The 127,074-nt window shown below is 44.2% G+C and overlaps 1 protein-coding gene across 3 annotated transcripts; it reads right to left on the bottom strand.

The window, feature by feature from the left end:
* Positions 1–5,581: 5,581 nt before the first annotated feature.
* On the bottom strand, positions 5,582–107,930 carry PRDM1 (PR/SET domain 1). Of its 3 annotated transcripts, XM_075046699.1 has the most exons (9): positions 107,908–107,930; positions 107,711–107,804; positions 106,917–106,955; positions 29,029–29,277; positions 22,074–22,193; positions 18,658–18,910; positions 9,746–10,854; positions 9,309–9,437; positions 5,582–8,894 (listed from the first exon to the last, which is right to left on the bottom strand). In XM_075046699.1, the coding sequence occupies exons 4-9, from the start codon at positions 29,209–29,211 to the stop codon at positions 8,319–8,321; spliced, it is 2,370 nt and encodes a 789-aa protein (XP_074902800.1). In that variant the 5' UTR covers positions 29,212–29,277; positions 106,917–106,955; positions 107,711–107,804; positions 107,908–107,930; the 3' UTR covers positions 5,582–8,318. The 3 variants fall into 3 exon arrangements, with proteins under 3 accessions (XP_074902800.1, XP_074902799.1, XP_074902798.1); XM_075046698.1 differs by lacking the exons at positions 106,917–106,955; positions 107,711–107,804; positions 107,908–107,930 and adding an exon at positions 30,766–30,900; XM_075046697.1 differs by lacking the exons at positions 106,917–106,955; positions 107,711–107,804; positions 107,908–107,930 and having other exon boundaries at positions 29,029–29,310.
* Between the last annotated feature and the right edge of the window lie 19,144 nt (positions 107,931–127,074).

The following is a 127,074-nucleotide window of genomic DNA, read 5'->3' as shown; positions in this document are numbered from 1 at the left end:
CTGCCCCAGAGGAGCCTGCACCCCTGGTGCGTGGCAGGGCAGAGGGAGCTCTACCTCCAGCCACTGTTCTACCTCGTGTCCTGGGCTCCTTTTTGAGCTCGAGCAAGACAAGTGACTGTGCAGCAAAACAACACAGTCATTCCTGAATGTTCTATCTGGGGGGGGATTAAAAACCTCAAGCAGATCTGAGGGAGGGAGGAAATATGCACGTCGCTCTTAGCTGCTATGTAGGTCATAACTTTGTTTGAGAAATACTCAGTTGTTTTACGAACAAGGATCCCAGTGAATTGCAGCATGTGGCACCCAAGGAAGGCGAGAGGAACCCGGGTGGCCCCGGGGAACTGAGCTGAACTCCTCACGAATGGCTCCAGATTCGGGGGGGTCATTTTTCTGCAGATTTCAGCAGCAACTGCTGAGGCTGCTGTAGGGTCTCTCTATGCAGGGAACAGGCTTTTCTCGAGGGTGATGGAACACCAGGGCTGCTGCTGTGGGACCAGTGGCCACACGGGACCCCCAGGCAGGAGGCACAGGGATGGAGGACCTGGGACACCTCTCAATCACGGCCCATCTGGGGACAGCAGGACAGGCAGCACGGGTATTGGTGTGTAGTCTAAAAGGTGGGCGTTTTTAGCAAACAGATGTAAGGATAGTAGCACTCATTTGGAAATCAGCTGCATGGCTGGGCACAGGGCTTACTGTTGAGGCCATAAGTCTTTGGAGCCAAACTAGAGCCACTTCCCAAGGGCCGTGGAAGTACCTGCCCTGCCCTTCCCTTGCTGCCATCTCTAATTATGGGCACAATTTTGGTCAGTGGCTCGCGGCCAGTCTTGCTCAGGGCCAGCCCAGGGAGGAATGGGGACAGGCAAGCACCTCCTGCACCTGCCCAGTTTGCAGCGGCCAGGCTGGGCCCCCAGTGCTGGGGCATTGGTGCAAGGGGCTGGAGGAGGTGTTGCAGGGTTTTAGGGCAGTGGGGATGTAGGAAAAGAGCCCCAGCCCTGAGGTTCTGGCTCTGCTCCCCGGAGTCCCGGCCGGGGCCTCTCAGGGCGGTGCCGAAATTGCGGCTCTCAAGGCGGCTTATTGCCCTGCTGATCAGGGCATGAGGGTTTTGTCAGGTTGGGATGCTCTGATGAGAAAAAGCCCTCTGGTCGTCACCTCACTCGCTTTTCTGTGCTTAAAGTGTATTTTCTCAGTTTGCAGTGTCAGGGGGCCAGGCACGCTGTGAAGCTATTTGGATTCTACATTGATAAGGCTAGTGCAAACTGTCCCTGCAGCTCTCGAGAGCAGAATCAAACTGAAACTTACCACTCAAAGTAGAAAGCACATAACACCCACAGCTACAGACATGCACAAATTGCTGCAATATAGGTTAGAAAAGGAGCCCCATTCTGCACCCTCTGGTCTCATTAAAAACACACACACATGCACACACGCACATACAGAATCTTCTCTGAATGACTATAAGCACCAGCGCGTGTTCCCTCCTAAACACCCAACTAACTTGTAACGGCTTATTAAAAAGGCAAATTTTCACTTTTCATGTATCCTTGCTCCCTTTCGCACCTGGTTGCAGTTTCTACAACATTTTTAACTTTTGGTTTTTCACGACCGGTTGTGAGTAAAGTGAGACCTCTCGAGGACGCCACCCAGCCTGGTTAACTAGGTCCCCGCCTGGGGACACGGCCCCAGCGAGGCCAGAAGGAAACAAACCTTCCCTGCTTACTAAAGAATTTCTGCATGGGGCTTTGAGGCAGACAAGAAGAGCAGATCTTGTCTGTAAAGACTCACAGGACCTGTCCTTTAAAAAAAAAAAGGCCATCTGAATACACAAGTAGACTAAGGACAGGATAAAGCAAATGTTTCCTGTCGTTCGCAGAGGGACAGTCCTCATTCAGAAAGTTTTGCTGTAGGAAAGCTGTAGGGAAGCTGGGAACTGAGACTATAATATCCAAGAAATCCCATACGGGCTGCTGCCTGCCACACTCTTCTTCCTGCCCAAAAGCTAATTCTCCACTTCGCTCATTTAAGTTAGGATTTACCATATAAAACTCAACTGGTAGAGGCAGAAACATTGGGGTCTCCCTAACCCTCAGCCTGGTATCACACTGTGACAGCTGAGTCCTCAGCGCGGGCGAACTGGGAAAAAGGTTTTCAGCCTTTGATTTTGCTGTGCGTGGTTTCAATATTGCAGGAATCGCTTCTCTTCCCAGCGCCGTGCAGCCACTTTGGGGCAGGAATGCTGTAAGGAATCTCACTCAGTCCTTGGATAAGGAAATGATCAAGGACTTGCCTATTCACAATTAATGGAAAAAAAGAGCTGAAGGCCTTTATTAATCATTGCACAATAAGGAAGTCATACTGGTTTGGCTCCCTTCAATAGGACTATTTGGTCACACCTACCTAAGTGGTTTGGCATCCCAACCATCTCCCCGCACGCAGCCGGAGAGGAGGAGGAGGGAAGGCCCACTGCACCCGCGTGCCACCAAGGTGCCTGGCCACCAGCTCATGGGGCAGGGAGAGCCGAGCGCCCATCTCCCTTTCCTAGAGGGTCGGGCATCTCTTTTTGGAGATCTCTGCCCAATGCACACACCAGTGCCACCCATCCCCATGCTCTGGGCACAGGTTTCTGCCCAAGCCTTGGCACCAAAAAGGAACAGAAGTCCACATGTGCCCTGTGCCGGAGTTCCCCCCTGCCAGCTGCGGGGGTCCCCGCCGGGGAGGGTCTCCTCACCTGCCCAGTGACTGCAGCTTTTTGCCCCACTGCTGGGCTTCTGCTTTGGGGCGCTGGCTTACCTCTCGTGGAAGCCAGTCTGTTTAACCCCCAGCTCCAGAAAGCAGTTTGTGGCCAGAAGCGATGGCTGGTGGGTGCCTCTGAAGCACCAGGAGACGGATGTTCGGGCTTTGGCTGGCACACGGGGCTGCGTCGCCCTGCCCTAGGAGAGGGTGCTGGGCAGAATTTTATAGTGAGTGGTAGGACAACATCAGCACGGGATGAGAGACAACACTTCAGGAGCCCAGGCTATGTCTCAGGTGCCTTTCCTGGGTGAGCTTGTGCTGGCTGAAGTTTGCTGAGCTGAACGGCGCGAGCCAGTCCTGGAGGTAGAAAGCATCATCTAATCTTCCTTGCGCCAGGTTCTCCTGCACAGAGCGCCGTTCGACCTATGACAGCTTGCAGCTTGGCACGGTGGAGGTAAGGAGGCTTGGCTTTGAAGCAGAAGGTGATGTCTGCTTGCATGCATCTCTAAGCAATTGACATCTGACCCCTCTAGCGTAGGACAAGAATACAACTTTGCGTCTGAAGTAGGCACCGAGGCAGCAGGGGCTCGGCAAGGATTAGTGGCTCCTCGCCCCTTCAGCCTCCACTGTGAATTGCTGGGAAATCTTCCCTGACCTCTTTTAAAAATGAGCGAAAGCAGTGTGTTGGAATCTCTCAAGCCTTCTCCCGTTGACTGCTGTTATTGCCAACATAGCCTTGATGGATGTGCGAATGTGCTATTTGCCAGCAGTTCCACATACTGCTTGTGAGAATGGGACTGGCAGCAGCCATGCTGGTGGCAGGATGGCCCTTTTCAACCCCTGCTGAAAAATTAAACACCCATGTTTTTGGGAAGTGTTGCATCTTTGACAAAAAGTTATGTTTTCCCACTGTTCAGGCAGGACTGGTTAGTGCTGAAGATGCCAAAATTTCCATCTGTGCCCCTCCACGTCCCGGCGCAGGCAGCTGCCTTTTCCTTGCCAGTCTACCCTCACCCCGCGCGGAGGATTGAGACCTCCGTCTCGTGCCAGGGCGGCTACCTCGATGCCATCGGTGAGTTTTTCTTAGGCCACCATGATGGCTTGTGTTTTGCAGATACCTGCCCCGTGACGGGCACATTCCTCGGCCGCACCGCATCCACTCAGCCCTGGCTCACGCAGTAATTAGCCAAGTGTTTCCTGGCTGCCTTTAATTACAGCCGCAACTATTTCCCTCACTCTAACGTAACACCTCTGAATGACAGCAAAGGTTTTGGGCCGCATCCCGCGCGGAGCGCGGTCCCAGCACGTGTTGGGACGCAGCTGTGCACCGGCAGCCGCCGATTTGAACCCGAAGGGCTCATACCCACTCGGTGAGTCACGTTTTTAGTTTTTGACCTCAAGCTCATAATTGCCCACGCTGGGAATTAGCGGTGTCTCCCCCAGCCCGCAGCTGAGAGACACCGGGCTTTCTAAACCAGCCAGAAGGGCAGGATCCTCCTTAAATCTGTGTTTGAGTCTATCTCTCGGCTGTAATTTACCCCATGGCAACACAGCTCAGCTGACAAAGCCGTGGAAGGAGAGTGCACGTCACCTCCCTGGGCACATCACACTTGGTCCCCAACATTTTCACGCTGACGGCAGCAAGGTGGGCATCGAGCCCACCTGCCCACAGACAGCCCATGGCTCTGTCCCGGGGGCACACGGCCTTGGAGGGCTGCGTTCGATGGCAGCACCCAAAAGGGCGAGCTTTTCCCCCACCCGCACCTTGCTAACGCTGTTGCGGTTAGCCGACCTGGTGGTGGTGGTGTTGCCATGGCTGAAACCCGCTGTATTTCTGGTCGCAATACACGCCTTCAGCGGCTTCCAACCAGCTCCGGGGCTGCCAGAAACCAACGCAGCAGCTGCCGGGCTCGGCCTCGCGAGGCTGTGATCTATAACGTGCATTGTCTTTTTATGTAATGTGTTTTATTAAACATCTTCTAAAGCTTACAAGTGTCCCCAGGACATAACTCTCCAGTGCAACGTAACGCTTTGCCAAGTAATGAAGTATGATTTATGGTGGTAACGGTTATCCTATGTTTTTTTTTTTTTTAAATTATTACAGCAATAGCTCTGTCGAATATAGGAATATAACATGCTGCATTTGGCACGTTTATGACAACAGTGCTCTGGTTTTCTTAACTCCACAGTTCGGTGTTGGCAGTATTTCAAATTCTTGAGACAGATGTTTAAATGAATTTTTTAAGAGGACAGTGAAATACTTTTAAAACATCATACGGCGCTGAGTGTCTCAATATGAGCAGGAACATTATTTCTTTAACGTTCAGGTAGGGCAGGGCAGCACATGGCCTCTCTGGTTTAGATCTCACGGTAAATGATGGAAGTAGCAAATGTTGAATTAGCTTTCTGGGGCATCCTGGCCTGTTGTTAACTTTTTGGCCGAGGCGGGGGGAGGAGGGAACGGACACTTGACCTTCTCCTGGATTTAGTTCGTATTCGCATCTCCTTTGTGAGCAGTGAAAACGGATCCACATTTGTTTTGAATGCAGTTCCCACCACACTGATACAGGACTAAGTGGTCTCACGCTGACATTTTGAGTGTGTCATTGTGGTCCCAGTGGTTAGGGTTTCAGGCCAGAAATGACAACCATTTGGAAAAATGTAAATGAGAACCCTGGTCACATATCTGCGAGGCAGATAGATAGCATTCAAGTATTTCCAGCGAAACACTGAAAATTCTTGGGTTTAAAACAAACAAACAAAAAATTCCTTTTTTTAAAGCTATTGGCTAAAACTGACGAGAGCCCTGTAATTAAAAGCCAGGGTATTCGGCGCTGGCATTGCTGTTTGTGACTTTCAGTCATGGAAAATCGGAGCCCACAAAGGCAGAAGTCGGCATTGTTGGAGACATCATCGCCCTCGGCGTAGCGTGTGTTTGCGGCTGGGAAGGGAAGACGCCCCGCAACGAGGCTGCGCACGCAGTCAGTGCAGAGAGATTGAAGACAAGGGAAGCATCAGTAAAGCAATGAACACTTATATTTAATTTACATTTGACAATTTGCACATAAATAATGATGTAAACCAATACGTAAACATATGATAGTTTGTTGTTCTAGCAAAGTAAAAAGCCTGTTAACTTTGGTCAGAGTCTTTCTTAAGAGAGACAAAAAAAAAACCCCCAAACACTGTTGATTGTTGCTACATTCACATGTAAAACTTCTAAGGGGAGGGGGAAACAGTAAAGAGAAGTAACAATTCTTAAAGCTGATGCATATAAATTCTTGTAAAATTTGTATCAAATACAAGAAAGCACTACAGGCAAATAATAGGAGAAGTGTGTGTCCAGTGACAGAGTAGTGATACTTTGGTTCATCCTACAAGTAAGTACTATATTTATGAACTATTGCTACATTTAAAAGATGTCAGCCTCACAATTTGCAGGAGTGGAAATGTAATGAACTGTAGTCCTTCAAAAGCTCTGTTGAGAGACTTGTATTTCAGGATTGTTTGTTTTTAACAGAAGGCATTAAAATGAAATTTGCTGAAAAAAAAATCACTGAATTCTGGATTGCTGGAGTAAGTAAGTGGGCTATTTTAAAATTTCTAAGAATATAAGCAGACAAAAAGATATACATGGAGGAAAGGTGTGTAATAATGCTACTTATGTGAGTTGACCGTGCAACGAGACGAGGGGCTTATCCCAACTAACTTCCATCCTGCCCTTCACTGTGTTTTGTGAACACACCACGCACGGGTCATATTTGGCTTCTTTTCAAGTTCTTTCAGTTGCATTTTCTGGCTGTTTGTTCACTGACCACCCACCTTCTTCCCCCCAGGACACACTGCTGGGAGAACAGGGGTCCCATGACCCCCGCCCTGCAAACAGGGTCATTCCCACCAAATTTGCTGAGACGCCACGTGTGGGTGACGTCATTCACATCAGGTGTTTGCAAGTTCAGGCTTCGCCTGGACAGCTGTGCACGCGTACTTGCAAGTGATAAATGCCTTAGTACAACCTTCTGGTTTTGAGGTCATTGGTAATATGCAAAACTGGATAACATCTGATTTTCACACTTAGATGAAAAATAGGTTTTATTACATGGTTTGGCTCACAACTTAAGTGGTATAAATATATATACATATACATATATAGTATAGTGGTATAAATATATCTATAAATATACATGTATTCTTTGCTACACCTCAAACGTCACCATATCATCTTTGGGCTTAGCAAAACAAAAAGATAAAAGGACGTGCATTCTATCTTTCCCTGTGCACATTTTGGTTTCTTCTCTAAAGTAGCAAAGCATTTAGATAAAACAGCATTGTCTGCACCACTGGACACAAGCACTGAGGTAATTGTTGTTCAACAACTTTGCAATGCCCTTTTCTTCTTTAATTAAATTAACCACAAAATGTACAAACACAAATACTGAGAAAAATCTGAGTCGTACAGGAAGGAAGAAAAAAAATGTATGTGCCAGGAAAGGACTTTGTTCCCCACTTCTACCCACGCAAAGTGGGAGAGGAAAAATACAAGTAAAACCGAACCCCCTTCTTCCTCAGGGAATCTGACTATCTTGTTTTTTTATCCCTGGAAGGCTCTGGCCAAATTAAAAAAAGAAAAAAAAAAAGAAAAAAAAAGAGAAGAAAGTCATCTGCCAAAAATCTCCTTTTAGGCAGAATACTAAGAATATCTGTGTGTTTGCTTTTAAATTGCTTTTGGAAACAAAAGAATTAAGTGAGATTTATTTTGGAAGAGCCACTTCAAGCTGATGCATTCCTTTGGTCATAAAGTTACATGACAATAATGTGTGGGGCTATAGCTGTTTTCTAGAAACCTGTGGTATTGTCCATGGCAGGTAGGGGTTTGCTGTGCCACATCTGTTTCGGGTAGAGCTGCAGGTAAAAGAATCTCTCTCCTCTCCTCAGAGAGGCAGAGGTAGCAGTTTCTTTCCTGCTTGCTGCTACTCTGGGTTTTTTGGGTTATTTTTCCTTTTCAATTCCCAGTGGGGTGATTTGCACATAAAAGTACACAGCATTTTTTTCAAACCAACGGATCTAGGATTCTGTATGTCAAATGTCCAACTTTGGCAATACGAAAAACCACATTTGTTTAAAAGACATCGGTACATAAAACACATTTACTGAAACCCCAATCTTAGGTTCTTAAAACAGATGTGCAGAAAAAAATATCTACAACGAATGGCCATAAAACAAAAAATAAAAACATTTAAAGTAAAAATTACAATGAATTTTCCAGTCATTGTAAACATTTTCCTAATTATTGCTTTTAGAATGATTAATTGCATAATAAATTATGAAGTACTATCATTGAAAAAATAATTATGGATAGATGATTGTCTTTTAGTAACTGGCGAGGCAATGCACAGTCCTTTGCCCCTTTTTATGCCCTGAGAAAACAGTAACTTTGGAGTTCCTTCTTTCAGCTGGAGAGCGTAGGGAAACTACTGTAAGCCAAGATTGCTTTGCAGCATTGAAACTATGTACAAGCAACTGCTACAGGCACCCTGACTTGCCAAGTCATAAATAAAAAAAAAAAATCACTTTGCCAAAAAGTCTTAAGGGTCCATTGGTTCAACTGTTTCTTGCTTGACCTTTACAGGTAACAGAGGTAGTGGGTGACCGTGAGGCAACTTCATAATTGACATATCTGACGACTCGTAAAGGTTGCATCCTGAGGAGATAAGTCCATTTCCCAGGTTCCTCTGTAGAGATACTTTCAGATTAGCTCCTTCCATTTCCCTCCTGAGCATGGTCAGTATATCCTTCTCCACGATCGATGTTAAGTCGATATTGTCCTCCACTTCTTCCAACTTGTCGGCATTGTCACTGATGTCAAACTTCTCAATCTCCTCATTGATTCGATTCAGGTCCTCCATGGAGAGGCCGGAGGCAGGGGCGACGGGGCAGTTGCCCTTCAGGTGGACCTGGAGGCTGCAGAGGTGAATGTAGCTCTTGTGGCAGTGGATGCATTTATGGGGACGTTCCCGGGTGTGGAGACGCTTGTGCAGCTTCAGGTGCACAAACTGGGTGAATTTGGCCGGGCAGAGCTTGCACTGGTAAGGCTTCTCTCCAGAGTGGAGCCGCAGGTGGGTTTTGAGATTGCTGGTGCTGCTGAACCGCTTGTGACAAACCTAATGTGGGGGGTGGCAGAGAAACAGTGAATGAGTGGGAGGGGATTTTATGGTTTAAATCGCAGACGCCTAGGAGGAGATGGCAGGATGAAGCGGCAGCTTTTTGTGTCTTCACACTTTCTCACAGAGGGAAAAAAATCCCCACCTTTTTTATTTAAATATTGCTGAACAGCAATTTGTGTACGGTCGATGGCAAAACTGTATCGGGCAGACGTTGCTCTAGCAGGCTAAAGGCAACCCTGCTGTCTCACAGACGCTGCTGCACCAGGGCTGGAAACAGCTGTGATACGGACTCCAGCCCTGAGCAGCCACGGGTTTGTCACAGAGCCCTCCCCGCGCGCCGTACGGGGAGTGCATGAGCCCTGCCGTCCCTTCAGCCTCCAAGGGAAGTTGTCTCTGTGGTGTGTTACATACCTGACACTCGTGGGGTTTTTCTCCCGTGTGTACCAGATAGTGCTTCTGGAGGTGAGCCAGCTGCGTGAAGCCTTTATTGCAAGTCTGGCATTTAAATGGTCTCTCTCCACTGTGTACTCGGAGGTGCACCTAGGGAGAAACAAAGCAATTAACAATTTGCAGTTTCCAGTACTGTAACAGAAGTTCTTTCAGATGTTTCCTAAAGTTAGTGGAAGACTCCCATTGCCAAAAGACAATGTTATCTAGTTAATTAGGTGGCGTCAGTATTAAAACACTCTCTTTACAACCATGCTTTCTTGCTGGGGGGGTGCCATATTAAGCCCAGACTGATAAATAGCCTAAAAGCAAGGGAGGCCTGTCCCTACTTTTCCTAGATAACCTACAGGGAGAAACCAGAGCCTTCCAAGAAGGCTCGTGTCTCATTCTCCACTGCCTACCTTCAGATTGGAGAGCTGGCCAAAGGTCTTGGAGCAAACGTTGCATTCGTACTTGATCTTCCCGTTCTGCTTCTTCAGTGGGTATGGGAGCGTTTTGTAACCGGTCACATTCCTCTTACTTTTAATGAGATTCATGGCTTCTTCACTGCCGGTGGCAGCCAACACCACTGAGGTAGGTTTAGGTTGCATTATGTGTTCTGAACTGGCTGCTGTACCAGCTGTGGGTGACCCGCTGGTAGGGCTGCATGGCTTGTCCTTCATGCTGGCAGCAGCGCCCGTGATAGAGAAGGCACTGTTAGGTGCTGGTATGAGGAAGTCTCTCGGATGATCAGGCTGCAGCAATCGACGGCTTCCTTCACTGGGCAACGAACTGGGGAGTGTGGTGGGGTTCAACATGTGGTGGGAAAGGCTACCTCCGCTGAGCAGGTTGCCATAAAGAGGATACATCCTTGGGAAGAGATTGAAATTGTTGATGCCATTGATATTGTTCAAAGCGCTCAGGTTATTACAGCTCATATTGAATGGAGGTAACAGGAATTTGGGGTAGTGGGGGTTATAGGATGGTAGAAAGGCAGGTGGGAGGTGGCCAGGGGGTGCATATCCAGGATAAGACCCCAATCCTTCTGAGCCATACGATCCGTTCAAGTAAGAGTAGGGCTCTCTGTGCTCTTGGGAAGTAGGTGCCAGAGGTGAAACCGTGACCCCTGGACTGCTGTGAGGGCTTGAACTTTTTAAACTTTGGTCTGGGCTGCTCCTCCCAGAAGGACTTGGCGTAGTAGATGTCTGGATGGGCGAGTGAGTAATGTAGCTTGGTCTGTCCATCCCGTATGCTAAGGAAGCTTTCAGATAGTCTTCCGGAATGTGAGGTCGGATTGGGTAGACAACTCGAGGGAAGAAACACCTCTCCGGGCTATAGTTCTTACGTAAATCATCCAAGTCTTTTTCTGGAGTAACTGGTGAAATGTTGGTCTGGAAGAAGTCTTTTCCTTTTGGGGGATTGGATTCCATTTTCAGGATTTCTTTCACACTGTGCTCCTTCTTTGGGATGCTTTTCTGATAGAGCTCATCTTTATCAGCACTGTGCTGCTTTGGATTAGCATGGGTTTGTGCTGAAATACAAAGACAAGGTAATGATTATTTAGATATGCCACGAGCATTATCTCTTTTCAAAACACAATCTAACTCCTCCAAGTTTAGTGGGAAGGAAGGGCCACTCTCAGATACGAGCAATTATTTAACTCGCCAAAAACCTAATTTCTGTGTGAAGAAATGCCTGCTGGTATTAAGTGTTAATAAAACGCACTGTTAATTTAAGGGATACCAGCCAGTAAACACAGATCTGGATGATGATTCATTTGCAGAGTGCTAGTCTCCACTTTGCAAACTCATTTCACCTTCCTTTCCCCTTAAATTTGACTAGCTTTGCTGTTGAATGTCTATTTAAGCAGTATTTCTATTAAATGCAGTAACAAGCGTTTGTTCACAGTACAGGTTTAACAGAAGGACTTTGCAGAACGCAAGCTCCCAGAAATGTTCCCCAGTAAAATAACAAGGCATGACAAATCGGCTTTTGCCAAACCACAGCAGTCACTTCACCAGCCAGTTCAATTACTTACAGTACCAAAAAACCCATGGCTGGCTAGGATGAAAGCCTTCTTCAAAGAGAAGGTATTCTCCATCAGTAAACAGATCATTACTCATTAAATATACTGCTTAGGAACATCTACAACAAAGCAGACTATTTACTGCAGATTTCTGTGGCATTCAGTCTATGCAAAACTCCTCTGCTTACAGCTGTACTTTATAAAAAAAAAAAAAATGCTGAAGCAAAGCAAAAGAAAGCAAGACTAGTTGGCTCCAGCTTAAGTTGAAATGTACTTTAAAAAAAAAGGAAAGGAAAAAGAAATATGTATTTAGAAGGAAATACAAGCTAGCATCCATTCAGCTCAGTTCAGTGCATACACTGTTTGTTTGTATTCAAAGACACTATCTTGTTATCTGGACATAATACAATATAAACTGTACACTGAATGATGTCCCCAATAGAAAAAGAAATCTGCTTTTATCTAATCTCCCAAAGTTAATAGTTATATAATCTTGAAATGTTGACTTGCAAGATATTTTATTATAGGGGAAAATCTACAAGAAGGTTTCATATTTGTGGTTAGTTATGTGCAAGGTTTTCCATCAAAAGGTACAAGTCAACGCCGATAGGTAAGTGACTCTAAAGTATTGCAGCCCTTTAGCCAAGTTTCTACTTTTGTGACTGACTGTTCTTATGTCACTAACTGAGGTGAGAAACAGTTACTTCTGATTTTTGGAGGACCAGCTGAACCCAGTGAGGAAGATGGGAACAGGCAATGACCACGCCATTTTCAACACAGATTCTTTGCTTTGCTATTCACTACCCTGATGGAATCTATTATTTGGCAACATTACCCTATAAGGCAAAGAAACAGCCATTTATTAAACGTATCCAAGAAAACGGCTGCTTTCAAAGCATGCTCCTACTCACAGCAACCCCCTTTTACAGTACATCCTTTTTCAAATGGCATTAGACTAGTAGCAAGCAAATTTAGTTTGAGATATGTAAGCAGTTTGTGTATTTTCAAGTTGCAATAAAATGCAATTGAACGCAGTTATGTTCAATTAAAATATTTATGATAAAACATAGGGTGTGATGCACAGCAAGCACGTACACATGTAAGTGTGCAGATAGCTTCGCAATTACTTCTCTCAATGTTAAAAGTTTAATGTAGAGCTGTTTCAAAAATAAATTAGTAGCGTGTCTTGTTGTCTGGCATTAAAAAGCATCTACTTTCTTTGGTCATTTTGTCTGTACTCGTGGATTGGTAACTCATTTTCTAAATATCCACCCAGATTTTTGGGTATAACATAGCCTACTAGGTTCAAGAAGCTCCACAACGGCACTGTGGATAATATTATCTACATCTTCTTATCAGCTGCCTGTCACCACACCAGCATCTCAGAGCAAACATTCCTGGTGACACTATCAGCATCAGGAAGTATCAAGACCGGGAAGTACTGAAAGCTGGGGGGAGGAAGCTGGACTTGTGAAGCCTCGCAGCAGAAAAAATAAATAAATACCACCTTATCAGCCCCATATCAGTTTCTCAGCGGGGTCTGTCGAGCAGGAAGTTCAAATTGACACTTTTCTCTTTTAAAGAAAAAAAATCCGGGGGGAGGGGAAGAGGAAGGAGAAGTGCTGGCGCTGCTGGAAAAGCAATAGAAAAACTAGGGCCGCTTCAGCTGGAGGAACAGCTCCTACTGTCACAAGGTTAAACATCAGGGTGGGGGCGTACGTGCCTTATGTGCCGGAGCAAGCCTGTGAGTGACAGAAAGGAAGCTCACACCAAGGACGTAACTTTCTTTGTGCAACAGGCCCATATCCCCACTTGACAGACTAAAGATAATTGCTCTTTCCTCCCCTTCGAAGTTTTCCCGGTAAAGCCTTCCCTCCTACTAATTTCCATGTGTAGACAGAAGTTGCAATATTTAAAGATTATTTTTCAAGTCCAACTGTGACAGCTCTCTTTAGTTTGCAAGCTATCTTTGGTCCATAAATCCCTTCTTGGCTTTTTCCCTTATTACCTGAGCACAAGGGACACTTGGGAACACCAGAGAGATCAAAACATAAACAAGTGTGTCAGCACTGTGTAAAGTAAGAGAAGGTAATGTTGGGGGCCAAGAAGAGGTTCTTATGTTTTATACTGAACATGGATTTAAACCAGGGCTGAAACTGATTGCAAGGTTTACAATGTTTCTTGTTGCTCTTAAAGGAGCCATACTTCAAAGTTAGAGAGATATATTTCTTATAAATGGGTTTTTTTTAAACTTGTAATTTTAGATTTAAGTTCTTACCTATCACAATGTCTCCCTCTTGCTCTTGAAATGCGTTTCTCCCTCCCACCCCCATATACATATATATACACTAAATATAGGCACATACTCTTCCAAGATCTGTCTAGTTTCTGTGGTCAGAGACACACACAGAAAAGAGGTTCATGACAAAACAAGAACAGTGCAGCTGCATTTGTAAGTTACTGAACTGAGGGGAGGGGGGGGGAATAAGAGAGAAAAAAACCCAGACGTGCCTCTTTAGGAGCCTGATCCACTTTTAACTGAGGTCAACAGATTATTTGCTCAGATCTCAGATTAGTGAGTGCGTGCAAGAGGAAAAGTGACAAAACTCTCTGTTACTTTTAAGTATTAATAAAACTTGAGTGGAGGGGCTGCCTGAAGTCACTCCAATGTGGGTGTTCCAGCTACAGACTGCTGCATAGCTGTAGGCTTTGCTCTCATTTCTTGTGCTCCAAGCTGTAGCCTGAGAAAGACTTCATAAAAACAATGATTTGGTTTTTCTAAAAACTTGAAAAACGGTTGTAGGCAGACAGTAATTTCAATAGTAATTTCAGGAGTGACATGGTACTGAACACTTCGAGTGGTGGAGCTTAATTATGCCGATTCACATTTTCGATCTAAATTAAGCACCCCTTTTGCTAGTAGAAAGAGAACCTCGAAGTTGTGAAGCAGGCAAAACAAAGAATGTTTCCACTCAAAATGAGAACGGAGACCAACATTTAGAAGTATATAATTTGATCATCTGTTTTCTAAATGTGTCCAAGGCAGGGTGACATGCCTTTGAAAACATTTTGCTCAGAGAAGGTCTTTAAGGGAGCCTTCAAATAATCCTCAATATTAAGTCAACTTTAGCCCCCAAATTCTGGTTTTGTGAAGACAACCTTTCATATAATTTCAAAATTATTTTCCTGAGCCCTTTTGAAGATTCCAGGAGGCATTTTTTTAAGCAAGTGCAGATGTTTCCTCTCAACCCAAACAGAAAAGCTTCAAAACCTGAAAGTGAAACTGCCCATAAACAAAAGGGAAAGCGAGCAGCAGGGCTTAGCTAATGGCCAGTGTTGTCAGGGCCAGCAGGAAGAAGAAAAGAATCAATCACATTTAAGAAACAAGCATTAAGAAGTTAATCTTCACAGAATCCGTAAGATTTTAAATAATACCGCGTTAAACCTGTTAATGAAACAAAAGGATTGCCAAATGTTTTTATAAATATGCAAATTGTCTTCCCCCAACTCAAACTTTTTTTCTGAAGCTTGACCAAAAGAAGCTGTCACCTGCCCATACTTGACTGAGGAGACAAACACGACATAAGCAGCAGGAAGTTGCATCATATGATTGCAATACATGAACATTATTATCAAATAGTCATGTCCTGAGTCAATGCAATTGTTTTGGGGTTCTTGTTTTTTGGGTTTTTTGGTTTTGGTTTTTTTTTTTAAACTGTTACCCTCGCCACCCTCCATCCCAAAATAATCCTCCTACGATGAGGTAGGAATGAAATGTTAAATGATGTGGGACCCCCAAAGCAAATTCCCTCAGTCTGTTCACTAGTCCAAAAAAAAAAGCCACCACAGACTAAAAGACAATCTGAGAGCCCAGTTGAATGAGCATAAGCACATTTAACAAATTACTGAAAATTGATTTTTTTGGCCAGCAGAATATAGAAATCTTGTGCCATCGCACTTAAAGCCATTTCCTGGACAACAGCACGATCTGAAGTTGATGTATCCCGAATCTCAATAGAAAACAACATCAATGGCCTCAAAACAGGCAGAAAGAAGAACGGGATCGTTTGAAAAAAGAGTGAGTTTCCACCACTGGGATAACGCGGAGTCTTGCTTCTACCACTGTTGTGCAATTCCTTGCAGGCACTTCAACATCCACTCAAAATTACGTAGCTCCACTCAGAGCTAATCATGGCCGTGAACGCAGGTGTGTGCTTCAGCGTCTGAAGGACTGGGTCAAAGGCCCCAATTCAAGAAAACACAGAGGACAGGGTTAAACCCATAACTAAGTACACACCTAATTGCTGTCTTGAATCTGGATGCTTTCCTTCTATGGCACAAATGAACTAACGCTGGAGAAGTTACCTTTAATTTGAAAGTTTGCTGTTACAGAGGCAAGTAGATGTTATATGTGGATGTGTAAATATATTTATGCTCTAAAGTGGTAGTTCTCTCATTTTTGAGGCCACTAATTATGGGAAATAAAGCCAGAGAAATTCTCTGATACATTTTTCCTGGAGGCCCATCCAGCTCGGGTGCTTAAAGAGGAACTGATGTGCTGAACTCCCAAGACCGTGATCCCCAAACCCCTAAGGCACCTAAAGCAGTTGCCTATATTTTAAGTTGGCAAGACTGGAAGCTTTCCGTAGGTGTGTGTCCCAGGTGGCCTCTCCTGTGCTGGGCTGGGCAACCAGCCAAGACACAGCTCTTCCAAAGCCTCCTGCGGGCACCAGCGTGCTCTGCACACCCAAGACGCAGTGGAGGGAGGGAACTGGGCACAACACACCATGGCCATGGGCTGGCACTGCTGCTGCACCACACTTGCACCAACGTGTGTCCCAGCAGGAGGGAGCCCTGACTTCAGCCTGTGGTGGGACCTGGACCCCAACTTTCCCTCCCTCTTCCTCAAAGGGTGCCAAAACCAGCAGCCAGGAACTGGGAGAGGTGGCAATGCTTGCCTGCTCCTCTGAGGGAAGCCATGCCACTTTAAACAACAAATTATTAGCGATCCTTTTGGCCGGAGATGGCTTTCCTGACTTTCTAGGAGGTGTAGGAGGTGACCAGTGGGGGTTCTCCCCAAGCAAGATTGTGTTAAGATGTTTTGATGGGGCAAAGCCCCACATCTGCAGCAGGTGCAGGATAGTAGCAATTTGGGGACATGCCTTCTGCACTTTATTCGTAGACGAATGCAGTGCAAGGGCACCTTGGCCAGGCTTGCAACAGAGAGAGGTTGGCAAGGCAGCAGGATGCTCGCTAATTTTAGATTTTACTAGAAGTGGCCTGGGAGGAAGGGGAAGAAGAAAACTGAACGGTGCTGACATTCACTTTAAACTCATCTGGTTCCAGTACTAACACTGGAAAAACCATCCCTGCTTGCACTGTTGCTACAGGACCTTCAGCAAATAAGCATCTTTGGGAGACCTCTGGATTTTTTTCCGTACTTTTCAAAAAAGGGCACTGAAACATTAGAAAACCTCAATCCTTATGGTACCTGTAGGATTTCTGGCCCAACTGCAAGCTTTAGGCCTGAATGTGTGTGTTTGTCACAAAGATAAGGGGAAAAAATGAAAAAAGTGAGAACATTTTCTCATTTTTCTGAACTGCTGTTTTCTTTAGGTGGAGGGGGCTAACATAAAATTTCTAAATGGTTTAAACAGAATTAGCTTCACAAAGAAGAAAGGATATTTCAATCTCAGCATCCGGAAAGACTGCTCTTTCAAATGTTAAGGCTGAACTCCACAATTGTTGCTCAAGATCCCATCTCTCTAAATGCATACATTCATCCTACTTTTACTAAAATGGATTATTCTGCACATGTCCAGACACCCCTAGTTTTAACCTGAGTAACCAGGTAATTAGTTGACACTTGACAAGTACAACCTGAGATGCCAGCAGATGCAGAAAACTGAGGCTGCGTTTGTGTATCCTCCTAGCTAGTGGTCAAATGTGTTCTGGCTGGATCTTTGCAAACTCCTCATCCACAGGAACCCTTAATGCTATTGTCTCGTCCTACCTGCAGGTTCCACTGCAAAGCCAACAGTTCATCATAGCAGGAAATAAAACTGCACAGTGAGTGCTGAAATGACATATGTGCAAAGATGACAGAATCAGTGAGATATTTTTTGAAGAGGGAATATAGCAGCATAGGACATCCCCTCCCTCTCTTCCCTCTGCCATTAACAGAAAGCAAATTTTCTTCTATAATTTGTAGGGAAAGACCAAAAACTGGTGAAAGGACGACATTCATGGAGGACAGATGTACTTTTGATTAATCTGAATGTGTGACATCATTTTCATGATGTGGGGTTACATTTTAGCTCTAATGATCCCCAAAGTAACACTGATATTTTATAATCCATTATTTGTTGCCAAATAACAGCAAATAGTCCTTTTCATAAAAAAACCTGCTTGCATTTTTTCCTTCACATTTCAGTGTAGGTGCTAGCAGAAGGACAAAAGAATGCTCTGCTCTATCCCAGAGCAGCTAGCAGGAGGGAAGGCAGCCTAGGAGTCGAATCAGAAGTCAGCAAGAATCTCTCCCTCTCTTCAAGGGGCCCTGAGTGAGGTGCTAGGCAGTGATTAAACTATGAGTAAAGCGCTGAGGCTGGAAATGGTCAGAAACCACAGAGGAGCGTAGAGATAAACTCCTGGAAATACCTCTTTCCCCTGCTACCAGTGCTATTATTTTTGAACAGAAAACGAAAGTTGCGATATACAGCCAAGAAACGGGGACAAAATACACTGAGCTTAAAAAACAAGTAACCAGATTAGAAGACCACAGGAGGTTTGCTCCCATAAGATAAGTAAGCGTAGATGCAAGGCTCAAAGAGCATTATGCAGTCAACATGTATTTTGTCAGACACCTAGACAGTCATGGCACATGGCTACTTCCTTGTACAGTGAGGACAGCCCTTTGGGAGCATGACTGGACAGCCTTTAGTATATGCTATCAAAGCAGACTTTTGCTCAACACGCTACAAGATCTGGACTTGGAAAGCCTGAGAGTGAACCGACATCTATGGTTCTGAAAGCATAGGACAGATTCAGGTTGTCTGTCCAGAATTTCATCACATAAGACTCAGACTGTAAACCACTAACTGTTCAGATTTTTTATAATCTGTTTACATTTGAACGGGCACAGGGAACTCATTCTGTTGTGTTGGGTTTTTTAATTCCCCTTTTCCACTCCGAGCTACCTACTGTGACACAACAAGATGATGCAGCTGTGTAATTATACAACTTATTATTAGATCATATAGGCAGAAGAAACATTGCTAGCATTCCTTGTTTATACTGTAATCCACTTACTGAGGTTCATCATTGTCAGCTCTCTGGAGGACGGATAGTGCAGCCTCTCTGCAAAGTCTCGGCAATACCACACAAGCAGCTCTTGGTTGGCAGGGATGGGCTTGATGGTGTAGAAGTAGATGTTCATTCCATTCTGACAAGCAGCCAAGTTCTGCTCCTGAACAGAGTAGCCAGGGTTTACATAACGCATCCAGTTGCTCTTGTCCTCATTAAATCCATCAATGAAGTGGTGAAGCTCACCACTTGAATAGATCTGGAATAGAGAGGAAGTGCTTATGAATATATATACGCACAATACGCGCACAGAGTCCAGAGGAGAAAAATGATAAGCTTTTTTTTTTTTTTTAACAAGCAGATATTACTGTAGTAAGAATCTAAGCTGGGTTCCCCCCTTTCCGACTATGATATCCTCTGTGTTAAGAAAAGACATGCTTATTCAAAGGTAAGTCCACAGTCACCTTTTCCATTTCTGCTTACCCTGTGTCTCTGCTAGTATGGACAAACCAGACCCAAAATCTGAAATGCAGAGTACTCTCCTGGCATGAACAGTCTACCTTAGAGTCCTTTTCCTGGTGCTATGATCAAGAAGTGGGTGATGCTAATGACTGCAGGTCTGAGTGCATGCTTGCCTTAATGCTTTGAGTCACCTGTGTATAAGACTGACTGGCTGTGCTACGTCAGAGTCTTTCTCGACTTTTTCTATGGCCTCTGTACTTGCAGTTTCCTACCACCTCCACCCAAAGGTTTAAACTATGCAAACATCCTCCACCTCCCCAGAGTCCTAAAGCAACACTTGCTCATAGTTGGACTGTAACCCTTTTGTAGAAAGGCTGGGTGAGGCAAAGATGAACTTCACCTGCCATAACTTAACGAAGACCTGGAAAGGGGCCAGCGGATGAGAAGTCACTTTTCCTACTGAGGGACACGTTCTGGCTTGCCCACAGAGGGGAAAGAAAGCATGAATCTGAAAACTGCTCAGCGGCTTGGGGGGAAAGAAGTCCCAATCACTGACAGAAGCTACTGTTTCTTAAAGTGGTGAATAAGAGAATTATTTTAAAAAAAAAAATCAAGAAAAATCCAGGAGACACATTTGTTAAAGACACATCCCTTACTCTCAGGGGGAACTAGCTCCATGCTGGATAAAATGGGGTTCCTGGGTTTCGCAGAACAGATGACCAGGTGAAAGCCAGACCTTGAAGCAGGAGCAGCTTGGACCAGTGACGGATCTCGCTGAGCAGGAAATGCCTTTTCGAAGGGGAGACTGAGCTTATCTCAGGGGGAAAACACTCCACGGCGTGTTCCTGCCTTTGTGTTCATGCCACTGTCTTTCCCACCTACCTGGCCAGGCAGCGCATCCTGTGAGCGCCTGCAGGCCAGCCGGGACCTCTCCTCTTCTCCCCAAAAGAGCCGCCAGCGGAGGGGCGAGGCAGCCTGGCCCTTTAACGCGGGCCGTAAACACCAGAATCACTTTCTTTAAGAGTAACTTCCTGTAAACTGAGAAGGGGGAAATACATGTGGCCTCATCAAAGCAGCTTGCGAGAGATTTTGCGGTGTGTTTGTTATGAGAAAATGGAAGGGAGCCGGGCGAGTTGTGCTGCATCAATAGGAGCCTTCGGGTTTCTCTGCTCACCTCGGCTCGCAAACTTCCAGGAATGCAGGGCTCCGGCCCTCGACCCCTGCCACTGCTTCCCAAACCGGCCCTCCACCACTCCCATGGCAGGGCCACGGATGCTGCAGGTCACCATGCTCTGGCTCCGGGGCGAAGGCGCCCCACAGGGCTCCCACCTTTTCTGGGGAAGGCGAGACCAGATGTGCTGAGTCACGGCACGGTTCCCAGAAATGACGTTGGCCCCAGGCGGCCCCGCTCCCCTCGTGTGGGCAAGGAGCAGGCAGCATCCCCCTGCGCGCATAGCAGATGTTCCCGCTCCTGCCAGCAAGCCCAGGATGCCTTTAATAACATGTGGGAAGTTATCTCCCACAATTTCCTTCGCATATGCAAGCCTGTGTCAGACCCCTAGGAAGGAATTCATTTTTGGTGCAGCAGCCTGTCTTGAACGAATCAAGAGATTATAACAGGGAATTTAACGATGCTTAGATGGCTCCTAGGATATTATTTCTGAGGATCCCTCCACATTAAGGCTTAAAATCACATCATGAGAATGATGTCATCTTTCTCACTGCAATATACGAACAATGTCCTGCAAGATGGTTAGCAGCCCCTCTTCCCAATGTTTGCTGTCTTACTAACAACTGGCAGGGCTAGGGGCGGTGTACCAGTCTCTTCCTCTGCTGGACACAAGCTCCCGAAAAACTCGTCTAAAAGAAACATTTTGTAGCTTTGTGAATGTGAAAACAGTTGCCTGCTTTGTAAAAATGCCCATGCAAAATAACTGCCTGTGCAATGCTGTATTACATCGCATGAAGACAATCTGAGAAAACCAAAATGATGCAATTAGGTAGAAGAAAGGGGTGTGGGGAATGCTAGTGCTTGCCCTGGGTTTCACCTGGATATGAGGTCGGGATATTGCTAAGGCAGGCAGGCACCTGGGCACAGAGGCTTGGATATACTCCCAAATCCACTGATTTAGACACAACCTAAATGGCTAGAAGGCAGCAAAACAAATCCATGGAAGGAGATGGGGCTGAAGGAATGTTCTCTAACAATTAATAATGGGTCTGCAAAGAAAACTGAGGATTATTTCAATTGATAAACCGGAAGCATACTCCCCAGCACAGACTTCCTAAGCCAAAACAAATTGGCTGGTGCTCCCTTCCAGCTTATAGTACAGAGTACAAATTAGGCATCGCCTCTTGTGTTTGTCTGCCATTAATGGATTTTTCCCTTCACTAAGATCCGTGGGCTGCTCTTTTAGCATTTTCTGAAGTGGACTAGAAAAGCTTATGAACTGCATGACATATGCTGAAGACCACTACCACTGTGTTATAGCAGTCCTATTCAAAACCCAGGAAAAATGTCACAAAATGTATCATAATTCCAGAGTAAAAGATTATGCAGTACTTTCACAGCTTCTTCATAGCTGGAAAAATCAAGGATATGTGACATCTGCGTAAATAAGAATGACTTTCCACTGTGAAGAAATGCAAAACAACCTGCCCCTACAGCAAGCAGCAGAACTATTTCTTTACACAGTCAAGCACTGATCCATTTCGGAAGACAAGAGCCAGGAAGGGCTGTGCATCTCCCCTGCTCTCTCCACCCACAGTCCCTACATCCAAGACAGCCAGGCTTCTGCTCAGCTTAGTTCACCCCACTGGCTCTGTTCATGCCTGGCAGCATACAGAAATTGCCCCCTGCATTCACACAGGTCTGAAGCAGGAAGTGACCCAGCTTCTCAGCCGTACTCATTTAGCAATCTGCTTACTGCAACAACATGGTGCTGTTTTTTCCTGCTTACCCGCCAAAAGTATTTTCTGTTCGCATTCTTGGGAACCGTATCGCTGGTATAGATCTCTCCTACCAGGGGTCCAAAGCGCGTTCCTTTTGGGATGTACTCTTTGCTTATAACTCCAGTGACCTACAAGAAGAGCAGCACAGGATCAGTCCATTGCCAACAGAAATCAAGAAGTCTTCCTTCCTCTCCCCTGTCCCCCAAACTTAACAAGGTAAAGCAACCGATGCAAGAAATTTGTAGTGACAGCTCAGCAAAACAGAAATAAATTAACAACCGTGCTGGATATGATACAACCAGCTTTGCTAGATACTAGCATCTTACTGAGACATATGGAAGCCAAAGAAGAACACCACCTGAAAAATGGGGTTTGTGGAAACACAATTACATGAAGGAACAGTAAGCAAAATGTACAGAGACTGTCAAATATCTTCAGAAGTTATCTCTCCTATCAAAGGCAACCCCCAAAAGTCTAGTTCCAGCAAACAAAAATATTCAATAGCTATCAATCACTTCACTGCTACAGAGCTTGCTTTTCTAATAAGTTAGGAACTGGAATGACTGCTCCTCCAGATCAAAATGAAACCTTCCCCCCCACACCCACCCACCCCCACCTTCTTCGCTCTATACCCATCCTGATAGCTAAAATGAGAACGAAAAAAAAGACAATCTACAATTCTCTCACCAGCACACAGTGGCATACAAAACAGAATATGAAATGGCTTTGGGACATGTACTCACAGATCACCCTCTTTTATAAAAAGGAGGCAACAGTTCCGGTAACATATGTCAAGTGGGTTTGGTCAAAAAGGCGTAAGGGTTTTGATGAAAATGCTCCACTATGCTAGGTCTAAAAAATGTACTCTAGTTGTTCAGCTTCCTTCTTGACAGTAATTATACCAAAAAAAGTCACTGACCACAAATCAGGAAGCAATTCATCATTATTCAGAAGAACGTGCCTTGGAGTAACCCTTTGCAAAACACTGCTGAGTTATTGGTTTTGTCTCTCTCTGTTCCTCACCAATCTTCTTAAATTTAATGTATCCAAACAATGTTAGAAAACCAACAATTTTGTAAACCAAAACCCCCAAGCTTTTGCAAGATTGATCCTGCTGCTCAGATAGTGGGGAAAAAAAAGAAGGTAAAAAAAACCCATTAATTTTATATTATAACCAAATTTTCATGGCAAAATGTATTAATTGCATCCCCTTCACACATCCTGCCACTTGTCTTTTTGCTCAACAGGACTTCAGAACAATACAGGAACAGCAGAAGTGGTTGACAACACTGAGGGTTGGGATTACTGCTGTCTGTATCCCGCAAGGAATCAATGTTCATACCAAAGCATATTAGCACTCATCAGACCCTGCAGATAGCTTACTTCAGTGAGCATTTCTTCGTAACAGTCCTTCACAGCAAAGAATGGTAAAAACCTGGACTGTGGACAGCACTTAAACTACCTAACCCTTGTGACTTTCTTATGCTACATTTTCTTCTGTTCTATCACCCATGGTGTGAGAGAGGGAGACAGACAAGACAAATACTTGCTTGTGTATTGGTCAAGATTAAAAATCCCAGCAAACAACCAACGCCTAGCATAATTTCGTGTTAAATGTCAAAATAAAGGGGACAAATAACAGCCATGGAATCAAGCAGGTAATCCACCCGGAAACAGATTGCTGGGTGTATGTGGTGGCTGTTTGCGCTCGTCTGTGTTTCAACATGTGTTTCAGCACACTACAAAAAAAATTAAACATCAACAGTAGAGGTAGTTAAATGCTCCATTGATCTGTGCATCTGGACTGAAGAGAGAGAAAAGGGACTTCCAGAAATTTTCCTACACCTACCACAAGCTGAAACAAGCTCAGTGGCTCAGTTTTATTTTTGTCTTGCTTGTACATTTCTCATAGAGAGCTGAAAAAGGCAGATGTTCTTCTCATCTTCCCCATATATCTTCATTTACATCCATCTGCCCTCTCATGAAAAGTTCACAACCAAGCTACAGCACACCCTACCAGTTTTACTGCATGGTAGCTTGAGTTTTTTCATGGTTTTAAAATATTTTGGCCTTAATTAAAATGACTTTAATGAAATTCTCAGAATCTCTAGAAATCACTCCTCGAACTAGTCAACTTGAAACACTCACTCAACTGGTGTCTGACACAGCAGATACTTTTTGATATCTACCTTACATGCAGTGTTTGCTTTTCCCCCGGCACAGCTGAACATGAAGACAATTTCTCATCCTGCACCCATCAGAAGGTTATTTTGGCAAAGGATGTTCTGCACATCCGTGTGTGCCCACTGAAGTTTTGCTACACCAGACTAAAGCTGTCCAGACGACTTTTAACCGAGGGTGGCCTTCTGGTCAGCAATTCCTGGCCTCCGTTGTGCCCCCACGAGCTCAGCTGCTGTGGTCAAGGAGGGGTACCCCCCAGGAGAGGGGTTCCAGCAGTGCCAGGACAGGCTGGCTCCAGGCTGCCCGTGGCCCCCCCCTGCCGCAGCCAAAAGGGGCTCCTGCCCTGCCGTAGCTTAGGCGGGGGGCAGCTTAACAAGAGGCCACGAAGCACAGAGCTGCCGAGGGCTTGTAGGCGAAAGAGCGAAGGAACTCCACGTCCAGAGCTGAGGGGAAGCTGTCTCCAGGCTGCCGAAAAGCTGTGGCAGAGAGGCATTTCAGACTTGTGTCCACCAGGTGTCCTTCAGCACGCTGCTGCATCTCGCCGATGAGACCTTCCGAAACAGCCTCGTGGCAGAGAACCACAGGGGAGCATGACCTGAGCTCGCCCCCCACAAATAAAAGCCTAACTGCCCTTGCGCAGCCTTCGGGGTCTGAAGCACGCCGTAAGGGAGCAACGTGCTATTTTCAGAACAATTTCCTCTCTACAGACACTTACCCCCTCTCCCTTCAAAGCTCCAACTTTCAACGCTCTTGCAAGCCGGCCGCTACCACATTCTTCCTTTCAGTAAAAGAGCATTTCCAGCACGAAGTCCAACGTTAGCCTGACGCCGCGAGGAGGGTTCTCGGCCCTGCGGGCAAGCTGTGCGGCTCCTGCCGAGGCCGGGCTGAGCTAACCCGCTCTCCCCTCGGTCCGAGCGGGACGGGACGGGACGGGACGGGACGGGACGCGCCGAGAGGAGCCGGCCGGCGAGCGGGGGCCAGCCGCAACCTGGCGGCGCTGCAGCGGCGGCGCCCAGCCGGGCTGGCGGGGAGAGCCCGGCCGCCCGCGGGCTGGCCCGGCGCGGGGAGCCCGGGGCCGGGCCCGGGGCCGGGAGCAGCCCGGGACGGCGGCGGCGGCGGCGGCCCTGGAACTGACCAGGGTCCTAATGCGGCGCCGGGGGCCGGCGGCGGCCGGGAGCTGGGCGGCGGGCACGGGCACGCCCGGAGCCCGCCAGGCCTGGCCGGCGGTCCGGGTGGCAGAGCGCATCCCGCCCTGCCCGCGGCCCCCGGACAAGAGACGGACGGGCTCCGCTTCCAAACCTGGTATTCCAAGGGGCTTTCAAAGAAAGACCGACGCGCCTTGCACCTTTGTGTGGGGAGGGAGGGGGCACTGGAGGTAAACAACGACCCCGGCTAATTCTGCAAGGGGAGGGTATTCTGCAATGGGACCGCCAAACTGCTTTAAAAATAATTAAAAAAAAAAAATAATCCACCAAACTCTTACTGGCTTCAGTGACATAACAGGATTCTCCAAACGCAAACCGGGAAGGCCATCATGTGTCCTGGAATAACACTGATGATTATTTTTTTTTTTTAACTACTAGTTCTACAGTTACACAAGCCCACATAAATTTTACCCCTTCATTCAGTGACCAGTTTTCTAAAAGAGATGCCATGAAATAAAATGCTTTCTGACTGCTTCCTCGGTGAACACATATAAAAGAAATAAAATAAAAGCAGTAGGGAAGAGCAAGTGTCTGAGGTCGGTGAGACACACTTTGTAACAGCTCAAAATCACTGCTTGATTCAGGGCCTGTCTCCAAGAAACTGCCGTATCAGAGAAATGCAACAAGTAATGGGTTTGCTGAGGTACATTTCTCTCTGTCAAGCTCACAAACCAGGGTGAGGCACTAGTCATGTTCAAGACAGCAGAATAACTGGCACTTTGTATCAAGAAGGTCTGCTTGGGCTTTAAGGACTAAGACCAAGGGAAAAATTATTGAAAAAAATGTTTTTAAACATCTGCATGAAAAAGATTATTCACATATGGCCTTCTAGAGCGTGATTTTGGCACTACATTTCACCATTTTTTGTCAATTGCTAAACCTGGAGGAAAGGATAAATAATTCACGCATAGAAATAAATAAATGACTTCATGTAAATCGAGCAGCCTAAAATGTTACGAGCAGTAGTAATTCATTTTTTTAAAATGCTGACACATACTGTGAACTCATAATGAAAAATGTGTCCTTCAGAAAAATCCCCGATCAAGATCCAAGAATAAACAAGAGTATGACGTGTCATGGACTCCCTTGCAAATTCAATAAACCTTTAAAGAGGAGCTACTCACTTCACAAAGCATGCAAGGAAAAGAAACACAGAAAACAACCCTCCCCAAACAACAGCGGTTGTACTTCCTCCCTCCTAAGCAGGCACGCAGTACTTTTCCTACTCCAAGTGGAGATATAAGACTAATCATGACAGCACTAGGATTTAATGATCTAATCATGACAGTATTAGCATTTCACAAGCGATGTATTATGTATGTTTTTGTCAATAAACTGACTCAGCATTTAAAACTCTCAACCAGATGAAGCCACAGCTCTCCCCAAAGTTAACAATGAAGACAGCTCACATCTGAAACCCACTGGCAAACACGCATGCATGCATCCCCCGAAGTCTTACCTCATCCTTTCGCAAGTGAAAAAAACCCACCCTATCAAGCTGTCAGGACTCCAGTGGTTTTCCATGAGGTTCAAACCAGAATCAGACTCCCTCGCTGACCCCACAAACACTGATGTGCAAGAGCAACACACACCCAGTCCTGACCCCACTGAACAAAATCAAACTTGGAAAGCAGACAGAAAAAAATGTTTCATGTCAGAAGCTGCTAGAATGCAAACGGATTATGCCATTTACAACTATTTCACCCTACAGACAAGTAGCAAAGGAGTGACCTGTCCGTACATTCACAGGACTGTAGCTTTCACAGAACATGGGGAAAAAAAGGAACAGATCGGCCCTTTCTTTCAGAGCTACCTTAGAAATACTCAGGGTTCGAAAGTTCCTATCGTTCCTCACGGTAGGTGCTATTCAGTGCAAATAAAAGACCGGGGGAACTTTGGAGAACAAAAGGAGGATGTCCTATATTCAGACTCCCACTAGCAGGGAGCTGCACGGGTCACATTTTACAAGGAAGAACCAGGAATCTTTCAACGACTTCACTCTCCCCCCACTTCTTACACAGAGATGGCAGCAATCCTCCTATCCTGATTCACTGACCTGAGCTATAGCGTAAGGAAATTACACCTCGCTGTTTCCAAACACAGCGCTGGGAATTCTGAAAGCTCCTTGGACGTCTCCTACCACAGCAGCAGGACTAAATGGTGGCAGAGAGAGCAAGCAGCCCGAGCAGCCAATCAGTCACCAGCCGGCTCCTGAGGATCTGCCCGAGCTGTCGCGCTCTAAGTTCATCCTTCAACCAAGAAATCCTCCTGTATGACACAGTGGAGTCGCAGCTTTACCTCCCCTCTCCTGCCAAAGTAAGACCTATCTAACAATGCAATAACACAAAGCAAGGTTTCACACTTTTTTTCTGGAGTGTGTCCTTTCTCTGCCAAAGTTCTGCAGGGCAGGGCAGGGCATATGGGAAGAGAAGAGTGATTTTAAGGAGAATTTTGCTTTAACCTCTTACCAAACCTACTAGGCAGTGTATTAGGCACTGCCAAGCTAAATTCCACGGTGCCAATACCCTCCAGCTGGGGGTCCGGCCCCATTTCTGTATGCAGGATTAAACAAGTACCTACTTTGGAAGGAAATATTTGATAGGCACGGATGAGTGTACCTCTTCTTTTCAGCTCTGTGGTCAGTATGTTTAGCCAAAGTAGAAGCACAGGTAATAGCTGCTATACCACAAGTCTCAGCACAAGGAGAAATGAAGGGTTGTCCCTTGGTTATTACCCTGCCGAACATCACACCTAGCTATAATAGCTACTCTATATGAAGGAGTAAACACAAAACCAAATTGCTCATCCGGGCTCATTTCTTTCCAGCCCTTCTGAAACAACAACAAAGAATGTACCCACTCCAGGGACAAGGATAGGACAGACTCGCACGGCTAGCTACCAGTGAAGATACTGTCCCAGATAAACAAAAGTTAATTTAAGCTACGGCCACCCTTCTGTCAAGCTTGCTACAGTTCTACCATCACTTCCTTAACCGACATGCCGGAGTTTTTAAGAATTTAGGAAGTCAGGAATACAGCAAGCTCGCGAAAAGAATAAAGCAATTTCATAACCAAAGGGAAAACAAAAAGAAATAATTAAACACATTTCCAGGAATTTGTTGGGTTTTTTTTTTCCCCTCTACTTTTTTTAAAGCTATTTATTGGACAACCGAGGCACTTTAATCTCTGAGCCAGAGGCAATGAATGGTCCTGGCAAACAGCAGTCTAGAAATTGGCACAGAGAACTACCCCACAGTTTAAATATGCTTATTCAGATGCTGTTCAAATTGTGTGAAAATTTAACTGTTTGCGAATTGGTTCAGAACCAGTTTCAGGGATAGGCTGGCTACGATTTCCAGTGAAAATATTACATGACAGATGACCAGCTCACAGTTTTTTAAAAGAGCTATTAGGGTCCCATCTTAAAAGCCAGGAGGCAGCATTTGTTGTTGTTGGGGGTGTGTGTATGTGTGTGTGTGTGTGTGTCAAAGAATGGAAGCCAGGGTGAGCACACACTTTCCAAAGCGCTGTGATTTGGCTTGCCTGACTCCAACCTTCCCCAGAGCGTTGCCGCTTACCTCTTTGCAGTTAGATGCGTATTTGAAAGTCAAGTTCCTTGGCAAGGAAGCCTCTGCCTGAGTTAAGGTGCCTCCGTCGGCACTGGGATCCAACGGGTGATCGTTTACAATGTATGTGCACTTCTCTTCAAAATCGGCTTCCGTCCACAGAGTCATGTCAGCATCCTCCATGTCCATTTTCATTGTCCACTCTCTCCCTTTCACCAGATTCTTGAAACTCACAGCGTCCGAGCTACACTGTGTAGCAGCCTGGAAAATAAGAAAACAGCCTTTAATCCTCATTGTCCTTCAGTGTTGTGGTTTCCGTTGAGACAGCGTGACTAATACAGTAGTCTGTGACACTTTAAAAGCGTATGCAGGATAGTTGGTACAGTTGAGTAATAGCCAAAAAGCAGTGTAAACGAAGCTGCTCTGACTGAAGCAGCGCCTTAAAACGCCTGCCTCGGTAATAATGAGGAGGGAACAAAAACAAAGAGGAAAAAATCCCTAGGCTGACAACCGCTTTACCTTTTTCAGACCCTTTCCTTAATGCCTCGGAGACAAAAAAAATATTCTATGCTGAAGAAAATGTGGGGTCATGGCCGCGAGACCACTTAGTTGCCTGTGGAAAAGCTGCCTCAGAAAAGTGTCACAAACAAGGAGAGGAAGAGGAAAGGAGCTGCTGTCTGCGTCTGAATGAAGCTAAAAATGGAAAGCGCATGTTGGAAGAGCGGAACCCAGCCTTGCCTCTTCCAAATGGGGAAGCCTGAACTTTCCCACCGGCTTTCAACACACAAACAACTTTCAAAACAACCTGGCCCCCCCGCCTCCTCCTGACGTCCCCTTATCCTTTGGCATGGAAGGCTGAGAAAGCCGACATCCTGCCAGCATCACTGCAGCAGCAGCAGCCCTTCACAAAGCACTGCAACACGTTCTCGGGGGCCAAAAAGAAAAGGCGCAGGGGAAATAAATAAATAAATAATAATAAAAAAGTTTTCCTATCCCTTCTAATGTTGATGGTACCTCCGAGAGTTACTGTCTCAAAGCACTGGATAGGAGCCTCGCAGGACAATTCCACCAAGTCCTTCAGCCCCTCTATCTATTCAGGGCAGAAGCACTGTTATCAAACCTATCCCCACACAGGTACTACTAGGTCGGGCTCTTCCCATAAGGATCATTAGGGACCAAAATCTGTGCCTACGCCGGTAGATGGGAATGACGTTCAAGCCCGGCGTAAAATCCCTTCATTTTTCCATTTCGGATACGCAGCTACCGTGAAATTCACACCCCTCCTCCGGGAAACGCCAAGACTGAAAGCGCACGATCCTCCGAGGAAGAGGTTAAGGGCTGACTGACTCCGGGTTAAGAGGAGACCCCCGGCGCCCGCGCCGGGGGGGGCACGGCCGGGCCGCCCGCAGCCGCCGGCAACTGCCCGGAGAGGCTGAGGCGGGGGGTCGCGGCAGGCAGCTCCCCCTCGGCCGCCTCGGGGCCAGCCCCCGCGCCCCGTCCCGGCGGCAGTCGAGGCCGGCGGTGCGGCAGCTCCCGACTCTCGGTATTCGAAGGGGGAGAGGAGACTTCGCAGCGAAGCTCGGGGCGGTGGCAGTTGCGCGGCGGCGCGAAAGGGTTAACGCCGATCGGAGGAGCGCTCCCGACCGGGGAGAGGCGACGAGGAGAACTTCTGCTGCGTCCTCCGGGCGCCGGCGAGAAAGACGGAGCCGGGGAGGGGTGAGGGGAGGGGGGGGTCATCGCGCCGCTTACCGGGGCAGAGTCCGCGCGCGTTTCCACAGCGAAGCCCACCGCCGTCGGCAGACCTGGCTCATCTCTACCGAGTAAACATTTCTCCTTCCTTCCAGCGGCTGGGTCCCCGGGAGACTGACTCACACCTCCAGCCGCCGCTCCCCTCCCGCTCCTCCCCCGCTGTCAGACAGGTGCTGCCGCGCGCCCTTGCTCTTGCCGCTGCGAAACGCTGGGGGGCCGCCTGCCACAGCCGCGCGCTCGCTCGCTCGCTCGGGCCGCCCGCGCCCCCCCCCCCCCCCCCGCCCCGCTCGCGCGCAGCCCGCCCGCCGCTCGCGCTCGCCCACCGGCCCGGCCCCTCCCTCCCTCCCTCTCCTCACAGAGCGGGAGGTGGGGCTCTACCTGCCGGGGTCTGCCCTGCGCCGAGCCCCCACGCCACCCACCGGGGGGGGGCTTTTTGTTGTCGGGGTTTTTTTTTTATTATTATTATTATTATTGTTAATTTTTTCCTCCCCTGTCGACCAAGATGGGACGGCCTCTGCGTAAGCAAGGGAGAGCCGCGGCGCTGCCCAGCTGCCTGGGTCTGACGGGCGGGGGCAGGCACCTCCGCGCTTCAGGAGAAGTACGCGTGAGACAGCTTTTACTAGAAATCTGCCTTCCGTGCTATTTTAAGCTCCAGAGGTCTACACGTACCCACTTTCGTTCTCCCTCGATCTGACTAGATAGAACAGTATAAAAATAACAATTAAAATCACTCACGGGTCCCAGAAAATCGATTAAAACCCGATTTAAAGTGCTCACTCCCAAACCTTAACCACTGTACTGCTTTACTCGATAGGACCAATCCGGGAGTTGCGGAGTTGTGATTTTATCCCTTGCCAGAGTCTCCTCCTAATCGGCGCTTGAAAAGGGAATCGGGAAACACATTTCTGTTTCCTCCTTCACATAAAATCTTCCCCCTCTCCCTAAGTAACAGCAGGGAAGCTCACAAGAGCAGGGCAAGGCAGGCAGCGTTCCCTAACTCGATGCCTCTTTCGCAGCGCGGTAAGAAAACGGGCGCTGATCTTGCGCCGGGCAGCACGCAAGCAACCATCCGGGAGCACGCTGGTGATGGAAGGAGGATTGGTATAGCAATTAGCGGACCCTGCACCCCATTTTTTTTCCTTCGGATCCAAGTCAGTGTGCTGGCTGAAGGAAGGACATCCTGTGATGATGGCATACAATGTCCTGTTTGTTTATTATTAAGAGCATTCCTGCTTCTCATTACAAAACAACCAGATGCCTTACTTCCTTCAGTGGTCCTGTCTCTTCAGCGAGGCGTCCTCAGGCTCAGAGGAACAGTGATGCACAATTCCATTTATAGCCATCTACAGCCCAGCGCGAACGCTAACTGCTTCACTGCGAAGCCACTCTACTACTTTTCCTTCTTCTCACACGTCTGCAAGCGTATTTCTCATCGCTTTCCCAGCACTTCACGTGGCAGCTAGTTTCACATTCTTATTCTAAACACACACGCAGTTATAGTTTGGGGTGATCTGGGCGTTACACATTTCTTCACAGGAAAAAGGGAGGAAGAAAAAAAGCATGTTTTATGCAATTGGGTGCCTGTCTCTCTCTGACACACATCCCTTTCCCTTAACCTGCTCCTCCGCGCTCTGATAAAAAGATGTGTGGAAAGGATTACTTGCCATTTTCAGTCTGAGATGCTCAGAATAGTGTATCTCTGTAAAGACCTTCCGTATGTGCTAACACAGGAGGGCTTGTGGCAGCAGACATAAGTAGGGCAACTGCTTGCAAGTGAGTGTCCTGGCTTAACTTCCACCACAGCATAATTCCACACGAGAGGTGGCCCGAGCACTGGGCTGAAGGATATAAATGTAATTGGATATACCCAGTAAAACTGAGGCACATCCAAAATGAGGTCTAGGAAGGCTCTGAAGTAGGAAGAACCATTCATTAAAGGAGAGAAATCCGGCCTACTTGATTGGGTTAATTAAGTGATGCTGAGTCACACCGCATAGAACAGAAAAACAATGTAGTCATACTGAAGGTGATTATTTTACCGAAAAATAGTCTCACTCCGAGAGGCAGCTGTTTTAGAGCTTTTCACTTCCCTGTTAGCTTGAAAGTAAAAAAAAAAAAAAAAAAAAAAAAAGGTTGGGGGGAGGGGGAGACAAGAAAAAAGGGTTGATATGTTTCCTTCAGGGGCTGGTCTTCTTAATGTGAAGGAGACCAGAAGAAAAGCAAATCTGCCTTTCAAGGAACTGAGAATGCTTTTGGGCTGGAGAAGAAGCAGCAGCAGCAGCAGAGATTAGATTAGACCGGATCAGATGAAGTGAAATATTTGTCAGGACAACAGGAGGATGCCAATATACCAGATCAGAGTGGCTCTCTCCCTGGAGCCTGGGGAGGCGAGTACAGCCTATGAAGCCTACAGACTTCAAATAACTCCGTGGCACACTCCGAGGCTATCCTGAAATTAGCTCCAGGTGTCTCAGTGAAGCTGAGCCCAGCACTACTGTAGCGCAGGAGAAGGGATTTCGGTGGCGTGCAGGTCTAGCCTAACAGTGCCTGATCTGGAATAAAACTAAGTTTATCAAGAAAGAAGAGACAGAAACAAATTGTTAAGAATGCGTACTAAAGTAAGAATCACAAAGGAAACTCTGCCATTAAAGAAATATATAGACTGACCTTCTGACCTTCCTCCTTAATAGAGAAACATAAAAAGATGCCCTGTTCAACCAGAAGTTTTCTGCTCTTTTATAGAAATCTTTCATACCAGTAGCCACTATTGTCTGGAATGTGCAATCTCAAAATGTTGTTCATTTCAAAAAGAACATTTTTAGTCATATTTTCATTTTTTCCTTCTCGCTCATAGAAAACCTCAATTACTGTATTAATCAGCATTTCTCAGGCAGCTCTCTCTGCAGCAGCTTTCAGCCTGGCAACAAATCATGAATGGCCCTAACAGCTCTGATCTCAGAAATCCCCATCCATTTCCTTTGATGCTATCGCCACTTCAGCTCAACAACAAGCCTGCGCAACTCGGCCTCAGCTGCCGCTGCCGCTGCTGCTGTTCTCCCTGTGCCTGCTGTAATTCTAAGGGGAAGAAGGAGGGAAGGGAGGTGGCTCTAATAGATGAAACTTCTTTAGAAAGTTGGAGGGGAGATAAAATGCACACGAGATTAAAGCAGAGTCTCATTTTCACATCCTCCCCTTCCCCTTACCCAAACAAGGTCAGTGGCAGATTGACCACATCAAGAGTAACTACCAGACCCACCCCCATTTCCCACTTCCTGCATGTAGGCATCCTTGTGCTGGTAAACATTTGGGGACCAGTTGTGGTCATTACTCGGAGAAGGTACATGATGTAGTTGCACGACTGCACATCTTTTAAAAGCCAACCGAGAAATCAAACTCAAAGAAGAACTCGCTTTCAAGTTCTGCTGAGATACACTCCTGTTTTGGGGCCATGTTTCTGAAAACGTGGTTGCTGTCAGATTCAAGGGAAAGAGGGATATCCAGCACGCTCTAGTGACTGTGCAACAGGAAAAGTTACAGCCGCCTTCTCACAGACTGGCCTGACCTTTGCAAAGCACAGCCTATAGGCTTCAGATACGATCTCAGAGGCTTTGTATGCCCTGGACGACTTCAGCATGGTATTGCCTATAAGGAGAGAAATTAAAATTGCACTTGAATCTACATGAAGGTTTTTGGAAGGGCATTTGGGGTGGTGTATGTTGTAGCCAGGAGGCTTTTGAATTAACACATGCAGCTTTCAGGGACTGCCTTTAATTACAGAGCACCCTGGTCATTGCCTCGTAGCACTTCCAAATGCCTTTACGTTTATTTTTGTCTCAGCTGTGCAATACCAAGAGCAGATCTTTTGGCTGCAGTCTCAGCTACTGCCTAGTGCAAGCCTTAACATCTCTTTTGATTTCTGTTGTTTTATCCTCTCAAGAAATTTTCCTTAAAAAGAGAAAAAAGGAGTCAAACTAAAATACCATATCCCTTTTTGTTTCCAGCTAGGCCTTATTAAAATACTGCTCAGATGACTTATGAATAAGCCAAAACCAACCCTCCTCCAATGGAAAAAACATTCTTGCAGCACACAGAAGCAAGAACTAAGCTTCAGCCCTTTCCTCTTGTTGAGGCTTGAGTTTGAGAAGAAGGAGCCGAGGCTGTGTGGGTTTGCTATCAGGAGGGCAAGAAGTCACTGTGAGAAGTTAGGCTTCTCTTCGCTGTGAAAGCAGCTGAGCAGCAAAGGCGAAACAGGCTGAAGCCACTCGCTCTTGTTTCCCAGGAAGCAAGCTGGGGTGAAGGTATTGAGAAAGCAGCAGCAGCAGAGGCTTTGTCACTACACTTCTTTTCATTGTGGGAAAAGGCAGCAGACTTCAGGGTCTGGACTAAACGTACGGAGTCATCTCCTCCTCCCTTATGAGAAGGGAAGTGCCTCACAGTGAAGACCACAGCTGTTCCCCCCTTGGTTACCATCAGCCTTCCCATCACACTTTTGAGCGATGGTGGTCTTGGGAAAGGTTGGGATGATAGCCAGGAGCTCATACAACAGTGCTTGTATTGTCTTTGCATGTTTTTGCCAACCCAAGTTTATACCCGACAAGAAAACCTGAGCACAAAAATCAGCCTGCCACATCTCAAACACGGACTTTTGCATATTCTGTCCATAGCAACTGAGTCTGAGGAAAAATGAATGAAAACCAGGCCAACCCATTCCAACCACTTTCCAACCTTACTGGTGACAGAGGACTGACAAAAGGGTGTTCTTTGGGAAATCTCCCTTTAAAATAGGCTGATTTGCAGATTGTTATGGAGGAGGGATGGGACGGTATACATATGTTAGAAGGCTGACTCCTGTTAATATTTCAAAGACATCGGCCCCGCAACAAGCTCACAACAATTTGAAATAATGAAGCCACCTCAGAATTAATTGCATTAATTCAACTTTCATGTCTCTTCCCAACTTGGCAGTCATGACACTTTTTGGGGTATTCTCTCCTCAGCCTGCCTGGTTAAGTCATAGTGATATGAACCATGGTGGAACTTCGGTCTCTGTTCCTGCACAATTCAGTTTTCATTTCAGATACTCTCCAGGCCACCCAATCTCGTGGAGCTGATGAACACAGCAGAAGGAGGATGAGACCCATGGGTGGAACCACGCCACTTTTCTCAGACAAAGAACTGGCCACAGAGTGCGTTTCAAAACAGATTAACAAAAACAACAGCTACACACCATGACAAAGCGCATATGGTGGAAACAAAAATATTTACCCACAGATTATCACAGATGCAGCAATGCACTACCGTGCATCTAGGACCACAGGATTCGAAACAGTGACTATGTTTAGAGCTGATTAGGCAATCTGGCAGAGGAGGGCCGAAGGACCACTTTTTAAGCTTCTAGGAGTACAGTTGTCATTTCTCCACCTTTCCTACTCCAGGGTGGTGAAATAACAGTCTTTTCATACCTGTGTGTTGGCTGGGGGAGGGAAGAATTCCTCTGCTATTAAACACAACTTCTCATTAAATAGTTGACACCTTATCCTTCTTTAAATGTTGTAATGTTTACTTTGCAAAACCCAGGAAAGCTTTTAAAATAAAGATAGCTGAGAGATTCTTAAGCCGGGTGTCCTTCCTTATCTGCTCTTTATCAACCAGCTATTGTTTCTGGAGGAGCTCGTTGGGGAAGGTGGAGCAAAGGGGGTTAATGTTCAATAGGTATCTATCAGTTCCCCTGAAGGAATAGCGCTGCTGACAGAATGGCAACACTGGGCTCTCAGCTACTTCCTGCAGAATGTGACAAACCAGAGAGAAAAAACGAGGGCTGCAGCTACTTCTTTTTTTTTTTTTCCCCCCTTTTTTTTCTCCCTCTCCCAAAACAACTAGTTTTAAGAAAGACATTGTCCTTAGGAGAGATAATCCCACAATAGAGAGTCCATTAGAGGTATTAAAGCATTGGCAGCGCCTGATCTACAAGAAGGGCTCTGTCCTGACAATAGACAATTAAAGCTGATAAATCTGCACTACTTGTTGCCGTTCTAATTCCTCGTAATTGTATGCTACTTGTCCCTGCCTCCTGCGTCCAGGGATGAAGCATGCTTCTTTAATCTCCAGAGTACCTGACCTAGTTCCTATATGGTCTTTTCAGGACCTGTTTTCTTCCCATCTGGACTTCTTCCCTCCTACTCTCCTTTCCTGCTTCCCTCCCCTAAGCATTAAGAAGAGGTTACGATAGAGGGCACGGAAAACACCAGAGCACAGCACCCGGATCAATAATTCTGGAGCCCCAGACAATGCACTAATCTGCAATAACAGCTAATCATGGTCAATTTGGCACACCAGTGATTAAACTGTACTTTTCATTAGGCTCAACAAGTAGAGCAGACGCACACTGACAATTCACATTGCCCTATCAGTAAGAGCTGCCAAACTCGTGTGCACTTCTGCATTTGTAGCTGCTGCATCACTAGTCTTGCCAGACTAGGCGCTTTGTGGGGGCTTATCTTTTTTCTTTTGACATTTTACAGACTGGGACTCTTAGTTGTGTTTTCTGTAAAAAGCAAGCCCCTGCCTCACTTTACTACCATGAGTTCTCCTAGTTAAAGGGCTTGGTGGGTGAAATTGTGATGTGCTATGCAGGACACTGAAAAACAATCATTGCAATTACATGTTCCTGGTGCCGACAATATGCTTGGTTTTATTTTACGTCTCAAAAGATATTTGGTGGTTTTCCTCAATTTTTTTTATTTTTTTTTTTAAAGAAAGCTTGGAAGCCTGCTGGTGACAGAGCAGAAGCATGAAAATGCGCATCACAGGACTTAAAAGATGGAAAACAAGTAAAAATTACTTTTTATCTATATTTTTCAAACTGAACTGTTCAGCCAACTTCACAAAACATCTGGAGACTGAAGAATGATTTGGGTTTTCTTTTTTCACCCCTGAACTTGTGAACAAGCCACTACTTTGTCCACCTTAGAAATCTACACGGTTATTAACCCTTACATGCCATTTTGATAGTGACCTTCCCATCACCCTCATAGAACAATTTCTTCCGACAACAATTTCTTCTGGTTACAGTCGTACCTAGCAGACCCATTTTGCAAACTGCCCTGAAAGCCTCACCCAAGAGTTTACCACAATCTTTCTCTAAAGCACAGCACCAAATTCCAGGACTCCTAGAGACCGACCCCACACACTCAGGGTCTCCTTCTGTTTAACTTTAGCTTATCATCCTTGTATTAACTTGAATAAATGTTAAAACTGCACTCCAGGTTGGTCTTAAAAAAAAAAAAAAAAAAAAAAAAGGAAAAAAACCAGCGTGGAAGATGTCAGACAAATGCAGGAAATGTCTATTCTACTATTAATATTAATGAATCCCTAATGCATTTGCAACCCACTTGAGGTAAGTCAGTAGAGTTCTTCTCCTGACAGCTATTCCTCATCAAACTACCACTGCTAAAGATGTTGATGCTTTCCCTTTTGCTTTGTAATCTTTAAACCAACTTTAAATCACACCAGAGCCTACCACAATATAATGTATTTTATGCTAAGTGAACACAAAGCCCTGGAGACAGAGGTTTAAAACAGCGCACATGTCCGCTCAATTTATCATTTTAAGATAGGAAGCTGCCGCAACAAACAAAACACCTCCTTGAAAGTGGGACAGCAGCAGATTGCAGTGCAGAAAGCTCTGGGATCTTTTGTTTTCCTGGAGAGCAACAACGGGGCTTTGCAGGGAAACACAACAGCCTCCCCTTGCTGAAATCTACATCAGTTCATATAGGAAAGCCTGCCAACTGCTAGTTAGATGGTAACAAAATATTGCAGATAATTCACTTTTCACGATAAAGCAGAAACAAGCAGGCATGCAGCACCCAGCAGGGGCTCAACTGATAAAACGGTGTCAAACTCAAACCATTTGTCAATTGGGAGGGAAGAGAGCAAGCTGAAAGATGGACTCAGGAAGTAGATTTATCTAGTGCGACACATTAACTAGTATAAATACTAAGGAAAAAGTAAACACATTTACCCAGCAGTATCTCCAGCCAGCAAAGAAAAGGCTTCTGAGCCTCAGACCCATGCTGGCCATCTAACTCAGCTGTCAGCTACAACAGCAGTAGCATTTTTCTTCTCGTGCAGGATTGCAATGCCATTTAATTCATGGCACTAAAAGATCTTATTAAAAGCGTACATTATAATTAAGCAAAACAAAAGCGTGACTCCTCTGCTGTTCTAGACTCCTCCCTCCACCCAATAGCCAAAACAATAAAACCACCTTGGCAGCAAACAAGTCAGGTAACATACCCCGGAGAAGAGCACAGATTTGTTATATAATCATTTACTTTGCGTCTGGCTTGCTCAAAACTGCCGTATCAGAAACTTCTGTCCCTGAGACTCCGGAGGCAACGGAGGGGGCTGACAATGCAGGTCAGGCACAGTACGTCGCCAGCAGCGTAATGTGGGGCACACAAACAAACTGGAATAACGCAGGGCAGAACGGCTCTTTGGATGTATGCTTTCCATTGGAAAGTCTAAACAAATAACACGGTTCGTGGGCAGCACATCTCTGCTGCAAACACCGGGAAGAAGGAGAACGGTTCAAAGGGATTTAGGATACCAACCCACAGCCACATACACACACCTTGTGCTGGCAACCCGTAGTATCAAAGGATGGCACGTCACATCAGCAAACCATTCTAACACTCAATCTAACACAAATTAACAGCAAAGTAAGTAACCTGCGTCATGCCCCCCCCCCAAAAAAGAAAAAGGAGTTAATTCATAAAGCAAAATGCAGCACAGTTCTTTGTTCAGCTGTACCTTCATGTGTCCACACAGCACAGGTCCCCCACCTCCAGCTCATGCATCTCAGGATTTTAGTCCATATGGAAAGTCTGTCACTCACTCTCACACCCTTACACACACACACGCATGCTCGCACACACGCACACCACACCCGCACTCTCGCTCCCCAACACGCACTGCTGGAACCGCTCCGAGGATTTTAGAATTTCCTCTTGCTAGCAGATTCCTCCCTCCCCTCGCATCCACTCCACCCCGTTCTGTAATTAGGCTTAACAAGAGCAATTAACAAAACAAACTCCTCTCCGCCTGGTGGCCTGATAATTCTGATTGTCATAATGTATTAAGATGTGTAAGCCAGTTTAAAATAAAGGTAAATTACAACATTGCACAAGAGCCATTTTGCACCTATTTTTACTGCTTTTGTCATAGGGATAATGAACATTCAGCCACACCTTTAATTTAAAACCAAAAATGAAAACTCACATCTGAACAGCAGAACTCAAAATTGTCGCTTTTGGACCACCGAGACTATTTTTTTTCACTCGTTCATTAGAGGGCAGCTCCCTCCTCCTATGCACAGCAAACTCCACAGAAACATATTTTTCTTTTTGGAATTACTTTGTGACCCTAAAAAAAAATCTATGTAAAATCAAGTTTAAATGCATCTTCTGGATTTACAGACATCCATGAATAAATGGACTGTAATTGTTCCTTTTGCCCTGCCTGGTGTCTAATGGCATGATACAGGAGACAAAAGCCTCAAAAATTTTTTGGATCGTTTGCCCACCCACTTTCAGATCACTTTCCTTCAGTAATCAAATCAAAGAAATTTAGTGTCAGAATCATCAAATCAAAAAACAACAATTGAGAACTAACTGATTTCTGGTGGTCAGTGGAGAAGCTTTGATGTTCTTTGATTTCAGAGAGCTATGAGTCCAACCCACATGGAAAATTTACACACAGCTTAAATTCACTTGAAAAAGATATCTAGTTCTTCTTCTGCTTACACACTCCGGGACTGTGTAATTAAAACTGTCAACATAAAACTAGTAAACATATTAAAATCATAAGCACACAGAAAATTCATGAGCAGAAGGGAAAATAAAACCAGTTTGGTACGTGACATGGATTCAGGTTCATGTGAACTGAAAAAAAACATTCTGCTCCTTCCGATATGTATAACCTGATTCACAATACCATCTGCCAACTAACCACAAACAATTAAAAAAAAAAAAAAAAAGAAAAAAGAAAGGCTGGTGTTGCTAGTGTATGGTTGGAATCCTGCAGTTTCTGATAAGCTACATACATTTTCCTAAGACAATGATTTCATCTCTGCTGGGTGTCAACATTTGCACAAGAATAATTTTGGGGGTCAGAAAGACATCAGCAAATGAGATTTCAAAAGGTTTCATAAGAGCACAGATTGCTCAAACACAGGGAAAGGAGGGTTTCGGCTTCCAGAAGTTCACTCTTCTGCTTCTTCATTCCTCCTTCCCTGAAGCTGAGTCAAAGTTCTGTAAAAACCTACAGTGAACCATCAGATTTGCAAGACAACAGCCTCACATAAAAAGCCACGCTTTGCAGTGAGACAAACACTCCAAAATGAGAGTAAACGGAGACTATTATGGTGCAAAATCAGGCACTCTTTCACATGGTAGGAGATGCCAGGTGTAGAATTGCATACAGAAACTCAGTTCTGCACTCTTGGCATAGGATGCACCATCTTTTCTTCCACCAGATCTCTTCTTTATTCAGTGTTTAGAAGGAAGAGTGCTGACTAAAAAAAGTAATTTTCCCAGGTTTTTTTCTCTCTTCTTTCTCCTTGAAAGGCCCAGTGCCTTACGACAGACCATTCAAATGGAAGACAAACCAATTTTGTCTTGTATTTTTCCACTTTGCTCATCACAACAGCAGCACTTGAATGCCTCACAAATATCAAATAATGACTAATCTGATTTTCACAATACCTCCCCTGTATGCTCATGAAGGTATTATTGCTATTCTCGCTCTGCAGAAGGGGTATGGAGACACAATGACATTAACATCAAAAGCGTACGTTAATTTGGGGATGCAGAGCAGCTGATTTACTCACCACATCGTATTACTTTCTATGTTCAAAGCATTTATCTTCCTGGCATCTGTGATGGCACTGTATTTTGCAGAGCTTCACACTGGGCACTCAAGAAGATGTCAAAATTAATGACCACCTGCAAAAGGCTTTGCTGAGGTGAACTGGCATGAGTCTTATTCAGAATCACAGGCAGAAATAATACCTGGCTCCTCAGAGCGGAGCTCACCTGCCCTGAGAAGAGCAACACTTCTTCCTACCACAGCTATTTTACTTCCTTACGCTGCAGCGAATGAGATGGGGAGAAGAGGTGTCTTTAAAGATAATATTTTATTACACCATCCCAATTCATCTCCCCTAGCAAGCTTGTCTGATGCCTGAATGAGGCAAGTAACCAGCATAAAAAACAGTAATTAAATGAGTAATTAAAGACTGTATCATAATGCATAAGGGGATCAAATTGGGGTTAGGCAAACAACCTAAACTCTGGAGAACTTGAGTTTGCAATTTCAGTAATGTATTTCAAGAGTTTTTGTGCTGATTTTTGATACTACCAATAGCAAAAGCAGAGATCCCAAGACATGGCATCACACTGATGCCCACATGGATCATCAGCAGAGCTGGGATATTCTGATCTGCCACGGGCAGACCTCTGCAGGGAAGCTAGCAGACTTGGCTGAGAGCAACTATACGGTTGTTTTTGGCAAGATCAGCACAAGCACTGGACGGGATGGGAAGGACACCTCTGCTGGTGGATTTCCCCAGGTGACGTGCTGGAAGCAGAGGCATGACTGCTTTCAGGCGTCTCGGTTTCACGCCGGGTTTGGTGTGGAGTTTGTTCCTCCTCTCCTGCTGTCTCAGCCCATCTTCCAGACCTCGTCTCAGACTTCTGACTGGTCTCCTTGCCCAGCAAGTCCTCACCTCATTCCTCCTGACCCCTCTTGTAGTTTCCCTTTCCAGTCACTCCCATTTTCCACTCCCACGCCCAGGCTCCACGTGCCAAGTCTTCTCATCGAGCTGGTTTCAGTCCCTCCTGGTTCCGCATCTGCCCTGTGCTTCCTTCCCCTCCTGACCGAAGCAGACATGGCGCACGCTCTCCGTCCCCGCGTGCCCCTTCAGCCCACCAGCCCGCCCGGCCTCCGCGGCCCCACGAGCAGCCTGGTGTGGCCAAGTCTCCGGGCACCTCCCGGTGCTCCTCTGCAGGCACGTAGCGGTGAGCTCGGTTCACGCGTTGAGCAGACATGGTGTCAAGCCAACTGGAAGTCCTGTGACTATGTTCGTATGGCACTGAGCCCGAGCTAATAAGCCCTGGTGAGAAGCCGGATATATTAGCTTGGGCTTAGCACTGTGCTAATGCAGCCAGGCAGCTTTTGGATCAGAGCTGGCTTACATCCCACCCGCTTTTAACACCGAGCTTGCTCGTCTTCGTCTACAATAACCCATAAAGATAAATCCCTCGGTCTTGCACCAACCTTACTCTCAGTTTCCCTCCTTCCTGACACTGCTGACCTCCAGGCGCGGTCCGTCTCCCCGCCTTCATAATCCCCTCCAGGTTCAGCTCTTGTCCATAGGATTTTGAAAACAGCTCCTTTTGACGACTCTGGCCTCAGGACGGTTTGCAGTAAAGCATGCACCGAACACGCGCTCTTCTGCTCTCAGTTCAGGCGCTCGGTTGTAGACCCAACAGCGTCCACCCACTGAAGCAAGCCGTGATGCCCTCCTACAGCCCCGGGGGGGCTGCCCTGCCAGTCGTCTAGGTTGGCTTCTAGCTCAAAAGCAATTCTCCTGGGCATGAGGGTCAGGGATGGAGGTGGGGACAGGACTGGTGCATGTCCTGGTCTTGTTCTGACAGAGACCCATCATAAACGAAGCACATGTGCAGATCCGGGAACCTGGAAGTGCTCCCGGCAGACGGACGGTGTTTGAGCATCCCTGACAAGAACGGCCACCACCCTGCCCTGCCACATACGCTGTCCCTCCTCGGGCCGCTCAACCTGTCATTCAAACTTCTGCTCCAAAAAATGGGGACTGTCATGGTGGAGATTGCTTTTCAAAAGAAAAGTCATCACACTCTTAAAGTTAGCAACACAATTTTTGACATAGCCAAGTTCTTGGAAACAGCAGAATAGATTTTGGGGAAAAAATATAGCCTGAGGAAAGTAAAACATAAGAAACACTGAGCCACACGTTTAGAATTTGGTAGATTTATGAGCACCTAAAAGTGGGATCTCCTAATGCAAATAGTCTGCCTGTCTGAGCAACAGGTGATGCTTCCAGCCCTGCTTATATACTAGAGATCAGTTTCCAGAGATTAATTTTAGGGGGATGTTATTGAACGTTCTCCTTTGTATGAGACTGAAAATATTACCATCACACAACAGTCATGTGCATAGATTTAAAGCCTATTTCCTTGGCCTGCTACTCCTCTTTCAGTGGCCCAGGCCAATGCATTAGAATTGCATTAATTATACAACATGGCAAGGTTTGATAAGGACAGAGAGGATGCTCCTGTTCCAACAAGTTTACATAAAGTGCTCCTTTTCGTATACTAAATCCTAAAGGGCAATGGAGACAACAACAATGCTGATGCTATTTTCCATCACTGTTAAGATTTATAAAATAAACAAGTGACGATCTAATTGCAGTAGTTTGCTCTAATAACACCAGATCCTTAAGTGACTAATCTCGTCACCAAAATAATAATAATAATAAAAAAATATTTTTTTTGAAAGAATTGATTTGCACCAGTCTGTCCCGGCATACCCCTCATCTAAAATTATTGGCACTACGTGCACACAAATCAGGCAACAGGGAGTAAGGGAAGCTTGCAATCAGATCTAATGTCTTCCCTTCCTCTCAGCCCCCAGTACAGGACAGCCACTTCCTTTCTACAAACGCTTTGCTCAGATCTGTACACAAGACAGGCCACATCTTCCGGGGAGGCTCAAAGTCTTTGCAGACGCACAGTTGTCTTCAAAGCATCACTGGAAATCTGTGTGGGAAGACTCTAAAATATTAAAACCATCCTATACTCTTTTCTTCTAACCAACAACAACCCCCCTCTAAACTTATCTATCACTTCTCTGTTCAGTTTATTCTGGGCTGCAGAATAAACTTTCTGACTACTGAAAAAGATGCACAAATGCATAAGCTGCACCACACGTAGAAAGGAAACAACAGAGAAAACCTGTATGTTCTTTCCAGAAAGACAGTTCTCTTCCAGAACATTAAAATTATGCATAAGTTTTTCCTCTATTACCAAAAGCAGGCAAAAAGAAGGCTGGTGTGAAAATATTGCGCTTCAAAATGTAGCTTATCTGTCTTAAATCCGAACTGACTTACCTTTTGGATCAACACCCCATTACCATCTTGCTTGCTTTTCCTCTCCCAAAGCTCACCGCTTGCCCTCTAGCAGACTCACAAGTTATTTAAGCTATGATCTTCAGTCTTAAGAAATCCCCAGCTGAAAGTTTGCTACGGCGCTTGTAACCACAGCCCAGCAGCAAGCAGGACGCGACACTGCTCTTCCTCGCGCAGCACGCAGGCGGCCAGCCCATGCTTGCTGACTACAGATGAGAGATTGTCATGTTTTCTCAGTTTCCCCATTTCTAACCTGAGAGCTACCTTGTGCGGCAGGATGACTTTCAGAAGACACATCCTTTGTAACCTCTCCTTGCTGCCAGATGTCCTCTGCAGCCAGTTCATAGCTTTTGCTTTGTATTTCACAATAGCTTAACAATTTTGGTAAAAATTCACAGACTACTACTACTACTATTACTACTGAAAAAAGTGATGTATTATTCTTAAAGAAGGTGGAGAGGCAGAAAGATCTGATCTCAGTTAAATCCTCTGAATTTCTCTCATTCCACATTTCTTTCTGACTGTCAAAGCCAAGCTTTTGCCAGTCCTATGTATAGATAACTGGATTCCTTTGAAAAATATGGTCAAGCTGACAAGGTGTGGGGCAATAAGACTGAGATGCTATTTCCTTGAAATACCTGGCATGTTTGCAGTGTGCTAAGACACCAGAAGAGCATAAATTACCACAAGCCACTGCACAGAGAGAAGAGTGCCCTAACAGACCTTCGGAGGCTCATGATCAGTTTCTGAGGATGGATGCTGTAACCCCACAGATAACAGCGAGGGTAGGTAAATTGGTTTAAGTCTAGCGAGGATCTAAAGACAAAGAGGTACCAGAAATTCAGTGTGTGTGCTGGTTACTGAAACAGACAAGACACATGGAAATATTTTTTCAGATCAATTTACATAAAAACTAAATTTGACTTTTGGATATACAGTAAACATGATTTTGCAAATCACCATGTCGAAGAAATCTAAACAAAATCCATCTGCATGCTTATAAACACGTAAAAGTGTTTAAGGGACACAATATGTTAAAAAAAATCAACAATAATGGTTAGACCATGCTTCCAATTATATTCTTTCTTCAATTAGTCTTGAAGAAACTAACACCTCTATTAATCATTTCAATTAACTCCACGCACCACATGACATCCGCACCAGCAGCCCATATGTTGCGTTCCAATCACCCAAATATTAAAGCCTTTTTAATTGATTGATCTAAAGAACATTCAACAGGCTCAAGGTGGCAGCCAGCCAGGAAATCCCAAAAGAAGATGACAAAAAGGTGGGGGTGCTAAACCAGCTTCCCAATTTGTTTTTCCTCTTCCTCCAGGGTTCACTAAGTTAATCCAATCACAGCCCATAAAGCCCCTTTTTAATAAAATAAATAAATAGATAAGAGAACACACATGTTGGCTTTCCCCCAGAGAAGCCCCCTCCACTAAAGCCGGAGAGCCATCCTGTTAAGAAAGTGCCGCATACGAGGGTGCATTTTTTATCCAGCAGAAATATTTAGCTTGGCCACCCGCCAGGGAATGCTGAAAGAATAGACTGAATTAGGGGATTTACCTTCCACGTGTTTGGCACGCGTCATTAGAGGCTCTGAAGAGCTTGACTCTTTCGCTCTCTCACTCTCTGTTTTTTCTCTCCCCCCCCCCCCCCCCCCGAGCTTTGATGCAGAGAATAAAGTATGAGCTATAAGAGCAGTTCATGTGTTGCATTTCTAAGTGTTGGCATGGTGGCTTTTGTTCTGTTGAAGAAAACTGATGTCCAGTTTCTGAAGGTAATTTTTTTTTCTTTAAATTCCAGTCACGTATGGGGTGATATGTTTCAAAAGCATTCACTTTAATGCAGAAAAAAGCATGCTATTTTTCTTCCTCTCTTTTCCTGAAAAAAAAAAAGTTTTTGAAGTTTTCTGTAGACAGATTTAAACTTGGAGAAAGTGGCTTAAAAGTAAATTCCTTAAGCGAAACTCCAACCACAGCGTATTTTAGGAGCTCATTTGAAAGGTTAGTTTTGTAACAATAACTCTTTAATTGCTCTGTCATTTGACTTTTATATGCTGTCATGTGGACTTATGTTATTTTAAAAAACACTTCTTTACATAAGTACTTTGGTCCTGCAAATACCTCTTAAGATCTATAACCAGAACACATTAGTCGAGATGGTTGGTCCGTACCTCAAGTAACCCATGCAACTTCCCAGAGTTTCTAATTTGTGAAGGGAAAGACAATATTGTAAGTTAGCCTCTGCCCCCCTTAACTTACAGAGGGGAAAAAAAATCCAAGGAAAAATAAAAACAACAACAAAACAGTTTCCAGCTGAGTAAAAACATCGAGGTCCTTAAAACAACAGTAAATGCAAATGCCTGCGTCTGGCACACATGCCAACCCTGTTTACAGGGCAGAGTTTTGCAGAACAACTCCCAGTGCCACTAACACCCATCCACTGAACTGGTGCGAGCACCGGGAGAGCCCTGCTGCAGCTGCCTCTGCCGTCCCGTCCCGTCCCAGTATAAGATAAATATAGGCCCTATTCATACATGGGTTTTATCGTTATCGATTCAAGCAAATCAGTTTGTTAACATGCTTACTCAAAGCAAGGTTCAAGCAGAGTTTCTGAACTGGTGCTGGCTGTATCTATATCCTGTCTTCGCTTGCAAATAAATCTGGGTCTGACTTTGGTTCAGCTAAACTCATGTCACCAGATGACAGCATGTGATTTTTCATCTCTCCTTCAGTAAAACTAGTTCATTGTGCCTTGCATATCAGGAGATCCTGGGGGCTACAGAAGAGCAACTGAAGGGATGGATACTGGCTGAAATACAACTGAAAATACAAGAAATTAGCTCCAATGTTGGAAGGATGCTGAGGCCCATCTCCTCGCTGAACGTAAAACACATCAGCTGTAGGGACCTCCTCATAGCTGAAGGGCAGGCCCATAGTTTATCACTTCTTAAATAAATCATTCATAATTCATAGCCAGGTTGAAAACCACACAAATAATGAGCTCTCAGTATTACTCAGCGGAAAGTGAGAACTGGAGTTTTCCACCCAAACCCGTAAAAGCCGACAAGCTCAGACATGTTTTTGTGATCTCTTTCCCGGACCCCACGTTTTTAATTCAATTTAAAGAAAGCTAGGCAGCCACTTCCCCCCTGGCTTTTAAGTAAAGATGTTAACATCCGTGCTAATAATACAACCACCCCTTTTATCAAAGGCTTCAGCAATCGCAAAGGCTTTCTTTTTATCGCAAGGAAAAACTGCAAAAATAATGCCGCCCAGTTCTGCTGCTAACAGGGCAGGTTTGGCTCTATACACTGCACGGATGCCAGCCGGTGGCTGAAGCACTGCTTTATGCTTCTAGAAGAGCATCTTTGCTGCTAAATGAATCTCCAAACGACTGGCCGTGCAGCACTTGACTACTGCACGCCAGTAGCAGTAGGAACTGCAACAGATAATTCCCCACTGGTTGTTTCCACTTTATGAGAAAATGGAGTAAGTGTTCTGGACCGACAGTCCCAAATGGGATAATTCCTCTGCAGAAAGACTGCAGCTTTAATAGAAAATAATTGTGAATTGAGGTGCGGGTGCTGCAGGCTTGTATTTCACGACGAAGCACCACGGGGCAGCACGTGCTTTTCCGTGCAAACCTGTAAGCGAAGGCATTCGGTGTTCCCCGCTCCCCCGGCACAGGGCTGCCTTCCTGGAAAACGCCTGCCGCCAACACAAAAGGTGCATTTCTGGCCTCAGTCATGTACAGTCACAGGAATATGCAGGTGTCCGCGCCTGTGACTGGCGACTGCCCGCCTGCTTTGCCTCTTCAGCGGTTGCAGTGAGGACAAGCGTATTTCAGTATCGTGACTGATATTTTGAAACTTGGGTCAAATAACAGAGACCATTGGCCTGACAATACCAGTTCAGTGGCAAATTGCTTGATGTATTTGTCTTCATTGCAACAAACTTGTGTTTAAACACAGTCTGCTATGCTTATCATATTTACAGATTAAAAATATGACCCTTACAAGTGAAATAAAAGAGCTCTTCCCCCCCCTACATCTCCTCCCTCTGTGTTCTTAATTAAAACCACGAACCAACACATGTATCCACTCTTCTTTCTGTAATAGTTCGGGATTCCACTTTCAAATACTATACAGATAAAATGAACCTTTATGTGTTAGCAATTCGCAATGCAGTAAATTCTCCTTTCCAAACCTGCCGTCTTCATTAAAATCTTATTTGCTTGGTAATCTCCTTTGATCGCTAAAGTTATAAGAAGCCCCCTCCTCTTCTTCTGATACTATCAGTGTAGCTTTTGACCAGAGAGCGTGATGAATTAAATGTATGACAGATATGACAGGTGAGGAGTGCTTGGAGGGGGCTTAAACAGCAGGGATAAGACAAAGCCCCCATTTAAGAACAAAACCCCTACCCGATGGCTAGCCCGTTAATGACCAACCACTCTATTTGTCCTGGTGGATGAGGAGCAAGCTGATACTACAGACAAAGCTTTGTTAGCCACGGCGCTGTTCTTCAATCAGGCCACACAACCCACTAATTGAAATGCCCAGTTTTCCCCCCTCGGGATTTGATATACAAGCTAGAGGTTTTGTAGGTATACTCTTCACCCACCCCCCCTTTTTTTTTCCCTATAATGTATTAATTCAGCCACCACAAGTTTACAGCTGGACTAAGTGGAATTACAGCATATAAACCTGAAAATCTATCTGCAGGGATCCAGCTAAGCCCTGGAGAGAAACAAGTCCAGCAATACAAATCCAAGGAATTTTGGAAGTCAATCCATTAGGATTACTAGGCCTTTGATTTTGGAAGTCGCAGGCTCAAAATATGGAAGCGATGAACTCTCAATCTTCCTTCATTTTAGCCTCTTTTCAGAGGACTTACTGACCCCATTTTTTTCTATTAAAACACACTGATAAATGTGGACAGAATTATATTGTTTTTCTAGTATATTTCCAGCGAAGGAAGACAGGAAAATACCTGCTTTCCTGAATTAATGGTTAACACACCCTTTAAAATTTCATATGTATTTTCTACATATCTGGAATTGCCACAAGCAAACTCATCACCCTTCTTGTCAACTAAAGACCGCTCTCCCCCTCTTTAAAGTTCATATTAATTTTCAGCACGCCGTGTCATACCTAAATGAGGAGTTGCAGGGTCTAGTTAAACTACAGGCTGCCTCCCAGAGGTGAAGAAATCTCTGTGCCCCCTGCAGACCAGGATTATATTCTCAATGGGCAGATTATATTCTCATTTTAGCCTACTAATCTGTGGTTAGCAGAAGGCCAGCAGTTTCCCGAGGTAGGTGCCAAAGCGATATTCATTGTTAAACCCAACTGTAAATGAAAAGAAAAATTAGATTATAGGGATGCAGCAATGAATCTGATTTTATCATTGCTCTGGATAGAATCGAAAACACTAACTGAAGTGAGTCTTCACTTTCAGAGGAAATTCAATTTTTATCTCTTTGTTCCTTCCTGTACTGCCCTTGCAGCGTGCTGTAGCTGAATCACAGGTGCTGGTATCAGGAAACCTGGGTTCTGTTCTTAGCTCTGCCATGGGCTTCTTACGTGGCTTCTGGCATGCCTTGTACCCTCTCCGTGCCTCAGTTTCCTTATATAAAAATGCAAATATTCCTACCTATTTCAGAAAGAGTGTGGTCTAGTGGTTTAACCACAGAATCAAGACATCCGAATTCTCAAACTGAATACGGTATCAATTTCTGCTGTGGCTTTGAAGCAACTACCCTTACCTTCCCAAGGGGGTCAGCTTCCCCTGGAAAATGTAGAATGGCCAAACCCCAGGCTTCCCGGTAGAATACGCGTGCTACTTTTCAAGCGAGTGGTATTTCTGGCTGGGCGAGAGCTCAGCCTCACCTTGCAGTGAGACCGCTTACCTGGAGCGCAAAAGAAAAGATGCTACGGCCAGCAAAGCTTTTGGGAGCTGCTCTCACTAGCAGGCTATGGCAAGTGCCTCTCAGAGTGCTTGTCCCCAGGACACCCAGCAGAGCTGGCCTGACCCTGGCCCAGCCATTACGGTCCTAATTCAGCATGCGGAGGCGTAAGGCTCAAGTCCCGAATCTTCACCAGGCAGGACACAGGGCTGAAACGATAGCTTTCGCCTTCCCCAGGGAGCACTCTGTAACTTTTGGTCACTTTGCAGCAGACCCAGTTGGTCTCTCACGCTCTCTCCTCCTCCACTTTTCCTCCATGAAAAAGTCCCCAAAGTTTTGAGGCTGTTCCACTCAGAATAAGTAGCAAATTGAAACGTTCGCAAGGCAGAAAAAGCATTTCCTGCCTGGCTCTGTCTCATGGCTGCCTGGACACTTGCAAAGGTTAATTAAATGATGCTGAGATGTTCGTAATATGCAAAGTCCCAGACAAGTGAGAAGTGTTAACATTACGAAGCACAAAAGGGTCATTCAGAGAAAATAACCTTACAGAAATCTAGAGGAAAATATTGTTAACCTCACAGAAACACGTGTTTCTCCACTACGGCCTCCAGTAAAGCTAGGCAAAGTTACCAGTATCGTCACTAACCTCATACTGAAAAAGACAGACTGATTTTTATTAAGAAAAGACCACAGGACTCAGATCAATAAATTAAGGGGGAGGACGGGGGACCCAGAAAGTGTTAATCTGGGGTATTCTGTTTTTGAACACGCAGATCTGAACAGAAGCTGTGTTTTTTTAGACAGCTTTCCAATCTCCCTATTAGATATAATGTTATAGTCTTATTACACATGTTGCCTACTAGATGTGCTCTGCTCTGACTTTTATAGATGTCAACCCCATTTCTTAATTCAAGACATTTGTCTCTTGTGATCTCTGCGCCTCTGGGTTAGAGTTCCAGCCAAAGAGGTGAGCCAGCTCGTATCTGCAATGCAGCCATAAAATCCTCCAGCGCTACATCCCCGAAAGCTGCTGCTGCTGCCCTGCGAAAAGGCCTGGATTTTGTCTGTCTGCAGCTCCGCACCCAGAAAGGACATTTTGCAGAAGGGCTCGGTGGACATCCAGGAAAACTGCTTTCAGGACCTTATCTGAAGGACAATACTTAACTTTCACCACCTGGGCCTGGCCCCTGAAAGGAAACAGTCACACTCAATTATTGTCTTTTTCTAGACAATTACTATTTAATCAAACCTCCAGCTGATATTAACTGGTGGAAAAAAGGCTATTTTTAGTCAGGACAGTGATTCCCCCTCACTCCTTTCATCTATGAGTAATGTATTTCCTTTTGCTCTCAGTACCACAAACCAGTCCACACCAGATGCTCAGTATTAGGTAAAATTAAAAATGTGGGCATCATACCCTTTGAAAGATGCTTTGAACTCAAATTAATATACCTAAACCCGCTATTTAAATTAAAGATATCCTGTCTCTCTGCTGTGTAGTTTTCCCTTTTATCAGAACGGGAATTTTAGTCCATTTCAAGGTTTTTTGGTTCAGCTCCACAGACCACACTTTGACTTAACAACACATTGTAATTTCCTTTTAGCCACAAGAATAAAGGAAATGTATAGAAGCAACACCATAATCTTGTCAAGCACCCTCCTTTGTTTCCCTGAACAAGCCTGTTCAAGAAAATGTGAAGCCTAAGATTTTTAAGATGTTTAGATCATGGAATACTTTTATTGAAAACAGACATATGTATTTTTATGCATCTACTGATGCACCAACACACATAAAAGATATGCCTACTAAATTCTTTTATGGACAAGAACAGAGCAGTCTGCAACCTGCAGAGGTTTTGCAGAGTTCGACCCCCTTGCCTCAGCGTTTTACCCTTTCCAGATTTTTGCTCAGAATTCACGTGGATACTCGAGAAAGCCCCACCGATTCTCACACCCAGGGAAGTAACAACCAGGGAGCGCCTGCACCCGGACTCACCTGCGAGCAGGGCTCTCTAACTGCTGTCAGAAGCAAACACGTGGGAGCAACGTAAAATACACCGATTTCTCATCTACCTCTATGCACATATAAGAAATGGGCTCCTGCGCTACTTGTGCCATTTAATTGCAACTTTCATCTTTTTCAAAACACAATGATTTAAATGCAACTGCCCTGCTCCTGGAGACCCACAGGACTCGCTCGACGCAGTTTGCGGAACGTACTCAGACTTTACATTTTATAAGCAAACACGGTCGACCTTCACGTCCAGTCTACCCGCTCTCGATGCCACCACTGACGACACTCCGTGCAGGCAGAGAGGTCCGAGAGCTGCCTCCTCCCTCCGGCACCGAGCCACGGAGCCGCGAGGGCCACGGCAATGGGGACCTGGCCTTGTTTCAGGTCCCGTGGGACCGTGAGGCGTGCCCCGACGCCCACGCGTGCTCCGGGGGGCACCCACGCATCCTCGGGGGGTCACCCACGCGTGCTCGGGGGTCACCCACGCGTGCGCAGGACGCTGCCGCCTCTGCAGACCCCCGGGTCTCGCTCGGCCCCTGGCAGCTTTGCCCCGGTGCCGGTGAGGGGCTGGGGGGCAGCCCAGCCCTGGCCGCAGCAGAGGGAGAGGGACCTGCCAGGAGAAAACCCAACCACCGGGCTGGAGAAACCAAGGCTGGACCCGCCGTACTGAGCCAGGGGAGAGGCGTCAGCCGGCGGCGCTAACGATGCCGAGAGAACTTCGTACTTGGGGACGCGGCAAAGGGGCGAGTCAAGCGTCCGCGAGTTCTGCGGGTGCGGGCTGGACGGCGATAGTAAGGCAGTTTATCCTCGAGAGCTTTCTCCTGGCTGGAGGTGTTGAGTTAACGGGCGGTGACCTCACACTGACCCACCGGCAGCATCTGCGAGTGGTGCGCGGCGGTGGCAGCGGCCAGGAAGCACTTCTCCCAAACGGCGTCCTTTCAAAACACCACTCCGAAAAGCAACAGCTGAGGTGACCCAGGAGTCAGCCGCCCAGCCCCATCCAGCATGGAGGACGTCTCCCTTCACCCTCCTGGGGTTTCATCCATCTTCATTTGCTTTTTCTTGCTGCCATTTCCTCTGACTTTTCAAACTTGGGACACTGGTAGCTATTATTCATTCTCTTGTTTCTTACCAGCCGCGCAGCGAAGAGCTGCAGCTTTCTATCAGTAAATACCACACCAGTGCTTTAGCCATTTAGCCGTTATTTTAATCGCTGATTTTTTCCGCTCGGGTACCTCTTGAGCAAAAGCAGGTTTTACTGCGTTATTACAGTTTAGATTTCTAAGAGAGAAACATCTCAGTGCAACTATTAAACATCACTCTGGGTAGCTGCAAAATAACTTTCTAATGAATGCTCTGAATAGGAATGCATATCTAACTGAGGTATGAAGAAGCTAACTGTCCAAACCATTTGAGGATAAGCAACATCTACATTGTGCACCCTTTTTGTCTATAAAAAGGGTGAAGAGGTGAGGCAGCAGGACTTATCCCTCCCACCACGAACAATGGTGTAAACACCAGAGGGTCTCCAATTTCCAGCTATAACAAATCATTTAGCTCTGGGTAATTCCAATAACTTTAGTCAGCAACTTGCAAAACTGCTAAACTTGTACTCAGTTGACATCTATTTGAGTAATATTGTTCCCACATCTGGTTAAGAGGAGACTGATAAGAAGTTATTTTGGCTTCACAGTGGGGAGGGGGAAAGCTAGCGCTTTTCTTCCTCTCCACTTGTAGGCGGTTCAGGAGGGACGGGCGAGAAGAGGAGGTGCTGGGGGGGGGGGGGGAGAGTCGGGGGAGAGATGGAAAAGCGAGCAGGAGTCCTGGTAGCAGATTTGGGCGTGGGATCACGTTCTCTGTTCTAAGAATGGACTCCAAAACTCTCATACCTGAACCCTCCTTCCCAAAAAGAAGGCAGGCTGTCCAGCTTGCATTACTGGACAACGATGGCAGGGAAGGCATACAAACACACAACCGGTGACAAGAATCTCTCAGCTCAATAGAAAAGACAGAAAAAGTCAGAGACTTTGAGTAAGAGGAAGAGATCAAAGGACTTCCCCAAGGTTTCACTGAAAGCAGACAGCAGGGACAGGAGCTGAACCCACGCATCCTGAATCACAGCCCTTCGTCTCAATCACAAGATCCTCCTTCCTCTTGTATGTTTTGCACTATTTAGGGTAATCAAGGAAAAGACTGCCCTGCCCTCCTAAATCAGGAATTGAATACTAAACCTATAAATCACCTAGAAAACTCAGGTGTCTTGACGGAAGGGCAATGGGTTCCAAAGAAATGACAAACCTTGCTATTGCTCCGGAAGGAGGGTGTCATTTCCTATGCTGGTCATCCGTGTTGAATCAAGATCAATTTAGATGGCAATAGATGAGAAAACACAGGGCCTTTCTTAGAAAAGATGCAAAAGAGCATGCCTACGCCAAGCAGCATGCTCTGCTGCAAAGCCCACGGAGCCAGCTCCAAGCCTGCTGACCGCGGAGGACTGTAGTGTTGCGAGGGGCATCACCGCATCAAGACAGCGATGCAGATACATTCACAGCAAAGTTAACAAGCCTTACAGCTCAGAAAGGCACACAAATTTAAATCCAGGGACACACGTATACTGTTTCTGAGGCTACCTCAATCACTGCTCATACTCTCGAAGGCCGCTGAACCTTGTTCCATTATGCAACACAAGCATCATCTTTCTTGTTTTCTGGCTTTGCCAAGGTTGGGAAAGGTTATGGTTGTGCTCTATAAATATGTCATGGGGTGAACAGCAAGGAGCTATTTCTTGAGCTTCTTCAGCCGAAGATTTTCACAGAAGAACAAAACTGACCTGAGCAAGTTTGGGCCAGAAGTTCTTCAGTCTGAGAAGGGCTTTTCTGTCACAGGGGAGGGGCAAAAATCCTTGGTAAGACAGACCTAGTTCATTAGTAAAATTATTTTTTTTTATGAAGTTGTCTTTCCCATCAGGGAACTGGGCTGAGTGACCAGGGAGACCTTCTCTAGACCCATCTTTTCTAGGAAATCTTCTAAGCTATTTCTAAGAAATATCACAGTGGTCTAGGCATTCAGATATTTCCGGAAGGATGAACTAGTAAACCATTACGCATACATTTTTCAGAGCAGACCATACATAATAAACCAAAACAAAACAGAATATTCCACCTTTGGAGAAAATTCTAGCTCACTGAGCAGTATACATGCATGTGCATGCCCATGAACACACACTATTTTCAGTATCAAGACCATCTTCAACCAATTTCTCACTCTTATAATGCATTTATTTTATGTAGAACAGATGCATGTGTCTTTGGGGTAGGCTTTGTCTTTTAGTCTTATATTGTGAACACCCCTTTTAATTAAAATGGGAAATATGAATTTCCTCATGTAGTTCCAAGCCTGAAGCCCACTAACACAAGCAGCCATCTGCAGATTCATCTGGAACCCTTCCAGCATCCCACAATAAGTCTGCTGGTTGAATTCAGGATCTTCGGACACGTATATATCAGTGCAGCTCCACTGAGCTGTGCCAGTTTACAACAGCCGTAAAGAAGCTTAACTACTAGTCATGTATCCGGCCTGAATTTCTTAAAGTCCTGAAACTCCATCACAGATTGTTACACTAGTACTATTTAATACCTGCACAGCTGATGAGAATGCCACCCTTGGTGGCACCACCTTTTAAAGTCACCGCCATGTGCTGTGCCTAGTGGGATGAAGAACAACTAAATGAAAAAAAGTAGCAAACATTACAAATGGAGATTATCAAACTGCACTAGAAGCGAATGGGGGCGGGGGGAAGCACTGAATGATCCTTAATGCAAAATAATTCAGACCTATCTTTCTAATTAAAATATATTCTTTTAAAAAAGTCTTCCCATTTCTTCCCATACCCAAATGAAGGCAGAAGCAAGTATTTCCCTTCCCGATACTGGCAGTGATGTTAGTATGATGTTAGTATTAAGTGAACTTCCTCCCATCCATTTCTGCTGAGTTAATGTTGTCTGACTCAAATGCGATTAATAAAAGCGGGCTCTTCAGTTCCAACAAACTAAAGCCTTGCAAGTTTATAGACACAATTGCTTCAGGCTCCTCCTACGGTTGATCAGATAGGGTGTCTTTTGAACGAACTCAAAGAAACACATTTTCACACCTGTCAGGCCTAGATTAATATCCCCGCTAATTGCACTTTAAGAACGGCCAATTAGTTCTAGTTATAGAAGCTTTCATGGGTAAGGGGGTGAAGCTGCCTGTTACCGCCATCAGGACTCATTGTTCCCCTGAGCAGATTTGTGTCCCAAACTGCGTGTGCCTCAGCGGCTTGAGTGGAAGCTCCGCTGCACGCCACTGCAACGACGCCTTTATCCTAGCCCCCAACCCACTTCAGTGACGATGAAGACAGCAGAGGTGACCATGATCGTAAAAGGAAAATAAACCAGCGCTACACTGAGATTACGAAGCCTAACACCCATTTTCAAGCCAGGAACGGTTTGCTGAAATTTCCCCGATTATCCCAGTTTATTTTTTGTCTCAGATAAAATCTCCTTTTTGCTCTAAAGGGACAGTACTTGATTTGTAATAAAACGCTTGCTCCTGCAAGGAAAAAAAACGCCCAATAATGTTGCTGAATTTGCAGAAGGAGGAATAAGTAAAGTTCTGGCCTTGAAGCAGCAGCCTGAAGAGCGACAACCGCAGTGCCAACACCACCGGTGGGATGCTTGAAAACAAGTCAGGGACCAAGGGTTAGTCCAGCCATTCGAACGTGACAGGAAGGCTAGTTAATAAACACCAGCTAACCCCTTCAATTACAGCAATAAATTGTTCAATTGGGTAAATGTCCACAGGTTCTGCCCCAAACACCACTGTGAACTGTTTAATTAGCAAACTCTTGCATCACTGGACAAACAGACCCGGGTGAGCACGGGCGGACAGACGCCCGGCCCCTGGGGAGCGAGGGGCACCAGCTCGCCTTCACACCACGCAACCCGCAATGGTTTAACAGCTCTGAAGATTATTCATTCGTTGCTGCCTATTTTTTAAAACAGAATTAGGACTGTACGGGCCAACTACAGCTTAATTGCCATTCTTTCCACATCAGTTTTCTGTATTTTGATAAGACGCCCCACAAATTACAACTTCTCACCTGCCGCAAGATTAGATAGCTGTGCACGCGATAGGGGTTGCACAGCACAAGAGATACCAAGTACCTGAAAACTGCATGCTGTACAAAACAGACCTGCAGATTAAAAGTCAGTGCGCCTATTCCTTGGAAACATTTAACACGCTAAATTTGGGATTATTTCACTAAGAGTTAAGAACGTTCGAAGCCTTGTAAAATGACTGAACATCGAGATCACTGCTGGCTGTGAAGACTATTTACAGTCTACCCACGAGGCATATGCCACCATAACATTAAAAAATTCTGATACAAAAAAAGTTTTTTGGAAAAGCTATTTTACAAAACCAAAACATTTTTTCTGGTGAATAAAGAGACAAGTTTAAGTTGATCACTGGGGATCAATTCAGAGTTAAAGACTCACATAAGTTGCTTTCATTGGACCTCTGATCACTTTGATGAACCACTGATTCTACATACTCTGTTACTAACTAAAAACCACACACTGATGCAGGGGAAAAATGTGTGGGTTTTTTACATTTTTATATTAATTAGATCCATTTACCAGGAATTTCATGTCTGAAAAACAATGAGTCAAAGCAGGTAAGTACTATTTGTTACGTTTACACAATGAGGAGAAATTGCATTTCCCTGCTGAAGTTTTCGTAGTGAAGTAAAACAGAGGTAAATTTATCACAGTTGGAAGTAAAATACATACAGTGTTTGCTTGTGGAAAGCTGTAAGTGATCATTCCCTGTCTCTCTAGCAAAAGTATTTCTTTGGAAAAGGGCTTTAGGCAGAAATGTTCATTTAGAACCGAATTTTTTATAACATTGAGGAAATCTACCATTTTGCACTTACTCCTGAAAGGTCGAGCCTGGATCCTCAAAGGATATCCCAAGCACGGACAGGCAAGTCAGTTTATTGGGGGAGGCTGGGTTGGACTACATCTCATCCTCCACTTTGCGAAAACGCACAAATTATACTGTTGAACTGCACTCAGGATGCTTCTGGCTGAGCTTGCTGGCTCCTGGGAGTCCTCTCCTGAGCACTGTCTTCTCCCAGTGGGCCACCTGGAGAGCCTCAGCACCTAACTCAAGCTTGAAGATTCTCCTCCAGGTACCTACCACAAGGGTCCACATCCACTCTGGGAAACCTGTAGGTTAAGCAGTGTGTTACTGCCTCACGTTTAAGGACATAAATGGTCTTACTTGATTTAGCAGGCACATCTTACAGAGCTAAGCAAAGCAAACTCTTAAATTCGGATTCACCAGAAAACTTCTGTTGACTTCAGCAGTCACTGAGTCAGTCTTCTACAGCATATTTTGAATGCAAATTTTAATCTTTGTGTTGCCAGACCCAACAGAGAAAAAATGCTGCAAAGAGACCCTTTACTGCTAACAGATTACATCAGTTACCTCATGTTTGTACGTGGTGCTTAATGTTACAAGAAAATAGTTTTGTTAAGTCAGTACCATTAAAAGCTGTGTACTCACTTAAAGAGCTTGCTGAATCCTGGCATTTGATGTCTGTGCCTCAGGAGTGGACAATTTAGAACTACTCTTTTTTTACTTTTGTAGTACCAAGCGAATTAACATCTGTGAAAAGTCTCGGGAGTCTCAGGACAGGCTTTCAGTTGACACCGATTAGCATAGCCTCACTGAATTAAATAGACTGAAGCAATTCAGGCCATTGAGAATCCACGGGGGCAGGGTGGGGAGAAACTGCAAATTAGGAAAAGAATAGAGAACACAATACCAGCACTGATGTCCTGGCACACAGGCTTTTATTCTGGAGATAGTTTACAAGCAGTTCGTAACCTTTGGACTCCAGACAGTCTGTAGAACCAACACGGGGAGGTTCAAGATTTGGTCTGAACTTTCCATCCAGCCCCGGCACTGTCAATATTTGGAAGGTGCACTGGAACTCATAAAGTCTCCAGAAAATGGATGTTAGTGAAACAAAACAACCCCCCCTGAAACTTGCATGCATAAAGTCATTTTAGACTGCATTACTTTAATCCAAAAAGGTACTAAGGAGATAAATATTTGTAACTTTGCTACGCTTAAAAGAGGAAATTCCCAGCAAAACAGCTAATGCATTTTTGTTTAACAAACATGGAGTCCAAAACCAGCCTCTCCTTCCAGATTCACTTCAAAAATTTTCATTTATAATCTTAAACTTTCTGTAGTTAATAGAATAATTCATAGAAATGGTTCAAGTCTGATTTTTCTGCCTAAGAAAAAAGTGACTGGAGAATTCACAAAACAAAATCATCTCTGTTTCAGGCCTGTCAATATTTCATTGATCTGTTTAAAATATCTTCACTTTTATTTCATTCTCCATTATAAATCAATTCAGTTATCATTCCAAACCATACTCATGCATAAATAAGTCTGTCAAGAAAAAATTATTTGAACAAAGTAACTTCAGGCTACAAATTAAGGTTTTGTTCTTTGATAGTCATTTTAAAAGATTAAATAAGAAAAGATTTATGGCTATGTATTTTATTTTGTGAATGAAAGATTCTTAAAATAATCATTATGCACTCTAGAAGCTTTCATGACACGTTAACTAGAAAGTGACATTTACTGTTAACTTAATTGACAGAGCTTTTGTGCAACCAAAGTCAAATGAAGTATAGTGTTAATAAACAACACAAAAATAAAAGAGAAAGAGTTATCTTTTAATTCTCTCATAATTTTGTTTCTTGTCACATGTTTAATGCTTTAAGTCACAGGGAACTTCACTGAATTAAATGTACTTACACCAATGCAAGGATAACGTAAATGAAGAGGGAGTTTAATGCCCAACAATGTTTTAACAAAGAATTTTTATCTGGTCAATAAAAATACCTTAAATTCATCAAATTCTAAACTTCTGTCCTGAACAGAGGCTTCTATTGTGAGCAGTAGATGCTATACAGTTATAAAGCCGTTACTTTATTCAAAGCTAACAATGTCATTTGTTTGTAGAGGAAGGTCACTTAATTCATCAAGGGAGGAAAAGTTAGTCTGAAAAAATAATCACAAAGAGACAATTTCTTAAGTACTTAATCTATCTCCTACTAGCCACAGTCAAAAAACTGAAATACCAACTTACTCTGCCCATAACTGTGAAAAAACAAAATTGGTTTTGCTCTAGATGTGCTTTTGAAGCCTTCCATGCTGAGTTCTGGGTTTCTACCTGTAGGAATGAATCCTTATGCTCAACAAAACCCTACTTTTCTTATTTCAAATGCATAAAGCGGATTTGTGTTTGCCATTTAAAAAAAAAAAAAAAAAAAAGACAATTACAACTCATCCAGAACCATCATTTTTCTTTTTCTAACAGTTCAAGAACTGTTCAGATTAAAGATGCTAACTCAACCCATTTATAAGCCAAGATGATTAATCAAGCTGACCATGTAATGCTATCTGCAAGAACTGTGCTTGGGTGAGAGGTCTCTCCCATATATAAAATGTAAATTTTTGCCTTGGTAAAAGTTCAGAAAACAAGATTGTTATCCCACATGCCTTATGACAAGCAATTTCCACAAAGTTTTCAAAGACCCCGGCATACAAGCAAGATCCACAGAGTTTTGACTCACCTGATCTATTAGGTTTTTGGCTTGTACAGAAAGCTCAAAGTTTCAGCACTATCTTGCCCCTTCATTCACCGCACAGAGTATTTCCACACAGTAACCTCCTGTGTAAAGCATGATCTTGCTTATTTCTCTTCCCCTTTCTCAAAGCGTGAAAGCAAAGTTACGCCAACTATCCTGAGAAGCTTTATATTGCATCAAGCACCTGTTCAGACAACAGTCAGCTAAAAAATCAAAGTAACAGCTGAGTTGAGGTCAGCCACCCTATGAACTTCAGGACATACTCAGAGACCCCACTACCCTCATCCCTCCCGTCTTTATTTGAAAATAGCAGCTCTAGTAATGTGATGCCTTCCTTCCCTTCCCTGTTTGAGCAGGCAGTGAAAGCCCTCCTGCTGTCTTCTACTCCCAAGAAGAAAGCATTAGTCTCCAACCTGCACTACACTACGGCTGTCTGCAGAAATAAGACAACTCATCCAACACTGATAGCGTTTGTTTAAGGAGCACAGGTTCAACAGAGCCGGTTAACCATTAGCTAGCACCCGTACAGATTGTATTACACTCACTACGCATACTTGTTAAGGCATTCTTAAATGAAGTGTAGTTTAAGAGGAGCACTTGGGTCAGTCAGTCTTCTCTAAGGATCGCTAAAGGGTAACACCAACTGCCGCAACACAGAACATCATGATGCACACTGAGCCAGCCTTGGGCACGAGCTCCACTGGTCGTCAAATACTTCACTTAACAAAACTCAGATGTTTATTACCGATACAAAAAAAGTGCCTGCTCAGAAGGAATTCACAGGCGCTAAAAACTCATACTAGATGTTTGCAAATTTAACGAACGTCCCTAAAACCAGTCCATGCAAACGTTCCCCTACACTCATCCATAAACTGCTCAACTCGAGGCTGAAAACAGTAGCTGTCTTCCTAGAAAATAGTGGAAAGTTACCACGCTTCTTCAAATCTTTTCTTCTGGAGTCTCACAAGTTACTCATGCTGGTCAGAAGACTACTTCATGCTGCCTTTATTTTGTATTAACCTAAATCTTGACAAAAACTTTAGCTGCAATGATACTCTGTCACATCGCATGAATTATTTTGTCAAGCCCAAAGCACAAGATTTATTATTATGGACTTTTATTATGAAACTATGTAGAAGCCACAAACAAAAGCACTGTGCCAGGCATCATGTAAACACATAGAAAGAAACCTCACCACCTCAAAGAGTTTGCTATCAGATAGAGAAGGGAGACACTAAGTGAAAGAAGGGAAGTGGCATTACCTTCACTTCACAGGACAAATAGAGTATGTATTGAGGCTTAGAAAGATTAAGCCCCTTCTCCTACAACTTTAGACTTAGCATGGCAGCTATTAACATTGTAAGGCTTTTTATGCATGCCAGGGCTCACCAGTGCCAGGACTGAAGCACAAGGGATTGTCAATCTCCAGTAATTTAGTCTAAAACAGATGCAGGAACTCAATGTGTATCTCTCGTATGTCCTACCCACAATTTTAACAACCCCTGCTTTACCCCATTTTTACACCTATGCACCCTTCTTGTGACAGTTGGTGCTACCCTGTTCCTGGTTTATATTAATTCAAGATCCAAATCTAGTGCCTAGCTTTTCAATCTTTGTAGCACAAATAAGATTAATTTTTAATTTTAAGGCCCTGATTCAGCAAAACATTCAACTACGTGCTTAATTCTATCCCTATTCAGTAAAGTACTTAAGTATTTGCTTAATTCTCATTTACTCTGCTGAGACTTGAACATGTGCTTAAAGATAAGCCTCTTCTTAAGTACTTTGCTGAACTAGGGCCTAAACTGTGACCTAGGAAAAGAAAGAAAAGAAGAAAATAGATCAATAATGTCCAGTGTTATTTCCTCACAACTATTAGGCCAGCTGAAAGGAAAAGATGAAGAAAAATAAAACTAAAAATCACTTTGATTCAAGTATTATATACAGTTAGCACAGTTGTTTTATGAGAAGAGACAAATTTTATAAAATCCTACTAAGAAATATCTCTTTAAAAATTCCTTCTTGTTGCCCATTTGTATCTACAAACATGCATTATAGCTATATGTTGAACCAACCACTCACTCTCAGTTATATGACTGGAATCTTGAAGTTTTTTAAGCCAGGTAACTGATGATTAAGCATAAAATAAAATTTAGAGCAGAATCCAACTTAATGAATACAGTTGAATAGAATTCGGTTTTGCATTATCTTAAGACAAAAATAATGGAGAAATTGGGAAGATAACAGGTAAGGGACCCCATGGTAAAAGCAAGAAGAAAAAAAAGATAGACTGGTACTCCACTAGGAAGTTTAGTCTAGAGTTAGTCATCATCAACAGAAACCATGCAGACACCGTGTAATACATTCCCTTGCAAAAAGGTCTCATCATGGGTGGATCCTTGCGCCAGCATGGAGACAATACAAGATCAGGATCAAAGAAGCCCTTGGCAGGTAGGGGAAAATATGTCTACACATCTAAACTTAGGCTTAGATAGCAGAGAAGGCAAAATATTACTTTATTTCAAAAAAGACAAATATATTGGCTAGTGGCTTATTTTCTTAGGTATTTGTCTGCCCTACCCTTATGACCCTGAATCATTCCAGAAAGCATGCTTCTCCAGTGGTAAGATCCTAAACTGACCAAACATACCCTTTTTACTGCAGGCTCACTGTTCAAACTAAAGCTACCTTGCCTGTTTCAAGGATACCGGTATCAATTCAACTGACACGGCCAGAAAATATTGGGAAGCTGCAAGACAGGAAAAATATCTGCAGATGAAACTTATGTTCTATTTCTTCCAACAATGCATCTCTATCATTTCACTGGCAAAAAGTGTGGTCAAGCCCAAGTACTAAAATTGAATACATACTGCTGAACTGTAGAAAGATGCTTTCATTATGTGTGTGCCCAAGCAACTGGAACTGGATGCCCCAGATGAGTTCCACCCTCGGAGAAAATGGCCCATTAGCATTTTGCCAGGAGAAGGGCCTTTTCACAAATGAAGACCAAACGCCTGTCCCTGGCAGGTCTTCTGTTGGCAAGTCTTTCATGTCAGCTGCTGCTGCTGCTGCTCTTCCTTCAGGAACTGCTGTTCCTCTGTAGCTGGGGTCACTGTTTTCATCTACCTTTTGATTTCCAGCAAACAGGAATGCTGTTTAATCTTTGCAATTCCTAACTTACACATATGCTTAACTTCATGCACTGTGAATGGTTCCACTGAAGCCTGAATACATAAAGCTAAAACATATGCCTAAGCGCCTGCAGGATTGGGGCGTAAAAACCTGAGCATTTACTAGCTATTACCCTTTTGATGGATCCATCCCACAATAACAATGGATAAAAGTGTTTATAAAAAAAGCTTTGAAGATGAGAGATACTCTGTAAGTACACATGTGGGGTAGGGGAAGCGGAAAGGGCTAGACGCAGATTGCATTGGCTGCCCTGATGTTTGCCATAGAAACCACACATCATTATTAGCAGCAGTAGGATTAAGAAGCCTACGTGGTTGAGGTAGTTCCTCACATTTAGGACGAGCACAGCCAGATAGCACCGGGTGTTCCTCAGCTCCCACCTCAGCCCCACGCAGACACACCGGTGGTTCCTTGGAAGGCTCTGCTGCGGCAATACCCACACTCACCATCAACATGCACAGCCAACCCTGTCAACGTGGCCTTTGTCTCTCTCCCGCCCGTGCGGTAGTGGTCATGGCCAACGGCTAAGACAGAGGATGGCGAAGGGATGAAAAATGTTTAATCTGTATTCCCGTTGTCAGAAGGGCAGGAAAGGTCAGCCAGCGCTCCCCTTCAATCACACGCAGAGCCAGGTACCTGCCGTCCCCTCCTGAGCTGCCAGGGCTGTGGAGGTATAAAATATTTTCTAACAAAAAGAAACTGGATCACTTGCCTGGGGGAGCCGTAACATTTATTCCGATGACAATGAAAGACGGCTTTGATCACTGCGTCGGCCATACGTCTCTGATTGCAGACGGCAAGTCCACCTCAACACAGTTACACCGCATGTACTGGCCTCCTTCCTCCCGCCAGGCTGGATGTCAGGCTAATCAGTTTGATCTGACAGATTTTAATTAAATTAATTAAGACCTTTCTGAATGGACTTGATTAGTGTTCCACAGAGGAATCCCTCGTGAAAAGAAACGCTATCAGGAAAGGCACTAATATTTTTCTCCTCTCACAATGAGAAGTTTCTTGGGTTGCTATCGGGTCTTTTACATCATTAATAAAAGTACTTTATAAATACATAGCGTATGATGGTTTTTGAAGCTTGACACCCAATTATATTATATTAACAATAGCCTTCTACAAATAAACAGATTTCCATGTCCTCCTCCAAGCAATTTTGTTACTCTGCAGTTACTGCCAACTTCAGAATTTCCAATACAAACACTTACACTGATTTAAACAGAAATATGCAAAATCAAGATGCAAAACAATCCTGATCGCTTCCAATCAACCTTCTCAGAGTGGCTTCTTCTACAAATATTGGAAACTCAGCATGTGTAGAAATGCAGTGTTGTTGCCAACACTGTGAGAGGCCACCTTGTTCCCCACATTGGTTTGTGCAAGAACAAAGACCATTTTTGTTCCACAGGACTTGACTGAGATTGTGTTGGCATCATTTTGAAAGGGTTCAACATGGACAACCCCCCGCCCTTGTCGGCACAGATGCAACAGCACAACCGAGTTAGAAGGCATCATCTTGCTTCCCGTACCACATTTGTGATCTGCAAAAGCGCTGAAGCTGGAAATCCCCTGGTGATGGTAAATGACAAGTGGTCACAGTCAAACTGTCCACAAGAGATGTCCCACCACCCAAGACAGGCACAGCTAGGCAAGCTAAGTAGCTGGTCCTGCAGCTAGTAATGACCACTGCTGTAACAGAGCTAGTAAAATGGATATGTGTCTTCAGAAGCCTATTAAAAAGTGCCATGAAATCCAAGTTTGCAAATAGAAAAGCTTGTTGTACTGTATTTACAGTAAGAGCATCCTTGACTAGATGGTAACCACAAAAATGCAGGTAATTCTTATAGCTAGTTTAAATTAAATGTACTTTAAAAAATAAACTCCCCTCTAAATCTTTAGTTTTTTCTTGTATACCAGGCAGAATGTGGACCCCTCTACCCACTTTTCCTATCTCCTGTTTCTCCCCACTTTGCAAGTTTAATGTAATAGTAAATGAAGCTTCCCAAGAGTTGCAAAGGATTTTGAATTCAACCTGAGAGGAAGTACCAGTGACCTTGTTGTGACTGAAAGGATGCTAAGAGCTCAGGTGCTGAAAAACCACTACTTCATCTACCAACACTTCCTTTTCCTCTGAAGCCAGAGTGGTCATTTGGAACACTTGATCTTCAAGTGTCAAATGATGGTAGGCCCTACAAATTTTTTTCTGACATAGGCTGAACAGGGGGAGGGAACTCTGAGGTGGGAAGATACTGCATTTGAAATGGAAGTCAAAATGAGGGGGGGGGAGCAATAGGAAAAGGATAGAAAAAGGAGGCAAAAAGGGTGGAGCAATAAGCTAGAGAGAGACAATTAAGACACAAGGTATTCTGAGGGAGAGAGTGAATGAGATAAAACAAGAGGTAAAGCTGATGTACGCCAAAGAAAGAAAAGACCCTGAAAAAGAGAAAATAGTGATAACAGGCACTTACTTTATTAAATAAGAGGAAAGAAGAAAAAGCCATTTAATTTTTATTCCATGCCCCTCTCTCTGTATTTTTTTCAATGTATCTGTTTTACTACACATGTCACAAGAAAACCCTGTGTTTTGCTAAGTCAGCACCCACTTACTATAGTGTTTCAATAAACAATAGCTATTCTAGTTTATCTGCTGGTTAGTCTGAATCCAGCAGACCCAAATGCACTTTCTGATGCTATTTGGATTAAAGTCTCATGGTTTTCTGAAGTTCACATTCATTTATTCTGAGCTTGCACCAATAACTAAAGTCTTCTCATAGTACTGAGATTAGATTTACATGTCAATGCACAAATTCCACTCTCAAAAACATACCTGGCTGCAGCATCTGTTGCAGTTTCATTCTCACGACCACACTAGGATAAGAAATATAAATTGGCTAGAGTGTAATTCTGTCTAGTAATTCCAACAGAAACATCTATTTTGAGGCTTTTGGGGCGATTTTATAAATGCTTCAAGGAAAGAAGGCAGATAAACAAAGAGGGATAGATTTGCCTTTGCAGGAAACAAGAAAGGGCTTTGTTTAATAAATTATACAAAGCAAAAGAGGTTGCAATAAAAAAGACACATCCAGGAAGAAAAAAAAGAATTCAGTACAACTGACCTTCAAGTTCCCTCTACTCTTTCATTAACTGTCCACTGAGGTGATCCCTGGCCAAATACGGGCAATTCAGAGCCTGTCATAGAATTACAAGATGAATTAGGGACTGCTGCCACAAATTTACAGCTACCAAGGCCTCTGCTGATTAAATTTTCCCAGACTTGAAAGTAATTTCTCTGGAAACACTCTTAATGTGGCCCCAAGATCAGCATCACGACAAATGAGGAAGGGGAATAACACTTTTCCCTTCCAATTATCAGGTGATTTTTTCTCCTGTGTGATTTGTAAGCAAATAGACATTATTTAAGCCAGCATGCCGTGAAAGTGCCAGATCTAACATGGATTGTTTGCATCCTAAAAAAACTTCCCAGAAAAATCTCAGTTTTCAATTCCCTTAAGGAAAGGTGACTCCTGTATTTTCTTTTAACTTCTGACTTGCAGAGCTTATTAAATAACTTCAATTATCACACTAAAGGATTACTGACGCACCGCGAAATCAATTGAAAAGCTAATGTAGTTGAAACTGTACACAGATATGCTCACTACAGGTGAATAACTTCACATGCATGAGTAGTGTCACTGTACTCGGTGGCATAACTCATGTGCATAACTATTTGCAAAACCAGGGCCTCAGATTGTAAACTCACTGAAGCAGAAACCAGATCTTATCTGCCTGTAAAGCACCTGGCAGTGCACCTATCTTTGCCACTACATAAATTAATTATCATTAGCATCTGAATTTTGTCTGCTCCAGCATTCTCCCCTAACCTCAAACACCAGTTTCTTCCCAGAGCAGTGTTTGTGCACAGTGGATGATAATACGTACATGGATATTTAACTATTCTGGGATTTAACGTAGAGTTGTTTCAAAAATTTCAATACAAGATAAACATGTGTAAGACATCTGAAAACCTTCTAAGGTCCGAGGTCTGGGTGGGGTAAGGGAAAACTTTAAAGGTAAAAAATATACTGCATTGAAATCCTGAAACACTTTGACCTTTAAATGGAACCTTCCTCCCCCCCTGAGGTTTAAGATAAGTTCAGCAAACAAAATTTCACCCTGGGTTTGACACATAATCTGCTAAATTACTGAAGAAATAAACAAACACTTTTTCCTTTAAAAAATCTCAACATAATTTTAGGGCAAAGACAGACCCTACTTCTTATAAGTACTGGTGATGGTTTCTACATACAAGCTTACATACAAGGTAAAGCAGTCTTAAGATTTTAACAGGAAATATAAACTTAGAAAGACAGAAATAGTTGTGAAATAGCAGCTCGAACTCTGAACTCTGAACAAGATGACTTTTGGTCATCTGAAGAAAAGAATAGCCATCGTCCTTAATCATTTCAGGCTGATTGCTTCAGTTTGATAATCTCACATTTCCATAGGTTTTTACTGCTGAACCTACAGAAATGGGGAGGGGGGACGGGAGAGGGTGGGACTGCAAGTGCCGGTCCTCAGCTAACATTTTTTAAAAGTTCTCCAGTTTTTCATTCAGAATGCTAGCTGATTTAATCTCCAATGGCAAAAAAACAACCATGAGCAAGTAAGTCAAAAGGAAAAAAAAAGAAATCTAGTGGTATACAGTTCTTTTTTTTCCCCTCAGGAAAAAAAACCATATTTGAAGGGAACATTTCCATGTTTGATGATTTGCTGTTAAGCAAATCTTACTCATCAAGACAGCAGATAGCTTTGATGCATTTATGGGAATTCAGTGCCACTCTTTTTCTGCCTCTGCTTTCTCTTCTGAGGTCTAGCCCTTGCTAGTGGACTTTAATTTAGACAGCTCCTTCAAGACGCATAAAATACTCCAGTGAATAGTGAAAACTACTATGCATTCACCAGACCAAAACTAAACTGAAATAGAGAAAAATATACAAAAACCAGTAAAAAATAAGAAATAGGAGTAAACTCTTCACTCATTCGTTTAGGTAAGACAGAAATCCTACTTACTAATCGCATGCCTGCAAGACATAAATTTTAACTGTACTCACAAAGACTCTGATTAAATTACATAGTACACAAAAAGACTGACTCATTAAAATGAAGGGGGGGGGGAAAGCACATTGTTTTTCATTCTTGTCTGAGACCTACTTGGATATGTATGTACACAAGAACTCTTTACCTGCTACCTTATGACACCACTGTCTAAAAGCTACTTTTCTTTTACTGTTCCATTAATCACAAAAGCTCCACAAGTCAGTTTCTGGTAACACATCCTTCTTCAAATTCTTAGCTGGGTCTGTAAAAAAAAACCACTTGATGAAGTTTTATTTGTGTTTACCATTTCTGTAGGCAGTGTGATGCTAAGTTCTAAAGTGTAGAGCTATACTACTACTTCTTAAGCTGTAAGTCAAAGCAAGCAGCATGTTTTTCAAGTCTATGATAAAAAAGAAGGGAATGTCAGGTTAAATCTGCCACAAAAAGAATTACAGAAATAACTGTGATTAAAATACAAACAATGACAATGAAATCTAACCTACTCTGAATCTTCACCTTTCCCAGCTTGTGCCATGTAACAGAAAACTTGAGCACACTCACAATATCCCACCCCAGAGAGACGAGTCTCTCTTCACAGAACACACACGACTTTGCATCTAATAACTAGGTACAGTAAAAAAAAAAAAAGTAATTTAACTCAGAAGAGTGACAAAAAGTACAACTGATACTTGAGTACATCAGCACTTCCTTAAGTTGTACATCATCTTGGGGGCTGCATCCACCTCAAGAAGTAAGCCTTGGTGGCAGCTACTTACTCACAGCTCTTTCTTCGGATGGAAAACACAGAGTGGAAACCTCACCTTGGATATAGGTCAGAACATAAGGTGCATCTGCTGGCCAGTGCCTAGGGCAGGCGTGAACACGGGCCGGCCGACCGCTTTCACACTGAGACCCGCGCCAGCAGTTCAGAGTCTTTATGAAGTGAGAAAGTAGAGCAGAAGCTAAGAGAGTACATCTTTTAAGCAGGATATTTAGGAGCCTCTGCAATCCCTTTACCAGACACACAAATGCAACCTGGCTGCTTTTTTTTTTCCCCCCCACCACTCTAAAAATACTAACCCTTCTCCTGAACTAGTTGGAAAGGGCTCGTGAAGGGGTGGAGTAAGGGAAATCAGTGCAGCAAGTCACCTTTCGGCCACCTATGACATCAGCCTGCTGCCCTGATTCCTTCATTAATACCTTTGAGCTGAAAACAATGGGCCTGCCATTAAGCACCACACAGTTCGAGATAAGAAAGCCCTAAGCAGATAATAATGGTGCATTTAGCTGGATTTCAAACATTCAGCTGCTTAATCATTTCTTCCTCACTGCATGCTACCCAAACACACGGGGAATGCTTTGGATGCCTTGGGCTAAGGAAGAAGGAGCTGGGGTGTGGGGAAGAGGAGGGAGAGAGCGCAGCCAGAGGACGGGGATTGCGGGGGAGAGGGGGATTTCATTGGCAATCCTCTCCCTGGGAAATGAAAACATTTCTTAATTGCCATTAGGGAAATAGGTTAAATACAGGCTTGGTAAGCTGCTAAGGGCTGGCTAACAGATTAGAGCGGATGGCTGTTGAAGTATACTCATTTCCATTATATGACAGAGCAGGGAATTTTTATTTTCTTAAGAGTCTTCAACAACTGTTCCTGTCAGGCACTGGGTGTGAAACTGCTAGTTAGATTTTAACTAGTCACCTTCCAGCTGACGAAACGAGGCCAAATTCGCTGGCCCTGAAGCAACTGCTTTACTGCTTCATCCAAGGAAATAAAAACTGCAGGACATGCTGCTGAGGAAGGTATTGTAACGTCTGCCTGCTTTGCTCACGCGAAATAACAGTAAGTAATTGCAGAATCAGAGAAACTAAAGACAGGATGCAGCATACCTGCCACACCAGGAAAGGAGAGGAAAAAAAGCATCTCAGGATCCCCAAACGCTGAACAGACTCACGGACTGAGCTTGGGCTTAACAGCAGTCCTGCCAGGGCTGGGGAACTCCTCACCTCTGAAACCTTGGGGCCCATGCGGGTGGGAGTACGGCCAACCTACGGGACTCAAATGCCCACCGCCCGTCTGCTAAGATCTTCAAAGCCCTCTCCTTCCCCACGTTCACCCAAGGCACCTCCTTCTGGTGGGTGCCCTTCCTCCTCACCTGTAGGTTCCTCAAAAGCCCCACCTCCAGCCTACAAAGAGGATGGTAAAAAAAGTTTCCAGCCAATTGAGCAGGAGCAAACAGAAACCAAGTTTCCCTCTAAATGAGCACAGTCTTACTCATCCACAAAACTTAAAAAGTGGCTACAAGCAGTACACACTGCAAAGCTGGGACACCATCCCGTAATCCTTGGTCATGCAAAACTCCCTGGGGCATAAGCGGGAGTTTTATCTGAGTAAGGTCTGAGTTTTTTGAGGAAAGAAAGCCTTTGTTCTGGGGCTCCCTGAAGCCAATATACTGAACTATGCAAACGACCATGGATTGGCAGGTAAAGTCAACAGGGGGTCATTTGAAGAACAAGTTTCTAGCAGCAATGCTGGTTTAAAGCAGTTGCTGCCACCCCCCTTCTTTCTACCTGCAGACACATTTACCTTCCCCCACCCCAGTCTTCCCCAATGATAAAGACAGAAGCATTTGTACAGCTGTGTGCAAAATGGATCAAGGAACTGCTCAGGACGTAAACTACCCTGGCTGGGCGCTCTTCCACAAGCTTTAACTTACGGTCATAAACAACTCTGAGGCAGGGAGTGCTATGGCCATGATTTAATAAACAAGGAACAGGGACACACAGGCTACAGCCACGGCTGCAACAGTTCTACAGCCCTGCAGATTACTCACCCAGAGGGGCCTACGTCCACCCTGCCAGCATCTTTTAGACTCTACGACAAGGCTGCATCCAAGCCACCTACCAGCAAGCACCCCTGGTCTGTCTTTAATACCCGAACTGTGCCCAGGAATTGTCCAAAAAAGTGTTGGCTGAGTCACGCCAAACTGCTAGCAACCATCCCCACCAGTTAGCAGTATAGATTTCCAGCACCTAGGGCTCCTGTGCCCAAGTAGGCTAGCATCATTAACCCAGAGGCTCAGAGAATTTGTCTCCTCAGGGAACAGAGAACAGCCTAGAGTGATCTCCACCATCTTTTGATATGTCCGGTGTGTATCCGTCTGCATCATCGGACTTAACGCATTTTAAAATCTGCTGCTAAGTCTTGGTTTCATCTAACTAAATGTAAACTTCTCCACTGCAGGTGTCTGAAAGAGATTGATAAACGTGTTGTAAATGTGGGCTGGTTTTCTCCATGGACAGTAAAGGGACCTCTGAGAGAAATGACTCAAAGTCAGGCACGTGACGCTGGGTGAAAAATAAGCCACACCAGCTCCCTGCCCAGAATCACATTGGAGCCAAAGGGAGACCATGAAATTCAGTTCGGATGTTCTCTCTTCTAAGTCAATATGCTTGCCACAAGATGAGACTTAAGGCGTGCCTACCTGTGTGTGTATAGACAGGTACAAGATCACTGTGAAACAACCACCACATGGGTAACAAATGCTGTTGAAGGGTGTTTGCTCAGCTGTTCTGCTGTCACAGACTCAGCCAGCATGAGCAAAAAGCCCATTCATTTACATAGCACTAGCCTGTGTTTTTCACTTGGCTAGTAATTCCATGCACTTCATTTGCATAGAGTGTATTTTGTAAGAACGCACTGGGTCTTGATCTGAAGTCAACAAGAAATGGAAAATCCAGAACTTTCCTTGGTTCTTGCTTCCCTTTATCACCTCTCATTTGGACATGTTTGCCTGCTTCCAGTACACATAAAGCATCTGTGAACCAACATAAATCCCTGGGCTATGGATAGGTATTCTTCCTGGATGATACAACAACTGACAGGAATATATAGAGGGCAACTAGGGAACCAAAGTTACAGTATGCTTGTTTTAAAGAGCCTGGGACAGATCCTTTGCATCTGCCAATCACTTCAGGTCAGAAGTTTTTATGCATGTTTTTCCTGTGACCACATACTTAGCCACAGCCAATCTAAACTAGCCACAGCACTGCCAGAAAGACAACTGAGTAACAAAAGTACGCTTTTGCATGGCGGCTGCACGATACCCTCAGCAGCTGAACGCCGCCACGCTGTCTGGGTGTTAGAAACACTGACTTAGGTCCACGGAAATCAGTGGCGAGGCACCGAGTTAGACAAGCCGAGAATGTGCCTTTTGTATGAACTTCTGTAATAACACTGAAATCTCTTTTTTAAAAAATAATTATTAATACAGTGTTCATTTATGCTGTGTTTCCTTTTTTGGTAGAGAGAGAACAGCGGGGAAATAACAGAGGCGTCTACTGTTATCTCAGCCTTCTTGTCAGGACTGATTTTTTTTCCAGCACAGGTACAGTTCAAAACTATCTACATCTGGACATGCAAGCATACGCCTTACATGCAAGTGTAAGCCTTTTCAAACACATGACTGTGCTATGGTTCAACCCTTTTTAGCAAACAGCATGCATTTATTCATGTTCAAGACCATCCGAGTACCTCTGAAAGGCACCACATGCTAAGCCAGCACAATCCTGGTTCCCAATTAAGAAAAAAGATGCTGTTCTAAATGTAATAGAAGGTCAGTTAATGCGTTTTTTCTGTCATTAAGGAAAGGAGGGGTACTGTTTTGAAGTACTAGTACAGTGGCAAAGCAGTGGACACACTGTGCTTTACATCAAGTACCTTCCTTGACAACATAAGTAGTATACAGATAAATTGGCTCTTTCTGCAAGTTACGACAAGTCCAATTACTCTGAACCCTATCTTTGGTTTAAGGCACTCGAATTCTCATTCCATAAACCCTCTAACATGCACATTCCTGTAATAGAACAAATTCCTTTTCCCTGCCTATTGCATAAACATTTATACTATATTTAAATATAGAAATAATGTATCTATATTAATGAAGTCTTCAGAGTAGTATCATGACATCGGATGGTTATCCTTTGGTGGCATAAAATTAGCAAGGTCAGTGGAAGAAGCAGCTTTATGGCAAGGATGGGGACTGTTGCTGCAAACAGGGCTCCTGATTCCTATATACTAAATACACATAACTCAGGACTTTTTCCCCCAATTTTTTTTCTTTTTTCTTTTTCCCACATATTACATATCTAAAGAGAGCATCTCTATTACAATATCATATTCTACAAGAAGGAAAATTAATCTCATTAGCCATTCTGGAATCCTCCACGTTATGAATTAAATCTCAAACCACACTTGGCAAACCAAAAACGCTTTGAGGAATCCCGGACAAGTAGTTGGACAGAAGTCTACTTATAATTATGTAAATATGTTGTGCTGAGAAATAAGTTGCTTGTGAATTAACTATTAAGGACAGACCATTTTTCATCAAGATGTTACTTGCATCCAGTAGCTTTACACCAAAGCAAAATGAGGAACAAATGAACCACATTCTACAATGCATGAAAATCATCTTCTCAACTACACTAGAGCAGCTCCACTGCAGCCCAGTACAGACACAACAGCAAGAAACTGAAACTAGATGAAGTCATAGACAAATAAAATGGAATTTTAAAGATTAAGTTTTATTTTAAATAAATAATAACAGTGAACAACCTGATGGGGGGGGGGGTGTTCTGCATTCCTTAAATCAAGATTAGATGGCTTCCTAAAAACAAGCTTTAGCACATTCATTTAGGACATGAGATCTGTGCAGGAATAACTGGGTGAATTTCTATAACTGATGTTCTGCTGAAGATAAAACTACCTGATCATAACAAATTTAGGCTTTAAATTCTATAAACTTGGGAATGTGACCCACCATTACTTGCAATGTGACAAAAGAGCTGCCTCAACTATTTATTAGAAAAGGAAAATTAATTTTAAAGACTATTAACTGAGCTTTTCATTATCCAAGTACAATTTTTTTTGCTGTCACCCGCCTCTCCCCCCTTTTATTCAAAACACAAATATACAAGCCCATTTGAAGACGAGACCAAATTAATGTGGGACTGACTTTGTACATGAAAGGAAAAGAAGCCTGAGTTCCTATAAACCTTTCAAACTTTCATTTCACCTCCCTTCCCAGTTTGCACGGAGGAGTCTACTTTACAACTTTATCCATGTAATGGTCCTGCAGACCGCTTCTTCATGCCAAAATTTCTCTTTGAAGTTTGCTCTCCCATTAGTGTTTCAGTGTAGGTATTCAAACTGATCGCGCAAGCACAGCAGAACTCCAGAACTGTCCACGTTCTGTTGAATACAGTTGTTTCATGTCGCCTGTGATTTACAGTCTTAATTAATGCTCAAAAGAAGAAGAGCACATCTTTGGTGGAGCGTCCCCCATCCACCCACACGCATACCCCCCTCGTCCTTTTTTTTTTTTTTTTTTTTTTTTGGTACAAACCAGCACTCTCAGGGTTTTGTTGGACATTGTGCAGGATGGCTTTGCCAAGCAGAATGGAACACACTTAATACTTTTCCTTTATAACCTTTGCAATAAATCAGCTACCACTCCACTTGCACAAGAACGGCCATTAGTGTCCTGTCCCCTCCCCCAGCACTTCCCGAATTTTAAACAAAGTAGGAATAAACTGAAGCTGAGCAGAGCCAGCGAGCCCAGTAAATCAGTTTAATGAGAACTGAATCACTCGTATGAAGTCCACTACTGAACAAATAAGGTGGACAGGAGAGGCTGAGCTTTCTATGGAGGTACTGGGGATGGGGAAGCAGGAAAGCAGTGCTCACATACTTGATCTTCAGCAGTGACGCATGTCTGTTGTGAACACTCTGTTCTTTAAAATCACATTTGCTGCAGCTTGCTGCTGCAATTCATTGTTTAGATTTGGCTGTTTCCTCTCCTGTTTGTGGTTTTGTTCCTCCATGTTTTCCCACAAAAGTGGAGTTTTCTGTTTACCCATTTTCACCACATCTCCTCTGAGATTCACTTTGACTCTTCATTTATTCTTCTCAGGTCTCCCCTATTTCCACATTTACTATAAGTGAACATATCTACACATAAATGTACATACTACTGTTCTGTTCAAAAGCTAGAAAGCAAATAATCCTGTATTTGCAGGAATGCAGAGTATCAAAGAAACCACATCAAATTTTGTACATGACAGCATGTAGAGTCTGGGCATTCAGCATTAGAAAGGTCTTCTCAAAGTGTAAACGCCCTACCCTCCTCACCCCCCAAAAAAAACCCCAAACCAACGCAACCCAAAGTACACTGGTTCAACCATTTCTTCAAACCAGGGGCAGTAGCTTGCACAAGTGAGGCCAAGTATGGTTTTTCTTGGTCCAAGGGGACTAAGAGGCGTTTTACCTCCCACACATCAGTCCCCACCTTGGTCCCACGGCTTCTTGTTTGCTCAGTTATCATGCACTCAGAAAAAGGAGCTGGTAAGATGTACTGATGAGCAAAATCAGGAATTAGTATGTCCCCTTCGCACAGCGCTGCACTGTTGTCCTACTCCAGCCACAAAAACTGATGGACAAGGGAGGGCATGGCCCAGCCGTTCAGATCACCTCTGTCTCTTCCTCGGGACTGCCCAGCCTCCTTCACCTGGGACTCAGTAAACAACCTCATCCTATCCCAGGTGCCCCGACCCCAGCTATAACCCTTCTCCATCTGAAACAGTCATCCCTTTTCAAAATTAAGGGCAGAAATATGGATCACCTTTTCTCTTTTGCCTTCTTACCTCCTCTAGAAGGAGCAACCAGAGCCCACTTGTGAGATGCTGCTATCACATGAGTCCCAAAGTTTGGACCAAGACATATGCCCGTAGCGCTTATTTGTAAATCTGGTCCTGTTTCCAGAGCAATGCTGTCTTCACTGTGAGCCTAACAGAAGAGTGGAATTTGATTCACCTCTCTGAAACACTTAAACATCATACAGCCGTGCTTTTAATCCTAGCAGGCTGGTCAACGAAACCTACTAGAGTATCCTGTGCTGCTTCTCTGCCAGTGATCTGCATCTTCTCAGATGCACTATTGCCTGGTCTTCTGGATGACCCCAAAAATTTCAGTCTCTATTGAATTTCCAGACTTGTCAATAGGAAAACCTATTATTACAGACACCCCTCCACCATCTCCATAGCTTCTGGGTAAAGACAACTAATTAGAGCTGCGAATTGGAGAGACAGACAGAGCCCACTTTGCACCCTCTTGCCCCCTGCTTTCTCCTTTCTCAGTACCAAGGAGAGAAGAGGACACACCTGGAGGTGCCAACCTGTCCTGGGAGATGGAGAACCTCTGCCGCTGCAGGCACAGCAGAGACTATTCTGTACTGTTGAGGGCAGCAGGTGCTCCTTAAGAGTTTATGAACACAATATTTAAGGATGTTAAAATTATATTTATCAGATGAGTTGAAGAACAGAATGTATTTATTAGTTAGTTTGGAGACCCTGCTACCTACCATCAGCTTATGCTTGACCAGTGCTGTAAGCTCTTAAGAATTCTACTGTGAGTCTTACAAGACAGGGTTTTTTTAAAGCCTTGTATTAAAAAATCATGTGATTTTGTGGGCATCTCAGCCTTCATGAGAGAAAGAAATTAAGTGTCTAGTCTTTTTGGTGACAAAGAAAAGCCAGAAACTGAAATCTAATAGCACCAAACCCAGAAGGCTAATTAAAGAACTCAAAATATACTTTCATAACCTGCAATTTTTAAGCCAACTTCATGACCTTAGAGCCTGACTTACAGTTCTTGGAAGCTGGGGTTTGATTATATTACAAGTGATAATCTAAAGATCCCATATTCTCTGCACTGATTTAATTTTTTTTCTTGTTTTTTTTCTGCAGGTAAAATATTCTGTCTTGATACCCTAACTCATCATAAACTCTTTTCTCCAACCTCTAGACCAATGCTTTGCTCTTCATTGCATTTAGCAACTCTCTTCTAGTGAAGTCTGTGGTTTTCTGACAAAGCAAGTACACTGTGTCCATTCTTCTCAGCTAAAAAACCCCAAACCCAAATGATTAAAAAAAAAAAAGGATGCAAAGCAAATGATAATAACAAATAAGCAGTTTCAAGCTTCTGTTCTGCAAAAGCACATTGAAGAACTCAATACGCAGCGCATCAGCTAGGACAAACTTTGAATTTTTCTTTCAGTCCCTGCTGTTCTCTCTGTCTCTTCTTCTGTGTCACTGGTATTTAAACTACCTGGGATGACCTATGGATTCAGATAATCCAACAAACTGAGCAGTTAAGGAAAACAAAAAAAGGAAATGAAAGGCATTGGAAGTTCTTGGCACAGCTAATTCACTCCTCATTCTAAATGGTTACATATATCTCAAATCTTTGTAAAAAGACTGAATAAAAGGTACTACATTCAAAGTAGATAATAAGAGAGTCCATAAATTACAGTTCCGAATAGTTTGGAAAAGAGAAGGAGATTTGGAAGGCAAAAGAAGGAGATTTCTGGAAGGCAACTGAAGGTTGTTCTTTTCTTTCTCCTCTCACCAAAACTTTGCAGGCATCTGTAAAACAGGAATCTATAAGTGATTTATTGTAACAGACCATCATTCTGGTCATAGCCACCAATGGGCCAGATCCAAAGCCCTCTGTAATGTGAGTCTCCCTGTTGATTTCACGGCTTTGGATCGAGACCAATGTTTGTGCATTTCTTTCAAGGAGCAATTTTTCCAAATAAGCCGGGGTTTATTTGGAATTATTCCAAGGGCTACGTGACACTTTCAAGAGTTTATATTCATCCAAGTGACTTTTAGGAGCCAGTTCTCTGGGTTTTTTACATGGAAAAAGCTTGGGGGAGGAGAGGAGGGAAAGAGCAGCATTGTACCAGTCCATCTAGGCTTTTCTAGATCCTTCTTCAGAAGGCGTCCCTCAGGTCTGGTGGCACAGGCAGGGCAGGCAGCAGCACACAATCCCATCCCATCCCATCCCATCCCATCCCGTCAGTCTTTCCTGAGGAGCAACCACAACCTACTGAAGCAGTTGTACCCAGGAGGGGTTACAAGGATGGAATTAGTCGTGCTGCCCTCCCTAGACATTTTTAGGGCTGGGGACTTGGCTAGGGCTACATTCATTTCACGTGTCCAGAGTGGGGCAGGTAGGAGTTTGCCTGCCACGGAGTGTCCTCCCTGGTGGGGTGAGCCCAGCATCTTGCTGTCCTTTCTGCCTACAGGCTGATGTAGGGAACACCCCGCACTGGGGGCCCTGGTTTAGTATGGTGAACTACCTGAACTACCAGCGCAGCTCCCTGGGCACCGTATTTCTCCAGAGCTGCAAGTCATCCACTCTTCCAGTTGGCTTCTGGTGCCCAGTTTTTCAAAAGGCAGGACCGGTCCTATGGCTGCTGTAGCTCACATGGTGGGCTGAACCAGCCCGCAGCCACTACCAAGGGAGGAAGAGGAGGAAGGGGAGGAAGAAAGGTGACATGACATCTCCCTGATCTTTCACTTCCCCGTGTGCCGGGACATCAGAGGCTCAGAGCATCCACTGTGGAGCATGCTGTCTCAGCACAGAAAAACTCTTATAACTGCGTTTTGATCAGTTATCTCCCTCTTTACTGGAAATAAGGACCATCACATGTCTCACCATCTTCAGAAGAAATATAAAGAGCTAAAGTCATTACATTTGCCTCCCCACAACAATATCAAAGCAATCTGGTAACTGCTCTAAAGCATGAACAAGCAAAAATGAAACACCCTTTCTCACAGTCACGGGGTGCAATTAGAGGTAAGGCTGAAGAACAGAAGTCCCACTGACTAACTGCGAACACGATTTTTTTTAGTGCTTAGAAACCCTTGTGATATGTTTAAAATAAATACCCAGCTACAAAAATACTGTTAACATTAAAATTATGTGAAAAATTCCTTGGCAGACCTCCGGGATCTACCCAACCAACATTCAGTACCAGAGCACTTACAGATATATAATTAACACAGCTTGAACCATTCAGTACAAATGTTAAGCAGCCTGAAAATTTACAGTTTTACAGCAGTACTGCACAGATGGGGTAATACCATGATTTGTTACAGCAGCAGCCTGATAGAATAGCAGTGAAGACATCTTTATTTATTAAATCGCTAACTTCTGCACTCCATTTTTCCTTCAGTGAACACAGAAAGGTATTCAGGCCCTTCAGTGCTGGAAGAGTATTCAGGTGGTCTTTAGGGCCAATATCCTGAGGTAGTTAGGTGCTTAACCTCCCTTGAAATCAAACAGTTTTGTTAGTATGTGAGCGACTATATTTTGACTCTTTAGCAGCTTTTTATAGTATTCATTTAAGAAACTTTCTGCCAAAAACTTAGCTACCCTGAGCAGAAAATACTGTATCCATAAAAAATTAAAAACATCTCAATTCAACAGGAGCTGTTGTATAGACCTGCTCTTATTCACTTTGTGATTTTGACTGCCTCTTGCAAGCACTACTGTGAAAACTCAAAAGCACTTTTTCAAATGAAAGAAAATCAGAGTATCTAGTGTCGGCAAGCCTTGTAAAGTCCATACATGTTTACACTTGGCATCAGATTACACACATTTGACTTCTTGATTTAGTGTGTGCACTTGTGTTTTCCCTTCTTTTGTCAGAAATAAAATACAGCTATTCTTAAGAGAAGTCTTTGTTTTTAAAAAGACTTAATTTGTACTGTATGTTAGGAGAGTTCACTTTTTGCCCCACCCAGAGAGAAGCCTGATCCAAATCCGGGGGGTGGGAAAGCAAAACTCAGAAGAGGTTAATTTGGGTAACGGCGATGTCTGTCTGCAAGACGTAAAAAAGAGAAAGAGAGAGAGAGAACACAAACAGTGGAATCCTTGGACAGGTTGTTGGTTTTTTTTTTTGCTGCATCACAAAAGCAATTCTGCTGAAATCTTACTCGGAACATCGCCTGAGTAAAAAAGAGAAACACAGTTCTTAAATTATTTTGTACTTTCCATGTATAGAGGAACAGTCAGAACTGTATGGGGTTTTACGCCTTCTTAGTAGCCAGCTTATAAACAGCGTAGCTACCAGTCTTTCCATAGGAAAAACAATGTTCTGTGGATAATAATAACATAACTACTCCAGCTTCAGGGGCAAAGAAAACCTTCTACCTAAATAACGTGTGGTATCTGACCATCTATTAAGTAACAGACACCTGGCAGGTAATAAAAATAATCAAAAAGAAACATTAGACCAGAGTCAGGAATTGGGGAACAGTCGTACAACCGAAAAGTTCGTGCAAGTTGACCTTTCTCTCTCTTATTTCTGTCATTCTCCAAGAAGAATATTACATTAAAATTAGATTAAATGGAGGGTTTTTTATTTGTACAACGCGTGTTAACAGGCCATCAAGTGGAACATTGATACATAAGCGTTTGTAGAATCAAACTCATAAAGATAGCAGTAGCCACAACAAAGCAATAAGTAAGTGAGACCTGAATTTTCAACATGTTGTTATGGATATTTATATGCAGGAAAAGGAAACTCATCCAAATGTACAAATCAGGTCAAATAAAAACAGTTATATGATTTCCAAGCTAATTCAGACATTAACCTATCATTGATCATTATGTAAATAAAAAGCAAGTTAAATCAAACACCATTTGTGCCTGTTAATAATTTGAGGGAAACCCATAATCCAAACCATTTTTTCCAAATGTAACAAAGCAGGTTTGCCTCAGAACATGGCTTGATGCCCTCTGCACACAGCCAACCTAAGATCTGCCCAAAATAAACCATTTATGAGCAAGCAAACAAACAAAACACTCTGTTACGAATCCTACTACCTCTCTAAATTGCCTATCTGACAAATGAGTATACTTAGCTTTGCTGCCATGGGCAATCCTACTGAATGTTTGCAGAACTGGAGCCTTACTTATATTCCCCCTGTGATCTAAACACAATATATTAATCGGGGGGGGGAATAATGCTTTGTATGTGCAATACATTGAACCCATATTTTTTTCCAAAGTGTGTTAACCCCACTGCATTTCTCATACATTTCCTGCAGTACCTCATATAGAAATAAATAGTGCTTCTTACACATAGCTTCCTTCATATATCTATCACAGCTCAGTATCAAATTAACAGTGACAGAGAAATGTATATTTTCTTACTTCTATGACACTTAATGTTGGAGGCTGTGCTCTTCAGAGCTACTGTGAGTCCATGAAACAAATTCAGGCCCACATAAAAAACTTTCCTGACCATGCTGCAAGTGATAAACTATGAAGTGCCTTTGCATGATTTTTGTGTGTGCTGTGAAATTGCCGATAGCTTAAAAATTCGCATTAATTCATGATCTTGCCTTGAAATCTCATGACTGAAAACAAAATTCAAGGTCTTAATACAAAACCACGTTAAAAATATATTCTTCCTGATTGCAATTTTGCCATTTGTTCAGAGCCAGAACCTAGGACCAAATTTCCAAGAGAGAACACAGACATCACCTGAATACATTATTTGCAGAAACCCATGGAAAAGAAAACTCTGGAGTTTTGTTTTCAGCTGAGATGTGAAATATCCTCCGGAGAATTGGTATGAGGCAGCAATTTGGGACCTCTATGTTCAATTTGCAGAGTTATTATTTAGGCTCAGAGGCTACCACAATAAATAGCAGCCTTACACCTTCTCAGGAATTCTCTTTGTGTTGGTAGAAATCTCCGCTCGGGCAGTCACCCCTACGCTGGGGAAAGCTGCAGCTTTGTTATTCATCACTCTTTCCTCATCTAAGAGGTCTTAAACCAGTAGTATAGCATAGCATGCAAACAGCTTGTAGAAGCAGAGAAACCACATTTTAAATTATATATATTAGGGTTCATTTTAATGAGTTTCAAAGAATTTTTCCCATCCATTTTACTAGATTTTGGAAAATAAACTGTGTGACGTACTGCCGAAATCCAAAATAGGAAGGTAACTACAGTTGCCTTGTTTACATGAAGAATGTTTCTCTTTAGATTAGCAAAAGAGAAAATGGAATTTATTGTATAGTAATTTTTTTTTTTTATTGCTGATGTGCAATCATTTTAGCAACTGAACTGTGTGCTTGAATTTAGAGAGGCTGCTTGTCTGTTTTAATCAACATATTAATTATAGTTTTATGCTGAATTATCCGGAAAGTAGAGATGTTACAACAGCAGAAGAGCACACTTCCTAAAGTGGCCTTCCTCATGGGGAATTTTGATGGGGCACGCAGAGGCTGCTCACAGACCCTGGCACAAAATCCCAAACTACTTTAAAATTTTGTTTAAACATTTTCAAATGGAAGTGCACTAACTGGGACCTCCTGCAAACATGGACCCAACTGCTTACAAACCAGAGCTGCCATGATACACATTCCTGTGGTGGCTACTGCTTGGCCAACACCAGGCGTCATTCTGTAATCGAGCACTGTCTGAGATGGTTTGCCATTTTGGTCACAGCTTCTGCAAGGAAGCACCTTGGAAAGAGGAAGCTGTGTAAGTCAATGCACACCAGGCGAGGATGAGTGCCTGTCTACCCTCCAGAAAACAACTCATGAGAAGCTCACTGCCATCTACTTGGCACTTCTGCTGCTTGTGATACTACAGCGCTGCATGAGCTGACCACCTGTGAAGCTTTTTCGCTCATGTTTTTTCCCTTTTGACAATCTTAATTTTCCAATGTCTGTTGACATCTTTTTAAACTAAATAGCAAGGGTATTTCCAGCTTCTTTGTCATCAGGATATGAAAATGAAACTGCGTACGTGCGAGACCCTCCCCATATGCAATAGGTGCTGTAAGAAATAGCCCGTGTTTAAGCACTACAAGGGTCTGCAGGAGACACTATTTAAAAGCGTGCTACGTGTCTTGAGATTGTTCACCTATGGTTTCCAGTTAAGAGCTATAAGCTTTTAAAGTATTACAGCTTTCTATGCTGGGCAGGATGGAAGAGGAATAACTAGAATGTGAGATCTGAAAGTGTAACCAGAGAGCTTTGCACAATTGACACAGTGTTTGTGGTTCAGATATTAAATTACAATTTGATTAACCTACTTTGCAAAGTTCAGATGATAAATGTGACTTTGGTGAAATTATTTTGCTGGAAACAAAAACTTCTTTAGACTACTTAAAAGACATGAGGATGTTAAATACTGTTACTACAGTGATTTAATGAGTATTTGGTTTCACTGCGACACTGGAAAATCAAACAAGAGAGTGTCAGTTTGAGCTTGAGGAGATTCTGATCAAAGTCTTTCAGTATTTTCAGGTTTATTTTAACAAATTTTATAATTTTTGTGCTGCTGAATTTGTTGAAATTATTAATGAAAGGTATCTGTATAGTACAAAGTCTGTGTCACTTTCTTTTTCTAACACGCTGCGCGGATGCCAGCTGCCAAGCCTGTCCTGCACAGCTCACACAAGGATGTGTAGGGTGCATTTGGCAATTGAGAACACCTGAGCTTCCTCAGCTTATGCTGAGCAGTACCATGCTTCACACATCAGGCTTTCAGACTGTGCCTCTACAGAAAAAATACTTGAGTCTTTGTACCTCCCTCCTATCCACCTGCTAAGCACTGGCCATGGGGCCAGTTCTTTTTGTTCTAGCATTTGACTCTTTTTGATTAGCTTGTGCCTGCAAGACCTCCACCTTCCAACCAGCTCCCTGCTGATGTACAGTGCACGCCTGTGCCTGTGGCTTTTGGAGAGCAGCTGCTTTTAGCCCATTATGGCCAAGGCCCTTTGTGCGGTGATTTATTTCTCAGTGCTGTGTGACAAGGACTGTGTAGCTCCACTGACTGTTTCGGTAAGCATGGTCTCACCTGGAACTTCCAAGCTCCAATACAAAGAAAAGTAACTGAGGCAAAAAAGAAATACACCAATTAGTAAAACTAATTTCAGGAAAACTTCGAGGCAATTGAGAATGCCTTAAAAAAAACCCAAAAAACCAACAAAACCAAGAAAAACCTTTTAGATAAAATTAGCAATTGTACAGAATACCTCCATCATGGTAGCCAGACAACAATGAGAAACAGGAAATCTCACTTACTTGCCTAAGTGAGAAAGGCTGGAGACCTTTAATAGTCTAACTATAATTTCCAGTATTTTGTACTGCTCACTTTATGGAGCCAGAAATAGACAAGAGACCCCATATAAACATGAAGCATTATTACAGGAAACATACGTTTTTCTTAATTTTAGGGAGGTGCTTGCCACATTTGTTTATGGAATCACTCATTCTGTTTACAGGGACATTAACTGCATGAGTATCATTTTTCCTCTCTGTGATTTTTATACACTGTGCAGTCATTCTGAAAGTAAGTCAGTGAACCCTTTTTTATGCAGTTCAAGCCTAGCACTGCAACACAGTCATTGTGGTGCTTCCTACATGCATTAGTGATTGAAAGGGCTGACCCCAAAATAAAACGATGCAAATCACATTAGCGCTCAAACCGAATGCCACTGTGCTGGGAGAAGTGGAACGGCACGAGTGTGTCTGCAGCACCACAACAGCAGCAGGGGCTGCTCAGCCAAGCTGCAAAGTCCTCGGTTGGGGCTGGGCAGGAGGAAGCAAGCCCAGGGCTGGCAGCTCGGAAAGGAGGAGAGGGGGGACCAGGGGATCTGCGATAATCACAAAGGAGAAATGAAAAGCAAAAGGCAGAACAAGAGAAAATATGTGCTAAGACTTGAAGGAAGCCAGAGTGAAAGAAAACAGGTGTGGACAAGTAGATAAACGATGAGGGGAGAAAACAATCAGTCATCATTCTTATTTTCAAAAATAAAAGAGTAGATGAGAAGGGAGGAGCAAGCCCACCCTTTAGACAGGACACAGGAAAAGGAAAGGTGAGAAGGAAGGTCAACATGAAAAATGGAAAAGGAAAGAGGGAAAAGGGAGAAAAACCTCAAGAAAAATGAGAAAATTGTGATGCTCCCCCCACCCACCCCTCAAACAAAAGTTCTCCCTTGTCTTGTTTTTCTCTTGGCAAAAAAAATGCAGACTGAAAGAAAGCAAAAGGATTATTACAGTCTCACAGTAAGGAGATAAAGGAGGGAAGCAAATTGGATATCAACCGTATTCATCAGAGGATATGTAAGGGAGTAGCTGAATTCAAGAACACTGCAATGCAAAAAGAACATTTCTTCAAGGAGGAAACCTATCTGTCCAGCAGAATTCCTGAAATATTACTGCAAGCCCACAACGTTGTCCAAAAAAACAGTAAATAAAACTTCTGTCTGAAACTTTTCCCACCATTCCAAGACAGTTGGTATTTAATCTAAATAACCTCCTGCTGAGTGTTGATCGCAGCCTGTAGCTCTGCAATCCAGCCTCATCACGGCCCAGTCTAAATAGAGCTTTAATAAATACTCAGCTTAAATTCACTCAAATTCCAACTTGCTTAGAGCATGATCTCTATTTCTGAACCCATAATGGCTGAACTGAAAACTGGAACTTCGTGATGTTTGGGGAATGCTGGATTGCCGTGTTGGGTCTCCAGCTTTAGGACTGTTGTGAAACCACTGCTGTTTGGTGTATCAGCAATTTTGTCTGGAAAAAACAGGATGTGTTTTCAAATACGGTAAGTCTACAGCTATGGCCAGACTACAGTATTGCAAATGCTTCGATGGCAGGCCCACCGGCACTGCATCTCAGGTAGGGACTGAGAAGGAAGACCAGAATTGTATTTGTTCTTCCCACCTCACGCCAAACGCTGCTTTTGCAACTGGTTTGCTTCCACCCCTCCGTATTCATTTTAATGGCATAGTCCCCTCACTGCCTGTTTTGTGCCTACCTTGAATTCCACCGAGCCACTCTCCATCACAGCAAATCCTCACTGAACAATAATGGATTTATTGACATGCACAGGGGTCCAAACATGAGAAAATCAGATTTGTTCAAATCCAAACTTCACAGGGAACTGGAGCCTAAAAAACTGCAGGCACCATTTCTAATTACACGGGCATTTTTAAGCTCCCTAGAGACCCTACTGTCCCGCTGATAAGGTATTTTTTCCTGGAGGAAAAGAAGGGAGGGTGCCTGTTTGCAAGCAAATGAGAAAGCCTCGCCCAGTCCTCGCTTAAATGCAAAGCACTTGCTGCTGTAAGAGAGCTGGGACTGCAGTTGCTCCTTCAGCCAGATACCTCATCCAAAATAGCCCCTTCCCACCTGCCAGATCCAGTCAGCGACCCAGAGGAGGGCTTTTATGGAGTCCAGCTATCGTTTCCTCCTGCTTTAGATCCAGTGACCCAACGCTAACACCATTCCCTGCTCCAACATTACTGCACTGACTGACAGGGTCAGTCCTTGCTAGATGTCACTAAATCAACATCCCTCCGGGGTCTCTTTCCAAAGGGAGAATACGCTCTCTGGGGTGACCTTCGGAGTTCACAAGTGACTGACACAGAAGCCCTGCACCATTCATCACTCCGGCAGGAGAGGACATTTGCAGAGGGTCAGAATGGCACGGGACTGCCGTGAACTTCCTGCACCCTGCTTCCCCGCATACCGTGCCCCGCTGCTTCCAGTGATTCATTTATCAGGAGAAGGGAATAGAAGCTGAAGTCAATGAAGCCGCAGCGCGCGCAGCAGAGGTCAGACCCAGGAGGGAACCCGGAGCGCGCACACACGCATACACAAGAGACAACAGAGAGAGGGCAAGCGTGTTTTCTATTAGCTGCCTGCTATAAATATTACCTTTCAGGTCAAATATTTTGTTTTGAAAATAGCCAAATCCCAAGGACTGCTTCCACCCATCAATCTAAAAGGAGGGGAAAGAAATGTCAATGCTTTCTTCATCCGAAAACTAGCTCAAAACAAACAAGGTCACGGCTGCTTCATGGCTAACGGCGATGAGCAACTTCTATCAGCTCTTCTTTTGTTCCTTACCCAGCTACGAGAAAAGCCAGACTTCTGGTGCATGCAGAAGCAACTCCCAGGACGATACCTGGATGAGCAGTCCCTCATGTGAGCTGTGATCTGAAGTGTCTATACAGCAGATCTAGAACTGACCAAACTGATTTGCAACATGAACATATGATACAGCTAATGCTCTACCATACGAAGATACTAAACCATGTAACAAAAGTAAAAGATTACAGGGTGGATTAATTTGCCAGGAGATATGCATCTCCTTTGATTAATACCTCCTTTACAACTGGTAATTGCCTTGTTAGGAAAAAAAAAAAAAAAGGAAAACTACACAGCCTCCTTCACTGTACATTATGTGTTGCTCTCCCAGGAATACTTGGGGAAAGCCAACTGCTTGGCTGACAAGTGACACCTGAGGCCTGAAAACCAGCCCCATTTTCCTTAATGCAGCCCTTGTCAGGGATAGGAGGAGTCTGGGGGACACAAATCAAGAGACTGCCTTCTGAATTCCCTCACCAGGTCCCGTTTCGGTAGCTGTAACAGCTCACAGCCCCAGCACTGGGAGCACACCTGCTGCCCACCTGCCAGGGTGGGAACCACACTGGTCACCTTTACCAGTGGGGTCCACTCTCTCCATTTGCTGAGCAAATGACGGGGGGGGGGGATGCCTGTGTAACTCCACTCACAGCCAGGCAGTGCGATGGGGTCTGGACACAACGAGTATCTCAGGTTCGCAATTGTGACTTACGAGCCCCTGTTTGAAGGCATTCCTCGGAGAGCTGAATTTTCACTCGTTTAGACTAGGAGCTCAAGCGTGCTACGCTGAGTTTTGTAAGGTAGCGTGTAAACATCACACATCAAAACCCAAAGCAACTCACTCCCCTCTAAATACGCCATCACCAGCTTCATAAAGATCACTTTTTTCATTCTGGCAGCTGCCATTATATATAGTAACTCCCCATAGTGTACTTTTTATGGTCAGGTAAATACTTTGCAGTACGTTTCGAAAAATAAGAGAAGGTTACTAAAAGGAGACCACATTCCAGCCCAGGAGCGGAGTGCCCTACCTGGCACGCTGGCTCTGCCCCGTGAGTCCGTGAGGTGGAGGAGGGGGCTCCAGGAACACCTCACCCATCGCTTCTCATTCTCATACTCCCCACGGCGACAGTGTTAACAGTCAGCTCAGCGCTCAAGCTCCTTCCTCAAGTCCAAATATATGCATTTTCCTCAACCATAGCCATGCTAGCAGTTACACTAATGATTTTTATACACCGGTACAGCCAGCGCTGTATTGGCAGCACGGCAAGTATCAGTACTTTCTGGGACGGAGAAGCAAGGAGCAGGACAGCAGAAATAGCTATTACCACCAGTTCGCCTGGGCCACGCGTTAGTAACTTGGCAGTCGAAACACCGTTCCGCCCTAACCGGACACCCAGACTTTGGAGCCAATGGAAGAGCTTTTCCAGCGCGAGCCTGACGCCCGGCTGCGCTGTGCTCCGGCTCCGGGTGCAGCGGGGATGGGGAAGGCAGGGCTCACGGGGCCACCCCGCTGTCCCGCAGCACCGAGAAAGCACACCGATGGCTGTTCTGATGTGATCATGTGTGGGACCCCCTTAATTTTCAATAATCAAGTTGAGCATGTCCTTAACTAACTGCTAAATCCCATTGTCTGCCATCTTTGTGGACAGCCTGAATTCTGATGGAAGTGAAACCTCTCCCGTATGCATCCCTGACCGGCTGCCCTAACGCGAGCGGTACCCTACGCAGGAGCCGAGCATTTCTTCTCAAACCGGCCAACACTGTTTCATGGCTGAAGTACGAGGACCAATGACCCATGTAACAGCTTAATTACATTAATGTGACTGGAAGGACATTTCTTACCTAGCAGAATACCTAACCCCTTTTTTCCAAAACGTAAAGCTACTTGAAAGGCAGTGGTAGTGTGAAAAGCATATAGCAGAAGGGCAGCGAAGTTGCCCCACTCGAGGCTCTTAGCTATTTCATCCTTTACCATTTTCCTACCGCGTCCACCGTCTACAATACGGTATTAGAAGGTTTACCATATTCACATGTCGATGTACAGAAATCTAAATTGTAAATAATTATGACTGAAAGAGGGACACTGTCCTGTCTTACGCTGTCAGATCAGGTATACCAAAACTAGCTCCTTTGCAGTGACAAAGGAGGACTGTGCAAGAGGAAAGAATGAAAGAGGGACCCTTAAGTACTGACGATGTAGGTCTTGCCCCAGGCACAGAAAGGGGTTGGAGTAGCAACGGGGTGAAAGGCAAGCCTAATATTAAGAAGGGGTATACATTCAGCAAAAGTACGAATTGCTGTAGGTACAGAAAATGCTACGTGTGCTGGGAAGCAGAGGGACGGACCGAGGCATCGTTTGCCACCCAAGGCACTGCTCTCTGGGCAGCAGCGTTTGAGGACCCCCTGCCTCCCCAGGCATCTCCAGTGGGTCTACATCTGCAATAAGCAGCTGCTACGCAATTGTTTACCGCTGTTATGGCTGCTCTGGTTTACGCACTGGAATGGGATTATCCGGGGTTTTTAGGTGATTGGGCTGGGATGATGACTAGCTGGCTGAGACTCAAGCCAGCCAAAACAGAGATCACCAGAGAGGTGCAGAAGGCGGGTGGGGGTGGAGATGACAGGAAGGATAAGCCTGTATCAGCCCTTCCACCCAACAGTACAGCCTTTTATACACAAATCAAGTTTGAAGCGCAGAGGTCTTGTTAGAGACAAAGCTGATACTACACTAGAGCCACATCAAAGAGCCTTTTTTCTTTGTCTGAGCTTGGTAAAGAGCGTGTGACCTCTTATTTCAGATGTGGATTTCTGACATTTACCATATTCTGGTCACCTCAAGAACAGGCTACTGTCGTGGCTTTACTTGCTGAGGTCCTTAAGATTACTCAGAAGCTGAAGTGAAATCCAACACTCAACAGCCTTAAGTGTGGCTTTATGATTACTTATGCATGAAGGTTTGCAGGTTGAATTTATCGCATCAGTATGGGTTTTTAACTGTAAATGCTTTCAGTTTCCCCAAGATAATGTCTGCCTATGCTGCCACAACAGAATTCAATGGCAGTATACATCTGCATCAGATTATTGATATGCAAGAAGCAGCATGATCTAAATGCTAATCTTTGGTTTATAATCAACTCACTGGGGAGGCAGACTTTTCTTCCTGAGATGACTTTTGCTATTTTTGTACTCTTCTCTCAATTCTTCCTGGTTTTGCTTGGTTATTGAGACTGTTGGCTTTATATTTCTTAGTAGAGATAAATTTTACATTAAATATAACCAGGAAGAAGGAGGACTGCTAGTCTGTGCATCTCATAGTAACACACACGAATCTCTTATAAACTGTTAGGCTGAATACTGCAATTCAGTACTCCAACTTCAGCGGTTATGTTGTACATACCTATTATATACAAAAGTTACACTGTATGATCATACAACTTTCACAGTTCCCTCTACAGTGAGATGAGATTCAGGAAGACAACTGCTTCTCACAAAAAATTCATGCCTAGGAATTATGCGTATTTAAATATACAAAGCTCTATCACAGTCCCCAAGACACATCTCACTGTAAACCAAACTCAACATTTCTCCTTAATATAAAATAATGTAGAAGATATTACCTCTACCACCATAAAATGTTTTTTTCTCCTTCCTATCATCATCATTCTAAAATGGAAAGTGCTGAAATATTTAGTTTTTCTGAGAGGAGTTTTCCAAAACACAACAGTTTACAAACTTCTAAAAAGTCCAGTAAACATGCTCATGGAAACAAAGGCCTCTGCCAGGTTTCCAACATAAATGATGCAGCAAGGTGCTGGTGTATGAGAACTACAAAGTAAGACAGGAGTTAAAATGAGTAACTTCAGTGAGATGTTCTCAATTGAGAAACACCTGGGAAATAAGCTAAAAGCCTAAGTAACTAAAGAAGTAACAAACAATTTTATTCCGAGAAGAAATACACTTTTGTAAAACAGATACGCAGTTTAGTATTAATTTTAATTTACTACCAGCTCCAAATGCACGTTAAGTATCTGCTCTTGGCAAGCTGACCAGTGCCGAGTGCAGGACTATAAACAAGTTTCCTTTTTCAAGTCAGGAGACATTCTGCTATGTTGCTTCCCTTTATTTTTTTTCAAAACTCTGGAAAGCTTGCTTCAGTAACTTCAAGCCACGCTGAGATACCAGACGCTCTACTACTCAGATCCAAGAAAGGGACATAGAAAAGGGGGTGGAAGGGAAGAGGAGAATTGTCTCAAAATCAGTTAAGAAGGCAGGAGGTTTTTTTTTTTTCTGCACAGTGAAAAGTTTTGTTTTGGGACAAATGAATAATGTTAAGCAATGTGAAACAAAATACGTCTCATCAAGGTTTCCCAAAGAAAGTCTGCGTATTTTAAAAGATACATGTTTTATTTTGAAAGGGATGCTCTGAGATGCTGCACTTTGAGAATGATTAAAGAAATTAAAAGCTTAAAAAAGTTTCAACTGAAAACTCTCCAACTCTTAACCAGAACAACAAACTGAATTCATAACCAACCAAGTTAATTGCTTTGCTTTCCAGAACAGCACATATTGGCAAACAAAGTTATTAGTCACAAAAACCTCTTTTACCCAACTCTAGCTAAAGAGCACAGGACTGTTTCCCCAAATTTAAGGGATAAAAGAGCTGCTGCGATTTGATTCAGATCACAGTATGCTTCTCTGGTTGCCAAAGGCAGCCAGTGCTCTGCAGAGCTCCAACTACACCTTATTTTCCGTCAGTTCCCTTTGGAGATAGGATAGCCAAGAGATAAGAGAGGCCCAATTCCCCCCCCAAGGGGAGGAAGGCTGGAGGGGAGGGAAGCATGCCGGGAATTTCCTTCACAGGAGGTGAATTTCCTGGGAGCCCTGCAGGCTCGGGTGTTTGGAGAGAGCCATATTCCGTGGCTGTTTGCACGAGAGCCATATTCCATGGCTGCAGCAAAACGCGGTATTGGTCTTATTTCCATGAAGGGGAACCGGTAACGTCACTGCATCAATCAAATCTGATTGTGTGTGTACTTCATCCGCAATGTGTGTTATTAAGTTACCTAATTTTCGTGCATACTTCTCAAGTTATCTTCCCCCAGCAGCCTTACATACAGAACTTCAAACCACTGGCCAGGTAGCCTCACCGATCATGGCTGCCGCTTGATCTCTCTCTGCCAAAACACACGCTGCTCCCAATACCAGTTTTTTAAAGCTCCACTTAAACAGGAGTCTCCTCCAGGTTAAGAGCTGAGGACTATTATCACTTGCCTCCTATTTTTTCACCTGTTTCAATTCGTGACAGGACTTTACCCCTACGTGTACTTTAGTACTTCTGTGAAAGATTATATCAGAAGAATAACCAAGGGTTTCAATTTTTGTTTTCATGCATTTCTTCTCCCCAATTTTTACTCCAGGAGAATCCAGAATGCCCAGCAGCATTGTGCACCTTACAAAACCTGTGCTACTACTCAGTGTCTATTACATGTCCTCCTTTTACTTACTAGTTACCATCAGTTAGTGGGAGCAGAGATTCATTATGCTGTTGAATAATTCTTAGGAACATTCTTCGTGAATCTTAAGGGAAAAAAGTGTAACTTATATTAAATGTCTATTGCTCCCCGTGTTAATGCTTTACAGGAGAACTGAAAGTGACTACTCTTACACCTACCACAGCCATTTAAGTTGCTCTTACTTTCTTCAGAAGTCTCCACAAAAAAAAAAAAAAAAATCCAAACTTGGATATGTTTCAATGTACTTTGCAAAGCTTTTTTCATTTCATTCTTTGGGGGAAGGAAAAAGGGGAAATTTGTTGCCTTTTTCCAATTCCTCAACTTCATAACTTGCAGTGAGCAACTCCCAGATGGTTATTTCCCTCCACCATCCACTGTGGTGAGGCTGACACAGTAATTCCTAGCATACAGTTGCTAGGAAAACCCCCACAACGTGTTAATTTTCATTATACAGTGCTAAAAGTACATGCAACTACAGCTAAGGAGCTATCATGTAAAGCATTGAACACTTACGCCCTGTTTCAGCCAAGCACTAAGTAAAAGCTTAGTTTCAAGAGTCCGAATGATTAAATCACTACCTCTCGTGGAAGTACAGCTGAGGATGCCAGAGGGGGGGGTGCCAGCACCGAAGAGCGCCCGAGCTGAACACATAGTTCTGCATCGGCGGCAGCATGACATGGCTATCAGCAATACTTGCCTTTACCATTTGACGCTCGGCCACAAACGCACCTGCGCTTTTAAGCTTGAACAAACGACAGCACGCATTTAAACTCCGCGTTGCCCATCTTGAGGACAGCCGGAATTACCAGAGTACAAACCTGCTGCTGCTCAGGCTGAGGATCTCAGAGCTCACAGCACGCTCCGTGATGCAAAGGAAATTCAGGGGAAGGAGGAAAAAAAAAAAAAAAAAAAAAAAAAGCCCTTCACGTATTTTCAGCATATAAAGTTGTTGCAAGAGGTGCTAAACGAAATAATTTCGAGCCAAGCAGTTGGTTTGATGGCTCCGCTAATTACAGGCCGGGGCTGTTCCCGCTGCGCTGAAGAAGGCCAAGGCTTGCTGGCACGCAGACAGATTAGCCACAGTTGCCCATTAAGACCACCGCTTGAGTGTAGACAGAGACGTGGAAGGAAACATAAGAAGGCAGCATGTGCATAACCAAACAGGCTACCTTGCTGAAAAGAAACCCCCTAAAGCCACATTCTGCTTCATTAGCACATGAAAATAAGGTAATTGAATACTTCATTCTCCCATCCAGAGCCAAGATCCATCACTCATGGAAATGGAGTTTTGATAAGGTGGGGTGTTTAAATGAGGCAGAAAGAGCCTTTTGAGTGTGTGTTACTTTGTTTATCTGAGAGAAATCCCACTTATATTTAAGCGAAAAAGACATGAAAATCACTTTATCCTATGAATCATTGGAACACAACAAAGCTCCACTGAGGATGCAACTTAAACATTTTAACATTATTCCCAGGACAGAAGGCATTATACTTGTTGCTGCATTTTATTTTTGTATCAAAATCCATTTTTCTCTTGGTTTTTTTTTTCTTCCTCTCCTTGAACTCTCCATCTCACTAGCTATTTTCGCTGGTTTTTAACATCACATATCTCAAGAGACAAAACCTTAAGCAACTGATGGGGCAAGGTATGTTAATCAGACTTTTGTTGGTTTTTTTTAAGTTATGCATGCCATACACTCAGGTTTTGGGGTTTGGGGTTTTTTTAACACTTCAGCTGATAAACAAAACAAGAAAATAAATTTAATAAAAGATTTATCAATCCCAATTCCAGACTCAGGTCCTACTTTAGTTCTTCAGCCTTGTTTTAGTAAAAGAAAAAAAAAAAAACAAAACAGGGAAGATAAAAAATTCTGATATTTAAAAGGCAAAAACATAAGCAGAAAGTGTTTTATCTTCTTCAGCAAGCTAAACAGCAACAAACTCATTTTCTCCCATTGGCTGATCACCTTAAGAATGAAGTACAGTGAGTGGCATTTCCTCCAGAAAAAAATATTTACGTAAATACTGCAAATAGACTCCTTGCTTCAGCCAAAAATGCCTGCTATGGTATTGCCAAGTCTTTTGCAGAAAGCAGGAATTAGAGAGGCATAGAGCTTGAGACATTGCACCCTTGTTCCTTGGGTTTAAGTTAAAGGGGTATAGTTTCCTAGTTTGGAAATTGTTACGCTGATACATGATCTCCAAACAAAGAAAAAAAATATGACAATACAGACCAGCTCTCAGTCACTGGCAACCACAAGGATTTTGATAACATTTAAAACAAACATCACCAGCCCCAGGCCCTTTAACAGGGATGCATAAAATATCCCTAGCTTTTGTCTTGCTCTCTCCTGTGTACAGATGTGTGCCAAAACAATGAAAAGGCTTTCCTGCTTAGAAATAATGTGTAATAACCACAGTGCTAGGAAAGAGCTGCATTTTTCCAACACTTTCAAGGTAACTAAACTGTGTTGGTGCTAGGACCGTGCTACCACTCCCCCGTGCCCAGGCTGTCTGCTCCTACCGAAACTTTGCTGCTGGCAGTGGAGCACGTCCGCTCCCGTGAAAAGCCAGTTTGGGGAGATAACGCTGCAGAAAGATACTTGATTTTCTGTGGCTTAGTCTGCAGGTTGAGTAGTGGTGGCTCGTACAGGATCACCTGTGAGCCACTCTGGAGAGAGGGAGAAGGCAGGAACTGGAAGGAGAGAGCGAGCTTAAACTGTTGTGGACCTGCACCTTTTGGAACAATGGCCAAAGATGGACTAGGGGTAAATCTGAAGGGCTGCAGTAGGGTCCAGCAGATAAACATTTCACCATTCCTCCGCATACCCAATGTTAACAGTGGGAAAATCAAATAGGTTAGCGTCTGAAGGCAAACATCCTTCAGACCAAAGCTCCAGGAAGTGATCTTTAAGGTAACGAGCTCCTACCACGTAGCTTTGAAATACATATAGCAGCAGCACCTTCAAGTCAAGTCACTATTTCGTAGCTTGCCAACACAAAAAAAATAGAGGGCTGACACAGCAAGCACACAGTACCACTGGCTGACAAGCAACCGCGCTGCTGCTTTCCGAAGAAGCAGTGGGCAAGCGAAGGAGAGAGAAGCCGGGCTGAGGCTTCACTGCGAGGGAGCTACGACAGCCCAGCCTCATGATCGTGATCGCAGCAGCACGTGCTGCTGTTGTACCACAGCAGCCATAGGCAACAGCAAGGCTGGTAACCCCTTTTTTGTGCTGATGGCTGAATAGACCTTCTAAGCAAAATTAGCAGGCCACGAATTAACACCCCTTCTAGTGCCTGCCAACAGAAAGCAAAAATAAAATAAAACCATGTGGCCGAGGGTTGTGTGAAATGGTGTCACAGGCCTTACTGAATATTTTCCCCACCCTTCGACTGGGAGAACACACTGTGAAAACTGTGCAATTAAAGCAAACATTTGCAAATTATACCCAGCTTGTGATTTTCTGTGGAATAAATCCGGATAAATCAAAATGAGAACCTGATCTGACTCTGTATCTTGGAAAGACTATCTTAAATCAAACTGTCCAAACAACAGTCTTTATCGCCTAGTAAGATACTGATTTCCCAGGCCTGAGTACAGTTAGCAAACAATGTGCCCCAGGAATTCATCCAGAGCAAACTGGAGCTGCAGAGCCCACAGGGAAAGAGAAAAATGTGTATTATCAAAATGCTAATAACTTTCCACAACATGAAAAAAGATTGCAAGAGGTCTTATGCACACTAAGCACGTACAGCAAGCTAAGTTCTTGATGACCATGGTTACCCAACACCCCAGCTTACTACTACTTACCAAACGTGCCCCAAAATCAGACACACGAGTAGTTTCCCTTAGGCCATGTCTACACTCAGATTTCCATGTAAAATTCTCACAGTTGCTGCTGCTGGCTTCGTTGAGCCAATGGAAAATTCTTCCTGAAATTCCCTGTTGCTGACAAAGCCTCCGCACTGAAGCAACATGATAAATTACATCACAAGCTGCCAAGACCGTCTATCATGATCAAAATGTTAATGCAACAGAAGCAGAAAACCACAGAAGACTCTGGTGAGGACAGTGTTGACTCTCATGTAAAACACCTCTGTCATACAGAAATCAAGTCAGATGTGTTACGGAAGCAAGCAGAAATTTAACAGTAAAAGTCTTTCTCCCTTAATAAGTAAAAAAAGCTGGTATTTCTGATTTAAGCAAACTCAGTTAAAGAAGATGAGAATTACTGCCAGGTGTAGTAGCATACGTTATTATGACATAAATATGTACCAGCACAAATCCCACATAACCTACATAAAAAGAAAGCAAGCACAGTTCTACTTATTCTGCATATCTAAAATTAAATCTAAATCTTTTTTCTTTTTCTTTTAACTGTGTTTAACAATAGAGGAAGATTTAACAGGTGTCATTGTTTCTCCCAGGTGTAATCATCTTTTTCATTTGCCCCTGTGAGAAAAGAAAAGCCATTTAATGAGCAGGCTGAAAGTGATGATTAATTAAACAACTTCCAGGGCCTGAGGGATTCTCCTCCATTTGGGATACATTTCCTTTAGCTGTAAGCAAGCTGGAAGGCAAGAGACAGACTCCTCCTCACTTTTTTGTTTTAGCTAGCATGTAGTTGTAAAGGCTCAAAGATGCTTAAGCTGCTATGTGTTTGTAAAGGCTTGAAGCTGTTTCTCAGCTTACTTGTCAGCCTTTCTGGCATCAGTCATCCAGGAGTAACACTCACTGCCTCAAAAATACAATGGGGTTTTTTAAGTGTTTGTGACAATATCCCAGCACCGTCCAATGCAAGATTGGGTATCGGTTTTGATATTTAAGCAGCAGCACTTGCTGATAGTATTTCTTCTTTTAATCACTGAGACCTGAATCTGCTGCTTTTTGAAGTGAATATCCATATGCACTAAGGGAACCCCTGAAAGTAAGTCACCTCATCGAAGCAGGCTCATGACTGATTTTCTAGTGAAAACTTGCAAACAACGAGCAGGACAACAGGTCAGAGTTGGTAAGACATGTGGCCCCTTTCCCTTTTTCTTACTACAACAATACCTAGGGGACCTTTGATCTGAATGTCAGCAGTGAAAATACACAAACAGATAGCCTCTTATTATATACTCACAGGTGTACATTCCTAAAACTGTTACATTCCATTACTTTCAGCTGTGCTGGAAAACAATACCTTCAGAAGTTGACCCCTTCTCTCCTCTGATCGCACCGGTATCCAAGTACAAAGCATCACGGCAAGCACGGTATTCTAAACACCGGCAACGATCATGCCAACAAATTCAAGCAGCACATGTAAGGACAGGGCGAAAGTGCTGGCTGACGTTTGTCTGTATTAGTTACAGCGTGCAACCGCCTCGCAACTCGCAGGGAAAGGGTGCTCCTCATGCTCAGCAGGAACACTTCTGGGCCAGGCAGCTGGAGTTTTGATGCTGAAAAGGCTGGATTTAAGGCTAACTCGACTCGATTTTGCCAGTGCAGCAAGAATCAGAAATCTTGCTGAAATAGATAGAGCCCCTGTGGATGCTCAGATCACTACCCATAACAGCATGCAACAAATCATTTGTTTGGACTGGGGCTATCGAATGCAAAAGCACATCCCATTCTCGTAGAAATAATGTTGCTACTTTTTAAAAATCAGTCTCCAGCTTTGGCAGCTTAACACAGGAGGCAGTGCTCTTCTGTTAAAAATAAGCCAGTATACTTCAGTAACTGGAAAGGAGGAAAAAACCGTGAGGAATTTTTCCATTTTTCTCTCCAATTGTTCTGCACGGTGTTTATCAGCAGGCTGGTACTGCATCTCCTTTTGTTAGAAAATTAAAAGTTGAACTGCAAGCATAAAAGCCACCATGAACCATGCAATAACCTTCAGGCATTTTAAGAGCAGCAGAGGTTAGAAGGGCAGCTCCTGACTCTAAACAGCACCTATTGTTGCTCTTTCTTCTTGAATAACAAAAGCAGAGCTGAAAGCTATTTACCTGGTTTTACCTCAGTCAGATCTCATTTCCCCCTTTATTTTCAGTAGATGATCTTATCAAATAGTGTCATTTCTAACAATTGCTTTGATCAGATTATGTATTGTTTTTTATTTTGTTAGTAAGTTCTATAATAGCATACGAAGTCACAGCAGAAGAGCACTTAGAAGACTTTAGGATTCTGTCAGTGCATATTTAAATCAAGGGTAACTATTTTTAAACTTATAGGTTAATATGCTTTCTTTTGGAAATCATGAGGGCCAACTTACAGTACAAGGCTCTGATCTTGCAATCACTCCCACGCGAACAACTTTGTCTGCACCATCCCATGTGTTCCCCTCCCACTGCAATCAGATTCATACAACTGGACACTTAACTTGCACAAACACTACTGCAGAGCAAGGGTGGAAGGATAAAACTCCCCATCCGCCAAACTTTTGGGTGTGCTGCTATTCAATGTAGCATGTCCAATATATTACTCAAATTGTTTATAATGCAGAAGCAAAAAAAAAGTTTGATTTCAAAACAAAAATCTTACATGAGTAGGCATCATGCAGAGTTTTTGTGACTGGCTGGGAGTGATCTGTAGTTAATATATAAAATCCTCTGAGATCTTGCCTTAAAAAAATCCTTGCTACAAACAAAAGCAATCCACAACATATGATTTCTTCTACTGTTCTACAATATGTGTAAAACTTTAAAAGACAAAATATTTTGGGGGTGTTTTTCTCCATAGAAACAAAGTTCACACAAAAGCAATCATTTCTAGCTTTACTGATCTTCACTTAAAATAATTTCTTTTTTTTTTACTTTCTCTAAATCACTTCCCAACATCCAGCTCTTGTCTTTTGTACATTTCTGCAATTTCATTAAAAAGGTAACAAAAAAAAAAAATTACTTGAAAATATTTAAGACAAATCATTCTCCAAATCATAAGCTGCTGTTACAATCTTATGGAACTGAACAGAGAAATTATTTTATTTTAGCTATAAATTAAATGCCAGTTTAGTATATGCAACCCTAAAAATACCATTAGACATAGCAATCTACAATGCAAGTTTATGGCATCTGATTCTTCATCATTAGCTGGAGTTTGTAAATACCATACAGAAGTTTAAGAAAACCATTAAAAACAGTGAAAGAAGAGGACTTCCCTCTCCTATGAAAGCATCTTATAAATTTGTATTTTAAGGAAATTCTTGGATAAAAATCTAGAAGTTCAATTTTCCTTATGATAACACGCTATCTATGAAATCTGACTTCATTGCATGTTACATCAGCAGGACCAGGCTCTTAAGTCGGTATTATATTAGATCGTCAGCTGCTATAAACTGTCATAACTCAGCTGGAGCTGATGTCCCACCAGGACTAATTTAAGACCTGCAAAGCGTTTCTGACAATAAAATAAGATACAAAAAAAGACTGAAAGCATGTCTTCTTGCACAAGCTGGAAGTATATTGAAGAGACACACATTTTTGAAAATGGCTAACTCTTATAGCCTTAGTCGAGTTCAGAGTTTTGTTGGAATATTTTCACTTTCTGCAAAGACTGTATCACCAATAGAAAATAAAAATCAAGACAGGCTCTGAAACTTGCTTTACTTTTTTGGCATCAACTCTTGCCCTTTTGCAGCCCCATTTCCATCCAAAGTTTTTCCTAACTACAAACAAAAAGGAAATCGACATCTGAGTGCCTGTAAGCACTAAAATTATTGCACATATTATTGGTTTTCTACATATCTTTTTTGAGTCACTTGAAATGTTGTAATTACATATATTTCCTGCTTTAATAAAATGTTGGTGAAAGGCTTAGTTACTACGGTCCTTTATAGCTCTGGAAGAACTGGCAAGCTGGAAAGTAACTTTCCAGTCAGTTCAAAGGAAATGGAGTATGCTCATTTCCACTTGCAGAATCCACTATTTATCAGGCTCTACAGACATTTCTGTGTGACCTTCTGCAGTACAGCATCTGGGCACAATATTTTCATCTTATTACTTTTTTTTCACTGAAGATACTATTAGTTTATAAAGCTCAGGAAAAAGTGGGTACAGCGTGAGAAGACATTTGAGCAAAAATGTATGATTAGGCAGTTAATCACGTTCTCGTTATAGTTGCTCTGTGTGTGTGTATTAGGATTTATGATTTCTCCATTGCTTCCAAATCTGAACTCACACATGCACACTCACAAGTATCCCAACTTTCTTCAAAACCAGCAATTTTAGGCAATCATCTAACAAACTTGATTACTTGTCTGCATTAGTTAACAAAGCAAGTTTTGTTAAAAACATTTATGCTAAAATTCTAAAAATGGCATTATACTTCAGTAGGAAAGAACAAGACTTAGCCTGAACTTTTGAAAATGAGTGGGTCTCTACTCAAACACAGTTTTCCCATCTCTAACAAGCTTACTAACACTGCCTTCAAAAATGTTTATTAGAGGCTTGGAAGATAAAGAAAAATAATTTATTTCTCCTCTTTACTACCCAAATATCATTTGAATCTTCCCACCACACAAGATGTACACACTCAGCATTTTCAACTACTTCACATGGATGATGCAGTTTAGTAACTAAAACATGAAGACACTTGGCAGACACGATAAAATTATTCTGGGAAATAGATGTGGGGGGCAACGTTTCTAAACTTCACATGACACAAATTGCTAATAAGAGGGTTACTAACAGCAGCATTTATGAACCTTTAATCACAAATACAGTATGATCAGGAAGCTATTTACAATACACCTGCCTCTGGCAAGCTAAACAAGACCGGAGTGTTTCTGAATATAATGACACTCCTCTTCAGGTGTGATTTTGAGGACAACTACCTTCACAGGCTTGAAGTGGAGACTAGAGCATGTATCACTAATAAAGCATACATCATCATGCAAAAGAAAAGCCACCAAAGGCTTAAAGGAGGAGGAAAGTAAGGAAACGTTATCCCATCTTCATTCCACACTTCTGGAATGTGGGCAGATCATAGTAAAAGTTTAAGTGGCAAGAAGATTAAAGGAAAACTGTTAAAGCCAAAAAGGACACTCACATCATCTGGTGTAAGTCAGCCGTGTCTCTACAGACTTCAGTGGAGATACACTGCTTTATGCCAGTTGATGTTTTGGCCCGACAGCTTCACAGAAGATACTATCTATTAAATGTGTGCTCTATTTCGATTAAAAGCTCCTCTCGCCGTCAGAGCACATCTTGCCCCAGCTGGAAGCCACTCTGGCATTTTTCTTTTTGCTAGAAAGTACCCTATAGGCAAATTCCAAAATAATAATAATAAAAAAAGTCTACATAAATTGTCAACTACTGTTTGTTATTATTTATCATTTTTTGGCACACACAGACGTGCCAGGCACTTTACAGAAAATACTTCGAAGACAATTCCCTGCCCTGCGGAGCTTAAAAGACACGGGCTATTCCATTCTGCAAACACAGGGCACTACTTTACCAAAAATTATTCCAATTACTTCAGTGGCATTCCTCACAATAGCAAGATTGTGCTTATTACACATGCTAGCAATTTCAGGTCCTAAGTGATGAACATGGTAAACAAGGGAAAATAAAAGACAAAGATATTTTAGAGAGAAATGGTTCAGACACACTACATCTGTAAATCTTTCTGAACCTGAACATTTTCTGTGCATTTAACATGCCCAGTTTTCACCAAAAAAAACCCCAAGTCTTCAAGGCCTTATCTTTCAAAATGTCATTATGCAAGTATATGATGCTTAGCATGTGGTTTCTAATGTGATACATTGCTAATGAAGAGATCCTTAACATTGTTTTTAATAAGGAGGAGGAATTGGGAAAGGTAGCAACAATTCTTGAAGAGTAGCACCCATATGGTTTCAAGCACAGCCACCCAGTCCTGCACAGAGCAGCACAACTTTAAACCCTGACAAGCCTCCTGCCCAGACTCCAAAGCGAAAAGAAAAGTAGAACATGAGGCCAACTGTGAAACTGAAAGAGCTATCAGGTTTGGGGAGGGCTGCAGGGAAAAAAACTCATAAATTACAAGGCTTAACAACGAAGATCACTTTTAACTTCACATCCTGAGTATCAGAAAGCCACTATCATAATTTCAGAGCATCCAAAAAGGAGTGACCTATCAACTATCAAAAAACGTTTCTAGAAATACTGTGCCTTCACATCATCGAGTATCTTTCCAAATGTTACTTTGAACCAAAAAATATTTAGTTTTAATGAATGGGCAGATCCATACTGTCAAGGAATGACTGAAATTAACATATCTAATATATAGTGAATATATACAAAAAGGCACATTCCCTTCTTTGCCCCATTCTCTGGGCCATAGGAGTTTCACGATAAGATTTCAGTACTATCCCAGATTGGGTCTTTCACTTTTACAAAAGTGAATACTTAAATAACTTTTGCTGTGGCTATAATATGATTCGTGACAGAGTAAAAAAAAAAAAAAAAAAAAATTCTGTCAGAGTTCTTCATTTGTACAAGGCTTTTAAGAAAGTAATTGATGATTTTTATTATTTATCTATTGTTACTTTTAAGACATAGGTAGAATCTAGTTAGATTTCACTAGTCTCAAAGGAGTGAATTTTGCAAACAAAGCCACAAGAAGTCAAACCTGTGACATCAGAGAATCTGCATTCACATATTAATTTTCAAAAATACAATCTTGGCCAGTAAGAAGAGCATTTCCAAACTTACCAGTTAAGCACACAGCACTGTATTTCAATCACAGCCACAAGACATGAAACACATTATTATTAAGCGCTTCAGCAAGCTCTTAACAGCTGCTGAGAACATGAGCATTTCTACGGCTTCTGGCAAGATTTAGCAGGTTTGGAAATCAGGAAGATGAGATCTAGCAGAGATATTTTTAGGACCAAATCTCTCAAAAAATAAAAATCACAATCTAAGCAATCATACACGCAATTTGCAGTTAAACTGTCAATTGTACTACTCTGCCTCTTCTGTAGTTTCATATTATGTCGTTATCTTTTAATTCTACAAGGGGAAGTCAGTATGAGTACTAGAGGTACTCAAAAAACTTTAAAACTCCCACTGTGAAACAGCCTACTGTTCGCCGGTGTGCGTACTTCTGAAATTATATGAGCTGCTTTTTAAAGGTTACCTATTTCAAATTGAAATTGATGGAACAATCATTTTCACTTCCATCCAAAATGCTTTACAGGAATTACAGAGTGGTTTAATTTGTTAGACATATTAATACTGGCTTACCTACTTTATGTAAAATCATTTCCTCTTTTGAAGTGTTTGATAAGGATTCATTTGAAGGATGTAGTGTCCCACAAATTTATTACTACAGAAAAACTTAAGAAAATCACTTTGCTAGCAGTAGAATCCATGGGAACACTTTAGCATTAGAAATTCTTTCAGATAATCTATTTGGCTCTTATTTGCCTAAATAAATCACATATTTAGAGGAGAGAGGTATTTTTTGCAAATTGTTATAGTTCATCTGGAATTAGCATTTAATATTTATCAATTAGAGCAAAACAGAGTTCATATGAACAGGAGAGCTAGGACTCGAGTTAATTTGTCATCCAGGATTACCACCTGGAAGTTCACTGAGTTTATTAAAGACAACTACTGTGCGATAAGGACAGTAGAGACACTATTAACCATGTCATTTAAATTGCTTGAGTTGGCATCGTGCCCAAGTCCTTCAGATCAGCATATCAACACACTTGTTGCGGGCAGGGACTCATTTAAAGGGGGGGAAGAGGAACTCGCTCAGAACTGAGTGTGTTGTACAGATTTCCACAGTAATTCATGAGAATAAGCAGTATTACTTGGCCTTTGTCTTTTTGATTCCTAGACAAGAGAATGACAAAATACTGACGATCAAGTGAAAGACTCTGTCCTTCCTAAGAAAAAAATAATGGCAAAGCATTTTTACAATATTCATTTGAAATTACTTGAATTTGCATTTACTGGAACAGCCTATTTTGCTTGTAAGTGCAGTGCTGACAAACTAACAAAGACAGCCCCCCCAATCACTTGCTCTGCCAAACTTTATGATCCCGTATCTCTCCCACCCTTGCCTCCTCCCCAAGATCTCCTGCTTTCACTTCATTAAGCCTGTAGGAAGGAGAAAAGTTCTGGTGGCTGGACACAGTTTATTTTCAGAAGCAGTAAGAGTCATTTTATTTCACTTCAGACAAGAATCGTGCCACAAAGTAACATAACAACACATTTGAGAAGATGCAATTAAGAAGGTACAAAGGTTTCCCTTCCCCCCCCCCCCGCCAATTCATACTGAAATTAATACTAACATCTTTGTTGGAAACAACCTACATGTTAAGTTAGGCATATTACTTCCACATGTAGAAAACAGTTGGAACAGAAACTTTTTCATTGTACTCTTCATCTCCTGTTTTCCTAAGCTATGTCCTGATTAAGAAAAGAAAGGGTATCCCTTTTTTGGAAGGGAGGAATTCATCAGCTTAACAAGCATCTTGGTACTCAAAAGCAGCTTATCTGTTTGCTAAAAAATGCTGTACTTCCCAATATGCACACCATGGCCAGCAACAGCTCGGCATTCTCCTATTTATCACTTCCCAGCACAAGTGTGCTGGCACTTTGGGCCTGAGCAGTAGGCAAATACTCAGGTACGCGCAGTACGTGGCCCCGGAGAACGTAATTGTTGGGGAAAAGGCTCTCTTACCTTCCACAAATCGTCCTCTGGCGTCTTCAAGTGAACGATCTGGAAACACAAAACCAAAATCCCCTAAAGTAACAGCACAAGCCGCAGCCAGCGCTGCTGCTTTGCCGTCCATCCCCCCCACTCCCCCACACCCTCCAGACCACTTTCCCACCGCTTGCACTACAAACAGCAATTTTCCCGTGGCATTTATTTTTTTACTGGTGAGCCATAAAATCGCCTGGTTGTCCAATTAATGCGAGCATCATCGTTTTCATTTACCTTTCACCATCTCCAGGGAAGGAAAGCAGAGGGGGGGAAACAGAAAAGCAAATGCATAAAAAGAAGCTTCAGAAACACAAGTTTCAACTCATTTACGATCCCAGATAAAGGTTAATAGTTAAACTCCTTCCTCTCCCTCCCACCCTCACAATTATTGATGCCCTTCAAGAAATGAAATGTTTTTTGTTCTCGTTTACCAGAGGCTAGACAAACTGTCAACATCTCCACTTTATTTACGGGTTGAGCAAGAGCAGTTCCTCAAACATCAACATTTTTTACGTTAATCCTGGAGAGAATCCACTTCTCTAAAACTACAAAATTTGCCAACTTCTGTAGTATTTATTTTTAACGAACGAGAGTGAGAGCCTTGAGCTATCCTCTCTGCCCTCAGAGGAGAGGAAGGGGGAAAGCGCAGCTCCAGTCTCCCAACTTTAAAGCCCTTTTCGCCTCCTTCCCACACCACTCAGCCCCTGGTCACTCTCCACCCCACCAACCTCTCCCACCCCCCAAAAATCTCTCCCCTCCCGATCCCCCACCTGCTCCACGTCCAGTGGGATTTCAAGGGAGGAAACAAAATCTGCCAAGTGGTTCCTTTCGGGCGATTTCTTCAACCCGTCTGGAGGTTTAAACCTGAAAAACAAACACCTCTATTGAATGCAAACTAAGCTTTGGGGGTTGCCGAGTTAATTCCTCGGCAGACAGCTACTCTCAGTGTCTGGTTACACAAACATACCTACAGACAGGTTGGAGGGGAGTCCCTCAGAAACCAACGGGGAGAGAGAAAAAAAAAAAGTCGAAATAGGCACAAAGGTTGGGGGGGGGGGGGCGGCAGCGGGGTGGGCAGGCTGGAGAGAGGGATGATACGCAGCCGGAGACAGGTTTAATATGGGGAAGGGACGGGGAAAGTTAAAGCAAGGGGCAATCCGGGAGGGGGCTGACACCCCGGAGGTCTCAACCGGGGATGGGGGGGGGGAAGGGAGGGGGGCGTCCTTTAGGGTGGCGGCGATAACAAGTTTTTAGACACGGCCTAAATAAAACAAAGGAAGGAAGAAACCCGGCCGGCCGCGGCGGCGCGGGTGAGGAGCGGGCTGCTCCGGGGGCGGGGGGCGGCCGGCATCGGGTGTCACTGCGCACAGCCGCCCCGCTCCGCGCCCTCCCCGCCGCGGCCGAGGCTGCCCTCGGCACCGGCACCTCACCCGGTGCAGACAGCGGCCGCCCTGCCTCTGCCTGCCCCCCGCCCGCCCCCTCGCCGCCGCCCCGCTTACCTGCCGCTGCCCCCGGGCGCCGCGGGCCGGCCGCGCCCGCCGGCCGCCGGCCCCTCGCCTCATCGCGCCGGGCACAAAGGGGGGCGGCGGGGCAGGGCCGCGCCGGGAGCCCCGGGAAGAGCGGTGATAAGAGTAACGGTGAGAGCAGTGACGGCCGCGGCGGCGGCGAGGAGGGAAAAATTACAAATAATAACGAAAAGAGGAAAAAAAAAAAAAAAAAAAAAGAGGGAGACGACCACCCTAATAAGCCGCCGTGACCATGCCGGGGAGGCGAGTCCCTCCTCCCGGGGGCAGCGCTGCGGGGCGCGCTCCTGCCCTGCCCTGCCTGAGGGGGACGCGGCGGAGGGGAGGGGATGGGAGAGGAGCGAGGGGAGGGGGAGCCGCCCGCCCTGCCCTGCCCTGCCCTGCCCCGCCGCCCTGCCCGGCCTCCCGCGCCGCCGCCTCCGGGGACGGCCGCCAGTGCGGCCGCGGAGGGAGACGCCGGCGGTGCGGGACCGCGGGGGAGGGAAGGAGGGAGAGGCGGCGCGGGGCCGCTCGGCGCTCCTGCCGCGGCGGGCGGGGAGGGAGGGGGGCACCGCAGCCGTTAGAAATCATACCCCCCCCCCCCCAACCCACCACCACCTCCCGTTAATCGCCCTCCGCAGCCCCGTGCGGCCGGGCTGCTTCCCGGCTGTCACATGGCTCCTGCCGTCAACCCCAAAGGGTTTCGGGAGTCGCTTCACTTTCACTTTGGCCCCGCCGAGGGGCTCCCGGGGGGCCGCGGCGCCTGACAGGAGCCCCCGCAGCGAGGGGGCTCACCCGCTCCGGGGGGGGAGGCGAGGGGCAGAGCGGCGGCCCCCCACTCCTCCTCAGGGCGCGGGGCAGCGGCCTCCCCTCAGGCCCGGCGGGGTGCGGGGACGCCCCTGGGCCCGCTGTGGGGGCGGAGGAGGTAACGGCACTGCTCGCCCAGCGCTGTCAGCCCTTCTCTGGCTCTTAAGTAGGGAAAAAAAAAAGGAGAATAATTAAAAGATAAGCAGGTCCGTGGGACCTCCGGGCTGGGGAAGCGCAGGTCACGCTGCAGTGGGGGAGTGTGACGGGGGCACGGGTAGGAGCGGGGTGCCTCAGAGCCGCGGGCAGGGACGCTTGCCCCAGCTTCTGGTGGGGCTGATCTCACGTATGTCCCGTCCCCCCTCGACCTGCTTGGTCCCTTCAGTCGGTTTACCTACCGGGGTTGGTGAAAATCCCACTGGAGAGCCAGCGCCATGCCTCACGTAGCGCAGGCCACCTCAGGCGATCCCCGGTGTCCGGCGCGGGGACCTGTGGGGGCCTCTCCCACCCAAACGCTCTGCGCCCACACCCACGGGCACAAACTGCTGGGGTCCAGCAGGATACCCCACCGACAGCATCCCATGTTTATGCCAGGGATGGATCTAGCCCAGCATTGTGGGTTTTTGAGCTCGGAATAAATGCTTCCAGGGTGGGAGGCGTACTCAGTGCAAGTGTATCAAATGCCATGGCCTCCCTGCTTCAATTTGAAAGAGCAATTAAATAGGAAAAGGGAGTTACGACTTCTGTCTTCCTCTCTTTTACTATAGGCACCCCGCTCTCATGCACCTAGCCCTCCTCATGAACAATGAGATTTTCCATGAGCGCCTCTCGTCTAAACGTTGGTACCACTCAAAATGGAGGGGAGAGAGCCAGAAAAGAGCAGCAGCGTTCTCCAGCGGGGCTCTCCACGTGCCTCCTCTGAAACCCCCATCACCTGCACGGCGCCTGTGGGCAGGTGGTCATTAACCACATAACTAACGGAGCTGGTGGCTACCAACAGTTCCCAGAAGTCACGGCAGCACTTACTTCACTAATTGTGGCTTCACATGCTCTGTGCAGAGACAACGTTGTGCTGAGTGAGTCAACTGGCATTATGTCCTTGTTAATGCTTTTTATGTAAGCTCTTTCACTCTGGCCTTCTCTCAACAGTCATCAAACACTGCACAACACGCGTTCATCGTCTTTAATGAGCTGGCCTGTAACCACCTTCACCCAAGCCCTCGTCACAAGCAGAGCAGCAATCCCTCAGGTTTCATCAAAGCTCAGCTGATGCTGGTGCCAACCTTCAGGCTGCGCACACTGGGAAGCACTAGCGCACATGCTGATGTTTGGTTGTTCATGCTCATGCTTGGTTCCTCCGCACCTCAGCCTGCTCTCCCAAAATGTCTGGCGCGTTTTACTCAGAATGAACAAGAAAAACATAGTTACAGTGGGTTTTGTTTGGGGTTTTTTTTTTTCAAAGCGCAGTTAGATAAAAGATAACCACCCAAAATATACATTCCAGTGACAACAAACAAAGTCCCAGCACCACACATTTTAGTATTCTGTCCTGAGGTTTCTGTTTCTGAACTACAACCATTAGCCTTGAGATTCACTGTTAAATGGCACAAAAATGACCGTGACATTTGTGTTTGTGTTTCCTCCTTTTTTTAGTGTTTATCACGAGGCAACGAGAAGCACTGATAAATCAGACTGTGAACAAATGCTCTCTTGAAAACCATCCAGTGCATGGCCTGTTATTCTGAGTATTTGCTAACTTCAGAATTAAATTGCCATTTAGGACTATTCCATATTCCATAATATTAATTATCTTTCCTTAATTTTCCCTTCAATTACAAGGCCGAATTTGACCCCTCTTATCCATGTTTTTTTCTGCTAGAAACCCCCACGAAATCAAGTGCACTGGACAGCAAGCTACTAACTAGCAAAATAGGGCAGAATCTGTCCCCAATTATATACTTCCCTCTTTGCATCCCCTCTCCAGTGACAGCATGCTCACTACCCAGGAACAATGGCCTGAAGTTAAGAAAGAAAACATTTTACAATAAGTGAAATACAGGGAAACAATAGCCTAATTTACCAAATAAGAATAGTGAGATATCATCCCTGAAAAGAGTTGAGAGCAATCCAGATAAAAGAAGAGAGAGTGAAGAGATGATCAGGCAGTCATTCAGGCCTATCTTCTGATGCTGCCCAAAGATTAAATCTGTCCTAACAAAACAGAGCAAGGGCCTGGAATAATGTTATCTTCCCTCTCTTCCCCCTGCCCCCTCCCTTCCCCGCCCCTGCTGCATTTTTATCAAGCTCTATTACCTTCGGATGCTCGGAAAACAAAAGGAAAGGGTGGAAAATACAGAAAGTGAGAGGAAGGAACTTTACTTTTTCTTTTTTAGTTTAAAAAGAAGCACGAACCTATTTATTTGTTATCACACTTTGATCACAGGGCATTTTAATTTAAATATTTGCAATTAAAAGAGCATCAGTTCTACTTACAAAAGGCTAGAATTAAAGGAATATCAAGTTAAGTGTCCATCAAGTGTCTATGATGTTTTAAGTAAATTGGGGGGCTTTGTTTGTTGGCTTTTTTAACATCAGAAAAAGTGGTCTCAAACAAGTGAAGCACATTTTTAAAATCAACTGACTAGAAGGCTTTTCATCCTCAAAATTACAGGGAGGAGTGCTGCTTAGCAGAAAAACATTTTAATGATCAATAGCAGAATAATCTGAGGCAACCAAGCCTGCGTTTGCATGTCAAGGTACACAGGGAAGGCACGCCAGGGTGCTGAGCAGTGCAGGGAGGAATGAGTGAACTCAAAGCTGTCCCCTTATGTAGTTTTCACAATATTCTAATTTACCAACGTTTATAAGCAAAAAAACGAGAAGGAAGGGTAAGTTCAAATGTATACCTGGCACCTATTTTTGCTTCCAAATGCTTGCAAACTCTGTTGGTGATTGAAGTAGTTCTGAGGTTATTTATGATAATGGTATGCATGAGTCTAAATGGCATCCTGTTCTGAAGAAAAGAGCTGACGGAAAAGTGCTTTAGGGCAGTCTACACCCTTTTTTGTCCCTCGGCCATGAAGACAACTGATATGGACAAAATGTGACAAAAATGTGGTGCTTGTGTGAAGTGGGCCGGCCAGATTAAATATAGTGTGGAAAGGTGGTCTTCCTATGGGAATTAGAGAAGAGCTTTCTGTTCCTGAACTAGACAGACTTCTATAACCTTGGGCAGGACATTGTGCCTTACTTTTTCTGTACAAGGTGAATAATATTTCTCTGCAAAGCAGTCCACCCTGTCCCAGCAATTGTAAGTACTGTTGCTTTCAGATTTGTAACATGCTTCAGCAATCCCACATAGAAGGTGCTTGATCCAAAGTGGCAAGGAGTCTAGTTAAGAAATTTCCTTCCCTCTGAAATTTCAGTTACTGATGTTGAAGCCCCATCTGTACTGAGGGAGAAATGACTGTATTAGAGTCCTGGAAATTTGCTGCTTATTTTCTTTCTAAGCTTCAAACAGCTTGAATTTACTGAAGGTATTTTCTTTCAGGGTACAACCCCCCTACTCTTTTCCCCTTTCCTAGAATAGATGGGTGTTTGGAAGGGCAAAGAAGTAGTGTTGCAGGTCTGTAAGCATAGTTGATGAGTGTCAGTGGTTGTTCTTGGCTTTATTAAATTTGAGATTTTTTTTTTTAATTTGTTAAGTCCCTGTGTTTGTCCAGGGTACTTAGAACACCGGATATGCAGGCACTATCTGATAGTCTGCAAGCTGCCCAGATGTGTTAAATTAAAGTTATTCTTATTAAAAGTTAGGGAACAAAAATAAGAGTGGAAATTTTCTCTTTGTAGTTTTAAAGAAATTTTACATTGCATGCTTGTACTCTTTTCTAGTTCCACTAAAAACAAATCTAAGTCCCAAAATTAGAACACAAATATAAAGATTTCCTGTAGCAGTTACTTGGATTGGAAGGGAAAGTCAAACTGACTCTGCCACATGTAAAGAACCAGACAAATGGTCACAATTCTTATTTTGAATAGATCGAGGAGGAAACAGTTTATACATTACACATTATTATTTAGACAGTGGGTAAAGTTTTCAAAAGCTCCCAAGTCCCATCTTCAAAAATCTGGAGACTTAATATTTTTCTGACAGTCAATGAGACATTCCAATTCACATAGGTGCTGTAAGAAAATGGAGAAAAGGAAGGAACATTATTTGACTTGTTCTACTTAATATTTTAGTATCATATTCTGTACTTCTATTCTGTGAATTCAGTTCCAGACTTGGTGCTAGCAAGCAGGACTAAAAGCTGTCCAAGAAAGAAAGCTGCTCCAGGAGAGATGTAAAAACATGGGAATGGTCATACTGGCTCAGTCCAAGATGTATCCAGTATTCAACCTCAAATTATGGCTGCTAGTGGCTACTTCAGAGGAAGCTGCAAAAACCATCAAAAAAAAAGCATTTCTAGATTAATCATGTTTCTTCCTACATTCTGGTACTTAGACTTAGAGATGAAGATTTGCATCGCTTCTAAATGTGATAATACAAAAATATTGTTATCTTCATTAGGAGTATAACTCTAATTATCCATATATATTTTTTATTTGAATTCCATCAAGACCTTGCTTTTAATGGCATCTGATGACAGTGCATTCCACAAGTTAACTATGCCTTGTACAGAAAATTCCTAAGATCTCCTTTCCATTTCCTCTTGTCTTGTTTATGTATTACTCATACAAGTCATGAGGGTGGCCAAGAAGTTCCTAATCTACCTTATATTACACCCATTATATTTTACACATCTGTGTTATTCATCTTACCCTCTGATTATCCCATACTCCCCAAAGCAGCCATGGTCTTTTCAAATACCAGTGTTGTCTGTATCACTGACAATTCGTGGTGTTTTTCCCTGAGCCATTTTATTTCTGCTCTTTTCTTTTTGAGATCCTATTCCTGGCAGGGGCATCCCGCTGATCTACATGATGACAAAGCTTATGTAAATCTTTCTCCCACGCCTGCCTCCCCTTTCCTTTGCTATCCAATATTTAATTAGCTTCCTTTACTGTTGCTGCCCTTTGACCAGTGGTTTTCACTGTGTTATCCACAGCGATGTCCGGATTTCCATCCTGAGTCACTACAGCAAATTGAGAGGCAAATCAGGGAACGTGTTTTTCAAATCTCGTGTCTGCTGTTTAACATTTGCCAAGCTGTTACCCATTCTCGTGGCTGCCTTGGGCCTCTCTGAAATTCCTCTCAGTCTGGCAAGCATTTGGCCAAAGTAACCACTTGCGCCATTTAGGATGGATACTACTCAGTTGCACTTAGCCTCCTTTCGTCTGGGAGACTGTGGGCAGGCTGGTGTTACTCAACTGAGTTTAGACAAGAAAGTGAAGGAGATCTTCGAAGCCTGGGCCATCTTTGTGTCAAAGGGCCAAACTTTCATCTCCTGATTACTTCTTCCTCGTTAAATGGAGGTCCCTCGGGAAATGGTGCCTCCTCTGTGGAATGGCATTGTAGAAGCAGTTGCATTTGCAGCCTTTTGTGCTGCTTGTTTGAATCCTGCTTATCACCAGCTAGACCACGGAACTTGGAAACAATATTTTTTTCAGCAGAGAGCACACTGAAGTGGGGTCTTTTACTTGTTCCAAAATGTCCTTAAATATCAGAGACACTAGAAGCGATTAAGCAACTCTTTTCCCCTTCTCTGTTTGGATATATCTGCTACAGGCACAGGAGAGACCCCCTTCCCTGTGGATTAGTGTTAAAGTGAGAGACATTGTTAAAAGGCTAATAAAAAGTCAAGGAGCCATAAATAATAAGTGATTTTTAAGTAAATATGGGTTTTTTTTCCGAAGGAATGCTCAGCTGTTAGTGTTACGTTTGACAGCTTGTAAAAAGGTGAGTTTTCACTGAAGAGCAAGAACAGGTCGAAGAGAGACAAAGGCATGTTCTGAGATAAAGAAATCAAGAGGTATCTGCTCCACAGATTGAAGGTGTTGCATTACTCTGTGCAATGTCCAGAGAGGGAGAAGTCTGCACAGCAAAATGGCCATAAAATACATTTTTGCAAAGAAGACAGGAAACGTTTCGTCCAAAAAAAAAAAAAAGAAAGAAAGAAAGAAAAAAAAAGCAGTCCCTCTGGTGCAGTTTTCCCATCTGGTGAAACAAAGTGAGACGGCTATCTCCCCACCTCCCAAACCACGCATCTCAAAAGCAGCACTGCGCCTTGTGGCAGCAGTTTCAGCCCCAGAGTGCCGTGGGTGTGGGGAGCGCTGCCAGCCCTGCCTGTGCCGGGACAGCTATGGCACCTTCTCGGGCAGCTTAACCAGGACAGGGCAATCAAACAGACCAGCGCTGGGCTTGCTATAACATCATGGCTCGTTTAAGTATGTAACTCAAAGGTCACTGCGTTAGCTCTGAGAAAAAACACTTGCTGTGTCATTCTTCCCTCAGGGTTTATTGCCAGCATGATTATATTTTCAGGAGTGACAGGGAGGCCCTGATCTATAAATCTAAGGGAGATAGAGAGTGAGCTGATTATCAGACACCTCCTTCCCCACTCCAAAGTCAATAACCTCAGCATCTTGCAAGGTTACTTTCTGGAGGAAAACAATCTCTCAGCCAGGCTCTGCCTGTTTGCATCTGCTGAATCGTAGTCTGTCTTCCCGATAGCTGGGGAATCGATAGCTTGCCAACCATCCCAGAGCCCCAACAACCCAATCTTTTTCGTACTGGTGAGAAAGAGGCTCGGGTCCTCGCTGGATGAGGTGAACTGGGTTTGAAAGGGGTGATTTAGGAGGAAAGTAAGTGCTTGCTTGAAGGAAGATGGCTGTTCCCCACTCCCAAAATCCAGCTTGTCTATCTCTCCCCCCTCAAGCACGGGGCCCCTTGTCTTTGAACCCCCTCAAATAATTCCGCGGTGTTTTAATGACCAGGAAGCCACTAGAGGCTATGCAAAATGTTACATTTAGGGTAATCCAAGGAAGACATCAGCAGCCTCCCGGAATCTCCTTTCCACCCCCGGGGTAAGTTTATTGTTAGAAGGTTACCGTTGCCTTACCCCGGAGGCAAGCGGTAAACTCAGGCGGCCGATAATAACAGGTCATTTAGCTTCTGAGGAGCTCCTCGCAGATGGGAATCGGTTTTTATAAACCGTCTATGAACGGACACATTTGAAGTAGCCCCGGCGGGCTGCTGCCAGCGCCGCGGAGCCGGTGAGGAGCGGCTCGGCTCGGCTTGGCTCGGCTCGGTCCCCTCCCGCCTTCGGCATCGCGGCGCGGGTCGGACTGAACCTCAACCCTTTGCCGAGGGACTTCCTCTTTTAGCAGAAAATCGTGCACTTTGAAAAGGGATTTTTTTTTTTCTTCTTTCACATAAACCTCCGGGAAGAACGAGGGGGAAAAAAAAAAAAGAAAAGATGCCCGCTCTCCTTCCCGACACCAGCCCGGCTGCGTTTCCTGAGCATCAGGACTGGCCCCGCCGGCGGCTGATTCACCCGTCAGCGCAGGAACCGCCGAGGAGTTCCTCGTCTGCGGTGCGCACTTCACAGCGGACCCGAGGCTGGTGCGAGGGAAAAGAACAAGAGCCCCACATCGGGCTGGCAGGCGGCGAAACGGCCGCTCCGCTTCTCGCGGCTCCGGCCAAGGGCTCCGCGGCAGCCGCGCCGGCAGCCCCGCGGCCGGGGGACACGGGACACCGGGGGACGGGGGGGCTCCCCGCACCCCACCTGCGACCTGTGCCCCGCTGCTGCCGCGCCGCAGCGGCGGCGACCGGGGATGGGCGCGGAGGAGAGGATCAATTAGCCCCGCGTTCATCATCTCTCTGCTTTCGCACCCCTCTCCTTGAAGCGGTCCTCGCCGCGGCCCCGATCCGCGGGGGGACGGGGACGGCGACGGCGGGGGACCCCACCTGCTGCTCCGCGCACCTGAGCGGCCTCGGCGGGAGCCGCCGGCGGGGGCGGGAGCGGCTCGCAGCGGGGCAGCGGCCAGCGGGAGCCGGCTCTGCCTCCCCGCCGCGGCGGCCCCGGCGCGGCTGGCTGCCGCGGGGGGCTCCGGCCGCCGGAGCTTCCCCCGGGCCGGCGCGGAGCAACCGGGGTGGTTCCCACCACCCGCCCCTCGGCAGCAGCGAGAAAAGAACGGTATTCCGAGCGTGCGGCGTTTTGATTTTTCCTTCCCCCCCCCCTTTTTTTTTTTTTTACGCACACCCAAGGCGCTAGGACGAGGAGCGCGATTTAAATGTGAGCTCCGAACGTAGTCCTGGCGCTACCAAACCGCATTCATTTTCACATCCTTCCCAAAACCTTTTTGCCTCGGTTCCCTCGCTGCAGTTTGCGTAAACAGCTTTACGATGTAACTATCGGGAAACATAAATACACGCAAATAAATAACAGCGCGGCAACCCGAATGAATAACACTGGGCAAAGCGGGCAGAGGAGAGCAGAAAGTAGAGATTATCTCCCAGAGTGTGTGTTGTCTTCCCCCCCCCCCCCCCGCGAGCAGGGCGAGGTCATTTAATTAAAATATAGGTATTTTTTCCCTTGTTTGATGTGCGCTCGCGTAGCAGCAACGCCTCGAAGAGCGAGACAAAGCAGACGGATTCGGGCGCCGCTAATTAGAAAGCAACGAATGCCGGCATTTCATCAACATTTGGGTGGCCGGTGCCGCAGAAGGAGCCACCGGAGGGGCAGCGGTTTCCGAGTGCCGTGGGGCCAGCGCCGAAACGGCTCCGCGCGAAGGGAATCAGCGCGGATCTCCCCGCCGGGCTGCGGAGCCGAGCGCGGAGCCGCGGCGAGGGCAGCGAGCCCTGCCCGCCTCCCGCTGCCCGCTCCCCGCCTCCGCGCATCCTCCGCGGGCCGCCGCGGAAGGCGGCGGGAGAGCCGGCCTGATTTATCCGCGGCGGAGGGGGGGTGGAGGGGTGGTGGAATGAATCCCTCCCCTGCTCTCGGTTTGGCGGGGGTCTGCGCCGCTGCCCGCCCGCCCGCCCGCGCACCCTTTCTTTCCACCCGAGGCTCCCGCTCCCGTCCCCGCCGCGAGTGGCCGCCGGCGGCTTCGCGCATCCCCGCCGGTTCCCGGCTCCGGGGAGCGGGGCGGTGGGCACCAGGCGGGGGCCGCGGAGCCGGTGACAGACAGAAAGCCCCGACCTCCCAACCCCTCCTCAATCCATCTTCGGGGGATCGCAGCGGACAGGGTTAAAGAAAAAGGCTTTGCCACTGCTGGAAAGAGGGAGAAGAAGTGGGGAGAGGAGGGGGGGAGGCAAGAGAGGTCTGATACTGAAGAGTGTTGATACAGGGTGGGAGGGGAACCACCTGGAGATCAAGCTGCGAGGGGGGTTAAACACCCAGCCATCCCTCCATCCGTCCGTCCGTCCATCCATCCATCCCACTGCCATCCCCCAGTGCTTCACCCCCGTGCACCCACAGCAGTGCCGCGAGGTTGGGACCCACCTGGGGAAGGTGCGGCAAGGCCGCAGGTGTGCGCTGCGGTGCGGTGCGCGGTGCGGAACAGCGTGGAGCGGTGCAGACCGGGGAGGAGAGCTAAGGGCAGCTGGAGCAGGGGTGAGGGTCCGGACCTGCCTGTACACCCCCAGCACCACTGGCCTCCATGGATGGAGCGTAGGGGGTTCACCTCCGTGGGCTGGGACCAGGGTGGGTGAACTGTTCCGCAGCAGCAGAGCACGGGGCGATGTGAGGAGCTGGCGAGGGAAGGGTTCCCCCCACTTGAATTACACTAGTTTTGCTTGTCCAACACAAGGGACTGCAGCAAGTGGGGAAACGAGAGCCAGCTGAGCCCTCCTGCCAGCCTCGCCGGCTGAACTTGAGGTCAGTGGAGCGCAAAACTCCTCCAGGGAAAGAGGAAACAAATGGTCATGGATCGGGTATCGACAAACTTGAACAAGTGGGAGGGAGAGGAGGAGAAGGGGCAGTCGGAGCTGCCTCCGTAAAACTGTAAACAGCGATGTTGGGACAGAGTTGAAAGGAAATTGCCCAGCAGCTGCTTGGAGTTTCCCCGCGAAGTGCTTGTCCCAGTGAGAGAGGAGAAAGCTCTTTACAGGAAACGTGAAGTCCCCTCGCCCCCGGTAACTGCATCCTGCGGCAGAAGTTGGCCGTCCCCTCGCAGGTTCCCCTCTGGGTTACAGTCAGGCTTGGGGGTGGGGGGGAAGCTGGACTTGGAGAAGAAGTCTCGTCACTACTGATTAAAGCCTTCGCACGGGGACACAATGTGCTCCAGTGTCCTGGCCTTTGCAGCTCCTCCTGCCAAGGCGAAAGGTGACTGCCCCTTCGACAGGCCGCCTCTCTGTTCAGGTACTTATTAAATTGGCCCGGGCTGCTGGCAAGGGGAGAACTTCCCATTGATTTTTACAAACTGTGAAACCTTAAGCCTGTATCAGGTGATGAGAGAGAGGGGGAGATCAGGGGGTTTCAGCACTTGCAAATCTCTTCATTTCATCACTTTAAAAAGGAATTTTTATCTCCAACCATATTGAAGATAAATGATCTATTAATAACAATAAAAGAGAGTTCCAAGCAGAGAGACCCAGGTATTCAGTTTTTTTAATGGACTTCTGGTTTAGGATTGATTTTCTGAACAATGCTTCAGCAATAGTTTTTCATAAGATACAGTATTTGATTTTTCCACGAGATATCAAGAACAGATGCATCTAAGTAAACAGATACATGTAAGTACAGATGCTCACAGAAGGCAGTGCTCATTTCGTCCATGTGAGCTTGGAGAATGATTTATTTTTGTAGCCCTTAAGCATAATAATAATAATAATAGAACATATGCGTCCATTTTATTGCCATATTTCCAAAGTTCATACAACTCAGCAAGCAACGAGCATTTTTGTTTCAAGCTGGGCCTTAGACCATATACTTTATTAAAAAAAGAATTCCACAAAACCCAGAACTGGTAAAACTGTGTGCGAAGGGCCAGGGAGCTGCTTTACTACAACAGTTGTGCCTAACATATGCATGAAGGATCAGAACTGGCTCCGTTCTTACTTACTCACCTTACCAGAAGGCCTATGACATCCCAAGCTAAAGCTGTATAATCATTCCGTTATAAACCACACATTTCCCAGTTGTAAATGGTCACGGTAAAAACGTATTTGTGGCTTAAGTTTGGTGTGGAGAGTCTCAGACAGAACATTTTTTTCCATTCTGAAAGATCTTGAAGTTAAGCAATTCGTTCAATTATTTGGGTTTGGAAACAGTAGAAGAGGGTCTTTTAAACTTTCCCAGGTTTTAATACTTAGAAGTGGTCTGGTTTTAAAAGTGATCTTCAGTCATTAGAGAAAGAGCTTGAATCTACATATTAAAGGTTAAGGGGAATTCGTGATGAAGTTCAGCAGAAATGGGAGGGAGCTCCAAGTTTTTCCTGACAGTTACATGCGGTATGTAGACCATACACTGGAGGTGAACCATAGCTGAAGTTCCAGCAGTCAATTTGAGGATATAAGGGCAGTGAGAGTGAAAAGTTACCGCGTCAAATACTTCAGTCTGTTACATTTGTACTGCATATGGTGTCCCTGAGGATCCGGTTCTGTATCATCCTGTATGGATGGAGACTCTTTTAAACCTGTCAGTGAAACCTGGGATACAGGATGTGGTAACAAATACAGCCAAGCCATGTAACAGGTTGTGGACGGAAATGAATTTTGTCATCATTCATGATGCAGTCAGCCAAGGCTGGGGCTCTGTAGGCCAAGGGCCTCTCTACATCTAGGGGTCTTGTGCATCACTTCTGGAAGTGGATCTCGGAATGCGATCACAGCAAAGGCACACTGGTCCAAAGATTTTACAGCTGGACATAGTGATCCTGGAAGTGTTTCTGAGTGTGACTGTTTTTCTCCCCTCTGATTTTATGTTTGACATATAGACATAGGTATTAGACAAATTGTGTGGCAGGATACAGTGAAACCCTAGCTGAAAACCCCCAAAATACAAGTCTGGAAGGAGAGGACGAAGGAAAGGGCAGGGAAGAGAAAATCGCCAGGACCCTACACGGTAGATTGACTGCCTGAATTAAGGATGCAGCTAGCCAAACTTTAGGAAAGGTCCAGTGCCAAAAGCCAGTCAACCAAAGGAAAAGGAAGTCCCAAGACTCATGACCTGTCTCCATCTTTATCTATGTGACTCTGTTTGCATCTGTTAACTTAAGTTTCTGAGCCCTGGGCTGGCAGCAGGCTGGAATTTCTCCCTTCCTCATGTGCTGGGAAGAGCAACTACTGCCACACAGAATTAGGGTGAAAGCTGGAGGGGGGCACTGAGAAGGCAGAGGTGGCCATCCTGCTGCAAACTTAGGAGCGTCTAACCCACACAATGCCCTGCAATGCTGGAGAACACTCAACTTGTGCTGGATGAACTTCTATGTCTGCTCCAGAACGTGCTACTATTTCTCAGCAGAATGGGTATTAGCGTGCTTCACTAACACCCACAGTTGTCACTGCTGTTTAATTGGGCTGCCTTAAGGCCCTGCTGCAGAATGGCTGTATATTGTGTATTCATCGAGACCAGACTTCTTGCACAAGCCATGTGTAATGCAGTTTCACTGTGCATTACACAGTCATGGTCACGCTGCGCATGAGAATCGCTTGATACTACCTGATCATCCCCACAGCGCAATGCTATGAGACCTTTCCAGCATGTTTGAAGTATCCAACATAATGCACACTGAAGACTGCTCTTCAGCTAGGGCCCATGGCCAGACCCCCCCCAAGACCACGCTTGGTGTTCACTATCATTCTTCTGCTCAGGACATGATCTTTTAGTGGTTACATGCACGGGGTGACTCCTAGTTCTGCCACCATGGTGGTGCTTGGTACCTCTGGTTTGGTGAGGTGAATGGATCACAGGTCGAGGGAGAAAGGGTGTGTGGACCTGAGGGGGTAACACCCACCTCTCTGTCAATGCCACCACCCCACGCCACTGCAAAAATAATTTTTTAAAAAAGTCATCTGTAGAAGTGGGAACTAAAAGGCTGAAAGGAGTAAAGCAGACTGAGAGAGAGCGAGAAAAGGGGGGTAGTTGCAATTCTTCACTTAGGCTGACGTTGCCAAGAGCAAGACCAAGGGCCATAGTTCCTGCCAACTACAGGAGACAGGCCTAGTTGGCAAGACATAGTCAATGAAAATGTGGCAGGTCCTGTACGCAATTTCTGTAAATGCTCTTGGTTAAACTAGTGACTGTATTTCTTCTTTGTCAGCTGGCCTGGCGTACGTTGGGGCCACTCAAAAGTCTCAGTTTTTGTGGTCCAGGTCTCAGAACAAGCAGATTACATGCTCAGTGCAGCATGGGGATGCTGTGCCTGGCCCCACAGCCATAATGACCTTGAGCAGCTGAGACAGTGCCGCAGGGCACGTCATCTGGCCCCATCACATCTCTTTTTGTCTTTCACGTGCTATTCATGTTGCCCTTGCTAGTAAGAACTCCATAATGCCACCTCTTAGCAGTACGAGTGGAGCAGCACAGCCACTTCTCCCCTCCCAGTGTCAGGCTTACTCATACTGAAACAAACGGCAGGAGGAAAATCAGTGGCTGTGTTTCAGTGTTGGGTAAAGTACAATGTTGTGAGGTCCTGTGGAATGAAATGCGCTGGAAAAAAACAAACACAAAACACTACTTAGTTTTCCCTGTGCTTTAGTACTACTCAACATCTGCTAGCGATATTTAATCTAACTTCTGAAAGTGTGAGTTTAGGTACTGTCAAATGGATGGTTCTGATCCTGGAAACCTCTTAAATGCATAGCCCTGACATACATTAATTGCTTTCATTTAAGTAAGAAGATTATTCCTTTATCATCAGGTAATTGATTTAAAAGTGTTTCACCGTATGTTTACACTTGACATGAACTGGTGTGTCCAAGGATTTAATCATGTAATAGATTTAGTCATTTAATGAAATCTGATGGTCATTGCATTACACTAACACCTGATGATATTTACATAGTTCTTTCTGAGGAGGCACTGCACATCTCAGTTTGTGTACAGGAAGAACATTTCAGGGATTTTAGCCTGTATTTTTTCATCAAAGGCTTTTGAAGGGATTACCATGTGTGGAAGGTAGGCCACTGGACTGTGCGTGCACATGCAAGAGCACATATGCACAATGCACACTTTTTTACTGAATGTGTAGTGATATATCGCTGTCTTCGTGGTGTTATACACATACTGGTTTGCATGTTTTATGGATTTTTTTTGTGAAGCTATCTGCTCATCGTCAGCCTGCCTGGTGGGTTTTGTTGTTGTTGTCTACTCAGTGGATGCTGGTGAAGATAGTCTCAGAGAAAATAATGAACTTACACTTTTACACCAGTTGTGGAGGCAAAAGGCTGCCAAGTACCCAAAGCTCCTTTTGAAAACCAAATGCTAAAAAACAAGCTTTTTACATTTTCATCTTACTGAGGTGACCAGCAGGGTAATGCAATAAAATATACTCCATTTAGCCTTGTTCTTTTAAAAGAACTTCTATTGATATGCAAGAAGGATTGAGAAGTCTTTCATTTGGCTTTGCATGTATCTTGGAGTAATTTGCAGGCTGGTAATAAGCAATCTTGAGGTAGTCTTTAGCAATAGATTTTAAAAGTGATGAAGTAAAAATGCTTTGTAAATATATTAGCACTGGAAACTGCCTTTCTGACCAAAACAGTTTGTTGCTCTTTTTACTTTGAGTTCTGTTTTAATTTATGGTTGATGACATTCATACCTTTAAAAGCAGTTATGTCAGGTTGTCACTCTCAGATGATAAAATGATTATAGTTAAGGAGGTTTGTGCCTGAAATGCCATTGGCCTATATTCAGTTTGGAAATAATTTCGATGGTTTCAGAGAAGCGTTGTTATTGCTCATGAGTATACACAAGCATGGAGTTCAGTTCTTTACACCTCTGCATAGTATCGTGTTAGTTCTTCTCTTAGTATGTATATAACAGTGACATAATTTTAAATTTATAGCAGATTTGCACATGACTGTGAATATTTCTCTACGTATTCTACATGTATTTCTCCAGTGATACTTTATCTGTTGATATATTCCATGAACTCTTCATTAGGTCCCAAAGAAGCATGTTTTGTACTTCTTACCCTGGAGTTACCTGGTTCTTCAGTGCCTCATAGCAGCTGATAGAGTGTTAATATTGAGGGAAGCTGTAGAAAGACAGCTTTAATTCAGCAAACTGTATGCTCTCTCCTACTTGGATATAAAGATGCCATCCCCCTCCCCACCACTGCCATCGTCTATTAAAAAATGATTATAAACAACCCTTATTACTTTGTATAATTCCTATTTTTAAATGAGCCATCTTCTGTTCCCCCCCCAATACCACAAATATGTTACTCAGCCTTTGAGACAATAGCTGTAATTTGGCTATAATTAGAATCTGATCAGAGCAGGGAGAATGGATGAATACAAAAGAAATCATCAGATTCCAGAAATGTGATACCATAGGCCAAATCCTGCTTGCTTTGCTAATGAAAGCTGACTTACATAAGTTAGATGGACATAATTTTAATCAAACGAAAAAAAATCTAATAATATCAGCTGTTACAGAGCCTAAAAAGAAAGGCTTTTACAGAGCTGAGGTCTTTGAGTAGAAAAAACCTTCAAAGGCGTATAAAGTATTTTGATTTAATCCTGCTAACATCTGCCTGTTTTGAACCCGAAAACAGCCTAATGTTTATCTAATAGTCTTAGTACATTTTGTAATTAAACTAATTAAGGAAAACATCTTACAGCTTTTCCCTGGAAAGACTCCCCCTTGCCCCCCTTCTCCCTCTCATAACAGAAACCGAAAATAATCTCTTTTGTTTGCAAAGCAGATAAAATGAATTCCCTCTTTACATGTATTTTTCAGCAAAAAACTTTCAATGTTGGAGACTCAAGAAGCAAGTGAGTCCTATCCAGAGGAGGGAGAAACTGCTCCCCCCTGAAACCTTTTTCTACAGAAGGAACGTTTTTGATCTTAGAAGCTCTGCTTCCCCCCACTCTCAGCTTCCAAAGTCCATAAAAATGCTTCTAAGCAAAATTAGCTTCCAAGTCCATAAAATTGCAATATATCATTTAAATCATGACTTTTATAGCATCCTTTTTTAGTACTGGAAAGGGGAAACCTATGAAATGGTGTGAAGACATTCTAGGCTTTGAAGATGGTTACTGATATGATGGCATTTTCAGCACACCTTCTTATTGCCATGAAATGAAAAGTGCTTAGTTGATTAGCAGGCTGATCCAACAGAGTGAACTGCAATTAAAGTCAGGGGCAGTTTTGCCAGAGTAAGAACTGCATGAACAGCCATCCAGGGACTTCTTAACCACTTCTCAGAACTGGAACAAAATCTCTATTTTTTGTCTAGTGCTCCATTTACTTTTTCTTCTCTTTACAGCTACTCCTGCTTAGACTCTATGAGTTCTGGTATTAAATAATTTAAATCACCCTTATATATTTAAATAAAACAAAATTTGCAAGGAGCATGGGCTTTTTGGCCTAGGGGTTGCCTCTATTTTCACATTTTGGAAGGTGCTGACCCTTGTACATTCTAACTCTGCTTAACAAACAAGAAAGTCCAGAATTACTGTTTGTGTGCGGATTACGGCATACTGAAAATAGCACGTTTTGTGTTAACATCTAGGTAATATAGGTATTGAATGTTACTGATATGAATAGTCTATCTATCTCCCACTCACGTATGCCTGTAAACAACCAGGACAACGTGAATTATAAAAACACTTATTTTCTGAAACATTTGCAGGTGGCACGTTAGACGACATTAGGGATCTCTGCAAAAATCTGCTCCCACTGGACCCTACGACAAAATTTGTTGCCTTCATGGGGTAAATACCTATAGCCTATTAAGTGTGGGCCCATGCCTGTTCTTGAAAAGCAGGATTGCCATGCTCCCGTGGGAAACCTGTAGGCTGGAAGTTAGGAATTGTGTCATGCCTTTGCTCACTGTCAGATCTGCTCCACTGAATGGTGAAGACATACAGGGTTGGAGCAGGTATTCACCCATACTGACTTTGAAGGGATTGGGGTAAGACCTCTGATGAACGTCAGGGTCTATTCGATGAATAAATATTTTTGTTCCCTGCAGGAAACAAATAGGTGTATTACCTTAAAGGATGTAAAGGACAGTATTTTTTGAATGCAAGTGTGAAAAATGTTGATCACTATTTCCAAGATTTTTTCACTGATAGCTCTAGAGTTAAAAGTTATATCCCCACATACAGTCTGTTACCTTCCAAAAACACATGGTCATGATCATGATTTCACATCAGAATGTTTGACGTGCAGTTGTTTTGTACATTGTGCAAGTGAATGGAAATGGCACTGTTAATTTTCTTACACTCTTTTATGATTTCAATGAATACATAAGGTGCAAACAGTGCTGAGAATTGCTCCTGTCAACTTCACCTGATCTCTTCCGTGTCAGGAGAAGTAAATCAGGTCCAAAATGCTTTTGTGCAAGTATAATATAAACCAACAAACAGACTGACAAACTCCTCTTTCTAGCAACAATTTCACATATTGTTTCAGCCAGAGAGGCCAGCTACAAGGAGGAATTGAATTTCCAGAGGCTGCCAAATGTGTGTGCTCAGCAGACTCATTTTCCTTAGTCAAGAGGAACCTTCTCCCTTGGCCAAAGAAAAAAAGTTATTCAAACCAACATTAAACAAAGATGGGACATTGTATCTATCACTGCTCTGGCAATTAGCAGTATTTTGTGCATGGAGCTCTCATCTTTACTAATAATACTATCCATTGGTAATGTTACTGCTTTTTAAGTGGAGTCTATGAACAGTAAGTTTCAGCTAGACTGGGAACAGTTTAGTGTGA

This window comes from Buteo buteo, chromosome 15 (genome assembly GCF_964188355.1).
Source record: "Buteo buteo chromosome 15, bButBut1.hap1.1, whole genome shotgun sequence".
Classification (NCBI taxonomy): domain Eukaryota; kingdom Metazoa; phylum Chordata; class Aves; order Accipitriformes; family Accipitridae; genus Buteo; species Buteo buteo.
Note: the sequence above shows the minus strand (reverse complement) of the source record. Positions and strands in the feature narration are given on the sequence as shown.

What these genes read in the sequence shown, in the direction of transcription:
- PRDM1 (XM_075046697.1), bottom strand. Translation starts at nt 29,310, where the DNA reads ATGAGGATTAAAGGCTGTTTTCTTATTTTCCAGGCTGCTACACAGTGT. An exon ending in ACGCATCTAACTGCAAAGAG is followed by an intron (nt 22,194 to 29,028) that starts GTAAGCGGCAAC and finishes CTCTTCTTGTAG; the next exon opens with GTCACTGGAGTTATAAGCAA. An exon ending in GCCAGCTCTCCAATCTGAAG is followed by an intron (nt 9,438 to 9,745) that starts GTAGGCAGTGGA and finishes GTTTCTCCCTAG; the next exon opens with GTGCACCTCCGAGTACACAG.